This window comes from Ascidia mentula, chromosome 4 (genome assembly GCF_947561715.1).
Source record: "Ascidia mentula chromosome 4, kaAscMent1.1, whole genome shotgun sequence".
NCBI lineage: Eukaryota > Metazoa > Chordata > Ascidiacea > Phlebobranchia > Ascidiidae > Ascidia > Ascidia mentula.
This window is the reverse complement of record NC_138569.1, coordinates 17,613,552-17,729,128: the sequence shown is the minus strand read 5'-3', so window position 1 is coordinate 17,729,128 and position 115,577 is coordinate 17,613,552. Positions and strand designations below refer to the sequence as shown.

At 40.1% G+C, this 115,577-nt stretch overlaps 18 protein-coding genes and 4 pseudogenes across 37 annotated transcripts; 8 read left to right on the top strand and 14 right to left on the bottom strand.

Annotated features, from left to right (window-relative positions):
• Window positions 1–3,788: 3,788 nt before the first annotated feature.
• Window positions 3,789–15,235, bottom strand: LOC145897354 (uncharacterized; annotated as a pseudogene). The gene is made up of 13 exons (XR_014402379.1): window positions 14,815–15,235; window positions 13,747–14,703; window positions 13,139–13,325; window positions 11,103–12,324; window positions 10,762–11,028; window positions 10,593–10,696; window positions 10,098–10,203; window positions 9,410–9,523; window positions 8,205–8,377; window positions 7,812–7,950; window positions 6,716–6,974; window positions 5,878–6,092; window positions 3,789–5,321 (listed from the first exon to the last, which is right to left on the bottom strand). The product of XR_014402379.1 is annotated as an uncharacterized LOC145897354 (transcript).
• A 1,108-nt stretch (window positions 15,236–16,343) lies between these two features.
• On the bottom strand, window positions 16,344–20,763 carry LOC145899400 (ras-related protein Rab-4B-like). Its single transcript, XM_082988159.1, has 7 exons — window positions 20,559–20,763; window positions 19,575–19,655; window positions 19,006–19,120; window positions 18,604–18,666; window positions 17,884–18,038; window positions 17,682–17,777; window positions 16,344–17,452 (listed from the first exon to the last, which is right to left on the bottom strand). Exons 1-7 carry the CDS (start codon window positions 20,572–20,574, stop codon window positions 17,334–17,336), a joined length of 645 nt encoding a protein of 214 aa, XP_082844285.1. The 5' UTR covers window positions 20,575–20,763; the 3' UTR covers window positions 16,344–17,333.
• Window positions 20,764–22,560: 1,797 nt separating this feature from the next.
• LOC145899140 (demethylmenaquinone methyltransferase-like) lies at window positions 22,561–24,219 on the bottom strand. Its single transcript, XM_082987861.1, has 5 exons — window positions 24,076–24,219; window positions 23,644–23,796; window positions 23,352–23,457; window positions 23,161–23,281; window positions 22,561–23,045 (listed from the first exon to the last, which is right to left on the bottom strand). Exons 1-5 carry the CDS (start codon window positions 24,161–24,163, stop codon window positions 22,818–22,820), a joined length of 696 nt encoding a protein of 231 aa, XP_082843987.1. The 5' UTR covers window positions 24,164–24,219; the 3' UTR covers window positions 22,561–22,817.
• Window positions 24,220–24,841: 622 nt separating this feature from the next.
• LOC145899560 (methyltransferase-like protein 27) lies at window positions 24,842–25,754 on the bottom strand. The gene is made up of 4 exons (XM_082988405.1): window positions 25,604–25,754; window positions 25,397–25,502; window positions 25,219–25,339; window positions 24,842–25,069 (listed from the first exon to the last, which is right to left on the bottom strand). Exons 1-4 carry the CDS (start codon window positions 25,752–25,754, stop codon window positions 24,842–24,844), a joined length of 606 nt encoding a protein of 201 aa, XP_082844531.1.
• Window positions 25,755–27,111: 1,357 nt separating this feature from the next.
• LOC145899562 (methyltransferase-like protein 27) lies at window positions 27,112–28,023 on the bottom strand (annotated as a pseudogene).
• Window positions 28,024–29,364: 1,341 nt separating this feature from the next.
• On the bottom strand, window positions 29,365–30,274 carry LOC145899242 (uncharacterized; annotated as a pseudogene).
• Window positions 30,275–31,575: 1,301 nt separating this feature from the next.
• LOC145898217 (uncharacterized) lies at window positions 31,576–39,027 on the bottom strand (annotated as a pseudogene).
• A 1,464-nt stretch (window positions 39,028–40,491) lies between these two features.
• On the top strand, window positions 40,492–45,788 carry LOC145897635 (uncharacterized). 2 transcript variants are annotated; one of them, XM_082986017.1, is made up of 9 exons: window positions 40,492–41,179; window positions 41,234–42,105; window positions 42,254–42,420; window positions 42,582–42,705; window positions 42,984–43,040; window positions 43,164–43,256; window positions 43,335–43,368; window positions 43,785–43,952; window positions 44,183–45,788. In XM_082986017.1, the coding sequence occupies exons 1-9, from the start codon at window positions 40,819–40,821 to the stop codon at window positions 44,440–44,442; spliced, it is 2,136 nt and encodes a 711-aa protein (XP_082842143.1). In that variant the 5' UTR covers window positions 40,492–40,818; the 3' UTR covers window positions 44,443–45,788. The 2 variants fall into 2 exon arrangements, with proteins under 2 accessions (XP_082842143.1, XP_082842142.1); XM_082986016.1 differs by having other exon boundaries at window positions 40,492–42,105.
• Window positions 45,789–47,675: 1,887 nt separating this feature from the next.
• On the bottom strand, window positions 47,676–71,889 carry LOC145897882 (endoplasmic reticulum membrane-associated RNA degradation protein-like). 16 transcript variants are annotated; one of them, XR_014402411.1, is made up of 19 exons: window positions 71,778–71,889; window positions 71,281–71,686; window positions 71,018–71,205; window positions 70,731–70,867; window positions 70,554–70,671; window positions 70,357–70,489; window positions 70,240–70,308; window positions 69,667–70,181; window positions 69,332–69,499; window positions 67,349–67,447; window positions 66,485–66,627; window positions 55,662–56,283; window positions 55,459–55,595; window positions 52,225–52,316; window positions 51,829–51,903; window positions 51,695–51,754; window positions 51,492–51,628; window positions 50,115–50,261; window positions 47,676–49,349 (listed from the first exon to the last, which is right to left on the bottom strand). XR_014402411.1 is itself a non-coding variant. In XM_082986337.1 (12 exons), the coding sequence occupies exons 2-11, from the start codon at window positions 71,656–71,658 to the stop codon at window positions 66,510–66,512; spliced, it is 1,923 nt and encodes a 640-aa protein (XP_082842463.1). In that variant the 5' UTR covers window positions 71,659–71,686; window positions 71,778–71,889; the 3' UTR covers window positions 47,676–49,349; window positions 66,485–66,509. The 16 variants fall into 16 exon arrangements, 2 of the variants coding, with proteins under 2 accessions (XP_082842463.1, XP_082842464.1); XR_014402415.1 differs by having other exon boundaries at window positions 51,695–52,316; window positions 55,662–55,721; window positions 55,796–55,870; window positions 56,192–56,283; XR_014402407.1 differs by having other exon boundaries at window positions 51,829–52,316.
• Window positions 58,554–63,338, top strand: LOC145898749 (uncharacterized). The gene is made up of 7 exons (XM_082987334.1): window positions 58,554–58,685; window positions 59,670–59,757; window positions 60,296–60,418; window positions 60,684–60,781; window positions 61,046–61,232; window positions 61,646–61,736; window positions 62,909–63,338. Exons 1-6 carry the CDS (start codon window positions 58,613–58,615, stop codon window positions 61,728–61,730), a joined length of 654 nt encoding a protein of 217 aa, XP_082843460.1. The 5' UTR covers window positions 58,554–58,612; the 3' UTR covers window positions 61,731–61,736; window positions 62,909–63,338.
• A 298-nt stretch (window positions 71,890–72,187) lies between the features above and the next one.
• On the bottom strand, window positions 72,188–76,562 carry LOC145898750 (uncharacterized). The gene is made up of 11 exons (XM_082987335.1): window positions 76,469–76,562; window positions 76,122–76,358; window positions 75,919–76,059; window positions 75,716–75,856; window positions 75,437–75,638; window positions 74,916–75,063; window positions 74,061–74,208; window positions 73,636–73,791; window positions 73,227–73,407; window positions 72,981–73,143; window positions 72,188–72,860 (listed from the first exon to the last, which is right to left on the bottom strand). The coding sequence occupies exons 1-11, from the start codon at window positions 76,541–76,543 to the stop codon at window positions 72,689–72,691; spliced, it is 1,764 nt and encodes a 587-aa protein (XP_082843461.1). The 5' UTR covers window positions 76,544–76,562; the 3' UTR covers window positions 72,188–72,688.
• A 1,247-nt stretch (window positions 76,563–77,809) lies between these two features.
• Window positions 77,810–79,517, top strand: LOC145898216 (heme-binding protein 2-like). Its single transcript, XM_082986646.1, has 6 exons — window positions 77,810–77,907; window positions 78,488–78,551; window positions 78,626–78,727; window positions 78,783–78,918; window positions 79,046–79,223; window positions 79,328–79,517. Exons 1-6 carry the CDS (start codon window positions 77,810–77,812, stop codon window positions 79,515–79,517), a joined length of 768 nt encoding a protein of 255 aa, XP_082842772.1.
• Window positions 79,518–79,534: 17 nt separating this feature from the next.
• On the bottom strand, window positions 79,535–83,323 carry LOC145897832 (uncharacterized). The gene is made up of 4 exons (XM_082986281.1): window positions 83,144–83,323; window positions 82,364–82,465; window positions 80,644–80,811; window positions 79,535–80,233 (listed from the first exon to the last, which is right to left on the bottom strand). Exons 2-4 carry the CDS (start codon window positions 82,406–82,408, stop codon window positions 79,754–79,756), a joined length of 693 nt encoding a protein of 230 aa, XP_082842407.1. The 5' UTR covers window positions 82,409–82,465; window positions 83,144–83,323; the 3' UTR covers window positions 79,535–79,753.
• Window positions 83,324–83,990: 667 nt separating this feature from the next.
• LOC145898982 (uncharacterized) lies at window positions 83,991–88,671 on the top strand. Its single transcript, XM_082987683.1, has 11 exons — window positions 83,991–84,153; window positions 84,280–84,453; window positions 84,676–84,816; window positions 84,890–85,030; window positions 85,090–85,291; window positions 85,793–85,940; window positions 86,175–86,322; window positions 86,734–86,889; window positions 87,220–87,400; window positions 87,484–87,646; window positions 88,452–88,671. Exons 1-11 carry the CDS (start codon window positions 84,094–84,096, stop codon window positions 88,600–88,602), a joined length of 1,665 nt encoding a protein of 554 aa, XP_082843809.1. The 5' UTR covers window positions 83,991–84,093; the 3' UTR covers window positions 88,603–88,671.
• A 329-nt stretch (window positions 88,672–89,000) lies between these two features.
• Window positions 89,001–90,057, bottom strand: LOC145899045 (heme-binding protein 2-like). Its single transcript, XM_082987756.1, has 4 exons — window positions 89,947–90,057; window positions 89,629–89,764; window positions 89,312–89,489; window positions 89,001–89,190 (listed from the first exon to the last, which is right to left on the bottom strand). Exons 1-4 carry the CDS (start codon window positions 90,055–90,057, stop codon window positions 89,001–89,003), a joined length of 615 nt encoding a protein of 204 aa, XP_082843882.1.
• A 736-nt stretch (window positions 90,058–90,793) lies between these two features.
• Window positions 90,794–100,897, top strand: LOC145898215 (sodium-coupled monocarboxylate transporter 1-like). Its single transcript, XM_082986645.1, has 16 exons — window positions 90,794–90,929; window positions 91,234–91,337; window positions 91,694–91,882; window positions 91,968–92,033; window positions 92,105–92,224; window positions 92,289–92,443; window positions 92,517–92,657; window positions 94,193–94,411; window positions 94,671–94,783; window positions 94,880–95,041; window positions 95,510–95,614; window positions 95,973–96,163; window positions 99,482–99,678; window positions 99,749–99,864; window positions 99,988–100,191; window positions 100,806–100,897. Exons 1-16 carry the CDS (start codon window positions 90,866–90,868, stop codon window positions 100,895–100,897), a joined length of 2,238 nt encoding a protein of 745 aa, XP_082842771.1. The 5' UTR covers window positions 90,794–90,865.
• LOC145899788 (uncharacterized) lies at window positions 93,102–94,028 on the bottom strand. Its single transcript, XM_082988696.1, has 2 exons — window positions 93,943–94,028; window positions 93,102–93,657 (listed from the first exon to the last, which is right to left on the bottom strand). The coding sequence occupies exons 1-2, from the start codon at window positions 94,026–94,028 to the stop codon at window positions 93,102–93,104; spliced, it is 642 nt and encodes a 213-aa protein (XP_082844822.1).
• Window positions 96,195–99,486, top strand: LOC145897464 (sodium-coupled monocarboxylate transporter 1-like). 3 transcript variants are annotated; one of them, XR_014402381.1, is made up of 11 exons: window positions 96,195–96,690; window positions 96,809–97,167; window positions 97,366–97,469; window positions 97,530–97,721; window positions 97,778–97,843; window positions 98,061–98,180; window positions 98,389–98,543; window positions 98,602–98,742; window positions 98,806–99,024; window positions 99,139–99,205; window positions 99,267–99,296. XR_014402381.1 is itself a non-coding variant. In XM_082985771.1 (11 exons), exons 2-11 carry the CDS (start codon window positions 97,113–97,115, stop codon window positions 99,440–99,442), a joined length of 1,341 nt encoding a protein of 446 aa, XP_082841897.1. In that variant the 5' UTR covers window positions 96,221–96,690; window positions 96,809–97,112; the 3' UTR covers window positions 99,443–99,486. The 3 variants fall into 3 exon arrangements, 2 of the variants coding, with proteins under 2 accessions (XP_082841897.1, XP_082841898.1); XM_082985771.1 differs by having other exon boundaries at window positions 96,221–96,690; window positions 99,093–99,205; window positions 99,267–99,486; XM_082985772.1 differs by lacking the exon at window positions 98,061–98,180 and having other exon boundaries at window positions 96,222–96,690; window positions 99,093–99,205; window positions 99,267–99,486.
• A 2-nt stretch (window positions 100,898–100,899) lies between the features above and the next one.
• LOC145897465 (sodium-coupled monocarboxylate transporter 2-like) lies at window positions 100,900–101,578 on the top strand. The gene is made up of 3 exons (XM_082985773.1): window positions 100,900–100,959; window positions 101,043–101,146; window positions 101,453–101,578. The coding sequence occupies exons 1-3, from the start codon at window positions 100,911–100,913 to the stop codon at window positions 101,468–101,470; spliced, it is 171 nt and encodes a 56-aa protein (XP_082841899.1). The 5' UTR covers window positions 100,900–100,910; the 3' UTR covers window positions 101,471–101,578.
• Window positions 101,579–101,771: 193 nt separating this feature from the next.
• LOC145898214 (sodium-coupled monocarboxylate transporter 1-like) lies at window positions 101,772–104,731 on the top strand. The gene is made up of 11 exons (XM_082986644.1): window positions 101,772–101,894; window positions 101,960–102,025; window positions 102,169–102,288; window positions 102,454–102,608; window positions 102,666–102,806; window positions 103,118–103,336; window positions 103,407–103,519; window positions 103,587–103,744; window positions 103,907–104,109; window positions 104,170–104,282; window positions 104,552–104,731. Exons 1-11 carry the CDS (start codon window positions 101,799–101,801, stop codon window positions 104,722–104,724), a joined length of 1,557 nt encoding a protein of 518 aa, XP_082842770.1. The 5' UTR covers window positions 101,772–101,798; the 3' UTR covers window positions 104,725–104,731.
• A 3,229-nt stretch (window positions 104,732–107,960) lies between these two features.
• On the bottom strand, window positions 107,961–110,171 carry LOC145898563 (uncharacterized). Its single transcript, XM_082987068.1, has 3 exons — window positions 109,814–110,171; window positions 109,172–109,315; window positions 107,961–108,907 (listed from the first exon to the last, which is right to left on the bottom strand). The coding sequence occupies exons 1-3, from the start codon at window positions 110,123–110,125 to the stop codon at window positions 108,560–108,562; spliced, it is 804 nt and encodes a 267-aa protein (XP_082843194.1). The 5' UTR covers window positions 110,126–110,171; the 3' UTR covers window positions 107,961–108,559.
• Window positions 110,172–113,388: 3,217 nt separating this feature from the next.
• LOC145898564 (uncharacterized) lies at window positions 113,389–115,076 on the bottom strand. Its single transcript, XM_082987069.1, has 3 exons — window positions 114,764–115,076; window positions 114,343–114,486; window positions 113,389–114,080 (listed from the first exon to the last, which is right to left on the bottom strand). The coding sequence occupies exons 1-3, from the start codon at window positions 115,064–115,066 to the stop codon at window positions 113,730–113,732; spliced, it is 798 nt and encodes a 265-aa protein (XP_082843195.1). The 5' UTR covers window positions 115,067–115,076; the 3' UTR covers window positions 113,389–113,729.
• Between the last annotated feature and the right edge of the window lie 501 nt (window positions 115,077–115,577).

The window sequence follows — 115,577 nt, the reverse complement described above, 5'->3', positions numbered from 1 at the left end:
CAGTATTAAAATCGCCAAAGCTGGAAAACCCACTGCCACTGTTGTTTATCCGTATACAGCGTATTGGGAACAAATAAAAATGCATCGGAAAAAAACTACTGGTCTGTTTACATTACGTACAACGGGGGTGTCAGATTTAGAAGAGAGATTGGATGAGTAGAAGCAGCACAATGAGGTAGACAGTCTTAGTCACCAATGGCCATGATTCACACATCAAAAAGCAGGATGGTCACAGAGCCTTTCTTAAAACAGCCGGAACAATTTTCTCCATAAAGATGACAACCTAAAAAACAGATCTCCTAAGCCTGTAATCGGTTGTAGAATAGCCAAACACAATGGCTTCGACTTCAGGACAACGCTAGCGCTAATGTTGTAACTTGTAAGTATAAGGGAACAGTGACTCAGCGTTGTAAATTACGGGCCACCAAATGCAAAGAACGGCACACAAAGCCAAAAATACACCGAAATTCGTCGTTGGGGTTCGCGCTGCGTTTCGGTGGGTGGCAAACAAAGATGGCATTACCCTCTTGGGACAGTTTCGTTACCCAGGTGTGATACCCTTTCGGGGGTAAAGGAGTTTTGGGGGTCGGCAATGCCTTGAGAAAAAACAATGGTAACCATAGCAGACGGCCGTCTCAGGATAAACAAGCTTTCTTTTTCGACTTTGCGGTTGCTGGGGAATGCACATCTTTGCACGGAATGCCAGTAGAAATGCTTTGAGAAAAATAATAATCTCTTTTTGTCGTGCGAAATACTTGAAACAAATAATCTTGAAAAAATTAAAGCTAGAAAATTGCAATTTGGGATATTTATGCAATCGTTTAAAACACAAACTTTATTCATCTTTACTGCATCGATTAGAAACTAAAACCGACTGTCCATTTTTTCTTTTGAAACTTGGCCTATTTATTTCAAATAAAGTTATCGCTTGTAAACCATTGATGTTTGCGATCAAATTGATATTATTCACTTGGTCTTGCGGAATTAAATTACAGATGGCAAATATATCACAATTTTTTATTTCAAACTAAAAAATATATTACTATACTATAGCTTCATGATTATAAATTTAGAACCTTTCTTTTGTGTTGTTGTGCACGAAAGTTAGTTTACTGCGTTTCAAGATGTCAATTTATTTCAAACTCTTATAATAGTATTATTTAAACAAAAAATTGCCGCCGTTTTGGAGGTTGCCGAAATGTGTTACTGTGTTGAAAGACCTGCGTATAACCAATCACTTTTGTCTTACAAATGTGGCAAAGATTTGTTCAACTTTCGGGTAAAAGTTCAATTACACGCCATTGACACTTGAAAGAATGGGCCAGGGTGACAATCGACGCCTGCGCCCCGTATTTTAAGTTTTCCGGCTTTCAAACAGTTCAGTCACGCGGCAAGCGCAATTAGTCGCAGTTATCCGTAAAATTAGTTCCTAATAGCGAACCAGTAAAGGAGGGGTAAATAAGGCCGACGATCGAGTCGATCCCTTTACTCACTCACGTAGGGCTGTCACAATAAAAGCGACGAATAAAATATCGCTCGTCGCTTGGGGATGGAGAAACGGCCTTCGCACGACAGAGAGCGATAAAAGAAAGGGTGCAAAGGTACCGCCAATGGGGTTCCCGTTAAACCAACCAAGTTATAAAGTTTTCTTGGAATGGGGAATTGGTTGAAGAGAGATACACAGAGAAGGGCAGTCGCTCGGGAGCCCAGCACGCTCGCCCAAATCGGTTTACAATACCGTCGCGCAAGGGTTAATTTGTAAAAGCCGCTCACCCATTCGGGCGCTCTAGGCCGTGTATACATTATGATTGGTGCGCGGTGAGGCGTAGCAGAGCGGTGACGTGCGCTTCAAGCGTTCCTCCGTTTACGGAGACACACGGTGCTCAAAATGTTTGATAAATGCGCCGCGATTAGGTCTTTGTGTTAAACCGGGCATGTGTTTACTTCTGAGGGATAAACGTGACGACTTGTTGGGTTAGCGTGGGGTCGCCCTGGCCAACCCATGGGTGGCTGGCCAACTTAAGCCGCTCGATCAAATTAGATTAATCCGCCGACTCGGCAGCTCCCAAAACAAACAGTCTTCTACTCAGATTGGATCCCGCACCTGGTCCGCTGGCGTCAATTCACGTAGCTTGGCTATTAAGCGAGTTAAGACGGAACATTCAGACGTCAGTAAACAACGGCCTATTTAAGGAGAACAAGGCAGAACACGGTAGCATGTCGGTGGAAAACGATTTGTCGTGATTTTCTTACAACCTCCAGTACCCAAGATTTGTTGCTTTAGTGTTCAGTGTGGGATTCAATACAAATATTTTGTACAGTGTTTAGACCGCAGGTTGGCGTTTGTTATCCATTCGCTTTATTGGTTGCGCAAACAAAGTAAAATACTGCGAGTAACAGGAATTAAGAGGAAAATTTTCTCAGGATTTACGCATAAAAATCGAAAAACCAAAATTTTGTGTCAGAAGGTAAAATGGAAATGGACTTTTTTTGAACAATTTAAAAGTCAAACATCAAAATTTCAACAATTTTGTGTGAATCACATTTCACGCCAAACTTTCATGTATTTTCAACCCGCTGTGCCTAACAATTCGCACAAACTGAACAGACACTACCCCCTAGCGGTGATATTAAAACAACGATATACACAATAAGAACGAAAATGATGTAATACCAACTTGCCATTAAAACGAAGGGCTTGGTAATTTTCACGTTCGAGGGCAACAGCGTCTTTAAATCAACATAATTATAACGTAAAGCATTCACACTCACTTCAGAAAAACATCACTCAGTAAATATTGGGAGAAACATGTTTGCAGGAGTCATTGGTTTGTACAAGAGATCAAATTAAAAAGGTACGAGACACAACCGACGTCCAAACCAAAATTTGCTTGGATACGTGCGCCTCCTTGCTCATGCGTGGGAAAACTTGGATTGTACTCGCTGGAAAGCGTTCCAGTTGCAGAGACGACTGGCTACAAACGGACGAAAACACTCCACAAAATTTAGACCTGGTGCACCTGCTTGGCAACGTAACACGTTCGCCCGTCGAGTAACCAACGTCAAAATCGCTTTGTCGCAAGGGAGAAACGGATGAGGGCGGCGTTTTATTTCCGATTGTGCAACGAGCATGTTGATTACCCTAAAAATTGCTTTTCGGCGGTTTCGGTATTGGCAGGGTGGTCACATGGTCAGGCTGCCACACGATCAGGAAACCGAGGTATATTAGAGACGGTAGTTCCGAGTGTTTACCAGCTATTGGGAAGTTATTTCGAATGTCGTGAGTGACTTTTTTCGGGAAACCCACGACCAGGTTCACACGCACCAAACTAGGGAGAACGTTCACGTGGCAACAAAGTACAGATGGCCTCCCTAACCTCAGTTATATTAAATTGAAAACAAATTTAATTTGTGTGATGGAATTTACGCTTGTGGTATCGGTATAAGTTCTTGGAATAAGCTTTCAGCTTGTTGGTGTTGCATGTTTTGTTTTAATACACGAATCTATACCCAGCCGCTTCGAGTTCATGCAAATACTTGTTTTCACAGCTCAGTTACAGTCAGACAGCGACACCATGCGACTGGGTCTATGTATTGTACCGCACAGGATGAAACCTGGCAATGAAACGACAAATTATTTCAAAAGCAGCCAAAATTAAAACTGTGTCCTATCCGACAAACAGCCATCCAAACTTACATTACTTGCAGGACGATTTTGACCGTTATGTCGTCTCTATTGTTATAGGTGACAGCACCCAATAACCACTGATAATGACACAAAGACGATTTTTTTATTGCTGACCATGTACGGGCCGACAACAGAACACTGAACGCGGCAAACACAACACTGGAACCTAACGACGTACCACGTGATACTGAAACTCGACGGTGATTGGTCGGGAGGCCGTTGCTACCTAGATCAATACAGCTTGCTGGTCGTGTGGCAGTGAGCAATAGACTTGATGCAACACTATACTGGGCTACGATTTGGGGTTGCTACAAATTAAAAAAATGAAAATAGCACCGATCAACTTTGTAGCTTACACAGGCGTAGACTAAGAAATGCTGCGCGTTCATATGAGCAAAATCACTCTGCCGAGTTCACAATGCGTACGAACAGTTCGTATACAAGTCGACAATTTGCGTAAGAAAGTTGCGAAGCGCAAGCATTGTCAGCAGCAATTTTCACGTTCAAATGTGAAGAGTTTATGCTCATAAGAACGGGAGCAGAAGCAATTTAACGCACAGGGTGCGGAAACGGCACGCGGAAGTGAGAGAGGGAAAAGCATAGAATCACCAAGCAAAATGAGGAAGTTGCGGCCGCCGCTCGTAGTGCGATTACGCTTCTGATTAATTTACAAGCCTTCCGCCAAGTAAGTGAAATCGAATAGATATCATCGAAAACCGGTAATAATAGAGAGCGTTACGTAACATTTCATCCATTAACAAAAAAACATGTCATCATAACGAGGCAATATAACAACGACAGGCGAGCAACCGCCGCTTGGGGACGCCACACACAATAAAGATGCGCTGATCAACGGCACAGTGACGACACAGAACAAAGAAAACGACAACAGAGAAGAGTGACATATTAAGACGGGGAGGCATGCATAGAGCAAGGAAGAAGGTGTTGCAACGTGATACAGGATTTCCATTACCGCGCGTGGGCGCTAACGAGCGCCGAACAGTGTTTCAACAGTTGTGCCGTATATGATAAAGCGTGCAGGGGTGCGGGACTTGGATTGGCAGGTTGGTTAGTAGGCGAACAAAGGGCAGGTGTGCAGAGTCTTCAGCACCGATTCCGGAAATGGTTGAGTATTATTTATTGCGCTTTGGCGTTGGGTTTAGTGACGTGAAGTTCACTTTAATGATGTGTCTTTGCGCAGTCTACAACTTTCACTTTTAGGCGAATAACAGCATTAGAGCAGTTGCGACGAGCAGCTTACTGGCAAAAAAAAGCGTTTACAGGGGTAGTATCTTACATGTCAAAAAAGGTGATACAGAATGTCACTGGCAGTGAACTCGTGGCTTCGGCGATACAGCCATGTTTTGTTACTGTACCTTGAACGCAGCGGTAAGCGCACACAAAAATATGAATCTTTCGCTATCTCCAAAAAAAAGTTTCGCTTCATCACGGAAAGGGGCCACCAAGCGATAGAAAATCTGTAAACCTCACAGGAAAGTATACAATGGCCATAGATGAAAAGGCTGATGACATCCCTTACGTCAACGCCATAACGAAGGTTTGGTCACTGGAGGGCGCAGCTCGGCTTGTCGCTGTTCACCTCGTCACGTTCGTGCGTCACGCCGACGTCGACCTGTAGTCATGGCAACAAGATGGAATTGGTTTATTCACGTAAGATGGCCGGGAGTTTGATTAGGCCGACTGAGCTCCATGCGTGGAGGTCGATACAGGGGTAATTGTTACGTGAATCGATATTACTTTCGTTATTTTGGCTTTATTTTCTTTACGACCACACACGGTTGTTTTGGTTTTTAGTTGGGTTGCTCAACCTGGGACTGCATGATTGTGGTTAAACTTTCGGATTAATGCATTGAGTTCATTGTAGGTCAATAGCTGCAATGCACTAGGCTTATTGTATAGTAGTAATTCAATTACCAAAATCATAGTGGCTGTGGTAACTTGAGCAAAATATTTTGAACCAGTCGAGCTATGGAGAACACAGGCTCAACAAAAAAGTTCACGTTTGCTCAAAACAAAGATTTGACTAGAAACATAACTAGCATCAACTGGAATATCACAGCAAGAGCGTCTCTACATATATCTGGGCTGAAACAGGACAAGCGCTAAGACAGCCTAATCCCAATAATCCCAAAACAAAGGACAACCCAATATAAACCGCACGCACATACCTTATACATGTACTGAGCACCGTAACACGCAAATTTCTCAGCCCGTTCGTTCCTGGGCAAGTTGACTGATCGCACACAAGCGCTGGAGGCAGTCGAGCTCGGCATCGTATATTCCACATCACAAGTGCGGAATTTGACGTCACTGGGATCGGGTAAGTCTCTGTCCGAACTAAGTTCGAGTTTGCAGGAAAGTATTTGAGGCGCGTTCTGAGAGGCTACGGGAACATAGAGAAAATAAGTTGTGTCGATAAAAAATAATCCCAAATTGCGCGGAAAATGAAAATCTACCCATTAATTTTTGGGCATACACCTCCCAGGCGTGAAAATAATTGTGATGACAGAACGGGTTACTTTTACTTAGGAGACAGAAATTAAAAAAAGTTTCTGGAATCAATATGAAGTCCCAAAGTGAAAAGAATAAACTAACTTAATGAGTTTAATTGTTTTGACCAATTGCAGTTCCCACGCAACCGAAATAAACGCGATTCTGCTCGGAATGCTGCAAAGATATTTGCATTTTCCAAAAACGAAAGTGAACTAAGCTTTAAGTATACGGAAAGCTTGAATCGCCTTAGGGCTGGTCGAAGTTGGTTAAAAAGCAAGCGGGCTTAAACTCAACGAAATGCATTCACTGGAGAAGATTAAACTTCTGAACGACGGCGTCTCGGTGTCTTTTTAAACCACGGCCAGCTCATGAAATATTAACACTAATCGATGAGTACGTCGACGCAAGAGCGCGATGTGGCTTACGGAAGTCGCAGAAACACAGGAAATAAAGCACGCTGTTGAAAGATTTCCATCGGCAAAGGGGAGTTTACGCTCGAAACGGTTCACTTACTTGCATTTTTCTCCGGGAACCTGCCGATCCGCCACACAATGGCGCCATACGCAACTTCGTACTTGGCTGTGCCGACCGAGGCCTCGAGCACAGCGTTGGTGGCGACGACTCCGCGACTCTGGCCCAACGTCGGGCCGGGAGGTCGCTTGACAATACGTTTCGAGTGGATGGACTTGATTCTGAACCGGCCTGGACGCCGGAAAGCGGGCGACCAGTTGTGTGGAATTGGGAAACGTATTGAGATGTCCTCGCATGGGATCTGTCAATGGAGAAGGGACATTGTAAGTTCGATGCAAATTTATCAAGCGTTGGAATTTCTGAAACGCGATTTTATGAGCCGAAATTTGAAGTCGATTTTCACCTTTTTTGTGCCCAGCGTTTTGTGAAAGATAAAAACTGGGTAGCGTATAGCGCATTGTTGTCTAAGGCAGCATGACAGTTTCCAACATTTATCATCAACAGATGGTTTTAATACTAACAACAAAAATAATCAATACAAGCAGGAAGAGGTAGCAATAAATCAAAACGGAAATGTTAGGCAACTGCGATGAAAAATTAACATGGATCCTTGCAAAAACCTAAGCATTCATCTCATTAAAGTCTAGAACGAAAATCGAACAAAACGGATCAGGTGGCTAACGCTATTAATACCATGCATTTCAATATAGGCCATATCACGTTAAAACATCTAGTGAAATGAAACCAGGATACTAGTAAGGTTAGGTTTACCAACTTAAACACATGGACATCTATTGATTTTTGCAGCAGTGAAATCAATATCATTGAACTGCATGAAAACAGCGTTACCCATTGCATCTCAAACATGAATTGGAAAGCAAACTATTTCTATGGTGATTCTGAAATAGCGAAGTATTCTTAATTGCCCGTCCCTACATACGCAACGTGTAAAACTGTGAAATGCATACAATAAGAAATGCGAAATCGAACAACTAAACGACAAAAGTTGGTGGTGAACTTCACACAGTATTTAAGTTTGTAAAAAAAACAGACTCGTAAGACAGCTATAGCGTCGTAGTGAAACAACTAAACAAGCCTAAAGTAACGGAAGTATGTTACCTGCGAAGTGCATGTTTACCTGCGTGAGCGAATCTTTGTTGGAAGTGTTGTCCGCACCGGAGCGTAGCACGCAGCGAAGCGTGACGCGAGCACCGGTAATTGTGATCGACGGGCGAATCGACAGCGGGAGTTCGGTTTCGGAGAAAGGACATCGAAACCTGAATGTTTGGATAGGATGATATATGAGAGACAAGTTATTCGAGACAAAAGCCGATATAGAAGAATACACACACAACAGAAGCCAGAAACATCAGTTACATATATTACTGAGAAGCTGACTATAATTTTCTACATAATTGGGGATTATCTACAAATACTTCATCTTCGTACAATTTACAAACATTTTTGAGGAAAAGTACCACAAAAAACTCAATTTTTGACAATGCTTTTATGTGTATATCACCACACTAACCTCATCAATTCGAAGCGACAAGCATCCGGGGGTCGGAAGATCACTGATGCAGTCTTGGCATCATATCCGCGTGAGGCGCTACAGCGGTGCAAGCTCACATCGCCCATCTCCACCCAGCGGTCATTGCTACTCGGCATTATGTCTTCACGCTTCACCACTTCAGACCCTTCAACCTGCGTTTGGGGTTAGCCGAGGTTACATTGTACCTTAAGCGCTTTGAAGGGGTTATGTTAGGTCAAGGCTACCACTCAGGAAAATAGGTGGAACTTATGTCTCAACATCTTTGAGGAACAAAATAGTTAATAAGCCTTCCCTTGCTACAATATGTTAATTCAGGGTCAGCCTTTAAGAACCTAGTGGTACACAATATCAAACGAGTGCCAAATGTCGCTTTTAGAAGTCACTGCTTAAAAGCATATTCGACCGGATCATGACATTTACATGAATAAAATCAGTGTTATCTGCAACACAGAAACATATTCGACCTTAGCAATAATGTTAGGCAACCGCTATATAACCCAGCCGATACCGCAATTCACGCGTATTGTATATGTCACAACTATTTGGATATTTAAAACGCACGCAGAAAAGCCACATCCAGCGACCAAAATACCCTTCACTGACATTAAGCTTACGCTAAATCCAGCAGTGTACACAGCATTAAATGCCGCACGGCAAATTAAACTGACTCCGCTATAAGGAAACTTTATTCCGCAACTTATTTTGGGAGATTTCTGTTAATTTCGTGATTTTACTCACCACGAGCAATTCATATTTGACTCGAGATTGTGACGCTGTTTTGCAATTTCGGTTTAAATACACAACATGGAAGAAATAATATGTGGTCAATGTCTGTCTCACAATTATTTAAGATGGAAATTGAAATCTTGTGATCGTTACATATTTGAAAACATGACTACGGGAATGCAACTTTGTACGTTTTGACGTCGAACTGTATAGAGGCAATTTTTTTAAATTTCTTGACAAATTACAATACCGAAACCACAACCAACAAGTATTCAAAGTAATGCCACTAATAATGCAAATATAATTCAAGGACAAGTTTGGGCATTTTTTACTTGTTAGCAAGCGGGAAAGTTCCACCAACAAAACGACCATACCTAAAGCGCCTAACGATGCAGGTCAACAAAACTGAAACGGTTGTGCGAACAGGTCGGTCGGAAAGCAAACGTTAATCGATTTACCTTTTGGTCGTTGAATGTCACGGTCGCAACAGGGTCGCCAGACAGGAAAGCAGTAACGAAGACGTGCACCGCAACACAACATGCCTTGATCTCCCCGTCGACGCCCACCGCGCCCTGTCAAAAGAAGAAACAAGGAGAGCAGTTTTAGGCTTCCGTGTTTAACTGTGCTCTGGGGACCCGCCAATTGGCCGACGAGTTTGGACGGAATTTCTTCATTAGGTAAATGGCTAGTAGGTGGCGAAAATCAATTGCAAGCCTGGCAACGCGTTTATGTGCTTGTTGCGGCGATGCAGCCGACAGTGCAAAGAAAGTAGATCCCTACTATTAATGGAATGCATAATTGAAAGTAGGCTTCGCCGTATCGGTTTGCCGTTTCCTAATCGGGGTTATTGTTGGAGAAACGGGAGTGGGCCGGCAAGATTTCCACTGGTTTTTTCGTAATACGACACTCGGCTGCGGGTCAAGTGCTATCTTATGGTTGGGGTTATTCCTCAAGAAGTTCCAATGCTGTATTTACCACCAACGTATTTAGATAAATGTTAATGTATTTAAATAAAACCACAAATTGCCACGACGCCAAGGTCCACACCATATCTCAACAATTATTACAAAACGTGACATCAAGTGCTTGCACGAGCGCGCATTGCACACAAAATCAACTGCTTATATTCACACCCACACCACATACCCGAAACTGATCGCGGATATCGAAAATAATTTCATCCCGCGAGTGGTAATTCATTAAAGGGGGCAGAGCTTCCGTTCCATCTCCGTTCCCACTGCGCGGAAGAAGCCTTAACATAGAGGTTAGATTATTGTTAATTGGCGGTGACTGGAGGGGTCGGCGCGAGGCGAGTGCTTAAGTTTGCATTTGTTTGCTATTTATGCAAATCTCCCTATATGTCCTTGAACGACACAGGGGATAAGTAGAGGTCGCAAGGCGTCTGCGGCGAGTGCAAAGGAAACGAGTAGGTAATATTAATGGACCGAAACCACACATAATGGGGTGAGATGGAGGTACAAGTAATGACAATGCACACGTTTGACTTTTAGTTCATAAATTTCCAATAAAACAAGGAATTCAACTAGCAGTGTAATAAAATCTTACTTTGCGTGCAACTGAGGGCAACGGCTGAAAAGGGTGGTGTATTTCTGATAAACATTAGCAAATGTGATAACCAACCTGTTTGCAATAAATGCCGCTTCCCGTACTGCAAAAATCATACTGAGAAGATCCATGTAGTTTTCTGTGCCCAGTTTCGTTCCTTGTTTTCCTTTCAGTGAATGCTAGAAAACACACATTTTGTGTAATTTACATGCGGCTTTTCTTTAAATCATAACAAAAACCTTACCCTAAAACCAGAAGGTGTTTTCATCAGAAGCTGGTCTTGCTTTGATAGAAAAGCGTACTTCTCCTTGTAGTGCACATGCAGTAGTTTCACTGTGTGGACTTTTCTTTTGTTTGCTTCCATGTCAGTCTCTTCTAAGCTTCCAGAAGGGTAGAATCGAGCTTGACGGACTGGATCGGAGATCTGCCAGTCATGTCTTGCCAATGACACAAAGTAAAATGGGTCTGTGGTGTGAGAGTTGTGGTACAACTGCAGTGTGGGTTGTTTTACCTGAAACAAATGCAAAAATTATCATTATAAATGTGTTTTGTGAGAATATTTTATGCTACAAGAACATAGCATACATTTGAGTTGTCCAGGCGAACATGGATGTTGACCCATTTCCTTGAGCTCATCATTCGTTTCTCTCGTGGAAAACGCATCAACATATTCCATTCTTTTGCCTTGGGCACAAGATCATAATCCGAAAATGAGGTTTTCTTTTTTTCAAGCACAGAAATGTCATGAACTTCTGCTGGACTCTCAACAGAAACAGCCTTTTGAAACTTCTCAAGCGATTCCAATGAGTCATCGCGCAACTCAGGAAATGAACCATCAACCTGCATGGCATGGTAGGTCTTAATATCAGCACTTTCAATTTCTATCGGCCCTGGTTCAGGATCAGGCTTTGAAAACACATCCAATATAGACAGTGTGGTCTCCAAAATGTTGTTGTCTTGCTTGCTGGTGCTTGCTGTTGAAATGTTGTCTGTATTGACAGCAGCATTAGGGTTGGAAACAGTTGGTACACCATCAGGTACATCTATTCCTTTTGATGTTTCTTCTGTTGTGTCCTGAATGAGCTCATTTGCAAATGTTGTTTGTGGCGATTTCACTGGTGTAACGAACACAGAGTTTGACAGGTCGGAGTCAACAAGCACAGGTGAAGAAATACTTTTGTCGCTCGGTTCTGTTTGCGTCACTGCTAGAGGTGAAGACACTGATGACTCTCTCGTTCTAGATCTCCAACTTCCTGATTGGTTTCTGCTCTTTGATGCACCAGGAGGAGGTGGTAGTATAGGTATACCACCAACTGACTTTGCTAAAGGACCCGTTGTCTGCAGTGGTGTGGCTGTTGTTGACTGAAACTGCACCTTTTCGAATGGATTGGTATCGCTAACACTCGAGGATACAGATATGCTGTCTCCAAGTGGTGAAGGACTCCAAAATGGATTAGTTGGGGCTAAATTGGAAGTCGAAACATCTGACGGCTTTACAGGGGCCATGGGATCGAACTCATTTGCCAAATCAGCAGCAGATGCAGTGCTAATGTTGTCTGTCCCTATGTTAAATGTTGGAGTAGCATTAGATGCCAGTTCATTCTGGTTCTTTTTGCGTTTTCTTTTTAGTGTGTCCCCCTGTGCTGTCATGTCGAAGACAGTTTCAAGGTCACCTTCCCCACTGCTTGTGCTGCCACATGCAGCTGATTCCAACTGCTCAGCACTCTCTGAAAAGTCAACCAAGTTGTTTTGGGAGCCCTTGTCAGCACGGTTGAACCCCCTCAGATTGTTCACATCAGCTGATAATCTGCATGTAAAAAAATAATACATTATAAATGACAGCTTAAAAGCCATTTAATATTGACAAGACTATACAATAAACACATAAATAATTAATAGTTTTCATGGGTTCAGTTCTTGGAGAAACCACAAAATGTATTGTACAAGCAGGAGAGTTAAATAAATGGTTCGCAAAAGTATAACATGTTGAATATGATCTAGGGATGGTGTTTTGGTGTCAGAACACCCCCCTCAGCATTTTGGCACATTGTTTTCAAGGGGTGTGAAAGTGCGGTTAATTTCCTGCTATGCAGGAACGAACTCTACGACCAAGCTGCACCCAGGCGGCGATGACCGCTTATGAAACCATCGTTTGTTGTGCCGTTACTCAATAACCCGTCAACAATACCGTTTTCGAAAGCGAGACCTTATAAGTTTATTCATTATTCCCACCACAATACTTGATACTCGTCACGGATACAGATGCAATCGCATTGTTTCGTAATATAGGGTTTGTTTTTATGCTTTTCGTTAAACTGGATGCACATGCACAAAAGCAATTTAAAAGTCTTGTGTTTCGCAGATGTTGTTATTACACTACTGTAATGAGCTGCCTGTTTTTTAAAGCTGAATTTGCATGGTAAATGTCCGAAAAAAATGTAACTGCATCTAATGTCTTCATTAATTAGGTACCCAAACCAAACACCCCCCTTATATTTTTTTCTAGATCCGCCATAGTCTGTGGCTGCCTATAGCACGTGGTAAACAGGGCAAATTCCTATCAATTTCATTTTGAAAATAATAAATAAACATGTTTATGCATAAATCACATAATAATATACCTGTTAACGTTGTCCCCAAAATCATCGTCTAAACCACTGTCATCCTGTGTGGGTTCATCCATTAGACTGTTGTGGGTGCTGACATTTCCTGAGGATCCAGCATGGTCATCATTTGGGATTGGAGCCCAGTGTGATAGTGGTTTTGCAGGGGACATGTCAGTAACTTGAATGGTTACCTTGTTTGTTTCTGAAAAATCATTATATTGATTAAACTTGACTGTTGGGTGTACCTTTGTGTATGCCAATTGCATGTATTTGTGACATTGATTTTACTTTTGATAAGGCTCGCCATAAGGATCGATACAAAAAAATCAATAAATGCACCAATGGTGATTTGTAAGTAAGCCCAGCTGGCATGTCATGACTGAAGTGGTAGCTGCTTGACTTAATTTTAGTTACTATATGGTGGAAGTTATGACTAACTTGAATTACACATGAACTAACATATTGGCTTAACTAACAAACAAAACATTTTGTCCACAAGTAGTACAGTTAACATTTTTCATGCTGTTTATACTCTGCGAGTCACAAAGATTATAAGAGCAAAACTATTGCAATCGATTTAACGAAGCTGGACAAAAACATCCAAGAACTTCATACCAACTTACCACTTTGTTGAGACGGTTTTTCTTTTTCATCATCAGTATCGCTAAGATGTTGGTATCCACCTTTCTTCTTCTTGGATGAGCGCAATGAGCCATTCGGTGAAGTAGATGTCGGTCTTCTCCACACATTGTCATCAACCTTTTTAACTTGGTCAGATTCAACAGCACTTGAGGAACTGGTGTTTACGCAATAAATAAAAAAGGTGTTGGTAGGATCTGAAACAAGATGTTGTCATTATTGTTAGTGGCATGGCTTTTTTGTTTTCTAAACTTACTTGTAAAACCACCATCAGTAGTTTCTTCAAACTGGATCCAATTACCTACACTATGTTCCTTTTTATCACTTGTAGTCAATTTCAAAGGTGTATCCGCAACCTTTTCCATGTCTTTTCTTGGTGGAACTGGTGGTCCAGTCAGGTGTGGTACAGCACCCCCACCTGGAACAGTCATTTGCAAAGATCTTCTGCTTGACATGTTCGGCGCATGTGGCGGTGGTAAACGGATTTCAAATGACTTTGGAGTGCTCCCAGTGCTTGCAGGGGTCTGATCAAACTTTTTTTGAGGTGACATAAGACGATCAGGGATTGGTGGCACAGCGCTCTGCGTGTTGTTGTGAGGTATTGGGGAAACTCGGTATAAATGCTCTGTTAGTGAGTCATTATCCATTGACAGCAAGTCTAAACTGCGGGCTGGGGAGCAAGTTGACCCTGTCTGCCAGCCTTTTCTCTGTGGTATTTCAGGAGGCATTGGCAAACTACTGATACTGACCGGTGATGGGCTTGACTCTGACAAGCGCTTGGTGGGAGCATCATCAAAAACCACCCAATCCTGTGAGATTTTACGCTGATGTGAGTTATGCTTTACTGGTGTGGCATTTGCCGACCCACTGGGATACACAGAGGACACACTATGTGAGTGTCCACTTAAGTTTGAGGAATCATCTCCATTACATTCCAAATCCTAGTAAAATAAACATGTATATTTGTATACTATTTGTCGCAGGCAAGTTAACATCAGCATTGTACAATAATATGTATTAGAAATGGTAATTGCTTAAAACACTATAAATACCTGAAAGTCTTGGTCATTTTGTAAAGTGGCATATGCAGTTTGCCCTTTGAGTTTGAAAGGAACAGACTTTTCTGAATCAGAAGCACTATCCTTGGCTTCGTTTCGACCTATTCCGGAATATCCAAGTCCGCCCCTTTTTTGCAATGAATTTGGCAGATATTGCGAGAGAGAACCAGCAACAGAAGCTGATGAGGCTGAACTAGAAACAGAAGTAGTATCCTTTTGCGATGTCTCCGACTCCACACTTATTTTGCGGGCTTTTGTGTGCAGGTCGTCCTGATCATTGGCAATACCAAATTTTTCCGGGGGTTCGGACATGATTAGTCCGTAATTTGAGATGTTTGCATCCATTTTTTAAATGTTTTTAAAAATGCTACATCCACAAACAAACGTTACACACGATCGTACAACCAATGTTTTGTTATCAGCCTCTTAACAATGTAAGCACAAAAACGTTAAATTACAGTTGCAATTTAGACATCAAAAAACAGCCACACACCACCGCAAACCAAATACCACTGGTCACACTGAAACATCATACGTACGGCAGGCAGCTCCATAAAAAACAACAACAATTTGAGAACTACATGTCTGGCATCTCTGCAGAACCAAACTGGATGAGAGGAGGAATGGTTTGTTTTTTCGCCGACTTCATAGTTTGTGACCCTGACCTGCAGTTTTATTTATACATGTTTTGATGATTTCTGGAATAACTGACAGATACCAAGTAACCTCTTATTGTGATACATGACGTTTTGTTGTTTTTTTGTACATCTAACGGTTCACAAATCAGGTTGAATGCATGGACAAGCAGAAACTTATCCAGTATTGCAAAGGCATTTAGACTCTTAAGTTATTTAAGTAAACTTGATAATAAAACACTACAAAGTGAAAACACTTACATAACCTGTGTAGAGAAATCGGCTTGTCGTTCTTTTCCACTGTCTACAATAAAACTATCTTCATCACCTAATTAATTTAAACTTTTCTAAAGTATCCTAAAGTTCACTGGTTTCTCGGGTGCCAGTGTTTGTTTTTTTTGCTTTGGTTAAGTTTTGGTTGCATTACCACCACCCCTTGTCCCGGAAAGATTTGTCGTCTGTTTCAGTAAAGAACGATGCCACGGCGATTGGTGTGTGTTTTTGTCACGCCTTGTTGCATACGCACGACAGCAAAGGTGCGCTTGCACGCCACTGTCGCGTGAAGTGTGGAATGTGCCACATCTATCTAGCGTCATTATTACCTGTGTGTGTTTGTCATTATTACACGTTAAATGCGATTACCTACCGTATAAATGCGTAAGTCCTAGCGTTGTTTCTCATTTTTTGCAATCATTCCACAAATAATTTAACAGTGTAGCCTAGCATGGGTTTCCTTATCATATAATAAGTTGCATTGCGTATGAAGAATACAGTGCAACTATAGTTAAAAAACTGCGTAAACACTTCCCCACAATTGAAACGGGTTGACATATTGTGTCTGTTCATTATGTTGCACAAACCTTCTTGCAAATATTCATGAGGTACGGAAGAAACGTTTACTGTGCAGTATGTTCATTGTGAAATAAAACGTCGTACAGCGTATACGCCGAGCAAAACGAGACAGCACTGACAATGATTTTACCAGAAACACTTATCGTTCAAAGAATAGCATATCAAAGGAGGAAACGATTTAGATGCAGGAACCAACGTGGGTTAAAGAAACTACTTCAAGTGCCAAACACGGAAAACGCAAAGAACACTAAACAGTGGCACAGAGGTCAATCACGGAACGTTCAACTATCAACAGCACGCACTATTGACAGATAATTGCACACGTGCACAACGCAACAGGACGAAACAAATTTAACCCGGCAACGCTTGCATTGGACTCAAAATTCAAAAAAAGGGGGCAGCTTGTTTATGTGTACTGCGTTCTTGGATTGCAAGACACCATATGATACGATTTGAAAACAAGTGGAGTCTGGTTTCTTGGGGGTTTGTGTATTTAAAAGTCGGATATTGCACGACACGCTGATACAATCAGGGTTTTTGGTTAAGAAAAGGGTATATATTCTCCAAACGATCCAAGTAATACTTTGCACACACTGTTAATGTTTAACTACAACATGTTTTACAAATGTTAAACTGTGGGCTACAAGTTCTGAACCGCGCTTCAAGTGTAAGATTAGATGTAATTTTCATCTCGTTACAAATTGTTCAAGTCGCACCACGGACGAAGACGATAAAAAGGAGTTGTCGTGTCTACAGCATGCATGTAGACGCGATGGAGGTTTTGTACAGATTATATAGGCAGTGAAACCACGCATGTACATACGCCTAACATAGAATCTTGTGCAAGCGGTACGATGAGATGGAACTGAAATACGTTTGCAGTGGACTTACAGGGTACAATACCGCTTCCTGTTTAGGACAATAGGTCGATCTTATAGGAATTTTTATAAAACTTAAAACACTAGAACACAGTACAGGAAGGATACCTAACGAAGGTACAACAAGGAAACAAATGTAAAACGATTCTCAACCGCATTTGCAGTTATTTGCGTCTGTTTGGGGTTGCGTTCTTGCATTGCGAAGGCGTCGGAGGGAGGGGTCGCCGTATTGAATACCGCTACCCATTTTCTCAGGGTCAATGTCGCCTGCAAATTAAAATATATTTTCGGCTTCTTTAGGAGTGGTATTATGTATAATTCTAGACACAACAAGTTGAATCAGCCTGTCATAAAGTTTTTAAATTCGTTTTTTAGCTTCGTGTACAAATAACTGAATTTCTGTTTGCCAACAAGTTTTTCATCAGAACACACACGACTAAACGGAGGAGCAGATGTAACTGTTTAAATGTAATCAGTTAAAAAGAATAAACCTTACCGGACTCAATCCTGTTTAAAATAGTTTTTGCGCATTTGTTGAACGCGTCCTCTACGTTTTCGCCTGTTCGTGCACTGGATTCCAAAAACAAAATTTCTTAAAAAATAAAATAAAACAACATTGAAAATAAAATGGACCAAACAGCACTGTAGAATTGGAAGGTAAGTAAAAAGCCGTGCTAAAAACAGATAATTTGGCCTACCATTTTCTTGGGCAAATCTGGAAGCTTCTAGAAAGGTGACTTCTCTTTCTGCGTCCAGGTCCTTCTTGTTCCCACACAATATGATAACAATATTGGGACTAGCCAGGGTCTTGGCGTCGGTCAGCCAGTTGGTCAAAGAGTTGAAACTTTCTCGGCTGCAATGCATTCATGTAAAATAACTTAAAACTACTGCAGATATCAGATAAAAGGTCTACGACAGTGATGTAGTGGTGGACCACTTTTCTAAAATCATTAAGTATGCGGACCCTAAATTTACATGGATGTCTTGTAACAAACTGTATAAGTGTATAAGCAAAGCAATTCTAGACCAGTAGTTTCCAACCTGGTATGGACTGTATAAGCAATGGGTGTGACATGACATATGAGAAATTGAAGAACAAACATGAAATTGCTTGAAATGTTTGCAGTAACATACCAGGTTGGAAACTACTGGTCTAGAATCATATCAACAACAACCCAAGCAGATGAGTGGCTGATAATGATTATTTTAAACATGATCAAGGGGCTTTTTTATGATAATGTTATATGCAGTCATTACAAAACATTGATGGCATGTACAGAGTGTGACTAGCTCTAACAATATTCATATTGATGACCTTGCTACATTTAGTTTGGTGAGTCATGATTGGCAACTACTTTATTCAGTACATGTGTCAAATACTCAACAGATTTATAAACAATATTCTTCAACAAAAATACCTGGTAACATCATAGACCAATATAGCACCAGCAGCTCCCCTATAGTAACTTCTCGTCACCGATCTGGAAAAACACAAAAACACACTTACAACCTATGCTTTGAAATGCAATCCATGTCAACACAAAGGTGACATAAAATGTATTTAGGTAGTGATGAAACATGAAACCTTACTTTTTTTTAAAAGACAATCAAATAGTCCTTTTCACATATGTTCACACTAACTGGATCACAGACAAAATGTAGGAATAAAAAATGCAAATATTTGTAAATTATGGTTTGTTTTTTCCTGCCAGAGGACGTTGGAGAAAATGTACCTTTTTCAAATGGTTTACAATAAAGTTAAATAAGTTTGATATACATCGTTGCGCTGTGTTTTTGTGCAAGAGCAATAAATGACCTACCGGAAGCGCTCTTGACCAGCTGTGTCCCATATTTGAAGTTTTACTGCTTTTCCCCCAACATGTACAACCCTAGATCCAAATTCGACACCTATCGTGTGCGTTGAGTCTTCTTTGACTGAGAAACAAAATCAGAGAAATGGTTTGAAAATAGCAGTACAGCAATGAACTGTTGGGGGCAGATTTTTTGCCATTTTGTTTGTCAAAAGTATGATATACAAATGTAAGCAAAAGTGCCATACTAATTAAGATCAGCAGACCGTACTCAAACTTGTTATATAATGACACACACAGCTGGTACTAAGTACACACATTCTGTTTGGTGTTGTTTGTTACCTAATTGAGTACCAAACGATTGACATTGACTAAGAGGTATATACCATGAATTTCTGCTTCTGCTATTTTAAAAAGCTAGTCCAGTGCTACAATCACCATTGGCACTTATGAGACCTTATAGGTCGAAGCAAAGTAAACCACTGTCTGCAGCTCTCTTTGATACATGTTGTAGTTTGACTTTGTGCTTCATTTAAATTCATTATAAAGCTTGGTTTTTGAAAAAGGAATGGTCTCACATTTTTTCTCCAACAGTTGGTGCAGTGTACATGACTTTCCAACACCAGCACTTCCGATGATTAGAAACTTGAACAAATAATCTAAAAATAAATTATTCAGTCAATTCTCATTCCTGAATAGCTGCAATACAAGATAAAATGCAAGACACCACAAAAACCATAGGAGAGACAATAGTGCAGTAACAAGTGATTAATTGGTATCAGATAGGGTTCCTCTATTTCCCGGATTTTTTACTTCCCGGGATTCGGGAAATGAAAAAAAAATTTCCCGGGATTCCCGGGATCCCGACAAAAAAATTGGCATTTTTTTCGTGCGTAATTGCATTATTTAAACGACTAAAATTTGTCTATTACACCCGCAAACATTTAATTTAGCAAGTTCCCGTCAAGTAATATCACATTCGCCAAGGTTAAGCTATAAAACGTAAAAAAAATAAACAGAATTTTTGTACCGCTAGGTTGCGCCCTAAAAAATTTTTACGTTGTGCTTACAAATGCGTACCAACGTCGTTTATAGTGTAAGTTTTCGCCATAAAACTGATTGAAAAACACAAAACAGGGTCATCATTTTGATTCATAGGATCCAAAAAAGCAAAATTTATTCACTTCTTAATCTATTTTGCTTTGTTGCCATATTCCCGGGAAGTGAAATCAAAATTCCCGGGATTCGGGAACGGAATATTGTCGAGAAATCCCGGGAATATCCCGTCGAGACATTCCCGGGAAGGAACCCTAGTATCAGAGCTTTGGTTTACGAAGGATACAAGATTAATTGCCTTGTCTATCATATTGGGTAATATGCTAAGGTATTTACAGGTGTGTTGTTGTTAAAGGTTAAGATAAGTTCATCTTTTAAACTTCTTGACAGTAGTTTTTGCACAGTGTAGTCTGCATGGACCAATTAAAAACCAATCACAAAACAACATTTTGTATTTTCGGAGCAGGATCTAATATACCCACGGCCTAGTATGATGCAGAACTTACCATAGGTGTCTGACATATTCTTACCAATTAGCTTTACAGAAATTATGGTTGTGATTTTCTACAATGACTTGCTTGTGCACATACACACAAAAGATATTTATTAAGTGCTGAAAGCAAAATATTTAAATGCAAAAGCAGACTTTATTACAATACATGGTATGGCACATTATTTAACCCACGCTATTCCATTAAAACTTTCACTTCTTTGTTTACTGTTCTTCTACATGAAAAAAAATGAGAAAAACAATGACTGCCTACAAACAATACAAGAACCACCAGAAGACCAAAATAGTAAAACGTAATACACCGTGGTTTAATGTTTTATTGAAAGTTTTATATTGCGTAAACGCTGCGTTTATGATAGCTCTCAGACACAATTATATTTAAATTATATTTCATGCATGACCAAAATTTTTAGTGTACGGTACTTCGTTGATCATATGAAAATGTTCTACATCTTGAGTGCGAAAGATGACTGTGTTTTTCACACCTGCGATATGAGATTTGCAAGCATTATATTTGCAATTTAACATGAGACAAATCTGCTACACAACTGGTGATTTTGTGGACTAAGATATAAGTAACTGTCATAGTGCCATCAAACTTTTATTGCGCCTTAGCGTAAGGGCGACGCAGTATAAATTAGAATCTGGACCACTCGTTGCTGTCATGTGTTTCTCATCCAAACCTGATAGATTATTTACTCTAAATGCACTTAACCAGTGGTAACAATTCAAATCGACACAAGCACGTCCTGTTTCGACCAGTATATTGCGTCGTCACAAATGTACAAAGTTTGGATAGTTGACGCAAAAGTGGCCAGTAGGCCTTTGCGTCTGGAACACAGGTTTTATTGCACAACGCGATTGGCGACAAGGCGCCCCACCCACGCACCAAGTACAAAACCTGATCGGAAAACATCAAAATTAACAAACAAGATCGAGTTCCAAGTCTCACTGTTTGCTGGCTACACAGTAGATAAGTGACTTTAGCCTAGGGATGCTGCCAAAATTTGTCAAGTATGATGACAGAATTTGTTGCTTTACGTTAAACAAAAAATTTGATTATTGTATTCCACGCTGCCAAATTTCAGCATTTTTAGACAATCAAAAGCAAACTAATTCACTTTAAAGTTTTAGCATCATCGGCAGTGGTCGTTTTCACACTTCCACGTGTACTTTACTTTCAACAAGATTTATCTTTTTGACTAAAACCAATTCTTGAATGAGTCGATTTGATAACCTCTTTTCCGTAGAACACGGAATGCCTCTTAACACAGGTCATGTAACTTCAGCAAAGGCTTCAATCTACCAGGAGTAATCATGCGTTATCATAAGGCTCCATAATTGGCGTAATCCCGGAGAGGATGGGGTCATAGACTTCCTAAATTTGTAAATTAAAGACACGAAAGATATGTGTTTTTCCATTATAAATAGGTGACTTCATATGCAATAAATGATTTACCAATTGATACTCCTAGTAGTTTTCTGCTTCGACAGGCGATGTTGCAAATCAAAGACTTTAACTCTCTTATACCTATGAAACGGTTCCATTCTTAAATGCTGGACCAACTATGCCATTGGCATTTCACAAACAAAATGTGTTACAAAATTAAATAGTTTTGTTTTGAAGTGTTATGCAGTGTCACTGTCTCACGATCTAAAAAGTAGTTGCACACACCTCAGCTGTCTATTTTTTTCAAGATTGTTAAAGGCCTCTTTGGTCGTCTCCTCAAACGTTGGTTTGCACTCCACGCTCAAATCGTGCCCTTTCTTCTGATATCACAAATATATAAACTCAAGCTTAGGGCAAAGACTTTTGAGTTTTTCAAGCCATATCGAGCACTTTTATTGCCAGGAGCTTTTATGCCGCAGACAGAATTTCATGGAGTTTTGTAGCCAATATCCGCAACGAAGTTTCCGCTCCAATGTACACCATCACAGTAGCTCATTTCTACTACACAGACATATTTTTTATTTATTTTTTTTGTCAGGATATTACAACATCGATCATAATTACATGGACGGTGGAGGCAAGGGTTCTCGAAGCAATTACTCAACGCTGGTTTAACATGAAACACATTTGGAAAATAGTTGCCGTTCTCAGCACAATGCGTTGCAGCCCTTCTTTTCTACGTTACAAGTACTCATGTGAAAAAATGCCCACTTTCATAAAATTTCGCTAAACACAACCACAAATTTCAGGAGTTAATATTTCAATTTCCCTGTTAACCACTCAAATATACTCAGGCACACTTGGTTATAGTTTAAGCAACACAAGAAGTCGTCCGGTAAGTTCCTCCATTTCTTCGTCTTCACATTTCCACAAATACTTTGGAAAGGATTTCTTCTCAGTAAGTTTTATTTGCCCAGCGGATATCATGTCCTGAAGTACCTTGTCGAATGATTCAAGGTACTTATGGCCCGACATGCTCACTCGTTGAGTCAGAATGACGTGGCCGCCTTTGCGAAGCACGCGGAATGCCTCCTTATAAAATACAAATATATGTTTACCGATGAACAACAACTATATAATGAAAAAATAATTTTAAGTTTTTCATTAAAATGAAAGCAATTGGAATAGCCACGATGTATCCAAATACCGGTAAGCAGTCGGTAGTAATTGCGCTACGTCCAAATGATCCGCCAGCCACCACAAGATCGAACTTTTCGTCGTTGAAAGGCATCGGGCAGCCAGCAGTTATGTGGTGGATCAAAGTAAAGCTGTATGTAAAGCTTGATTTTATACAAAAGTTGTTCATGAAGCTTTGTTTAAGGAAAAAAAGGAGCTTACTCGAAAATGCTTTTTGCTTCATTCAACATGTTTTGTGAAAAATCCACGCCCACCATTTCGCCAATAAATCCATGGGTGCGAAGTGCTCTGCCCACTAGACCAGTACCTAAAACCGAAGTTGGGTTTTGAATGAAGTGATAGTGTAGCTTTGTTGTTGTGTGCATCTATGTTGGACGCAGTTAGGTTTTACCTGCGCTATAGTGATTTATAGTCATGTATATACACATTCTGGATTGAATGATACACGTACGAATACTTCGAAACGGATAAAAAAACATAAAGCAGTTATTACCAGCACCAAAATCCAATACGGACCACGTTTCCTTGTTTTCTTCAGTTGCTATGCGACTTGCTGCATCACAGATGACGTCAGGATCGGTGTAGCGCAATTTTATGCAGTCTTCGTCATAGGTTGTTGCCCAGCTGTTGTAGTAGCTCTGCAAAACTAAAACAGTTATAATTTAATAGCTCCAATCACACTATACCAGCTATGGGACGAGCACTAGTGTTTCTTAATCAATTGACGATTTGTGGATATTTACTTCAATTTCACTACCGTTCCTCAAACAAACAAATATTGACATATGGTTCCAATCAAATTTAAATAACGATTGTTTCTATTTTATGCATACGAAATGTGTGAAGATTATGAACATGTTAACTTTGTTTCAGGTTTGTGTGATGCCAATGTCACACAGTGTCTTTAAAATTTAGTTTTACAAACCTTTTTCGTCACCCCTCGATGGATATTTTGTTTCTATATTATCAAAAGCTTCTTTGGTCTTGTCATCAACCGGCAGTTTCCACTCCATCCTCAGACCTTTTCTTTACTTAGGCGACCACAAATATCCTAACCTTACGCTATCCCATGCACTTTAAACGAAAATACATTCCAGTTAGCAGAATTAATTTATGACAGCTGTACATTCTTGCCAGCAGTAGTGATTTATTTCCCTACGGGTTCTATTTGTCCATCGCCATAGACAACATGCGTCTACCATAAAATAAAATGTCCCTACCCTTGTTATTAAAATTTATCGGTTAACTTCTAATTTAAAACATTGTATTTTTTTCCATTTTCTTAAAGCACTGAAAAATGAACTGTTTAACCAGTATGTTTTGATTGACCTCCAGATGCCTGCAGAAAACAACTCTTCCAAATAGTTGTATCAAGTATAGGTGACACCTTTATGCACAAACCTGAACTTATGTAACGTAGTTAGTAGTGACATAGCCAGCTCGAAATTTTGTGAAATATTTTTTCGTGTTTAGGCAAGTAAATAAAATTGCAGTAACTCTGTGGTAACTATAAGCTGGATACGCAACTAATGTGTCGAAGGATTGATTTAGCATAATTTCATAAGACGAAACACAGGGTAGCTTACCCAGCGAGACAAACAATAGGTAGAAAATTTAAGAGGATACTCTTTCACTTTGTTTAGTTTAAATTATGTTTCCTTGTTCACTCGAATAAATGCAAGCAAATTTGATTATAGTTTGAGCAAGACCAGAAGTCGACCGGTCAGTTCTTCCATCTGATCGTCTTCACATTTCCACTTGAACTGTGGAAAGGTTTTCTTTTCAATAAATTCGATCTGTTTGGCGGAAACCATGTCGACGAAGACTTGGTCACATGATTCGAGAAACTGTCGGTTCACTTCACTCACTCGTTGCGTCAGAATGACGTGGCCACCTTTGCGAAGTACACGGAATGCCTCCTAAGGTGCAATGGTTTTGTTCAATAACAAAATCAATAAAAGTAAATAACACAACAAACAAGAAGCTGATATATCAACAGTATATCTTGCTTAAAATCAAACAAATGTCAATTTTAACAGGGTGTGACGTTCTTTAACAAATGTTATACCGGTATGCAGTCTTCACTGATTGTGTTGGGTCCGAAAGATCCACCGGCTACCACGAGATCAAACTTTTCGTCTTCAATGGGCATTGGGTTGCCAACGGTTATGTGGTGGATTACAGTACAACTAAATATATACCTTGAATTTTTTAAACAAAGAGACAAAAGTGTCCAAGGGGCTTACTCGAAAATGTTTTTGCCTTGATCCAACATATTTTGTGAATAATCAACGCCGACCATTTCCCCGTTGTATCCACGGGCGCGTAGGGCTTTGCCTACTAGACCAGTACCTTGCAGAAAATATAAGTTTTAGTTTCATATGTATTTGTTTGACGACCACGTATCGTCGTGCTATGTATGCCATACTACATAATAAGAAAATAACTATTACCAGCTCCAAAGTCCAATATGGACCATATTTTCTTATCCTTATCAGTTGCGATGCGATCTGCTGCATCACAGATGACATCGGGACCAGTATAGTGCAACTTCTTGAAATCTTCGTCATAGTTGGTTGCCCAACTCTCATAGTGCTGCTGCATCGCTAAAAAGCAAAGTTTTCTGCTGTGGGATGTCTGAATATTTTGAACTTAAAGCTAGTGATTGTCACACAGACATATACACTGACTTACATTTTAGGTTAAGGTTTCTAAATACAAGATATAGATTTTAAGTTTCAGTATTGCGCAAAGAAAAATCTTTAAGCGACGAAACAGTTGATTTAAGGCACTGCTAGTGCACTGCCATCAACATAATGTTCCTCAAATTTGGTTTCACAAATAACCTTGTTTGTTTGTTGGATATTTTGTGTGAACATTAATAAACGTTTCCTTGGTCGTATCTTCAACAGGTAGTTTCCACTCCATACTCAGCGGTTTGCCCCTCTTTCGGATGCAACAAATAGGTTTGGAACAAAAGCACAATATCGCCTTTTACGGACTAGTCAAAGGAGTCAAGCCTGCCTTAGTCACTGCTAACAAAAAATAACTCCAACAAATCGGTTTATTTCGCGGTTTTAATGACTTGCCCAAAACTTGTCACAAGGTGTTACACGAATTTAATCCACAACTGTGTCATGTATCGCCACCCTTTACTGAGATGAAGGCCAGATGTCACAGAACAGACTTGGTAGTTTAGGAAAAAAATATTTTATTGTATGTAGCTGACAAAAAACGTTTTATAGAGCGCTTATCAACAAATTGGAACAAGTATATGTACAGCACAGCACCTCGCAAATCGCACAAAGCATCACAAGTTTATACGTTTTTGCCGAACACCTACACTTATTACTTCATGTTTCTAAGTATGTAATTCATAATTGCTACACACCTGAGCAAACACTTTTCATTTTTCGAAACTAATACCGAGCGATATCGACTCGTGCCGTTATGGATAGCATTTGTTCTGTGAACTTTGTAACTATATTGTCCGTAACGAGGTTTCCGCTGCAATGTAACACCAAGCCTGTCGGCGCTCTTTCCGAGAACATAGAGCAACATATACACGAGCTGACTCCAACAGCGTTTCGGTTTAACACGTGATGGCCCATTTTTGAAAAACAACTCTTCCAAATAGTTGTATCAAGTATAGGTGACACCTTTATGCACAAAACTGATCTTATGTAACGTAGTTAGCAGTGACATAACCAGCACTAAATTTTGTGAAATATTTTTTCGTGTTTAGGCAAGTAAATAAAATTGCAGTAACTTTGAGGTAACTAAGCTGGATACGCAACTAATGTGTCGAAGGATTGATTTAGCATAATTTCATAAGACGAAACACAAGGTAGCTTACCCAGCGAAAAAAACAATAGGTAGAAAATTTAAGAGGAGACTATTTCACTTTGTTTAGTTTAAATTATGTTTCCTTGTTCACTCGAATAAATGCAAGCAAGTTTGATTATAGTTTGAGCAAGACTAGAAGTCGACCGGTCAGTTCCTCCATCTGATCGTCTTCACATTTCCACATGAACTGTGGAAAGGTTTTCTTCTCAATAAATTCGATCTGTTTGGCGGAAACCATTTCGACGAAGACTTGATCACATGATTCGAGAAACTGTCGGTTCACTTCACTCACTCGTTGCGTCAGAATGACGTGGCCACCTTTGCGAAGTACACGGAATGCCTCCTAAGGTGCAATGGTTTTGTTCAATAACAAAATCAATAAAAGTAAATAGCACAACAAACAAGAAGCTGATATATCAACAGTATATCTTGCTTATAATCAAACAAATGTCATTTTAACAGGGTGTGACGTTCTTTAACAAATGTTATACCGGTATGCAGTCTTCACTGATTGTGTTGGGTCCGAAAGATCCACCGGCTACCACGAGATCAAACTTTTCGTCTTCAATGGGCATTGGGTTGCCAACGGTTATGTGGTGGATTACAGTACAACTAAATATATACCTTGAATTTTTTAAACAAAGAGACAAAAGTGTCCAAGGGGCTTACTCGAAAATGTTTTGGGCTTGATCCAACATATTTTGTGAATAATCAACGCCGACCATTTCCCCGTTGTATCCACGGGCGCGTAGGGCTTTGCCTACTAGACCAGTACCTTGCAGAAAATATAAGTTTTAGTTTCATATGTATTTGTTTGACGACCACGTATCGTCGTGCTATGTATGCCATACTACATAGTGAGAAAATAACTATTACCAGCTCCAAAGTCCAATATGGACCATATTTTCTTATCCTTATCAGTTGCGATGCGATCTGCTGCATCACAGATGACATCGGGACCTGTATAGTGCAACTGCTTGATATCTTCGTCATAGTTGGCTGCCCAACTCTCATAGTGCTGCTGCATCGCTAAAAAGCAAAGTTTTCTGCTGTGGGATGTCTGAATATTTTGAACTTAAAGCTAGTGATTGTCACACAGACATATACACTGACTTACATTTTAGGTTAAGGTTTCTAAACACAAGATATAGATTTTAAGTTTCAGTATTGCGAAAAGAAAAATCTTTAAGCGACGAAACAGTTGATTTAAGGCACTGCTAGTGCACTGCCATCAACATAATGTTCCTCAAATTTGGTTTCACAAATAACCTTGTTTGTTTGTTGGATATTTTGTGTGAACATTAATAAACGTTTCCTTGGTCGTATCTTCAACAGGTAGTTTCCACTCCATACTCAGCGGTTTGCCCTTCTTTCGGATGCAACAAATAGGTTTGGAACAAAAGCACAATATCGCCTTTTACGGACTAGTCACAGGAGTCGAGCCTGCCTTAGTCACTGCTAACAAAAACTAACTCCAACAAATCGGTTTATTTCGCGGTCTTAATGACTTGCCCAAAACTTGTCACAAGGTGTTACACGAATTTAATTCACAACTGTGTCTTGTATCGCCACCCTTTACAGAGATGAAGGCCAGATGTCACAGAACAGACTTGGTAGTTTAGGAAAAAAATATTTTATTGTATGTAGCTGACATAAAAACGTTTTATAGAGCGCTTATCAACAAATTGGAACAAGTATATGTACAGCACAGCACCTCGCAAATCGCACAAAGCATCACAAGTTTATACGTTTTTGCCGAACACCTACACTTATTACTTCATGTTTCTAAGTATGTAATTCATAATTGCTACACACCTGAGCAAACACTATTCATTTTTCGAAACTAATACCGAGCGATATCGACTCGTGCCGTTATGGATAGCATTTGTTCTGTGAACTTTGTAACTATAATATCCGTAACGAGGTTTCCGCTGCAATGTAACACCAAGCCTGTCGGCGCTCTTTCCGAGAACATATAGAGCAACATACACACGAGCTGACTTCAACAGCGTTTCGGTTTAACACGTGATGGCCCATTTTTGAAAAACAACTCTTCCAAATAGTTGTATCAAGTATAGGTGACACCTTTATGCACAAAACTGATCTTATGTAACGTAGTTAGCAGTGACATAGCCAGCTCGAAATTTTGTGAAATATTTTTTCGTGTTTAGGCAAGTAAATAAAATTGCAGTAACTTTGAGGTAACTAAGCTGGATACGCAACTAATGTGTCGAAGGATTGATCTAGCATAATTTCACAAACAAACAATAGACAAACAATATGTAGAAAATTTAAGAGGATACTATTTCACTTTGTTTAGTTTAAATTATGTTTCCTTGTTCACTCGAATAAATGCAAGCAAATTTGATTATAGTTTGAGCAAGACCAGAAGTCGACCGGTCAGTTCTTCCATCTGATCGTCTTCACATTTCCACATGAACTGTGGAAAGGTTTTCTTTTCAATAAATTCGATCTGTTTGGCGGAAACCATGTCGACGAAGACTTGGTCACATGATTCGAGAAACTGTCGGTTCACTTCACTCACTCGTTGCGTCAGAATGACGTGGCCACCTTTGCGAAGTACACGGAATGCCTCCTAAGGTGCAATGGTTTTGTTCAATAACAAAATCAATAAAAGTAAATAGCACAACAAACAAGAAGCTGATATATCAACAGTATATCTTGCTTAAAATCAAACAAATGTCATTTTAACAGGGTGTGACGTTCTTTCACAAATGTTATACCGGTATGCAGTCTTCACTGATTGTGTTGGGTCCGAAAGATCCACCGGCTACCACGAGATCAAACTTTTCGTCTTCAATGGGCATTGGGTTGCCAATAGTTATGTGGTGGATTACAGTACAACTAAATATATACCTTGAATTTTTTAAACAAAGAGACAAAAGTGTCCAAGGGGCTTACTCGAAAATGTTTTGGGCTTGATCCAACATATTTTGTGAATAATCAACGCCGACCATTTCCCCGTTGTATCCACGGGCGCGTAGGGCTTTGCCTACTAGACCAGTACCTTGCAGAAATATAAGTTTTAGTTTCATATGTATTTGTTTGACGACCATGTATCGTCGTGCTATCTCTGCACACTACATAGTAAGAAAATAACTATTACCAGCTCCAAAGTCCAATATGGACCATATTTTCTTATCCTTATCAGTTGCGATGCGATCTGCTGCATCACAGATGACATCGGGACCAGTATAGTGCAACTGCTTGAAATCTTCGTCATAGTTGGCTGCCCAACTCTCATAGTGCTGCTGCATCGCTAAAAAGCAAAGTTTTCTGCTGTGGGATGTCTGAACATTTTGAACTTAAAGCTAGTGATTGTCACACAGACATATACGCTGACTTACATTTTAGGTTAAGGTTTCTAAATACAAGATATAGATTTTAAGTTTCTGTATTGCGCAAAGAAAAATCTTTAAGCGACGAAACAGTTGATTTGAGGCACTTCTTGTGCACTTCCATCAATATAATGTTCCTCAAATTTGGTTTCACAAATAACCTTGTTTGTTTGCTGGATATTTTGTGTGAACATTAATAAACGTTTCCTTGGTCGTATCTTCAACAGGTAGTTTCCACTCCATACTCAGCGGTTTGCCCTTTTTTTCGGTTGTAACAAATACAAGGTTTGGAACAAAAGCAAAATATCGCCTTTTGCGCACTAGTGAAAGGAATCAAGCCTGTCTTTGTCACTGCTAGCAAAAAAAGCAAAAAATAACTCTAACAAATCGGTTTATTTCGCGGTCTTAATGACTTGCCCAAAACTTGTCACAAGGTGATATGTTACACCTCGCGGAATTTAATCCACAACTGTGTCTTGTACCACCCCACCCTTTACTGAGATAAAGGCCAGATACAGTCAGCACACACGTCACAGAACCGACTTGGTAGTTTAGGAAAAAAATATTTTATTGTATGTAGCTGACATAAAAACGTTTTATATTGCGCTTATCAACAAATTGAAACAAGTACATGTACAGCACAGCACCTCGCAAATCGCACAAAGCATGACAAGTTGTGTTCGTTTTGCCGAACACCTACACTTATTACTTCATGTTTGTAAGTATGTAATTCATAATTGCTACACACCTGAGCAAACACTTTTCATTTTTCGAAACTAATACCGAGCGATATGGACTCGTGGTCTTGTGCACAGCATTTGTTCTGTGAACGTTGTAACTATAATATCCGTAACGAGGTTTCCGTTGCAATGTAACACCAGGCCTGTCGGCGCTCTTTCCGAGAACATAGAGCAACATATACACGAGCTGTCTTCAACAGCGTTTCGATTTAACACGTGATGGGCCATTTTTTGACAAATAAACTGATAATGCTATGGTAATTGATTTATTGCAAAGAAAGGCTGTCAAAGCAATTACGCAGCACTGGTTTACTTTCAGAATATGCGCAAAAACGCAGCTGCAAACTCGTCAATCTTCTCAATTTCTAGATTTTTAGAAAGAGTACAATTAAACAAATTAAGGCACTATGCAGAAATAGTAGAAAGTTTTATTTTGGAGGTCGATGTCTGTTTATCCACACCAAATGTAGGCAAACTTGTTTAAAGTTTAAGCAACACAAGAAGTCGTCCGGCGAGTTCCTCCATTTCTTCGCCTTCACATTTCCATGAATACTTTGGAAAGGATTTCTTCTCAACAAGTTTTATTTGCCCAGCTGAAATCATGTCCTGAAGAATTTCATCGAATGATTTGAGGTACTGACGGTTCACCTCGCTTACTCGTTGCGTCAGAATGACGTGGCCGCCTTTGCGAAGTACACGGAATGCCTCCTAATAAAATTCAAATCATTTTGTTGAACGACAAACATTGCAATTAAAAACATAAAATATCCATGAGAAATAATATAACCATAAAATAGAAGTCAGTTCATAACAAAAAGCTTGCTCGAAACGAAGAACGATTAAATATAACGTATGACTGAACGTTCTGCAAGGAAAGATATATGTCACCGGTGTGCAGTCGAGTCCGATCGTGTTAGGGCCGAACGAACCTCCGACCACCACAAGATCAAACTCTTCGTCTTGGATGGGCATCGGGTTTGCGACAGTTATGTGGTGGATCAAAGTACAACTAAAAGTATGTCTTGGTTTTATGCAAATTTCTTCAAGTATTAGAAAGACCTACTCGAAAATGTTTTGGGCTTGATCCAACATATTTTGTGAATAATCAACGCCCACCATTTCTCCGCTGTATCCACGAGCGCGGAGTGCCTTGCCAACCAGACCAGTACCTTGCAAAAAAAGGTTACAACCAAGAAGTGATCCCTTTGTCTCATGTTTATTTTATATGCCAACAATGAAAGTAAGCCGGAATTGTCCGGAGCGGCTTTCGTCAAAAGTCTTCGGTATAAAGAACTCAACTGCCGTTGTGCCCCAAATAGCGAAAGAACGTAATTGTAGTAAACTTTTTCACTAGTTTGAGAAATATCGCCCATCAGTATTTGTAAACTTTCGGTAGTATTTTTAATGTAAAATTATTCGTTCTGTTGCATGGGTAAAACACTCCAATTTCACCACTGGTATATACCCGTACGTTTTATTTCGACTACAATTGTGTTACTGCGGTTGTTCATGGTCATGCCCACACGCTGGTTTCGTGATAAAATACGAATTCAGCCATTGTTGAAAATAAAGTGGATATTTATACAGGTTTGTTGCATGCAACAAACATATGCATATGGGGTGGATTTCAAACATGTCGAAAAGTCACGTCGTTGGCTGGTTATTTAAATCACAAAAGGGCCAACAGCCTGTGCAGTCACCAAGCTGCGCTAACTAGAACTACTTCAACGTTGTTTGTTCGATCGATATTAGTTGGACCCGAAAGAAACATTTTTGTTAGTATTTTAACTAAAGTTGTGCGTTACATCAATAATAACATTTGCATTTGTTGGTCGTCGCTGTGACACGGACCTGTTTACCATCGAGCTTTCCGAAAGTATTTCATTTTGTAGTACCAAACATCTACCATACAATAGCATATAACGACGACGACCTTGTAATGTGGTATATACACAACAAAGAGGCAACAAAAATTACCAGCACCAAAGTCAAGTATTGACCATGTTTTCTTGTCTTCTTCAGTTGCAATACGACTTGCTGCATCACAGATGACGCTAGGATCGTTGTAGCGCAACTTCATGCAGTCTTCGTCATAAGTTGTTGCCCAGCTATCGTAGTGGCGCTGCATCACTGAAAAAGTCATGGATAAGTTTAAAAATATATGTGCGCTTTAGCCAACACCACTCAATCCTATACACATTAAAAAGTTTAACAACCTATTGCTGACGTTATTTCGAGGCATTTTGTCACACACAATTTACATCACACAATACCCCGCGAAATCAGTTTTGCAAGAAACCTTGTTTGTCTGTCGGATATTTTGTTTGTAGATTAACAAAAGCTTCCTTAGTCGTATCCTCAGCAGGTAGTTTCCAATCCATAGTCAGCGGTTCCCAAATACAAGGTTTGGAGCAAAAGCTTGTTCGTTTTTTTTTAACAATACTGAGCACTATACGCTATTTACGCACTAGTGACGGGAGTGAGCCTGGCCTTTGTCACTGCTAAAACAAAAGTAAAAAAATAACTCCATAAATCGGTGTTAATTCACATGACTTGCTCAAAACTTGTCACAAGGTGTTACACCTCGCGGAATTTAATCCACAACTTTCTCTTGTATCGCCACCCTTTACTGAAATGGAGGCCAGATATCACAGTCAGCACACACGTCACAGAACAGACTTGGTAGTTTGAGAAATAATACGGAATACACCCGCCTTGACCGTTATAGTTTATTATATGTAGCTGACATTAAAACTTTTTATTCCAAGTACCCATAGCGCTTATCAACAAATGGAAACAAGTACATGTACAGCACTTCGCAAATCGCACAAAGCATCACAAGTTTATACGTTTTGCCAAAAACCTACCCTTATTTTTTATGTTTGTGCGTGTGTAATTCGTAATTGCTACACACTCTAACTAATACCGAGCGATATCTGCTCGTGCTGTTATGGATAGCATTTGTTCTGTGAACGTTGTAACTATAATATCCGTAACGAGGTTTCCGCTGCAATTTACACCAAGCCTGCCTGCACTCTTTCAGAGTACATAGAGCAACATATACACGGGGTGACATCAGCAGCGTTTCAGTTCATCACGTGATGGGCAACTTTTAACAAATAAACTGGTAATGCTATGGTAATGGATTTAATGGAAAGAAAGGCTGCCAAAGCAATTCCGCAGCGATGGTTTATGACACTGTGCAAAATACACAGAAAATTTTAGGCCAATCCCTTTTTATCCACACCAAATGTAGGCAAAATTGTTAAAAGTTTTGAGCAACACAAGAAGTTGTCCGGTAAGTTCCTCCATCTCTTCGCCTTCACATTTCCATGAATACTTAGGAATGGATTTCTTCTCAGCAAATTTGATCTGTTTGGTGGAAATCATTTCCTCGGTGACTTGATCAAATGATTATTCGAGGTATGGGCGACTTGCCTCACTCACTCGTTGCGTCAGAATGACGTGACCGCCTTTGCGAAGTACACGGAATGCCTCCGATATAATGAAAATAAGTTTGTTTAGTGAAAAAAGAGCACAATAAAAACAAAATATACTTAAAATTGGCACAAAGAAATAAAAACACACAAAAGCTTGCTTAATGAAATATAACAAAAACCTAACAGAATTGAACGGCGTCTGACAAAAGCTGTAGAGGTAAGCAGTCTGGAGAGATGGTTTTGGGTCCAAACGACCCTCCGACCACCACAAAATCAAACATTTCGTCTTTGAAAGGCATCGGTTATGTGGTGGATCAACGTTAAGCTGAATGTTTGAATTTTGTTTTCACCGCCTTATAATTTAAACATTGAAGTTGAGGGAGCTTACTCGAAAATATTTTTTGCTTGATCCAACATATTTTGTGAAAAATCGACGCCCACCATGCATTTCCCCTCTTCATCCACTGCATGGCTTGTTGACCAGCTATCGTGGTGGTTCTGTATAACTGAAAAAATAATGGCTAAGTTCCGCACGGGCAGTTTTGTACTGCATAGATCACCTCGTGGAATGTTTCATGACTTGTCACATCACTCATTCATCCACAGACAGTCATTATGCGTTTTCTTTGCAACCTGCGCTGGCGATTGTAACATATTATTCAGATTAATGTACAGCAATGAACCAGTAATTATAAGTGAGCTGCAGACCATCATCATATGCAGTATCCGTGTGCGCTGGTTAGTCAACAAGACCGCCGCCTGTTAAGTCAAAATAGTGCACACAACTGTCTGTATTGCTCAAAAACTGCACTAAGACACGGTAAACCAAGAAATTTAATTTGTGCCTTAGTTTTGGAAAACGCCACCAGCCTTCGTATTAAGATTTACAAATAACCTAGTCTGTCTCCTGCTGGATATTTTGTTTGAAGATTGTAAAAAGCTTCTTTGGTCGTATCATCAACCGGCAGTTTCTACTCCATGCTCAGATCTTTGGTTTACTTAGAACAACAATAAAGTATTACTGTAATGTTTCATGCAATGGCAGGAAAAAGTGGCTGATCCAGCTAGGCTGCAATGACTGGGCTGCCAAGCCTGCAAACCTAATAAAGTATTACTGAAGCTGAATTTTTATATATTGAAAGAATGTTCGTGACGAAATGTTCGCAAATAACATTCAACATTTGTTTTTGCAAAGACACGCCTCAATGAACCTGGTGGGACTACAAGGTTGCTTCCAAGGGAGTTAAATAGGTCTTGAGATGCTATAGTACAAAAAATGGGCGAAATACATATAAACGTCACCGATACAACGCAAACGTTTTAATATCAGCCATCTGTCTGCAGCTTATACACAGTTTTAATATCAGTTTGTGGACGGTTTTTCTTGTTTGTGTGGGCTGTTTTGTTAATATCCTGGGAAGTATGCGTCTGTATTCGTTCTGTTAGAATGATAATTATATGAGTTGTATCCGGTAATGTAACGAATTTGTAGATTTCTTGCTTGGATGCGTGTCCTTACTTCATTATGGTTGAAATATCTTGCCTATGTACCAGAAAACGCTTACAGTAGAGCAGCACTGATGAAGTATTTGACTACATTCTGAAAGCTGGCGGACACCATAAATTGTAAACTAATTAAGACTTTTTTTTTATATATGCGGTTGCTCTTTCACTATGGTTTCGCTAATATTTCGAAAACTGTAAAAAACCATTTTTCAGGCGCCCTCGAATATAAGCCGCAGCACGTTAATTATGATATAAAAGTTTTGTGCCCTAGCGTTTTCATTAAGTCTGTTAATCAAAAAATATTTGGCAGACATATAACATTTGTACCATAACAGGCAAGGTAGTATGCACAAGGGCGGGCGTGAAGGCGAAAGTCTAAGAAACTTAAGTCGGAGACCAGGTATCGGTGTAGCATAAAACAATAGGCTGCCCAAGCAGTGCTAACGGTAAGAAAAAAGTTACAAGTCGCTGGTTACAATTGGATAGATACGGTATATAATAATGGGCGGAAATCCCAAACGGGTACGCAGAGGACTTCGATTGTACCCAAATTTTGGTTGGTGGGGACATAATATGATTTGTCCTATCTAACGAATCAATAATATTTAATGTTTGCAAATCCGTAGCTAAATTTACAATTTATGTCGTAGTATAATGACCTTGGAGTCATCTAGTATTGTAACAAAGTGTCATTGTTTGTGTCCTCCATTCTAAATGTTACGCATTATTTTTCTTATATATATTTACTAACGATTATCTACTAAAGCCTTCCGAATGTGCGGGCGTGATACCAGAGACTACTAAGTTAGTACCAATGCAAAAACGTACGTACAAGACACTTAAGGAAAAGTTGTGCAATGCCGACCATGAACCAAACAAACCACAAGTAATTTTCAATGGAGTAAAAATAAAAATTGTTGATTCGCCCAAAGTAGAATTTTCAGCGAAATGGGAAATTGGGTTAAAACTAGAAAAAAGTTTATTTAGTTTTTTACAATGGGGTGAGCATTATTTTTATTTAAGTGTGTCATTTTGATTTCTATAATCGCTTGTCTGAACCGCACCACCTTGTGGAAACAAAATTATAGTCGTCATTATTTTTGTTTGTTTATTTGTTTGTTTCATTAGAAGTGTAAAAGTTTTTCATGTGGTTTCCTAGAAAAATAGCACTAAATATACAAACCGTGCTTCAAGTGTAGGTAATTTTTTTGTCTTTATTTAGTAAAATGACATCCTGTAGTATTTAATTGGAATTTCATTATTTGATAAGTTTTTAAAAAATACCAGAGGGATGTTAGTTGACAAAAAAAAAATCGCCAGTTAACAAAAGTTTGAACGCGCGTTACTCGGCCACCTTACGAGGTAGCGCCATGATTTTTTCACACGATACAGATCATAGGCTGATCTTTCCAACGATACCAAAATTATTAAAAAAAAATATATTCATATTTGGTTATTAATATCATATGCGTATTATGACATAAGTCGCGAAAACAAGATTCGCTTCGCTAAATTTTAAAGCATAACATTCTACGCGCTAAACCCTTTCAAACGATATCAAAACTTTTGAAAAATTCGCTGGGGCTTGTACAGAAAAATGAATTTATATTTTTGAAATATGAAAAAATATCGATTTTTCCCTAATAACTTTTTTTATCGTTATGGCCCAAGTTTCAATTTACAACCATACGAAAGCCCAAAAATCAAGCTTTCCAAAAATATTAAACATGTCTAAAAACACATTGAGCTGCCGCTGTACGAGCCGATTACACTTCAACCCTACACCCCCCACTGTAAACACGGTATAGGGGTGTTCTGGTGCATACTTTCACCGATAAATGTTGCTACAAAGCGAGTCGCAAGCTTTTCTTTTGCACAAACAACCTTATACCATCCCACTATCGAATGAAATCAAAGTTGAATCAATTCCGTCAGAGATGCTATGCTAAATCCAACGATTACTTACTCAAACCCGACCGTCGCCCGCCGCTTTTTTAAACCGCCAAGCCATATGTATGGGCGTCACGTACTTTCGCCGATAAATGTTGCTACAAAGCGAGTCGCAAGCTTTTCTTTTGCACAAACAACCTTATACCATCCCACTATCGAATGAAATCAAAGTTGAATCAATTCAGTCAGAGATGCTATGCTAAATCCAACGATTACTTACTCAAACCCGACCGTCGCCCGCCGCTTTTTTAAACCGCCAAGCCAAATGTATGGGCGTCACGTACTTTCGCCGATAAATGTTGCTACAACGCGAGTCGCAAGCTTTTCTTTTGCACAAACAACCTTATACCATCCCACTATCGAATGAAATCAAAGTTGAATCAATTCAGTCAGAGATGCTATGCTAAATCCAACGATTACTTACTCAAACCCGACCGTCGCCCGCCGCTTTTTTAAACCGCCAAGCCATATGTATGGGCGTCACGTACTTTCGCCGATAAATGTTGCTACAAAGCGAGTCGCAAGCTTTTCTTTTGCACAAACAACCTTATACCATCCCACTATCGAATGAAATCAAAGTTGAATCAATTCAGTCAGAGATGCTATGCTAAATCCAACGATTACTTACTCAAACCCGACCGTCGCCCGCCGCTTTTTTAAACCGCCAAGCCATATGTATGGGCGTCACGTACTTTCGCCGATAAATGTTGCTACAAAGCGAGTCGCAAGCTTTTCTTTTGCACAAACAACCTTATACCATCCCACTATCGAATGAAATCAAAGTTGAATCAATTCAGTCAGAGATGCTATGCTAAATCCAACGATTACTTACTCAAACCCGACCTTTGCCCGCCGCTTTTTTAATCACGCTGCCGGTTGCGTCTATGTACATTATATCACGTTTAGTGCGTTCGTGGAAAATCTCTAACGTCTCTTGCGACCACAGCATGATACTGGGAGTCGAAGTGACATGCTGCAACGTTCCGCCCAACTTTCCTTTCACCGCAACGCCGTCGACCTTTTGTTCATTCTGCATAATCGCAAGCGCTTCTAATTCCTGTTTGGACGGGACGCCTATCCTGATCGCAGCGTTTCGAGCCTTTTTTAACACCTCCTTGGATGGCGCGTCATCCCTATTTCCTGATTCTAAGACGCCAGGTTCAATTTTTTCGAGCATACCAAGGTACGTTAAGCGGGGGCAATTATTCGTTACAAGTTGTTTAACTTTTTCCAATCTTAAACCTTTTAAATGGGTGGATTTTGTTGTTCCTGTTGGATGAACAGGAATTGATGAATAGTTTACTGTAAAATATTTTTTATCCAAACAAACCAAGTCGATAGATGCCACACAGTGACAAGTCCCGAATGTGCACCGAAATTTGCTGTGAAAAAAGCGGCCCGTTTTTTGCTTGACATACCATCTTTGCTCCTTTGCCGCGAAAGAACAGTACGGATTACTGTCCTTCAATGCGCGTCGAATGATTTCCGGCCATTCCTTTCCTGTACAATATCTACCTTTAATACCTTTACTAATATGATCGAACTCGTCTGTAGTTAAAGTAAAACTTGCACTCTGTGCGAAAGTGCTCGGAGACCAATGCGCGTCGCGGTTTAACTCGACAAACTCATCAACATCGCACTCGCCGAATTCATCGCATTCATCGCGCACATCTGTCAAACCTGTTACCTGTTCGTTTACACCTTCCGATTTGTTCAAACATTCCACAACATCAACCAAATCCTCATCACACACATCAGCAACATCCACGTTATTTTGACCCCCATCACTTCGATAGTGGGATGGTATAAGGTTGTTTGTGCAAAAGAAAAGCTTGCGACTCGCTTTGTAGCAACATTTATCGGCGAAAGTACGTGACGCCCATACATATGGCTTGGCGGTTTAAAAAAGCGGCGGGCGACGGTCGGGTTTGAGTAAGTAATCGTTGGATTTAGCATAGCATCTCTGACTGAATTGATTCAACTTTGATTTCATTCGATAGTGGGATGGTATAAGGTTGTTTGTGCAAAAGAAAAGCTTGCGACTCGCTTTGTAGCAACATTTATCGGCGAAAGTACGTGACGCCCATACATATGGCTTGGCGGTTTAAAAAAGCGGCGGGCGACGGTCGGGTTTGAGTAAGTAATCGTTGGATTTAGCATAGCATCTCTGACGGAATTGATTCAACTTTGATTTCATTCGATAGTGGGATGGTATAAGGTTGTTTGTGCAAAAGAAAAGCTTGCGACTCGCTTTGTAGCAACATTTATCGGTGAAAGTATGCACCAGAACACCCCTATACCGTGTTTACAGTGGGGGGTGTAGGGTTGAAGTGTAATCGGCTCGTACAGCGGCAGCTCAATGTGTTTTTAGACATGTTTAATATTTTTGGAAAGCTTGATTTTTGGGCTTTCGTATGGTTGTAAATTGAAACTTGGGCCATAACGATAAAAAAAGTTATTAGGGAAAAATCGATATTTTTTCATATTTCAAAAATATAAATTCATTTTTCTGTACAAGCCCCAGCGAATTTTTCAAAAGTTTTGATATCGTTTGAAAGGGTTTAGCGCGTAGAATGTTATGCTTTAAAATTTAGCGAAGCGAATCTTGTTTTCGCGACTTATGTCATAATACGCATATGATATTAATAACCAAATATGAATATATTTTTTTTTAATAATTTTGGTATCGTTGGAAAGATCAGCCTATGATCTGTATCGTGTGAAAAAATCATGGCGCTACCTCGTAAGGTGGCCGAGTAACGCGCGTTCAAACTTTTGTTAACTGGCGATTTTTTTTTTGTCAACTAACATCCCTCTGATTTAAAAAATGGCTGATCACATTTTTCCAATTGTTTCAACCACACCACCTCCCCTTGATTTTGAAGAGGATGACGATGATTTTACAGACTTTACAGAGGCACAAAATCATTGGGCAACAGAAACTAGTGAAGATTTTACTGATTGTCCATTACCAGAAGTCAAGCGGTCACCAATCGATTCACCTGTAAAAAAGGTTCAAATGGATTTTGAAAAGAATTTGTTTCAGCCTGTACAGATAAAGGAAAATTTACCCCACTTTGCCGACTCAGTTACTGAGAACAGCAACCTTGATACGAATGGTGACATAAGCTTTCCAAATGATGTGCCTAGTTTATTTAATGGAAATATTCCTCAAGATAGTTTTGCAAGTAATGGCTTGGGTAACTCAGTGGAACAACCTTATCTTAATAATAATTTTTCAGCTGTTGCAAGCGATCTTACAGAAACTGCACAGAGCCAAAAGTTTGAACCAGAAAGGTTAGACTGCAGTGATGAATCGATATCGTCTGATCATTCACAAAGCTCAAACAGTGAGTACGAAGAGCCTCAGCCTACATTTAACAAAGAAGAATTAAATGAAAAATGTGGTGAACAACAAGAAGCTAATAGTGCTGATAGGACAAACTCTTCTGCAGTAAGTCTTGCAGAAAAATTTTACTCTGCAAATGATTTGCTGGAGGTTACAGCCCCCAAAACTAAGACACTTCCTGATGCAGGTTCAAAATCTGAAAACGAACTAGTATCAGAAAGTCAAAACTTGCACGTTAACGAAACATCTTTATCGGAAACGACAGATAATTTTGTCAATGCCATAGAAGGTGAAAGCCAAATTGAAAATGATCCTTCAGTGGAATTTCATATCCAAAAAAGTGAATCTGAAAGTGAAGATGATTTTGCAGATTTTTCCTCCTTTGCTGTTGCGCCTTCATTAAATCCAGTTACTACAAAAGAAGCAGATGATGATTTTGCAGACTTTGCCATTGCTCAAAATAATGTCAATTCACAAGCTGAATCTACAAACACTTTTGCAGAACTCAATAATGAGGAAACTACTGAGGTGCAGGCAGTGGACAATAATGGATTTGCTGAATTTTCTGAAACTGGTTTTTCAAAACCAGACTCGACCTTTCCAGCATTTGATTCTACGCAAAATGAAAAAGATGATGAATTTGACCAGTTTGCAGACTTCAAAACAAATGAAAACACAGAAGATGATGATGACTTTGGAGATTTCTCCACTTCAGCCAATGTGGAAAATGCAGCTTTTCGCCAACCTGTTGCGGAGGAATCATATGTAAATACAAACTTCCTCTTTCAGTTACATTTATTTTTTTATTCGCCTACTGCATATTTATATTTATTACTTACTTCAGTCTAAAATTTACCCAACTTAAGATGCAACTGTAAAGTAAAGCTATAACAAATATTAAACCCTTGTTCAGCATCACCCAGCTGCTAACTTTGGAAAGTGGTTTTCCTTTTCCAAAAGAGAGAGTGATGAAATAGACATATTTCCCATACATAGTCAAATGGAAGACGACCTACTGGAAATTTTTACTGTATTAGATAACGTTTCCCAGCAGAATTCCAGCCATAAAAAACCTGAAAAGTAAGAAAAAAAATGCTGATAAATAATCTTATTAGCTAGAGACATTTTATCAATAAAAGTTGCCTTGAAAAGCATGTTTCACCTATAAAAATATTAACAAACATCCAGGTTTACTGGATTGCAGGAATTATTACACACAAATTGTTTTTCATTTTGTCAAGGCCCTCACAAATTTGGGACCTCTTACAAGACATTGACAATGCTATAGCTCTCAAGTTCTTGTGGAACCAGTCAAGTCACCATCAGCATCTCATATCGTCCTTAGGAATAAGGACACAAAATGTTGTAAGTAATTTTTTGCTATTACGTTATCTAGCTTTTGGTATTTGTCAAATAAAAACTTCCCCACAAAAAGAAACAACTGCCATGCAAAAACCTATTTTGCAAAATTTGTGTCACAGACTACATACATTGTTTCTGAAATTTGTACTACAGTAGTATATGCATGAATGCTGTTTATAATCTAAATGTTAGAGTGTTTAATTGCACGAGCCTGGGTGTCCCGTGTGTGTGTGTGTGTTACTGTAAACCAGGTGTCACTAGCAGTTTGAACATTTTGACAGCTTTTCGGAAAAGCAAGCAAACCCTACTATGTCCCGACCTACTATGCAGCTGGCCTGGTAAGTAACACTATTTGTTTAGTGTTGGTAATTTCTAGATTGTTTCGTTTTTTTCACCCGTGGTAGTTTAGCTCCTCTGGTATGCAATCCACATCCTTTGCCTTACCCTCATACTGCTTTCAGGGAATGTTGGAACCTGGAAAAGAAATGATCAAACCAATGTCTGCAGCAGAAAAAATCACAGCTGTGTCACCAATAGAGAAAAATTTTCCACCTGTAAGAAAGATTTAATATTGGCATGCATGTGTTTTGTCAATGTTGGTTGACTATTTTTAAAACCTAATTGTTATTTAGGATGAAAATTTGAAGAGTTGGTCCACGGAAACAGGTATGAATATTTAGTTGCCTTAATTACGAGGGCAGTATTTAGTTCAAGTTTAAACCTGGCCTTTTGTCGTAGCAACACATTCATGTGTATGTGTTGATGAAATTATCCAGTTTGTAAAACATACACCCATGACAACTGGGTTGAATGAAGTTATCTTAATGGATGACTTCGAATGGTAGTGCTATCTAATTATGTTATAGTGATAAGTTACTACTCTTATATAGTATTACAGAGAACTTTAACAAATGTATCAAACTTTTGTAAATAGGGCAGAGCAGTAAATGTAGTTAGTAGTTGTGTAACTAATTTAATATATACTTGTAAACATGTGCAAAAGGCATTAGTTTTTCAGATGTTCAAGGATGCCACAACGCACTCTTTCCTTTCTAATCTCTAACCTTTTTTTTGCATGATAGCCAATAATGGTGTAGTGAACGGTGGCCATGCATGTAGCAGAGATGCCAATGGTGGGGAAGTCATGGGCAACAGCACTGTGTTAAACAGTGTTATGGATGCCAGTAGCATTAATCTTGACATGCTTAGCAACACTGTAAAAGGCCATGGCCCCACTGGCCCGGTAGCAGGTAGAAAATCTGTTTAGTTTCTATCGTTTTTGTGTATTTTTTTCTTACATGTTTATCATAGTTTTTTTATTAAAACAGTGATAGTACCTAGTATTATAAAGAGTAGGTATGTTGAGTACCTTCCAAACTGTTTCAACTGGTCCTTTAAATCCACTTACATGAACTGAAATCCGTGCACTTGCAAACGAGCTACAAGAGACAACATATGTATAATCGTGTAACACTTATAGAACAAGATAAAATCGATCCCGACTTGTTGGAGCTAGCCAGGGACGTTACTCCCGACCCCGCGGCGACAAAGAAGGCCGACCCTCTTTCAAAAATCCTCGCCACACTGGGCGTGTCTTCGACCGGTTCGAAATCACCCGATGAGGACGAACATTTAAGCGACGAAGCCAAGAAGGTTTTGAAAAGGCTTCCAGAACTTTCCTACATGAGGTCAAAAGTTCTCATGTTTCCTGTTGGCAAATCTTCCAACTTGCACCATTAGCACTTACAGCCTTTCGGTCTGCAGGATACGACGCCGGAAACGAACCACGTTAGATTTTAATGCCCGGTTTCTCGCTTGTATACTGTTGTCTTGATGGGGAGTCTACGTGCATAGCACTGTGAATGTTGAAAGACATATAGTAACAACCGGAGGCGCTTTTACAACTATCAAGGTAGTATAAATAGTAAATCCCCAAAACGCTGCTCTTTCTCTTTAACCTCGAGGCTACGGTTTGCTGGAACAGAACAATAAGGTACACTCGTTAATCCCCGCCATACATGACCTTAATCACAGGCTTAGCTCTCCTAAGAACTTTCACCATTTAGATTTTCAACGGGCGTGGTTTTAGTTCCAGCAAGAATTTAAAAGCGAGTCATGAGACCAAATTCGTATATTTTCTTGTATATTAGCTTTATATTCGGTCACAGAGCTTGCGTGTTGGCTTACATATTTTGTACCCCCTATTATTTATCCTTCTTTCCATCACGCGAGCTATTAGCAATTTATTGACCTCTATCTCTCTATGTGTATTCTACACCTTTTATTGTGGTACCCAGATAGTTTTATTCCGTATTCACAACCGCATGTCGCCTCTGCTGCTCGCGGAGTTTTAGCCGATTTCTTAATACGTTCTATCTTCTTATTCTTCGTTCAATGTCAAAAAGTGAAATTTTGCACCTTCAAACACTGGTAATGTGTTTTTCATTTCGCATTAGACGACACTACGCAAAGCCTGGTAACATACCAATCTCACTGCAAACCGCCACATGTGTTTCGGTCGGCTTATTTCTTATCCAGAGAATTGCGCCAGACGTTGTGCAATCCCCAACCATCAATGTGGTTATCGTTTTTGTTGCTGTAGCGCCCACTGTGTCGGAACACAGCGAGTGTAAAATAAAAATTCGCGTTTTAGATCCTGGGCGTTGGCACGATTGTGCTGTCCACACAATTTGGCATGTTAGAAATGTGAGCGGCAAAACCATCCAATATACTTCAACCGCCTTGAACGCTGTTGAAATCTTGCTAAAATTTTGGGTAGGACATCTTCGTATGTGCAAAATTCACCTGCTGTTTGTCAGCCTTACAGACTGAAGAAGCCAGCCTCTTTGGCAGGTTCCAGTTTCATATCTTCCGTACCCAAAAACCTCATGGCACTTAACTGAACCGATTGCGCTTGGTGGGGCCCTGCATCGGCTTGTATCTAGCCGCTGGGTGGTAACATGGTGCACTTATAGCCGTTTTGCGTTCAAAGCCTTTCGACACGCGCTCCTAGATTAGCCTCGCAGACTTTATAGTTGGTAGTGTGGTGTCGGGCATTTGTGGCGTTTCTTTTGTGCTTTATTTTCGCACAGCGTTGATAATAATAAATCGTTTATCCGCAATTTCGCCAGCTTGCTGTTTCGTGTCGAAGTGGTCGCACGCGATGGTAAAGATGTTGCACGATCAACAGACGATATGCAAAAAAGGTTAAAGCCGAGCTCGTCAGTAAAAGGATTAATTCTCGATGCAAAATATGTTTCGTCGACGTGGTATATTCCCCCAACCGCCGATTTGTAGAGAAAGTGATTTTTCCATGAACCAACCCAGTTTTGGTGTGAGACACAATGGCCCACAACACAAATAACTGCACCTGATGTTATGTTCAAATGGTATGACTAACTCATCATCAGCAAAATTCCGCAAACTGGGTCTAGTCGAAGGTTATTTAAAGCAGCACAAACTTCGCAACAACGTCAAGATATTGAGCCTGACGTCATGTTATAGAAATGGTAACGCAAAACACTACGATAAATTAGTAGTAGGAACATTTGTTAAATACCAAGGAACATTTGTAACATATCATAGGGTTAGTTCGTTGTTAGTTCTGTAACTCTTGAGGACTTCAAAGATACAAATGTGTGTCGCGAAATCTGTGCAATCTTCGCTTGCACGGACTCCTGCTGGACAGGGTTGACCACTGGAACAGGAGATTGTACACACAACGATAGAGTGATGAATACATTGTGTAACATACAACTTTTAAAGGACGCAATTTAAACAAAACAATTTTTACCTTTTCAACACGGAACACATCCGAAGGCAACAAGTGTCGGTGGGTAGGCTATCCATTCATATATATACAGCATGGATGAGTTTCTTGAACATACTGGAGATGGTTTTCGCTGAATTTGAGGTCGTGTGGGAGTATACGAGAAAGTACCTTGCAGAATTTTGGGCTGAAACTTTTGTCGTGGACACCGTTAAACTGAACCCTCCCATGCAGGCATCGAGGAACGAAATCCGTTGTTTGCTTGTGAAGTTCTTGGTAAACGTTGTGCTTGTTGCCATGTACGGCGTGTTGATACTTTTGTAGGCCCTGTTTGGTTTGATACAAACTTTACATTTCGACGAGGATTTACCTCCGCCCCTCACCCACATCAAGTAGTTCAATGACCCGAACCAATTGGCGGGAACACAAAATAAGCAGATTGCAGGTTACTGCATGACTGCAGCCAACTTTTCCCACAACAAACTTTAACCCTGGAGAAAGGACGTTCTGTGGGTAGTTTAAACAGTTGCAACAACCGGAGAAATGGGTTTTCTGGGTGCTAACGTCTTGAGCGTTGACCTGAGCGAATATTGATTGTGTTTGTATTGGAGAGAAAATATTAAATTCGTCCGCAAAGCAGTTTTTAATTGAACATTGGGTGCTTACTGATGGCGAATTTTCAGTACTCCTGTGTATACGAGATACGTGATTACTTGCGTAGGCGGCAAAATCACGTGTAGGCGTATGTGAGTCGATCGACCCCAAATATGTTTCTGTCACAGCTGCGGCAAAACGGATGAAACGTTTGAGTCGGCCACGCGCTAAAATCCCAACGGCGTAAGAGAAAACTCGAAACTCGTTTATGAAACGAAACCTTTGGCTTTCCAGACAGACCTAAATCTGCTGACCAGGCAAGACTTTTCCACGTATAATTTAAGCTCATTATCGTTTGAATGTGTTTTGCCAAACCACATAGATTTCCCCGCTGTGGGTTGCGCGCAAACGTCGAACCCTCGGGCTGTGCTTGGCATTTCATTGCAAAATCCAAACAAAGCAATTAAGCTAGCTCGAGAAAGCCAGGAACGAGTTGTTACCCGTTCTCACCGCAATCCAAACTCGCCTAATAATCCCAGCACTATATTTATTTGCGCAAACAAAGAAATCAACAAAATTATGTCTAGCTTGCATAGCAAGCTTTGCGCCATCCGCAAAGTGCGCCTCTTTCTTCATCACGTTCAACTAAAAGCGTTTGCGTGTGACCCCAAAGAAAATTGGTTTTACAGGTTTGAAAGATGGACGGAAGCAATCGCAACGGCATTGCGTGACTTCTGCGGATATCGCCATTTCGGATCAAAAATCGATTAGTATCGCCCGCCGTTTGTTATTGACCAATCAGCTACGACATAAATCGCGAAAGTGCTAAATTGGAAAGCCTTTGACGATGGTCGTGGGTTGGATATAGTGTCAACGTTTGAAGTGGCAAATTAGTTTAAGTTAACTAGCAACCTTTTGATTAGAATCCAAACGTTCTTATTCGTGTTCACAAATAACCAGTTTTTGTTTAAAAAAGGTTTACACAAAACCTTTCCGTCATATATTAACAGATGCGTTTCATTTGCACCGAAGAAAAACGTATACAAAGCGAGAAAGTCAGAAAACTGCTTTGTTGTTTGGTCAACAAACTGGTAGGGATACAAGGCATTTTTTCCTGGCTCTCAATTAAGATTAGATTAACTTATACTTTAAATTCTGGCACGATGACAAAGATTAGCTGCGATTCATATGAGGCGAAAATCATGCCTGCAATTTAGTGTTTGTGCGCCTTTAGCCGTCAATCAAGTCTTCCGCTTCAATACGAACAACCAAAGAGATTGCCTTTGAGATTCACTTGGCGACAGCAACTGCTTTGTTCCTGTGCCGTCAAAGGCTTCGCACGCTGGAGGAATGTGTGTTTGTTTGTGGTCGTACAGGGGTCGCGCGGCGATGCGGAAAAGATACGGTGCCACTTGGTGACGACTAAAGGGTTATTTTCACTTTGCACAGATTATCTTTAATACTTTGCTAACGTGCTCATCGTTTAATCGCGTAGCAAAACTTATGCAACATGCAGAGTTAGGCCAGTATAAGAAACAAGAGCTTATAGCGGAAGCGGTGTGCAGTTTGATGCAATACAAGACCTACAGCTGACATTTTGCTACAGGGCGTATATTACATTAGCGGGAAAAAAATATTAACTGAATACGTTAGTATTATTCTTCACAAATTTACCTAAAAAGAAGGAAATATTGTACTATGCTGCTGCACATACCATAAAACAGGAATGAAAAGGGTGTCGTTAATTTCAGTGCCAACAAAGCAAAGCAGGCAACACTAATCCTGATCCTTCAGAGCAAGCAATACTAAAATTTCTATGTCCATCAAACATGCTAAAAATGTGATTGGGCCGCTTAATTGCAATCTCTGACGTCACAGTTGATGGTTCGTAACGTCAGTCTTCTAAAACTTTCGAGTAAACGTCCAAAGTCTGTTTTTGCATCTGGGCAAATCGTTTTCAATCCAATACCAGAGCGACGCGGTCAAATTCTTGTCAATCCCACGTGATCATATTAGGACACGCCAATGGGCGGCGCCGATCCAACGCGCGAAGGGACCAATCGGATTCCGAAGGACATTTCGAGGAATAGCGTCTCGCGCGCGACCGACAACATCGGGCGCGGTTGTAATGCCAAAATATTGAAGACCAACCGAACTTTGTTTGGTAAACCGATCGGTCATTTCGCGATACCAGGTAAATGGATTTACGAGACGGTACCGCGTTGCTCGTCCAATCCGCCATTTTGCAACGTGGTCTTGGAAAGTACTTTTCCTCCACGTTCACCTACGCACACAACAAAGTAAGTTAAAAGAAAAAGGCCATGTGATTGTTCCAAAAAATTTTCGTGAGAAGTTGGGTTTAAAAAACTCGAGATGGAAAACATTTTGAAAGCCGAAAATTAAAATTAAATTTTATTTATAATTGTAAATCTACAAAAGGCTCTAAATGAATAAAACCATATTACAAGTCACCCACAAAAACATACAATTGTTTAGCCAATGTTGCAAATACATGATTGAATTTATCGGTCAATTGCGGATATACAAAGTTTAACAAAAGCTGTTTTTTTTGTCGGGAAATTCTGTGGGAAGTACATCGCTGAATGTAGGCAAATTAATTCAAATTTTGTTGTTGAGTCAATAGTTGTTATTAATAACTCGCTACACGCTTTATAAAAATACTGGCCCATAGTGCTAAAAATGTTAACGTGTTTTTCTTTTATTTAAGACTATGTGCCAGTATTTTCATTCTTAGAATTATGAGTAAATCCGTTACGGGTGTTCCTAACTTTATTAAAAGTTGTAAAAATAAAATTTTCACAGTCACAAAATCAATTTCTTTTTATTTTTCTGTGGTAGTTTCGACTTTTTGCGGTGCCACTGTGTCAATCTGGAAAATACAGCTAAACACATTCATAAAATGTTACGGACACTAATTGTTTTAATTGAAGGATGCAACATTCATTACCAATAATAATAGCACGCTCACTTGCCGAAAAGTTCAAATACATTTTGGCTTATGCAGTAACTGCTCTTCATAAAGTCTTACCCATGCACAGACTTTCGTAACTTGACTTTGAGTTTATGTCTCGGTTCTGAACAATGTGCAGAAATCGCAGACTACCTTTATTTGCACGACCTCCCACAATCCTTCACGATTTTGTATTTTTGCAACAAACATTATTGTACGGCTATCCTGGCAAAGAAAACAACTACAGATTATTATCTTAAACTTCTCCACCAATTTGACCGGGGCAAAAAACGCAAAAAAACACGTCCGTACTGTAGAGGAGAGGCAATACAGGTATTAGTCTTTTAACAACTAGGTAGTGCGGTAATGTAATGAAACAACAAAATAATTCTGCTTTTTGCGACTAAACATTTTAAACAGGAACAAATGTCTGAAAAGATTACGCGTGTGTCGCAAGTGCGGTGAATCTTTGTAAATCTTTCGCACGCGAAAAAAAGAACCACCGGTTTAGATCATCACAGTGATAAATTTAATCGATGTACACGATGTTCTGTACTTCGACTAACGTTAATTAGTCAATAACCTGTAGAAAATAGTCTCACAAATTCGAATACACTAAAGTAACGCAAACAAAAAATCGATTTGCTACAGGAAATTTTGATGCGTACACTTGTTTGACGGTTAAACAACCAAATATATTTGGGAAAATCTGCTTCTAAAAGTTCGTAAACATGCAAAAAATTTCGAGGGAGAAATATCAATATTTTGTGCAATAGCTGCACGGTTGAAATGTCAAGAGCCTATCTACTCGCATGGATTTCAGGTGGGGCAATTTGCGTGTTTTGTGTCATTCAAGATTCAAGTGTACCGACATCTGTTTACAAGACGTAGACTCTATTATACATATGTCACGCATTTTTCTGTCAACTTGAGTCGAGAACAAGAGTATTTGCTTTATCTCATATTGCTACATTCTTCTAAACTGAAGTCATTCAGGCCCAGAACAATAGTGCCGATAATTTGAAATCAAACATCAGTTTGTATGATGTAACATCGGCAGACGTTCGAAGCTTGGTTTGAGGTTTTGCTTCCCGAGGATATCAAGAGCATAGATGGGTCAATTAAACATTTGTAACCGTGCACTTTAGGTTAAAAAATAATTGCAACGCCACGTGTCATGGTAAAATTGGATGATGTTCAAATGCTGACAGGACAATTATCGCAATTAAACTCGTTTCATAACAAGGCGGTTTTAACAGCCATATAGACAATAACGGCCTTGTGGCTTGAATCCCATTTGTCACCTTTGAAGAATAGCGCGGACTTTTTTATGGGTGTTTTTATAAGTTCCCTATGACGTTATTCGATTGAATGGATAACATTACAAGGACGCAGATTTTCACTGCGTGAACAAAACACACAGGAGACTTGCGGATAGCGACACTATGTTCTTACCTTGCTATACGACGTTGCTGCGTTATCTGTTTGAATCCAAATACCGCCGGAATGATTGAGTCGCAACCTTTCACAAATTCAGGTATCGAGATGCCACCACAAGCCGTCAGACAAACCGTACAGTCAATTGATAGTTACTGCAAAAGCCACAATTTTAAGAAAGTTTTGGGCTATGTCATATAGGTGGAGTGTATATATAGGACCTGAGCGTCACCTGCTCTTGCAATCGTATTAAACGTGACGACATCAAGGCACGATTCTCGCTGTAATAGACGAAAGATATGCCACAGTAAACCGGTATTTAGTGGTTGGTAACTCTTTGTTATTTTACACAAACCTTTAAGGCCTCGCACTCTCATATACCAGCCATGTTTGATGATACCGGGTGTTTACGAACGTGCATTGGTCTGACCTGAAACAACAGGCGTCTTTTTGCCTGAAGATCAACGTGGTGGGTACCGTGGATGTATTAGAAGAGGCACACCCCGCTGTGGGTTGGTTTTACATGCTATATAGAGGCGAATGCTATTGTTAAGGTGCACATGTGAGTTTAACCTTGCACTTGAATTGTTCGTTCGATAATGTGGGTTGGACGGTCTGCCTTGTTGTCGATCAAACCTGTTTGCTCGAAAAACAACACGGGGCGGGATATTTAGATAATGTGAACACGTTTGAGGACATTTCGCAGAAACTCGGGATCAAATCTGTAAACAATAATGCACCCAGGTCATACCTGTCAATGCAGTGCTATATACCCTTTAGAACTGCTTTCTTCGCCTGAAAATTAGGCAATGTTTGTTTGAAGTCGGTGCGTTGAAGATGCAACTGTTTAATCAACAAACGTGTGGTTAACAGGGCAACACATTGCCACAGATTATTTTTTAATTAGGCAGATTTTACTGGCACGTTTAAAGTATGGACCGGAATAGTATGATCATTGTAGTGATTGGTTATCAAAAAGTGACCACCAAAAAACATAATAGGTTACTTTCCAATTTACAATAACTGCTGACAAACAAATGTATACTTTATATTTGCCCCAACCGTTAAAGCCTTCGACCCACAACGACTCATAGTTGGTGAAATCGCTTTGGATTGATGTCAAAAAACGTAAAAGACGCAAACATCAAAATTTAAAAACCTTTCAACACATCGACTGCCAACAACCAAACAAAAACGTCATATCGTCGAACTTGCGAAATCTGGCGAAAGTTTCTGACGACCTCTGAAAATTTGACAAGGGCGATGGATTGATAAAAGTTGGCAGCTGGGTTATTTGCGGTGTGATGGGCAATCGGATAATATGGAAAGAAACGATTCGCTGGGTCATGATCCCTATGACGTTGTGTGAAGGTAATTACCTAGATCGAAGGTTAGATATGACGCAAGAAGACCGAGAAATGACTGTAATATGATAATATGAGATTTAGCTAGGAAACCATAAACTATTGCCTTGTAGTATTTGGATCTGCATCAGTACTGACGTGACGTCATTTGATTTGAAAAGGAAGACAAACCACTGTGAGCACAACAGTTAATACTACACAGGATACCTAGCCACCCACAAAAACCAAAGCAAAAATTAAGACATCAATACCAGGTTCAGCAGAAATTTGTTTTCCCTTTATTGCGAAAAACATTTCGGGACCTTAACAGAAGAAACAAAGATCATACCTGAAAGCAATTTTTTCTAAACAAGCTTGTAGACAATTAAATTAGAGCATGACATTAATTACCATCCGCTTCGCATCAGAAAGCAGAATTTCTGACATTTTGGCTCGCAATTAGCAGCAAACAAACCGCAAACATGACAGCATGCAATACATGTTAGCCAACAGGAGGGCAGACCTAGTAGTTATGAACCGCTTACATAGACAACCTTTACTGCGGTTGTGTCGAAATGGACTTTGTGGCCCTGTTCGTCAGGAAATTTTAAATACCAGACTTTCCACCGATTCGCGTGCTTATTTATCATGCGGTTGACATTTTCCGTTATCGGGGCACGCACGTGGGGCGCATGGGCGTATGAACAACGCACCTATACTTGCGCTTAGTTGAAGTTTAAGCGCGAAGATGTATTTTTTATTCCGAAAAGTCTAAAGTCCAAAGGGAGGGCTGGACAAAATGGCCATACAACTTGACTCGATAAATACACGACGTTGTCCAATTTATCGCAAAAAAATCTAAGCACACCTAGATGGAAATTATCATTATAATGGACGTAATCTGACTGCAATCAAATGCATGTAGTATGAGGTAGCGCTTAGGCCAATATCGCCCTTTTGCCAACAAAAACTTATCGTCCTGCGATATCGAAATCGATTCCGTGCTTGGTGCACGCTGTTAAAAATAAAATTTTCACAGTCACAAAATCAATTTCTTTTTATTTTTCTGTGGTAGTTTCGACTTTTTGCGGTGCCACTGTGTCAATCTGGAAAATACAGCTAAACACATTCATAAAATGTTACGGACACTAATTGTTTTAATTGAAGGATGCAACATTCATTACCAATAATAATAGCACGCTCACTTGCCGAAAAGTTCAAATACATTTTGGCTTATGCAGTAACTGCTCTTCATAAAGTCTTACCCATGCACAGACTTTCGTAACTTGACTTTGAGTTTATGTCTCGGTTCTGAACAATGTGCAGAAATCGCAGACTACCTTTATTTGCACGACCTCCCACAATCCTTCACGATTTTGTATTTTTGCAACAAACATTATTGTACGGCTATCCTGGCAAAGAAAACAACTACAGATTATTATCTTAAACTTCTCCACCAATTTGACCGGGGCAAAAAACGCAAAAAAACACGTCCGTACTGTAGAGGAGAGGCAATACAGGTATTAGTCTTTTAACAACTAGGTAGTGCGGTAATGTAATGAAACAACAAAATAATTCTGCTTTTTGCGACTAAACATTTTAAACAGGAACAAATGTCTGAAAAGATTACGCGTGTGTCGCAAGTGCGGTGAATCTTTGTAAATCTTTCGCACGCGAAAAAAAGAACCACCGGTTTAGATCATCACAGTGATAAATTTAATCGATGTACACGATGTTCTGTACTTCGACTAACGTTAATTAGTCAATAACCTGTAGAAAATAGTCTCACAAATTCGAATACACTAAAGTAACGCAAACAAAAAATCGATTTGCTACAGGAAATTTTGATGCGTACACTTGTTTGACGGTTAAACAACCAAATATATTTGGGAAAATCTGCTTCTAAAAGTTCGTAAACATGCAAAAAATTTCGAGGGAGAAATATCAATATTTTGTGCAATAGCTGCACGGTTGAAATGTCAAGAGCCTATCTACTCGCATGGATTTCAGGTGGGGCAATTTGCGTGTTTTGTGTCATTCAAGATTCAAGTGTACCGACATCTGTTTACAAGACGTAGACTCTATTATACATATGTCACGCATTTTTCTGTCAACTTGAGTCGAGAACAAGAGTATTTGCTTTATCTCATATTGCTACATTCTTCTAAACTGAAGTCATTCAGGCCCAGAACAATAGTGCCGATAATTTGAAATCAAACATCAGTTTGTATGATGTAACATCGGCAGACGTTCGAAGCTTGGTTTGAGGTTTTGCTTCCCGAGGATATCAAGAGCATAGATGGGTCAATTAAACATTTGTAACCGTGCACTTTAGGTTAAAAAATAATTGCAACGCCACGTGTCATGGTAAAATTGGATGATGTTCAAATGCTGACAGGACAATTATCGCAATTAAACTCGTTTCATAACAAGGCGGTTTTAACAGCCATATAGACAATAACGGCCTTGTGGCTTGAATCCCATTTGTCACCTTTGAAGAATAGCGCGGACTTTTTTATGGGTGTTTTTATAAGTTCCCTATGACGTTATTCGATTGAATGGATAACATTACAAGGACGCAGATTTTCACTGCGTGAACAAAACACACAGGAGACTTGCGGATAGCGACACTATGTTCTTACCTTGCTATACGACGTTGCTGCGTTATCTGTTTGAATCCAAATACCGCCGGAATGATTGAGTCGCAACCTTTCACAAATTCAGGTATCGAGATGCCACCACAAGCCGTCAGACAAACCGTACAGTCAATTGATAGTTACTGCAAAAGCCACAATTTTAAGAAAGTTTTGGGCTATGTCATATAGGTGGAGTGTATATATAGGACCTGAGCGTCACCTGCTCTTGCAATCGTATTAAACGTGACGACATCAAGGCACGATTCTCGCTGTAATAGACGAAAGATATGCCACAGTAAACCGGTATTTAGTGGTTGGTAACTCTTTGTTATTTTACACAAACCTTTAAGGCCTCGCACTCTCATATACCAGCCATGTTTGATGATACCGGGTGTTTACGAACGTGCATTGGTCTGACCTGAAACAACAGGCGTCTTTTTGCCTGAAGATCAACGTGGTGGGTACCGTGGATGTATTAGAAGAGGCACACCCCGCTGTGGGTTGGTTTTACATGCTATATAGAGGCGAATGCTATTGTTAAGGTGCACATGTGAGTTTAACCTTGCACTTGAATTGTTCGTTCGATAATGTGGGTTGGACGGTCTGCCTTGTTGTCGATCAAACCTGTTTGCTCGAAAAACAACACGGGGCGGGATATTTAGATAATGTGAACACGTTTGAGGACATTTCGCAGAAACTCGGGATCAAATCTGTAAACAATAATGCACCCAGGTCATACCTGTCAATGCAGTGCTATATACCCTTTAGAACTGCTTTCTTCGCCTGAAAATTAGGCAATGTTTGTTTGAAGTCGGTGCGTTGAAGATGCAACTGTTTAATCAACAAACGTGTGGTTAACAGGGCAACACATTGCCACAGATTATTTTTTAATTAGGCAGATTTTACTGGCACGTTTAAAGTATGGACCGGAATAGTATGATCATTGTAGTGATTGGTTATCAAAAAGTGACCACCAAAAAACATAATAGGTTACTTTCCAATTTACAATAACTGCTGACAAACAAATGTATACTTTATATTTGCCCCAACCGTTAAAGCCTTCGACCCACAACGACTCATAGTTGGTGAAATCGCTTTGGATTGATGTCAAAAAACGTAAAAGACGCAAACATCAAAATTTAAAAACCTTTCAACACATCGACTGCCAACAACCAAACAAAAACGTCATATCGTCGAACTTGCGAAATCTGGCGAAAGTTTCTGACGACCTCTGAAAATTTGACAAGGGCGATGGATTGATAAAAGTTGGCAGCTGGGTTATTTGCGGTGTGATGGGCAATCGGATAATATGGAAAGAAACGATTCGCTGGGTCATGATCCCTATGACGTTGTGTGAAGGTAATTACCTAGATCGAAGGTTAGATATGACGCAAGAAGACCGAGAAATGACTGTAATATGATAATATGAGATTTAGCTAGGAAACCATAAACTATTGCCTTGTAGTATTTGGATCTGCATCAGTACTGACGTGACGTCATTTGATTTGAAAAGGAAGACAAACCACTGTGAGCACAACAGTTAATACTACACAGGATACCTAGCCACCCACAAAAACCAAAGCAAAAATTAAGACATCAATACCAGGTTCAGCAGAAATTTGTTTTCCCTTTATTGCGAAAAACATTTCGGGACCTTAACAGAAGAAACAAAGATCATACCTGAAAGCAATTTTTTCTAAACAAGCTTGTAGACAATTAAATTAGAGCATGACATTAATTACCATCCGCTTCGCATCAGAAAGCAGAATTTCTGACATTTTGGCTCGCAATTAGCAGCAAACAAACCGCAAACATGACAGCATGCAATACATGTTAGCCAACAGGAGGGCAGACCTAGTAGTTATGAACCGCTTACATAGACAACCTTTACTGCGGTTGTGTCGAAATGGACTTTGTGGCCCTGTTCGTCAGGAAATTTTAAATACCAGACTTTCCACCGATTCGCGTGCTTATTTATCATGCGGTTGACATTTTCCGTTATCGGGGCACGCACGTGGGGCGCATGGGCGTATGAACAACGCACCTATACTTGCGCTTAGTTGAAGTTTAAGCGCGAAGATGTATTTTTTATTCCGAAAAGTCTAAAGTCCAAAGGGAGGGCTGGACAAAATGGCCATACAACTTGACTCGATAAATACACGACGTTGTCCAATTTATCGCAAAAAAATCTAAGCACACCTAGATGGAAATTATCATTATAATGGACGTAATCTGACTGCAATCAAATGCATGTAGTATGAGGTAGCGCTTAGGCCAATATCGCCCTTTTGCCAACAAAAACTTATCGTCCTGCGATATCGAAATCGATTCCGTGCTTGGTGCACGCTGTTCGACAGGGTCACCGCGATATCGTTTGAAACACAGAACACCGAAAAGGCAGCAAAATTTGTGTCATTCGATATGGAATAATGTATTAAAATCCAAACACAGCGATCTTCAGACAGCTCAGATCGATTTATTTAGAGAAAAATATATTTCGCCTAAAACGGCATCATCAGTTTCTCCATTTACCAAAACTTATTGACATTCTATTTGAATAAGTTTTGGTAAATGGAGAAACTGATGATGCCGTTTTAGGCGAAATATATTTTTCTCTAAATAAATCGATCTGAGCTGTCTGAAGATCGCTGTGTTTGGATTTTAATACATTATTATTGATACGGTGTGCGATCGACAGCCTGTCAGGGGCCTTTGGTTTTTTTTATCCAGATTTGATTTACTAATCACATCGATATGGAATATTTTTAAAACCGGAAGAAGAATTTTCACCAAAACAAGACATATTCGCGTTAGGCACAAAAACTCTTGTTGATCGCGGCGGATTACTGAGAAACTGTGAAGTGGCGAATGTCAAGGCAAGGTGTTTTGCACGTGCCCTTGCCTTTTTCTTCAGGCCTTGACTTGCGTTATATAAACGCCATCGATGCGTGTTGTGATTCTAAAGTGGCGTGGACAAGTTTTGGAAGTGCATATTATCGTAATTTTTTTTTTTTCCTATTGAACGATTCTGGGAATCAATACCTTTGAGTTTTAGGAGAGATCACTTTTAATAATGCGTTTGTCATGTTTGTTTCAGAAGTTATTTCTTGACATAAAGTTGGTGCTTTTCGATATTTCAACGACTTTTCAAGCCGCCGTGATGAAGAATTGTATTTTTGCGATATTTGTCCTTTTCGGAAGCGCGACAGCAATAAGAGTTGGTCACTCCCTCGGTAAGTTTTTCGTTTTTGTTTTGCTCGGCGGTAAGTCCACATAATCGTGCCTAACAAAGTTACCTGCACGTCGTTTTTATATATGGGGATTAAAAGATAAATATGGCTACTATACAAGATCCGTTGTTTTTAAATGGTTTATGCTTTGACTGCAGCTACAACGTGATACACATTTAAATAAAAAAATTTATTGATTCACTGCAAACAAAATACCATGTAACATAAATCAATATATTACTGTGTTGAAATTTGGGACCGTAATGCCAGCCATGCGAAAACAGTTTAACTCGCTCGCCACCAAATTACTTTTCAAAGCAAACTTTCAAGAAATTACGACTCTCGGTCGCCAAAATACATTTCTCAAAAGCTGAAGGTTAAAAACACGCACACTAATATAAAGCCATAAGATTAACACCGCAAGAAATCGCGCTGACGTGGCGTATTCACGTTTTCTCAATCGTCCACCACATCTGCACTCACACCGCGTCGCGTAAACATTCGGTCGATCGTTCCATTCCCGCCCGTCACCAGTGGCTTTCTCCAGCCCGACAAAAAATATTGTTCACAATTTTTGCGCGACGACCAGAGGAGGATTATCCTTAACGCGTGACGCCATTACTCAGAAAAGGAGGACTGATGGTTCTGTCTCAATTCCCACAATATACAGCCCGATGCGAAATTTATACGAGTTCAAATGAGCGACTTGAACTTGAAACATGCCGCCCTGCTATTCAATCTCCCGCCGTGTTTCTTGCCCTTTAGTTGAACTTCAGTTTACGAGAAATACGCCCGTCGAAAATAAAATCATTTTGTTTTTTATAATGGACTACTGCGTTAATAAATGTAAAATGTAAGAGGAACAACGGAAAACAAACAACAAATAATTCATGGTTTTGTTCGATTTAAGCGCCTGCGACAAACTTTAATTTTTGTTTATCGCACAGGAAGCCATATATGTAATGTAATATTGTGCTTATTACGCAGATCCCGACGTATTCCGGGCCATGTCCAAGATGCCCATGCCACCATTGGGGAATATATTTGATACGGAGTTTGAGTTCAGGATGTCCAAGTGAGTGTATATTATAACTTAACAACGAAACAATATTACCACGTTTTTGTGAACCCGGTTAGATTCAAATACATTTCAGTTTCAAATACATTCAAGCAATTGATATTTATGATATATTCAATGGCGATCCGATAAATAAGGAATAATGAGTAAATTTAATTCAAAGTAAATTAAAAATTAAATTAAAATAATAAATTTAAAGACTATTCGCTTCATCTACTGTGTGCAAATATGTTTTCGTCAGCAAACAAATACATGATTGCCTCCCAATTTATAATAGACATTTTGAAACTGAGAAGAATGACTTATAATACGTTTTAATGCACATACGAAATATACGCGCATACTTAAAAAAGTCATAAACATTGGCAAAAACAAAACGTCCGATTCGAGCGACGCCTCCACAATAACAAGAGGACAGCACCTTTCAATTAGTGACCGAAACTGAGCTGAATTTTAAGTGGCTTTACAGGAGAATATTCCAAAAATACAAACGTACATCTAAGTGTATTAGCATACAAACATATTATTGTTGCAGCAACGAGCTTGTCGAGGCGATTTCACTGAATGCGACCTACTTGTCCAATGAGAAATTCGTGTACATGATGATTCCTCTAGATCAAGTAATCATGACAGGAAACTACTTCAGTTCGTTGCGAGTGTAAGTATAGATACGCGACCCAAGTACATCTAATCGAACACTTGTTTTGATAAAGTTCACAAGCACAAGGTTGACATTACGGTGACTTAGTAGTTGTACTCTCACTCTGAAAAAATCCAATTAAAAAGTCGGGAAGTAAAAAAAACTTTTAACATTTTCCCACGGCAAATTGTGTTACCTTTGCGTAAATAAACTTTCCATAAACTTTTAGTTAATTAAGTAAATATTAACATAAACACATCAGCTCACTTTTAATTTATTTTAGGTCGATGAAAAGTCAAACGGTTATGACGCAAAATAACACAGGTTCCTATCTTCTTTACCTAAGAGGCGTCAACATACGAGTCAAAGTCGACATGTTCAGTGAGTTACAACCTGTTATCACTAAACACAGTTCGTCTCCGATACTGTTGCTTCAATATCGTCGTCCTACTCTTGGGTCAGGCTGCTTCGAAAAAATTTCGTTGAGCTTAGTTGTCACTAATTAAGTAATGGCGACAATGTTCTAAGCATGCCTTATGTAAGCGCATTGAAAACAGAGGGCTAATAAAATATTTATCAGATTTTGGTATTTAATTGTCACTTACAAGTCAAGCAGTTTGACTAAAATAATGTCCTTGTTTGCAGTCGACCTAAAAGGAGTTCAACTGAAAGTGGAAGAAAACGCGTGTGTGGTAACGATACAGGAGCTCAACATGATGCTAATGGACGACGGAAAGAAACCGGCCGACTTGAGCACCAATACTATTCGAGAACTGCTCGAATTCTCAACAATGGAAGAATATAAGAAAATGTTCTGCAACGCAATGCGCCTGTGAGTTGCGGAGTCGAAATGTTAATGCTTAAGCGTCGTAGGAAGTTGGCGGTAGATAAAATTACGCGACCAAAGCCGCAGTATCGCCTTGCCGTATGAGAATTTTGTGGGCAAGTTTGAAGGCAATTCAAAATTTCGCCCGTTTGAAACGAATCGTTCATTCCCTGGAACAGTCAATGCGCGTGGAACCAAACTGAGCGTTTGTATCGAAAAAAAGCTGCCGTGACGCGTGAATCACACTAAACGAACCCACATTCGCGATCAACGGTATTTGACACGCCAATTAATCAAATGTCTGATGAAATTTGTTGTGCACCCAATACAAATAAGTGGTTTTCGCAACTCGGATTACACAGATCAAAAATACGATTTCGAGGCAAAGATCTATTTCTACCACAATCTTTTGCTCGCAGAGTGGCCGCGGGCGGAGTCAACTCTCACATCGGCCGAGCGATCCTGACCAGAATGCAAACAACTTATACGGGGGCGGGAAACTAACATCAGGTAAGTGGATTTATGAACCGCGATGTCATCGGCGAAGCCAGCCGGGGGGTAAAAAGGGAACATGGGCCATTTCAAATACCTGAGTAAGTTTTTTTTCCGTATGTTTGGGAACACTTTTAATTTTTGACCGGCTGCGCACTGCGTGAGGTTTGTCCGCAGAATCATCGTAGCTTATTCACCGGATTATAACAAAACCAAGCAGACGTGGCATTGCACCGCATAACGCCAGTAAAAAATCCCGCCTCGAGGAGAAAACGTGCTTCGTGAGACCGCAAAGAAATGTAATTCCGAAAACTAAAAATTATACATAGTGCAGTCAAAGAAAAAAGAAACGTAATTTAACTCGTATACTTGAGCAAGGCCATTTTGTGGATACGGATTTTTTTTACGAATTTGTAAACGAGTGCGTCAAACAGATATTACCAAATGAAACTGAATCTGCCAACAGCAGGCAATACAATAGGCTAAATACGGAGTTGTTCTTAAACGTTGAGACCCTAACATTCCTACATTATAACTACTTCTTATGATTGTAAATTTGCCACAGTCGTTACACAGTGAAACAGGTGGCATTTGTGTGAAGATAAAAAAATGGCCGCTGGGCTCCCAATCGAAACGCTTGTTTAATAAACGTGTTTGGAAGCGTTTACCGCACCTCCGAAACCAATTGCTGAAAGATGTAAAACGCTAAACAAACCCGATAACGCTTAAGATGGTGGGGGATAAGTAGGGTTGACACGCGGGGCTAATCCACTGCTGTTCGGTCGCCTCGCTAACGAGGTTCGCTACAGCATACATAAACACACGAGGGTTTGGGACTAATAAAGATACACTTTAAATTCCCAAAAGTAGATGTTAGCGAGCGATTTTATAAACTGGCGCACGTCTGTGACGGGCACGTGTGTTTTAGTGCGTTATTGTCAAAACAAGTTAAACCATGATACCCATATACCGATGAGAAAAGGGCATGTTGTATAGATTTGTGTTAGATTGTGGCATGGTTGAGGTGAATGCGTTTACATCTACGCCCTTTAACTATATCCGTCTTCATCACACCAATCCAGACACAACACGTCAATATTATGCAACTTTCTATGGGGCACAGGTTAAAAGCTAGATTTAAACGGCCATGTGTACAATTCTTCTCTGCATTTAACTCAATTTCCACGCAGACCACGAAAGAAACGCTCTTTGACATTTCGCACCATCTTACCTGTACATAATATCTACGAAGCAGCATTGTTGCCGAAAAGAACAAGGTGTCAGAGGGGCCGCATCCCACCATCACCCCACACACGATCGCTGCCCCTTCTTGCTGTTTCCTCTTACCATTGTTTTTAGTTTGTACGAGTTTGTGTGTGCCAATACTTGTCGACGTTTATTTATAGAGTCTGTCTATATATACAGCGATGCGCGTACTATAGCGTTTTTTGTCTGTGCCGTCTCATATTGTGGCAAATTCCTTTTCATTATATTAATTCCCAGTTGGGTCTTAAAAATAAGGGTTCAAATACATAAACACAGGTAACACTGTCAATACAAATAATGCCATTAAAGCATTTCGCCGCAAATGACGAATATTGTGAAATAAACAAGTTGTTTCAATAAACGTGTCTTATTTGATGGTCAGCACTGCAACGCGCGCTGCGAAGATTGCGATCATCGGTGCTGCAGTGGGCTCTCATCTGCCAATTAACCGCAACTCCATATCTTTGGACTGACACTTCGTCCATTAACATCAGTGTGTGTGGCACCGTGAAATTACGGCGGAATAACAGTCATAAGTTGTTGACAGCACAACCAAATCCGATCAATTGATACCTCGACCGGCAATTATTCGCAGTATAAATAGCCGTACTTACCACAGATGGACTTACGTCAAGTGGCGAATACTTGGATGGAAAACTAAATTAAAACTTGGAAAACCGCGGTTTGAGTACGAGCGTGCCAGGTAGCCGGTAATCCTTCCTCATTGAATTGCACGCAAATGTCCACAAAAATGCGCTTACGTTATGCTGGAACACGCGGTTTATGTTAGATTAAAGGCAAAACTCTAACGGCTTCAGAAAATATCTCTGCTATGTGACAAACGTTTCAGTGAAGCCAGAGTTTCTCAACTCGTTTGCACCGTAGACCACCTGACAATTCAGCAAACTCTTTTTGGTGATGTCCTTACACAAAATGAACTGCGTCGCTGATCCTTAGCAAGAGTATTTTTGTTTGGAAAAATCCGCTGGACCCAATGAACCCCAATTTGATAAATCCAGAGTTTAGCCCAAAACCCCTGTTAAGAAAATTGAAGAGCACAAAAACTAAGTCAAAATCTTTGGTAACACCGAAGCCGAGAAGAAAAATGAAAGAACTGAAATATTGGAGCACAATGGCTGCAAGAAAAGACACCAACGACCATAGAATACATCAATAATGGAAAGTTTGATGAAAAAACTTGAAAGATATGACATGAGATTATCAAGGAAAATTTACCTTGCTTATCTTTAATGCTAAGTTCGCACAAATTTTATCAAGAAATCTTGACAAGACGGTTAGTGTATAGGAGGGGATACGTTTGGACTCGGTTAACAGGCGCAGACGAATGGGAAACGAGGACACAAAATGGACAAAGACTTTCACTATAATTTTACAAACAAATTTGTTCACAATACAGCAATTTAAAACGGTTAAATTAAATTGCGTAAGCTGCAGACAGATGGCTACTGTTTCGATCTAAAAGGTCTCATCAGTGTAACTGGTTAAATTAAAGTTTATAAGCAGTAACCTAAAAGGCAAATAAATGTTTGGCAGGTCAAAATCTAACGGACCGGAATCGGCTTGCGGGGCGTAGTTTTGGCTTGGCGAAACCCATTCAAACTTTTAAACAGAAATACACAGGAGAAGACCATGCTTGCCAATGAATATGAAACCACGTATAACATGTAGCACCTGGACTGGGAACCTTCGGACGTGCGACCATAACACAAAGTTGACACAACAAACCTGTCATTTTCTTATCGGAGGAAAGTTTGGAGAAATGCCATATGTTAAACTAAAGGTGAAAACAAAACAAAACCAAACGAACGTAGGGTTGCGGTTGACGGGAATACCGATCAGTGGAGGTCGAATCGGTGCAAAATCCAACAGAGCGCCATGAGGAAATAGTTGCGAAATTATTCATCTGCCAAGGTGGTGATTTGTCTTTCAAAAAGGTCACTTTAAACATTAAGATAATTACCGAAAGGAAGGTTGGTTGTTATTCTTGGTGTGAGGTTTTTATTTAAGGACATGTTGGTAGCGGTAAAGAACGACTATGTTGCCTTCACTATCTCACTCACAGGCTATTTTGTGAACGCGCAGAGACGTGACTTCACGTTTGTTCGTGAAAGGCACGTTCCACCACTTTCATGGTATTGTGGTCACAAATTGCAGGTTTTCACAACCAATAACCGCATTTCTCGCGATCTAGGACGCTGAGTTTTGTTTTTTCGCAACCGGTTTGATCACCTGGAAAAATGGATTTCACTCTTTAGCGGGTTGCAGGGCAGCAGGTCACATATTTTGGTCGTTTTTTCGGTAGTTTTGAATCTCTACATCAAGTGTCTTATGGATATCATTCTTAGGTCGCCTTGGATTTGCACCAAAACAACGTAATCCAAAAAATTTAATTCAACGTTACTGTGCACACATTTTGCTTGTATGGGTCAGGTGGTCACTGGTAATTTTTTAGGTCTGTGAGCTTGTTTGACGAATTCACTTTGAGGAAACAAAACTTATCCGGGTATCAATCGAAGGCAGGCCACCTGACATGTTTCCTAACATATAAATAAAGCTCTATCTTCAGTCACCAGCCAACATCCTTTACTGGGCATGAATCGCGTTGGTACTTGTTTACGATTGTATTTGCCTCAGATATGCCTTCCACAAAAGAGAAGCTCACTGAAACAGGTGCGTTTAGATTGGCGGGTCACGTCTGGCGGTTGTCAGGGCGACGGAGCAACGATTCAAAAATAAACAACCGGTAAAGAGCAAAAACCCCATGCTGATCAAGCAGGACGAAACGGCATAGGGAAATCTGCCCGGGCGCTGCCACATAAACAAATGCTGCTTATCGCGAAGATGGGACTTCTTGTTGTGATTTTGACTCATTGCCTAAATTTTCGACGGTCAAGAAGTCACGCACCGCCCGCGGACTTACAGAGTTTTACCACTGATATATTAATTTGTTAAGATCTTGCTGACAGCGTCTCGTTTGCGTGCGTGTGGGCAGGATGGCCAGTGATTAAACTAATTGGACAAGACCAGTTCGGCATGCCGGAGGTTCGATACAGTGTTGTCGATGCACCCAGATACCAAATAAGGGCACATTTTTCAGGTAAACACGAACAAATCCAGAGTTACGACAACAACGAGCCGCATGGTGGTCATTTCTTGAATCAAAATCAACAGGTTTTGAAACCAAATCTATTTTGCATATACTGCGTGAGCGCAAAAATATTGTGTAAAAAGCTTGAAAGCCCGCACATTCCCTGCATGCCTCTGCAAAGAAATTTATACAAACGCTGAAACCAACGAAAGAGTTGTTGCAACATGCATAACGCGATTGCTCAGTCAGTAAAGTTTTATGTATCCAGGCACCTTAATCCCAATCGGTACGTTATCACAAGGCGATCTTCCGCCGTCGAAAAGTTTTTGCTTGTAAAAACTGCCATCGGGCGCTTAGTGCTTCAAACATTATGCGATTTAGGTGAACTCACTTGCTTGCAAGCTAGGAGCCATTGTTTATCCGAAAAGTGGAACGAGATCGGATGAGATGGCGGATGCCTCTTGCCACTTGTTCACTTTGCCCGATGTAAATGTCACAAGTTTTTCGGAAACCCTCAGGAGTGTCCTGAAATCTCTATTAATAGAACACGAGTCAGCGCCATTGATATTTGCGAGTGATAGTTCATTAGACAGGATGTATACCTTACGTTTCACATTCTATATGCGGCTCAGCCATAATAGGTTAACTGCTATGATAAATAGATGAGTTTTAAATTGAAACATAGGTATAATACAATATCTATCAGGTTTAGCGGAAGGAAAACACCAATCCCGAGCAAACTTCTACATTTCCGACTGTTTTTGTTGATTAACAATTCGAACAATGCCAGGAAATAAATTATTACTAAGGTTATTGTTCGAAAGCGGTATGTTTTAAAGATTTTGGCCACACGGTTAAGCGTATGCCCTATAGAGGTCCGATCAAGTGTACCAAGCACGGAAATCCCAGACAACCGCATAGATAAGGGCGGTGGAGAGCACGTTTTCCTTATCGTTAAGAGGGGAATTCGCATCCTCGTTGCTTTCAGGGAAACTCGAATATCTGCTGTTTCTCTTGTTCGCAATTCGTCACAGCACACGGTCAAGCCCACCTTACTTGACAATCAGGTACAAGCTTCGTTGGCAAGACCTCTTTTTTTGGAAATCGCCCCACACGAACTTTTCAACCGGCCAAAAATACTCCAAATCGGGGATACCTGTAAGCGCGTTGTCAAGTCGCGATAGGGATTAGCTTTTTCGTGCTGCCCTACTTCTGCATCGCGTCCGGTGTGTACAACACAAGCGGTCGGACCTACCTCCGGAGGGCCGTGAACGTGTCCACGTCGAAGCGTTGATGGATGAAGACGAACACCGCACAGCAGTGATATGTCAAGGCCGAGGTTATCACAGGGCAACTGAAAAAATATTTTCCGGGTTATGGGTAAGTCATCACGTTGCGGTTTGCGTGCATGGCGGGCGTTCGTTCAAAAACAGGACCGCGATTCAGTGAAATGCCTTCTTTAGGCATTGTGTTCTCACGGGTGCAATTACAAAACGGGTATTGTAAATGGCAACACATTTTCAATCCTGTGGTTTTTTGTTTTCGTTTAAAATGTTATTTGCACGTAGGTGGCAACGGTCGTGTTGGAAATTTGAACAGAAAACAAAAAAAAGGAAACCTTTTACTGTAACGAGAAAAATTTAGGAATGAAACAAAAGCCAAAGTCTATTAAGGGGCAAAATATTTCTTGTTCCTTTATCGCATAAACCCAAAAATTGCCTGCGCATTTTCAACGAAAGATTTTTCCTAGCTTCAATACATATATGAGAAGTATGCAGCCATCAATAGCCGCAATTCTACTGACGTCAGTAATCTTGGATGGGCGCTTAATTAAAATCGCCTTATCATGCTTTTCGCCTGAAATGCCTTGTGCATTCTCTGTGTGGCTACCAATAAAATGTTAATAGCACACTTCCAAGTAGTTTTGGCCGAATGTTTGTCTGGGATTAAAACAAACTGACGAAAAGTGTTGCGTATTGCGGCTCGATTTCCAAACTCGTGTATATGAAGCCGGGTGCGCGGTTGAATTGCGGTCGTTACGGTGGATAATAGCTATCGTGGCTTTGTAAAGAATTTTGTCTCCTTTTGCAACAAGCGAAAAATGCGCTTGGAATTTATCGTTGCCGTGTAGTGGGGTGATTGTGGTGTTCTTTAGCGCAACGAAAAATCTCTACGCGATATTTAATAACCTAAAAAAAAACAGTCTGAGACAAATTGAGCAGATTGTACGTAACGACGTTATAAAATATTGCAAGGCACTTTATCTGCACGGATTGGTAAGCAAAAATATCGTCGGTTATGTCAACACAGAAACAAAATCTTAACAGCAATTGTCGAACCATATGTGGTTGCAAATGTAGCCGCACCCAATACTACCGCATCACCGCCCAAACCGGTTAATCGCAACATGATATGCTTAAGATTTACATTATAACATGCTTAGTTTGTGTTGAGAAAGTACGTTACGCCTACCGTTTGGTCCCACGGTACCACCCATCTAAGTCGTACCGGTGTACCGTTAGTACGCGGTTAAATGTCATTGGCACGCTGATTTACCAATAAAGATAACGTTTACAATCTGCGCTCGTAGCGTTTGGTTTCAATCATAACAGGCGCGCCGTAAATATTTGAATCAACGTACGCGCCGCTTTCGCTGATTGGATTCACGAGAAAAGATTGTGTGAATATATCAACGATGAGTTCATGTGTAGTGCATGTTTTGCAGAGGCTTGTTTAACCAACAAAACAAAGAATATCTATCGTGAAACAAAAACTACAACCAATTTGATTCATTGGGAAACGCTTCACGTCATGCAGGAATTACGCAAAAATAATTTTTTTTTGTAAATATTGACCTTGATAAGCAAGCACATTTTGCAAGAAACATCAACCGAACAAGGTGTGTAATAACTCGCCTTGCTCGATTGATGTTTCTTGCAAAAATTTAATCAGCTTAATTTGGCATGTAGGATTATGTGAGGTTTAGCACCTGGTTGGACACACCGCTTCGCACGTGCCCAGGGTTGGCCGTTTACGTAGCATACACAGCTTATGAGTGTGCCACCACCTGCAGTGGATTTTAATCACGGCTTATTTTAAGAGTCCTGTCGTTAGAACTGACATTTGATGTATAAAGTAGCAGCACGCTTTTAACCCCACTTGATTAATGTCAATCTTAACCTGACCGCAGACATAAGCAAAATAGAAATCACGAATAAACAGCGGAAATGTTAAATACCAGCAAAGGAGTCGTTGGTAGGTTTTCCTCTGTCTTGAGCGAAGTTTTTTGGCGCGTAAGTCCGTTGTTTTATCGCGCATCACGGTAAGGAGGTGTTCCGCAGCGTTGAGAGCGTTCTGGACGATTTGCCGGAGAAAATTCGACGCTTCTTGAATTTTACTATCGGTTCTGTAATGGAAGTTTGACAACTTTATGTAAAGTTGGCAAGTTATTGTGGCCAAGTATAAGCCTTCTAAATACAGATAATCGCAATTTGAAACGGAATAGATAACGTCCTCACGACAAATAATACGTTGGCCGAAATTTTAGAATCATTTCAAGAACCTTTACGCCACCTGTAAAGAGTTCTGATACGTTTCGATGTTGCAAAAATCGTGTTCAGATCATCCGCGTCGGAAATTCCTAATTCTTTTCCAAAACGTGAAAATAAAAGCTTTCTACGAGCTTCGACCAAAGATGCAACCAAACTTTGGTCAACCTCCGGTTTTCCCATTTCTTCCGGCAAAGAACTTCGCTTGAATTCCTCCAATTGCTCGCAGACTCGGAAACACTCGCGCGCTAGCCTCTTAGCGACACCTAACGGATGAAAAATGGACTCATAGTTGGCTATTTGGGCGTGAAGCTCCACGAGCCATTCTAAATCGTTACAAATGCAAGTGCAAGGGCAAAAGTTGCTGGGATCAGTTTCCGCCCTGGCAAGTTTAATAGGCCGATGACATGCACACGTCACAACCATTAGTATGACGTCAGCAACGTATTGGTTCACCCCAGAAGCATCCAATTCACCATGGGACATACGATCGCGCAGTCGCCAGCCTTCGAGCTGGTCAAACAAATCCAGAAGCAGAACCTGCGGTGGGGCATGAACTAGTGATACAAGGGGGAAACTATAAGGTAACCAGGCCTACCATAAATGGTTCGCCAAGATGTAGCTTCAAGGCATTTTCTTGGCCATTGCTTAAAAACTCTTCAAGAATCTACACACAAAATTTTACAAATTTGACTTGAGGTGAACATGCATATACCTCGTCCATAGTTGTGTAAAATTCAGATGACTGGGCAGTCTTCATTCTGTCTGGCATATTATTGCATCTGGCATATTGGCATCTCAACAGAGTTTCCAGTTGTGGAAGCAGCACCATGACACAGTAGTAATACCTGTTCAACATTCACACTTTAACCTTCTGCATGATATCACAGCAAAAAGAGAAAAATCTCCTACTGTTTTTTGTTGTAACAATCCAGGCCAAACATGAAGTAGGGATGCATAGACTTTTGAATAAATGGCGATGTTACAAAAAGCAGCTGCATTTGCTTGTTATAATTTTGGACATTCTTCACTGTAAAATGGAAAAGGTATTTTTGAAAGAGCAAATAAAGGACTAGCAAAATAAATAACCATTTAAATTTTCCATAAGTATTGTTGTCATGGCACTGATGTGTATTAAAGGCCTTGTTTTCAAGTTTTTAAAATCAATAATGTCATCAAGAAAGCTATACAGTTCACAAACAGCAACAAGCAAGATCTTGGCACATCTGAAAACAATTCAAATAAATTTTAATAATTAATTTAACATACACCTTTTTATCAAAGTCCAAAGAATTTTACATTACTGGAGCACAGGCCTGGTAATCAAATTTTGTCAATGATCAACAATTAATCTACAGAAAAATTATGCCTTATACCCATGCGGAATTTCTTCTGGAGTAACAAAACCATGCCAGGTAAGATTTCGGAGATTTAAACTAAATGGTCCACCAAGGAGAAGCTGTAGTACTTTCATTCTCCACAATAAACATATTTCTGTAAGTTCGGGGCTTGCAAGCAAATCACGTAAAAGAAAAGGGCATGTCTTTCCTTTTGTGAGAAACACCTGTATTTTGCCAAAAAGTTTACACTGTTTATATTTGCATTTACTCTCAACAAAAACACTTTCTGTTGTACTTACATCACCAAGCAACCTCTCCAAATGCGAAGTCATATCCAGAATTGCCAAAACCACTTGTGTTGGTTCTTTTGAACAAATCATTTGAATCCAATCATGAACATGGCATGTGCAGTTGGACTTATTCCCTGCTTTGAACCATGCTTCAACATCAATGTCAGAAATGGCTGCAAATGATGGCTTAACGATGGTTAAAGCAGACATAAAGTCATTCTGGCTTTCCAATGGCGTTTTGGAAAGAGTTTTAAAATAGCTTTCTAATAATGAACTAAAACTTTTAGTTTGTAGCTGAGTTTTGCTGAACTGTGTGTCTTTGGAGTCGTTTTGATCAATGATGTTAAAAAGAAATGCAACATCATTTGAAAGAAAGGAAACCATCATGTTTTTTTGCCATTCGGGGACCAATCATCTTTACAGAAAGAATGAGATAAACAAAATTAACTACAAGAATCATAAAATTATAGACTGCATGACATTTCAAAACATAATTTTTAGTTTACCTGTTTTGTAGCAAATCCGCTCTTACTGCCAAGGTTCCTATTTTTTGCTTTTTTAACATTTGTTTTTTATTTTGACGCAGTTAGGTTTTACGCGTCGTGCGGGAAATTACCTGTTTTGCAACACACGAACAAAAATAGAAATATTAGTCAAAATAAAATATTGTATGTGCACGAAATCCACCTCGAACCTGCGCCTTTTGTTACTGCTTTGCGCAGAAGCATGGTGTTTTGTACTTCGTGTAATCAACAAATGCTGTTAAAATACACTGCGCACTCTGACCTATTTCTTGTACACATACGGTTAATCTTTTAAAAAAGCATTATTCCGTAGTATTAAAACAACGCATAGGAAAAAAATATTTCCCTCAGATGTGTAAATCATTCTGAAATCTCCAACGAAACAAGCATGATCAAAACGGCAACTTTTTCTGTTTCCTAAAACAATGCACAGCAACAAAAAATTGCACGAACGCTAAGAAATATACAGTGATCTGGTGCCAAACGTAAAATTCAGGGGCGAAGAATACGCAACGCGAAATGATCACCAATATATTATTCAGTTGTTAAAATATGAAAGAAATAACCGACAAACAGCTTTGAAAACCCAATGTAAGCAACATACGGTGGCGGTAACAGTAATGCACGTACGCAAAACAGTTGGCAATTGTCGGGCAGGAAATTGAAGCAATGGATTGCGGGAAGTGACTGAACCATTCACTAGAATGTTGCAATAATCCTTAAACCAAGCTTTGTTTGTCTCGATTGTAACTACATAACTATCTAAAACTTCTGTGAAGGCAGCATTTGTGAACCATCACAAAGAAGAAGCTTTCGCGTAGACTTTAGTGTCTCTAGAGAAAAACACACATATAATCTCATAAGGCAACCGCAAAATTTACAAATTGCTTAAACTAAAGGTTTTTAGGCCGAACATGAAGCTGAAATGGTTCCTCCAGTTCTTTTGCGTAGTTCTCCTTCATTGCCGTGATACCCATAGCGTTGATTTTATTGTACAGTTTTTTCAAATGATCGTCCGTTAATGCAGATTTTGTCGGATTATCGTGTTGGCCCATTTGCAGTTGCCTGAAACCAGCAAATATTATCAACAAAATACAAAACATGTGCATGCGCCACTCCACTTCATAATATGCACTTTCATATGTTTTACATGTACTTTCATATGTTGAATAAAGTAAGACTTACTCGTTTACTCTGGTTAGTACTGGTGAAAGTTCGATCTTTTCCATTCCTTCGTAGATTCTCTTCACGTAGGCAAGACGAGCATTACGACTCACTTTCACAGCGAACGAATATCTTCCACCGAGAAAGAGAGTTGCGGGCGGGTGGGCCGAATGCTCGATGTTGTCTATATGGCAACAATCCACTTTTAAAGAATTTCATTTATCACGTACAGTCCAAGCCAAACACGATAACTTGAATACGCCTTACTTCGGAAAATGACCATTCGTCCAAACTTAGGAGCGACAGCGGCGATACTTTCGTACAAATCACCACCAGGACCGAGAAAATCGTGCACACCGTCATCATTCCGTTTCACCATCCACAAAGTCTCACCATAGTCGGAAGTTTTTATCCCCTCGCTCAGGTAGAGAAGCAATGTATACTCTATCTGAAAAAGGAAATATTGCTGCAGTATTTCACATTCCACGTCGACATAGCTTATGTGTACATCAAAGGGACAAAAACATTGACAAAAATCAGACTGTTGCATCAGATTTTGTAAATCCGTTAGAAAGATTATAGAACACATGTTAAATGAAGCATGTCGACCTACAACGCTTTTTTGATGTTGAAAAAAGTCGGAAAGCGCGCAAAAGTGATTCCAGTAGTCAGGTACCTGATGTGGTTCGGAGTCTGGGTGGATCCTTGTATGATCAGCGGAGCGAATAAAGTTGAGAGCAACATCGTACGGACTCCACTCGCTCTCGTTGGAAACAAACTTGAGCAAGCCTTGAATGCGCGGCCACATATCGGTCTGCAGGAACTTGTCGACCTGCACATGCAACCAAACTTCTTTTTCTATTGCCAATTTCTTAGTGGTAAAAAATATAACTAAAACGAAGAAAAGTATAGCAACATGTGAATTTCTGGTTATAAGGTCAACGTATTGACATAAAAAAACATTGCTAGTATGGAGGCAAGGGTAAATAATGGTCGAAAAAGTTTTCAGAAAATTTTGCATTTAACTGAGAGAACGGTTCGACAAACAACGCCATCTTCTTGTGGCAGTCACAGGCTTAAGATGTAGTGCAAGGTACCCACGTTGTACGACGACATCCACTGAACGTTGTCGTGATCCTGCAGTGGAGCAGGATCATACGGGTTCATAAAGCCTTTTACTTTAAAAAGGTGTGTTCGCCATGCAAGAAGTTCTTCCCTCGTGAATAGGCCGTCAAAAATATGAATAGGCCTGAACAAGAAAAGCAGGATTAAGCCAACCACCAAGACAAGAAAAGACACAGATGGAAATTAACAGTAAGTAGGATTTAAACACGCGTGTAGCCCACATGTATGCGCAACACTCGCTTTATGCGTGGGAGTCCACATGGACACCTGCTAACATGTTCCAACCTAAAATAATAATAAGTCGAAACCGTCACGTAAGTAAATAGCGGAGACAGGACTGGAGTAAGAAAACGAATAAGAGTCGTGACATGAGTGTGAACCGGTCGGGATATATTTTAATATTAACATAAATGCTAGATTTAGGGCCTATTGGCCCTAAGGCAAATCGTGACAAGTGGCCTGAAAATACACATATTGCGTACATTAAGAATAAGGCTTAAAACACCAGATCAAAAACACAAAATCCTCAATGAATGTTTCGTAGTTAAGTTTAAGAATAATTTTACTTAGGATGCTAAGAGGAATTAGTAGACCCTTCTATAAAAACTTTAATCCTGAACTTACATAATAAAGTTATATGGGTGGTCTGGATTTTTGGCTGCCCTTAGGCACGGGTCTTGTACTCCTAATAATTAATCCGGCACTAGTTAATATGAAAGACTTGTTCTGGGTTTGGCTCACCGCTTTACGACAAAATACGAACACTCGAAATTGGTGGAAAACTAAGTTAACATATACAGATGTTTTGTTTTTGAGTCGTATCCAACCCACCTGTCCTTGGTTCGGTCGTAGAAAGTTCGTGTCAAACATTTGCCGTAATCCACTTCTCTCTGCGCGTCCTCGTTGGTAAAAGAAAACTCGGAAAATTGTTCTGTTTCCTCTTCCGCTTTCTTTGTCATGGAAGGCGAAACAGTGATCCCTAGCACGAAAGGGAATGTAATAAGTTTTAGTACATAAAAATAGTTCAAATATCCAGTAAAACTTAAACCGATTTATGTGAGGAATGAAATTACGGATAAGATGGCAGACGAGGAAACAAACAAAACTTCAACGAGAGAGCGGCGCCTCAAACAATGGCAGAGAACCGGAAAAGCCTTATTGCGGCTCGCCATATTGCTTGTAGAAGCCCACGCAGTCACGTATATTAGGAAACTTAACCACCTACTTTTCCAATGACTCATAAGCATGCAGGGAAGTACTTGCGAATAAGATTAACATTTACAAACAAATTCTAATCAACGTGAATTTTTATAAATAGCCATTGTTTTCTCAAGTAATTTGCTAAAACACACCTTCACTTTTCAAGTCAGTTGTCAAGTAAAAGTTAATGTAGGGTAGATGGTTGAAATAGTTGACACATGGAGCTCTAAAGAGTGCCATGTGGCATGATGGCCAAAGCAAAGCGCGATATGCATGGGGATGAACACTCTCTGTAATTTCCAGTCTTGATTTGTCAGTTATATTTGGGTTGTGCATTTCGCTGTAGAATGACACCTAAAAACATATGCAGAGGTCCTTTAAACTGCTGAACACAAAATCAAAACCCCACCATCTTTATAATGTACGCTAACCTGGCCATAGTTGTTTAATCTCCACTGGTTTCCCATAAACAAAGTAAGAATGAATCTGTTCGGGGCGCAATATTGATTTACATGTGGTGGCATGGCATCCAATGCGCGCAACAACTCGAACTGACCATATTCCAATTTAACCTGAAAACCAATCAAATGTAAAGTGAAACATAAAGTAAAAATTAATATATTTTTTGACTTACCTTCTTCTTAAGGGCATTTTCTACAATTGTTTGAAGATCATTCCACACAGAAAGATTCCTAAAATAGCTGATATCCAGTGGTTTCACCCATGGGGCACTGCCATAATTCCACTCTACATCTGGGTTAGCACGACTGTAATTCTACACATACACAATGTTCCACAATTTATTAAATTGAAGTTTAAGTAAATTTATTATCTTACCATGTGCATAAATGTGTATCTGATTGGATTCTCCCTTCCTTGTATAAGGTTCAAGTAGATACTTTTTATTGAATCCTTAATTGCATCATCAATCACCCAAGCTTTGTCTCCATCACCAATATCCAAGACCCTGCTTATTCGAGCTGACCCTTGCTCTATTTCAGGAGGCAATTCCACAACCTCCTCATCAAAAATCTCTGTTTCTTCATACACACCATCTTTAGGTTCATTTTTGTTCTAAAATGATACGGGATACATTTGTTTTCAGAACGTAACTTAATTATTGATATGTAAATAATAATGATCACAATTTAGGCTAATTGATTCGAATATAAATAAATGATTACCTGTTTTGGCTGAACTGCTTGTCCAATGGCCAACACAATAACAAAACACAATGTAAGACTGTTTAGTTTGTTCATTCTATTTTTGGTGCAACAACTTTTTAATAAAATATGTGGTGTTAGAATCATACAATCAAACAAGCAACAAAAAGTAGCACATTATGCAACAAAGTCAGGACATAATTACAATTCGTCCTAAAAGAAAAGTAGCTAAAAATAAATATTGTATATAAATTAATATCTTAATTTTTATTTAAATTTATAAATCATATTACCAAGAGATAAAACCTATAAATACACATACAATCAGCAATTTAAATATTTATTATGTTAAAATAAAAAAAAAAAACTAAAAAAAGTAAAAATATGTTATTATAATTAAACTGGATATATATTCAATTTCTTTGTTTTTATCAAACCATAGAATGCTATTGCTATAACAGTTATTCAATGGAAAACACACTCACTGATCCAACTTCTGTTTGTGATGTTTTTTAATAAAAAAGTAAAACAACAACAAAATATTTTATTAAAAAAAACACTTTCACTGTGCTTTTTTACGTAAAAAAATCATGAAAACTTCATGAAAAAAACACAAAACATACAAGCTAAAAGCATCCAAAAGCCAAATCCTAGTTGCCCACGCACCCGCAGAAACCACGCTCACAGGTTTTTTCTTGTATGGTTAGCACCAAAAACCCCCGCAAACTTGAAATGTGCAACTAAGCGCCGGCTTGCACACACCACACAATAAACACCACAGCTGTTAAAGAAAAAAAATGATTTCCTAAAAAGAAGTACGAGTCTCCCGCTTGACTCAAAGTGCCACCTAACGGTAGTTGTAAATTTGGTTTGCATTGTTTTAATAACTACTGAAATTGTGCTAAATCAGAGCTCTTTAACCTGGGTTCCGTGTCCCGGAAAGCACTTCCAGGGGTTACGTAAACTTGAAGGGTTTCATGCAAGTCATTAAGTTATGACATTAACAACATTAAATACTGAGTAACACTGAAGTATTCTGTTTTAGCTATACCTAAATTCATGTACCGGGAGCGTGTTTGTGGGAAATATAAGTTTGTTTCTCTTGTGACAAGAAATGGGCTGTGCAATATTTACTGGACTACATTAAAAGTTTTCATAACGCCAAAAACGTTGAAGAAAACTGATTCACCTCCACCACACGGATGTTATTTAAAATGGTCCACCAGCTCCACCACACGGATGTTATTTAAAATGGTCCACCAGCTCTACCACGCGGTTGTTATTTAAAATGGTCCACCAGCTCCACCACACGGATGTTATTTAAAATGGTCCACCAGCTCCACCACACGGATGTTATTTAAAATGGTCCACCAGCTCTACCACGCGGTTGTTTTTCAAAATGGTCTTCTAACTCCACCTTACGGATATTATTTGAAATGGTCCTCTAGCTCTACCACGCGGTTGTTATTTAAAATGGTCCTCTACGTCCACCGTACGGATATTATTTGAAATGGTCCTCTAGCTCTACCACGCGGTTGTTATTTAAAATGGTCCACTAGCTCCACCACGCGGTTGTTGTTTAAAATTGACCTCTAGCTCTACCGTACGGATGTTATTTGAAATAGTCCTCTAGCTCCACCACGCGGTTGTTATTTTAAATGGTCCTCTAGCTCCACCGTACGGATGTTATTTAAAACGGCCCTCTAGCTCCACCACGTGGATGTTATTTAAAATGCTCCACCACGCGGATTTTAGTTAAAATGGTCCTCTAGCTCCACTTCGCTGATCTGTTCCATGTAATTCATCAAGTTATGATTTGACAAGTTATAAACAACATTAAATGCTGCATTACACAGGATTTCCATGGCGCCAAACATGTTAAAGAGAAATTTGCTGAATGAAAGAAAAAAACTTTTGCATTCTGCGCTACTTAGGATCCTGTGTTGGTGTTCTACTGTAATTCCCAATTCATATTTTTCTAAGATAAACTAGTCATTTTTCCCTTAAAGGCAGATTAAAAAGCTTGCTTTGTAATTTCAGACAATCAGCGCGGGACGAGCAATTTCTAGTCGCACAAGACGTACTTGCTTTAAGTCACAATTCAGTAAGAGCCCTGTTCTTTCTACCCTCGTTTGTTAATACAAATGTACTAAAGATTCTAATGCCATGTTTTTCAAGCTTGTATTTTGTATCAGTTACTTTCTAATCTTGGTACTTGGCAAAAAAACTTACAACGGGTTTGATCAACCAGAATGGACGCTGGCTTCAAATCAACCAGAGGTGTGGGAATGCTGTTTATATATTTATTGCAACCCTTCAATTTCTATGTATTAAGGACAAAACTTATAAGGTGAGATGTTATGTAGCGGCAAATTGGCCAAGCACAGATGTTGTTGGTCCCAATTTGGCAGATGCAATGAAAACGGCATTTTTGCGCCTTTTTGGTTACATACAAGGGCAAAACTCAGCAGGTAAGAACGTATTACGGGGAAGAAACATTTTTATAACATTTTACACTGCATGCAAGAGCAATTGTGCTGCAGTGCGACATCTAAGTTAGGCAGTTTGTCATGTATGTTGTGTTTGGTGCGTGGTTAGGTGCCATCATACCCATGACAGTGCCTGTCAAAATTCGCGTCACTATTGGAGCAACCTTGTTTGGCACCAAAGAGCAAATGTCCTTCTACATTCCGACTAACCTTCAAGCTCGGCCTCCGATCCCAACAAACCCCTTACTTCGCATCGAAGAACGCCAACCACTCACAGCTTACGTTAGGTAATAATATTGTTAGAAACATACGAATTATAATCTGCACCACATACGGTTTGTAAAATCGCTGCAAAAGGGCAAAAAGTAAGACTTTGCTTGTGTTTTTCCAGGGCATTTTCTGGTTATGCAACTGAGACTGACTGGTGGCAAAACGTATATCTGCTCTATAGCGACCTACTGCGGAACGACATTGACACGTCAACCATCGACCTGAAGTCGTTCTACATGGCGTGCTATGACGGTCCTTACCATCTGTTCAATCAGCGCAACGAGGTGTGGCTCGTGGAGAAGAAAAAATAATTGTTTTGTTCCTGATTAAAGTATTTCGTTTATTGTAATACAACAATACAACATGAATGACGTCCCAGATTCGAAGCAGCTCGTTTAAACAGCGGACAATATCACGCACGTTTATGTATATACACTCGACCAATACAAGATATGCGTAAAGTTGATTCACAAAATCTCGATACAGTGCTAGCAATAACAGTATTAACTGCATTTAAAACAGAGCAAGGAAGCATCTTGTTTGTCCATTACGACTGAACTCCATTGGAAAGAGCTTGCTGGTCTGACTCGTTGGCAGTTGCCGAAAGACCAAGTATTCTTCGTCTTCTTTCCTCGTCCATCTGCTTAGTCGGCCTGTCAGTGTTCTTGGACTTGGTAAATACAACTTTTGGCTTGTCTGCCTTTGTCTCAGGATCTCCAATGGACTCGAAAGTTCCAACTCTGGCGAGGACGCTTTTTCTTGTGGGCGGCGGAATATCAGCTGGCTTAGATGGTCCAACATTCTCCGAGCCACTGTCTGGCGTAATAGGTCGCCCGTTCTGTGCAACGAGCTGGTTGTCGGGCTTAGGAGGGTCATCTGTGGTCGTGATATTGGCGCTGTTTGTAACTTGTGTGATAACGGGTGTTACAGGGCTCTCCGAATCACCACTGCTGTTAGCCGGCTTATCAGTACGGAAAAATTCGTGGGTCCGTTCCTGTTCAACGAATTCTTCCATGGCAGCGGAGTCCTAGAAAGCAAGAGAAGGATTTTTGTATTGCATCACTCTAGTTATAGACGTTTAAAGCCCAGTTCCCTGAATTATGATGTTCTGTCGGTATACGATTTGTGATTACCCATAGTGCACTTTTATGAACCACACCTTCCAATGGCAATGTCATTAAATTAACAAGAATTTGAAATTAGGTCTTTCGCACGGCCTCTACAGCAGAGTGCGTATCCAACGTTATTCAGATCCAGGAGATTACCGGCTATTGTAAGTCAGAATTGTGTTTGTAAAGGCTTTAAATTACAATACCGCGAACATACTTTAGTTATTCATATATGCATGCGATTTTTTAATACGTACAGTTTATAAAGAAGGGGCAATGGTAACCTGGCTGTTGCAGCTAAATAATTAAACGCTAATGGAATACTTACACCAAGATAAACGTCGTCCTTGAATATCTGCGGGGGAATCGCCTTCGGATTCCCGCACTCTCGCCTCATTTGCTCCCGAACATTTGTGTTAGTGGTTATGTCGATCCATTGGGACTCGAGTTTCAGGTTTTGTATCAAGTAGCGCAGACGAGTCTGCTCTCCGTCGATCTATATATGATGACAGCTTGGCGATTAAATTTGTTGCAACGATCATTTTGCGTCATAAACCGGTCAGCGTGAATAATTTATTGTTTTGTTACTGCGTGCAGTGACGCAGGTAAACCGTTCGCTGGTTCGGCAAAGGTTCGATTTGTGCGCGCTAGAATTGCACAGAATGACAAATGCCGACTTCCGGATATTTGCGCTGAAGGTTTGCGACGTTAAATAAACGGTCTGGTTTTTGTAACGTAAAATAAAATCTCTGTTTGATATGAAAAGGATTGTTATTTGAGGCAAAATAAAAGTGGCCACAACTTTTATTGCTGGTTTTATTAGATTGTTTGGGCCTTTTCATAGCCCTGATAGGAATTTGTCTGCTAGGTTGCTGCTGTAGTTTCACCAAGGTTCGATATCCTTTTTATAACCGTGGGCACTGGCGCAAAAGACCATTCATGAAACATGCATGAACGTGCGAACATACGATGGATCGAAGTTACAGCAGAATGTGCAGATTAACATCGCTTTTATATCGTATATGCATCTCATTTTCTCATGTAACAACGGCTCTACGATAAAGTGTACGCGAGAAGAACAAGACCGTGGTTTAAATTGGAGTTTTTCCCACAACCACCTCCTTCAGGAAACATTTGAGTCAATCTCACGGGGCGCAGACGACTTGGCAGCGATCACCACGCTAAAAGCCAACGTAACATTTGCTCGTTCATCTGCTTTGTGGAGCTTTTGTGGTTGTATATGGTCTTAGGTGACGTCATATCAGCTAACGTTGAATGGCAATTTATTTCAAATGTCAACATATCAAAATGTCGGACCTCGTTTCTGTCAACATCAGGCGACTGACCGTTCCACCTCGCCAGCGCGCAAAACTTATTAACCGATACAGATGTTGAGAGGGCACGTAAGATTTGAAAATCAACGGTACTCGTTATCTCAATTGGTCAGATTTGGCGTTCGTCAAGGACCACTTGTGTGCGGTAATTTTGGTAACAGCGGCGGAGGTGGCAACATGTTCCGACACTCTGTTTAACCTGAGGATTCCAATCAATTGCCATCAAAGTTCTCGGAAAATTTGGGTTGTAACATTTGTGGGCTTATTATCGCATGCATTTTGCTGAGGAAACAACGCTATGTTTACCGATAGTGTTGTGCATCACATACATGCTGCACGCCGATGCGAGTTGTCATATATGCACAGGGCGTACAATCAGTTTTCAGTGTTTATTTTGTACAGTCACACCAAACCATTTGCTCTTGCAGGGGCGGGGATGAAAAATCGATAACTTGCACATTAAGCTTGGAAAAAATCCTATCGTCATTCACAGGCAATGGCGCCGAGCGATCGTTATATTTCCTAAAATAAATGTTTTGATACGTGCTTCTCCCAAAGGCACCAGGAAGCCAAACTATATACTTGGCCTCTAGCGTAATGTTCGCCAATTTACTCCCCAATTGATCGAAAATATACTCCTCGGCAGTTACAGCACATTTCAAAACATACAGGATACAGTAAGAGCTTATAAATGTGAATTAGAAAAACACCGACCTTTCTGCTTCCAGTTACGCTTGCCCAATAAACTCTGATCACCATCTTTTACTTGAACAAGTGTTTCCAAAACAAGCAGTAAATGTCGCAAGAAGGCCAGTCCTGTAATGAAAGAATTGAACCCTTAGGCAGCAGCAGCACTGATATTAGAATGGTGTCTAGAAAAACATTAGCAATGGCTCGTGACTCCGACTGTAATTGAACCTTATGGCTTCAAAACGATAATCCCTGAGGCCAAACAATACCATGTGATTGTTTTAGACCGCCTGCCTACTACTCCATCCCTCACTAATCGTAAACTTATTCTTATTCCCCGCTGTTTTTCTACAGCCGTTCTGTGCACCACTGCGGGAGTAAACGAGCTCCTGGTGAATTATTAACACCCAGTCACCGCGACCTATTGTTCAGCAAACAGTCAAACCGCCAGGCTATAGCGTCTTGTGGCGCGCTTCTCCAACGCCCAGAACTGCAAACACAAATCTCTTTCTCATGTTTAGTTTTGAAAATGTGATAAACAGCTACAGGCGAAGAGTTCAATTTCACTTCTTGGCTGGAAGTCGAATCAAACGCTGTCTTCACTTTGACTTGTTCCTGTGCGTAGTTCGCGCATGAACCATGTGCGGCCGTCTCATTACATTCAGTCAAGTACAACTGGCAGTCGGTGTCAATGAATGTAGTTCGACACGGTCCACTGATTTCTACATTTGGCGTTGAATAGTAATCTCTTGATTACCGCTTTGAAGCTGAATCTCTAACTTGACTGGTGAAAAGGCCTAAAACTTGATTGAAATCTGAGGGTAAATACGGCGCTTTTGTCCAACTACGAAATAAGTCACACCATAAGCGCATCAAAACAGGCGACCTTCGTTTCTGACAACACCCAACCACACCTTACAATTTTGATTCTCGGCCACTTTTTACCAGCTAAACTGAATTGCCAACTCTGTGAATAAAGCACCTCTTCTCTCAGCCCGCTTACGAATGAAAAGGTCTGTGATCAATTGAAGCCTCAAGAGCTTTATCGTTTTCTGTCGGTGTGTTATCTGCGCGTTGTGTGCCCGCGACAGGTTGCGCGACGAACGATTAGAAAAACAAAAGCGGTTCAGCCGTTGACGTAAACCGCTTCGAACTGAGTTCATCATGTTGATTACGAATTATTTACAACAGACTGGGCACCCTAGGTCGAGTTGTAACAAATAAGTATCATTTCAATAACCTTCGTATTCTTATTTTGCGTTTATTCAGTCGTTTTATAAATGTTAAATAACAAAATTCAAGCTGTCGCGTAGTTGTCGTTCAATTAGCAACCACAATTAAGTACGTAATTGATTTCATAACAAAACCGATTGAATTTAGCTACGTCCTATAAAAAGAAACACATAAATCAAAAACTTTAGCCTATTGTAAATGCTGTGTGCACTTTGCTTGCAAATATAGACTTGTTGGTCACAAAATAAAGTAATACCAAACCATAATGTTTAAAAATCTCCACAGCTGGGTGACGCTAGAGGACCAATAATTGAATTCGGCGCGTTATTTAAATCTCACAACAGGGGAAGTCACCCATTACAAAAGTTATGAGACTGGTTTCATTTGCAGAAGGTGCGTGGGGTCTAGTTGACAATTGTACCTGCGTATTTGAAGTGCAAGAATAACTTTTTATCATTTTAGACAGTTTGTGGAACGTTTGTGTCTTGTCATACATTTTTGATGATTGAAGTTTCCATACAATGTGCTGTTTCAGTCTTTTCCTTGCAATTCTTTTGTTTCAACGAACAGTTGCCCAGCAGGTGGTATTTCTAATGTATTGCAGGACAAGTAATTGTTTTTTTGGCTTTGTTTGTAGTTTGTACCTGGAAGTACATTGTAAATGTTAAATTTAGCAAGAATTACAATGGTTTTCACATATTTTGCAGGTTTCTGTTGAAGCAAGCAGTGAGTCCATGTCAACAGTAAGCAAAATTCTCGATATTGGAGGTGGTGATAATGCATGGATTATCAAGGATGCCATTGCAGATAATATGCGAGGAATGCTCGTAGAGTTATTGACGGGAAGGGAAGATATCGTGAGATACACATTCATGTACATGGTAGGCCTAAAATAAATACAATTTTAAAAATAATGTAATTTTTTAAAATTAAATGAAATAAATTTTGTTAACTAGGTCCCTGTGATGATTTACTATGCTTGACCAATGATTAATGAGTTGTAGACAGTAATACACATTGTTTCGACCTGTAAGGTCCCATCAATGCAACATCTATGACCAATCATTATTACCAGCATTTGCCAATGGACATATTATTTCTAGAATTACAGCAGGTCTGACCCTGTGTTAAAGTGGAACCATGGCAGTGCACCATGGGTCAAACCAATTGACATCAACCATTTCAAAAGACTAACTGTTTGGAATCACCTAAAACCAGTTGTTGAACAAGCTCTCAACAAACAGGTAATTATTTCACATTTTTACACAAATGTAATTTGGTGAAGACCTCACCTATGTTGAATATAAACATGTGCAGGTAAAATTGGAACATGGGCAAATTGAGATGCTGCGTTCCTTAGATGCGATGCTGCCTTCAAAAAGCATGTATTGTGCCCCGGACAGATTTGTTCTTACACTGTATTTGGGTCCCAAGTGGAGACGCAACAACTATGGCCATGTAAGGCAAGATTACTTTTAGCGGAATTTCTCAAAATTGATTATTGTACTTTTTTCCAGGTGTCATTCTACAGTGAAATGCATAACCCAAATATCACTGGCAAATCAAGACTGGAAATTACAGAGAGTGTTCATCCCCATGCATATCGCGCTTTGCTTTGGCCATCATGCCACATGGCACTCTTCAGAGCTCCATGTGTCAACTATTTCAACCATCTACCCTACATCAACTTATACTTGACAACTGACTTGAAAAGTGAAGGTGTGTTTTGGTCTATTTTTGTGTTTGGAATATGCTTTAAGCAGTTTAGTAGTTAGTTTTTGTAATGGTACAAGACTGTTAGCACAGTCGTAGAGTATAGCAAACGATTCAATCTTTTCCTGTTACACCTACACAGTTTTACTCTTTTGGCCACAGTGCGGATATTTGATTTCCTTACTGACGCCTACTAGCTTTACGCGCCTTTACCTCAACATATTGCACATACAAATTTTGACTAGTTTTGTGCCGTGTACCAATAATGGAAACCGTAATATACCATTTACGGCCAATCTAGCTGCTGTTTCACAATTTAAAAAAATAGACGTTTTCTTCTGCAACAAAGCTTGTCATGTTACAACCACTTGCAGATATTTGCGAAAGTACAAATTTTTACATTAAGAACCTCTATCTGTTCAGCATTTATTGGGGCAAAGTGTTTCATTTTGCATCAAATTTTTTCCAAAAGTTGCATAAACCAATTTTAAATCTAACTTTCTGCAGGTATATCGGTGCCTCCTTCCATGACCAAGTGCTACGAACAAGAGTTCGAAGAATTTCCCAAGTTTACCTTTACTAGGGAGGAAGCACAGAGAGATATTGATTACGAAAAATATTTGACACGAACCTTCTACGATAAAACTGAAGATAGGTGCTCCACTAGGGTGTTGCAAAGTTGTTGTTTCGTTACAAAATGAGAGTTTTTGCATAATGTCATGTAATAAGTGTATAATAAATTTTTTTAGGGTAGTTTTTTTTTGTTTAAATAAAGTAACTTTTTCCAAACGGGAAAGACTTGCCTTTCGAACACATACTTGTAAACGGCAAAATGTTACTTTTTACGTTAAAGCTATGGCACATAGAGATAAACTATCATTGCTTGCAGACCAATCCACGTTTTCGATGGTCTTTTCACTGACGCGGAATTGCGCGCTTGGCTCTCTCACTTACTTCACACAAAAGCGTATTCGAGTCCATACGATCACGCTCCTTTGCAAGATCATGATAACGTGCAGTGGGTCTCCTCATACGACGTAAATATCTTGTTGTTTGTATTTGAAAAGTAGTGATTACATAAGTAAGACACCTCGGCAACGTTATATATATATATATAACCTGTGAGCTGCAGACAGATGGCCACTGTTTCAACCTATAAAGTCTCACCAGTGCAGCTTGGTGTTATATACACCTTTTGTCATCTCTTTAAGCTTTTAATGAAAAAAAAATTGTCGGAACATTGCCAAGATATAATCGCTAGTTAATTTTGTTCAAACGTAACGTTAGAAAACATCAGATTTACACGGAACACAGATTACTTGCATTGCATAAAGCGAATGAATGGTGTGTGTTAAAAAGTGAAATTGTCTGGATCCGTCTCTGCTACGCGAAATAAAGCGGAAAACAGTGCATAAATTTGATGCACATTCTTTTCGGTGCATGTGCAGGTCGACAAGTTCGTGCAGACCGATATGTGGCCGCGCCTTCAAGCTTTGCTCAAGTTTGTTTCCAACGAGAGCGACTGGAGTCCGTACGATGTTGCTCTTAACTTTGTTCGCTCCGCTGATCATACAAGGATCCACCCAGACTCCGAACCACATCAGGTTAAAAGAGTAGAAATAAACCTACACCCCTGTGCTGACGGTTTTGTAAAGCTTCAATACAAACAAAATCTTCAATGCATTTTACACCGAAAATGATCTTTGATCGAAACGTCTGTATCATGAAATTCTCGACTATTGCATTGGCTATTTTGTTTGTATTGAACAATAGAGCCTTACCGTTTTGGTTAACCTTGTTCCATAAGATATCTTTTGCAAATCCCGGACTATCTTTTTCCTAATATTCTTTTCTATCTTTGTGTGCAACTCTTTTAAGTGAACACCAACGGGATGTTTTATTTCAAAGCAACGTGTAGTCTTTTACCCCAACAGACGGAATATACATTGCTGCTCTACCTGAGCGAGGGGATAAAAACTTCCGACTATGGCGAGACTTTGTGGATGGTGAAACGGAATGATGACGGCGTGCACGGTTTTCTCGGTCCTGGTGGAGATTTATACGAAAGTATCGCCGCTGTCGCTCCTAAGTTTGGACGAATGGTCATTTTCCGAAGTAAGGCGTATTCAAGTTATCGTGTTTGGCTTAGTCTGTACGTGATAAATGAAATTCTTTAAAAGTGGATTGTTGCCATATAGACAACATAGAGCACTCGGCCCACCCACCCGCAACTCTCTTTCTCGGTGGAAGATATTCGTTCGCTGTGAAAGTGAGTCGTAACGCTCGTCTCGCCTACGTGAGAAGATTGTACGAAGAAATGGAAAAGTTGGACCTGACTAAATCTCTTACTACAGTATCCCAGTAAGTTCTCAGCACAAGTGTGAACTTCATTGTCCTGCGCATTTAGTGGGTACTAAGACGTTTGAAGAACATGTGTTATATGCACTAGAGCGCGGTGTTTTATGTTGTTAACTCGATTGACAGATGCTTTGCGTACTTTCGATTTAACAAGATCTCCTACTGGCTCAAAATGAAACAACAAAACACAAAATACAATAAACAACACCGGATCGGTGAACCAAGCCACACTGGTAGGCTGTCGATCGATACCGTATCTATAGTAGCTGTGTAAAGCCCTTTTAAATCAATCTGTTAGACAGGCGAAATATATTTTTCTGATAAAAATAAAAACATTTTTCAAAGAGCTGTTTAACAGATTGATTTGAAAAAGGCTTTACTCAGCTACAAAACACAAAAATACAAGATTTAAAAAAAATATCTGTGTTGAGCGTGTATGTCATATCGTTTAAAATCTGTCGAATTTCTGACATTGGTCATGCTTGTCAGTTAAGAGAAACATATAATATTGTATCACATGAAGCTGCCTTAGATTAGGCTTAAAAGAGTCATGGATTGAGTTGTCATTTAACACCAAGACAAGCTTGCACCTATAATGTGTTTATTTTATTTCTGTTGCGAAATGTAACACTTTAGAGGAGAATGCTACTGTAATGCCATAATACAGACTGATTTTTTACCTGTTCTTTGCAAAGATAAGGATTTTATAGCGATACAGACTTGTGCTATTGTTGGAAATTTACTATATCGATATCAGCAATACAATAATTTAGGATCAATTTCGCTTTATGTTCGGATTGTTTTTAAGACAACTCCAGGATGGACTTCACGACAATCCTAAGCGATCGATACTGACGTTAGATCTCCTCGTAGCCTTGTACAAAAGGATCAAAAAAATGTCCAAAGGAGCGCTTATGAAGCAATACAACGAACTCCGGGAAGGACTTTTGAAAGTGTGAAGTTTGCATTTCGTTCACTAAATATGCAATGTTTGCCAAAAAGAGATTCTGTCATAAACGCCATCCTGAAAAACAAACATTTATTGTGATTCTTAAGCAACGTTTGTCAGTTGTTATAAACCCACTGTTAATTAACAGTGGTCCGTCAATCTCTAGGACATTTTGGCGCTCGAAACAGCAATGCTAAACTTTAAAAATACCTGCCTGTTTGCAAGCTCAAATGAAATGTGTGATATTAGTGGCAAGATAATAGGCTACGAGATAAGAGGGCTATGTATACTAAAACTGCTTCTCTCATATAAAGGTCACCAAACGGAAAATAGAAGACTTGTAGTAGGTATGCATTTTATTTGTGTTATATCGTTGGAACCACAAAACAAAGGAAGGAACAAATAGGACTACTTTGTAGTCTTGGCAATCCACACTTCATTGCGGCGGTTAATCAGGTGAAATGGGCTGTCGTATCCCGCGGTGTAAAACGACTTCAAATCGAGGGCAGCCATGTCGACTCCATTCTTCACGAGGTCCATGTGAAGTAGGTTGAGATTTTGCCACCAATCAGATTCGTCCGCGTAGCCCGAAAATGTCCTGAATGACAATTATTCTGGGCTTGCAAAAATTGTTACAGAATATTATATATATGCGGCGACACGCTTTAAATTCCAAAATAAAATATTCCTTTAGCGTAGTAGTTTTTAATTTGTGTTACCGAACGTAAACCATTATTGAGGGTCTGTTTTCGATACGAAGTAATGGATTGGTTGGTAGAGGTGGTTGCTCCTGGAATGCAGACGGTATATAGAAGGACATGGTCTTTCTGGTGTCGAATAAAGTCGGCCCGATGGAGATCTTCGTCGTCACTGGTACCGTCATAGGTATAGTTGTACCTTAAGAGAAACCCGTTTAAAATCCCAACAAAACTACCAATTTTCCACGTTCAATACATAGTGTGGTCTAAGATTAACCTAATCGGCAAATTAACTTAGCCAGCTGCTCGGCAAGTTATCTTTTTGCTTGTGACTTTACCTGCAGAGTTGGAGCCCTGGATGAAACCAAACAATCGCCAAAAAGCAGCTTTTCTGTCGGTTGACATTTGGGCTCCGGTAATGTCAGTGCTCGTCCAGTTTGTAGCAGAGTATCGCCGAATTTCGAACGATTTGTCCTGGCAATGTCAAAAAATACAATTTAGAATAAACCAGTGATGAAAGTAGAACAATTTTAAGGTACAGAAAAAAAATAAACTAAAACGCTTAACATAAATATTGGCGTGTATAAATTTGGAAGGTTACGGCCAAAAAATTTCCTTGACGACTTTTCTTTTTCTTCTAAAATAACTAGTATTACCTGCGGTTGGGTATCAGCAAGCACCCAGTCGGGCCGTTCGTATCCGTTGTACTCTTTTGCGGCCACGCTCGCAAGCATGTAGCTCACACAAAACATTACACTCAAAAACATAGCAGTCGTTGATAATTCCTTGAACAAATAAACGCGACTAACAGACAAACTTCTACACCTCAACGAACTAGTCCGGGATGAAGTCGACACTCCCGTCTTATATAACGGAGGGATTTAGCGCCCTAGTGACAAATCGCAGCAATCAGGCAAAAATTCGCCCAAGTCACTAAGTGGATGCGCTCCTGATTGATTACAGGCGCTGCTGCAATTGCCTGCAACATAAAGCAAATGCTTTTGCCGAGATTGAAGTATTTTTTGTGATGAACGGATTCCGTTGCTACACATCAGCAGCTATCTACCCAAAAACATTGTGCATTTCTTCCAATAAAGGAAGTTTGGTAAACCGTACCAACAAAATACACGCAAATTGTGGTGAAATGATACCGCCTTTTGGCGTGTTTGTGGCAATCAAACGGCGACATTGCAACATTTCACGCTTCAAAATATAACTGTAGGAAATAAATACCGTAATTTATCGGAATTTGACAAGAGCAGTTTGCAAGAGAAACATCAAAGTAATTTTGTTGTCTCGTGATCAGCAGCAGTTTGAAAAAGCGTTGCCGCTCTTTAGCCTCTCATCCAATTAGCAACGGTTCAATGAGCTTGGATGCCGGGGTTAATCTGTCTAACTCGATTGGTTGGATGCAAGCCTCAGAACTTGGTGCTCGGTTGAAACGTTGGTTGCGTTTTTTCGTTATATTGGAATCGGTAAAATTGGACGAGTTTTTCTGCAACGACTCACTTACGGTGATATTGCCGTGGATTACTCTTGTATTGACTTTAAGAAGCTTAAAGTTAGTCAGAAAACATGATTGTACAAAAAAGCAACGACCTGGAATATTTCGGCACTGCAGATTTTGTTGTTTTTGGAGGTGAGCGCATATTGTCTAATAACGCTTTGTGGGAATGTGCATCGATTAACTTGCAGTTTTTGGGACTATAGCTTCAAGTATGCGTATATGCGCACATTCTACTTGGAAAAAGTTTTCAGCGAACAAATTAAAACTCCTCCGCCGCGGTTACTGTTTTTTGACTTGCATACATTGTATTATGCTCATATTATATATGTATATATGTGGAAAAGATCGAGGTGTTCAGCAAAATAAGCTCGCATTACCCCAACTACCAGGCCAAATAGTTCTACAGTCTGTTTAGTTCGTGTCATCCTTGTTACAGGATCATTACTGATCTGTGCTGGCGTTGGGATATTTTTCGCCGTCAAGGATCGCAACAAGGGAGATGCGGAAAATTATTACTTCGGTGGAAAGCGTATGTCGCCTGTATGTTCTGTTGAATACAATCTTACCTCGTAGGGATTAAGAATACACCTAACTATTTTCTACCTCAGAAAGTATTTATTTTATATTGATTCTAAAAATAAAATGCGCTTAAACTTAAAGAACACCCCTAGCAGTTTAATCCATTTGCAATTTTTCCGCTGTAATAACGTTTTTAAATGAAAAGTGAACCTTTTCATGCGAACTCGATTACCTCAACAAAATAAGAACCCCGTCAACCAAAAATAAGTAAGTCTAACATTTCACCAATATTTTGCAGTTTAAGTATTTCAATAGCTATAGCCTTATAGCAGTTTGTCTCAACCTAACAGCACCATCCCACATAACGTACATTTCAGGTAGCTATTGGAATATCGTTGGTGGTTTCGTTCATATCCGCGATCACTGTGATCGGATCTCCAACCGAGACTTACCTGTACGGCACAGTTGCGATGTGGTTTCCGCTTGCGTACGTCTTACCTACGATGGTAGCCGTCTTGTACTACATACCGATGCTGCACAGACTACAAATGAAAACTATCTATGAGGTCGGGATCCATTTCTCCCTACATTGGGATATCCTTATTTTGTGAAGTTGTATAACTTTGTACTATCCTGTGACACGATTTGCAGTATTTGGAAATGAGATTCAACTCCAATTTCAGAAAGCTTATGTCGGCGTTAGAATTTTTGTCGATGGTGGGTTTGGCTGGACTTATATTGTTTTATGACAAACTACGGTTTAATCCAAAGTGATTTTCCCTTTCCAGCTAACGTATATGTGCTTTGCCCTCCTCGTGCCGGCTCTAGCGTTGAACGTTGTGACCCCAATAAGCCTACATTGGAGTATTGTTTTGACCAGCGCTGTCTGTACTCTTTACACAGCAGTGGTTTGTATTTTATCGGCTTATTTCCCTGATTGGTCATCACATACACAATGTTACAATCTTATAGGGCGGAATTAAGGCTGTGATATGGACTGATGTGATACAGTTCATGTTCATGTTGACCGGTTCTGTTCTCACGTTGGCGCTTGCGACTGCGGAGGTTGACGGGTTTAGTGAAACCTGGTCAGCTTTGAGAAGGGGCGGAAGATTAAACTTTTTTGAGTATGAGCAACTTGTTTACGTACTTCTCATTTTACTTCAAAGATACAATAGTACTTTGTTGGTTTTGTTACAGCTTCAACCCGAATCCGACGATACGAAGCACATTTTGGACCCTTGTGGTCGGGGTTAGCATTACAGAATGCTTTGCTACATGCACTAACCAAGCAACTTATCAACGATACCTAGCTTGCCGCACCGTTGCCGGAGCTAAAAGGTTCGTTATATTTATCTAGAATGTCGGTAACTAATTCCTAGAGCTCCAAAGGGAGTAAAAGACGATCAGCGCCAGAATACGATGTTTATTTCACAGAAATATTAATTTCGCCTATTTGGCATCTTCAGTTTCTGTCTAAAACAGAATAGCAATAAAAAATAAAAACCACAACAAAAACAAAAACTCAACAATAAGTCCACTATCGGGACTGCCAAGACAAAAGCCGAAGCGGTTAAAACGATAAAAACTGTTTTCTACAACAAGCCGCTGTGGTACCAAGAGAAACAACGAGAGACTGCACTGAAGGTGTTAGTAGCCAAACGCAAAAAAATGGGACGAGCAAGGGTAGTGACGTAGAACTGCGATAAGGCGATGACGAACACAGAATACAAAAACAGTGATGGAAATGAAAACAAAAAAAGAGACGGGAGAGCGCAAAAATGGTCATTTTATGCGGGGTAAAATCATTGGCTGAATGTTTATTGACGCCCTGAGGTCGTTTAGCCATTTGTCTTCACAAATGTCTAAAAAAGCCATGGGAGGTTCTTGGGCGAAAGTTACCGTGAAACAATCTGCAATGTCCGGTTTATTTTTAAATGCGATGGGGTGTTTATTTAAATAGTGTTTTGCCAGTGCCATCTTGTCCCCTTTGGCATCTTTAAAACAACCTGCTCGCCATGTGGAACGGTGTGAATTCCACCTCGTGCTGAAACGATTTTTTGTTTGTCCAACATATTGTTCTTTACATGTTGTGCAGGTAGCCACGTAAATTCCATAATTCTTGCAAGTAAGTTTTTGTCGTAATAGGATGGTGTGGTGGAAAGGGGTGGTAATACAGGTGGCAGAGTAAACCATTGTCTTAAAATTCTTTCGGCCCCCGCATAATGCGCATTTCCCGCAAGGCTGAGAATACCCATCAGCCTGTGTATTTCCAAGTGCAAGGGCACGGTGGTTTGTTAAAATGGCACCCAGTGTTTTTGGTCGCTTAAAAAGTTTTGGTCTTGGTACCACAGCGGCTTGTTGTAGAAAACAGTTTTTATCGTTTTAACCGCTTCGGCTTTTGTCTTGGCAGTCCCGATAGTGGACTTATTGTTGAGTTTTTGTTTTTGTTGTGGTTTTTATTTTTTATTGCTATTCTGTTTTAGACAGAAACTGAAGATGCCAAATAGGCGAAATTAATATTTCTGTGAAATAAACATCGTATTCTGGCGCTGATCGTCTTTTACTCCCTTTGGAGCTCTAGGAATTATATTGATTCGTAAAGACAGATCCGTCGGTCACCGACTTGCAAAGGCTGATTCCTGTAGTCAATTTTTTGACGTTTTCTCTATTATGTCGGTAACTAGTCCGAATTTTATGGCATCCTCGCATTTCGTGGATGCCACTTATGGAGGGCTGTGTTTTCAGTTAAACAACATGCAAAACAGCGTCTGAAATTATATGCAGCATAATTTAATTTGCTAATTGTATAACTCTTCCAATAAACCCGTTTTATACTTGATCTCAAACTATACCTTAATGTTTATACCAACTAGAGCAGCACTCATCACACTCCTTCCTAAAACAGTCCTTTGTCTCTTGGCCTACTTGAGTGGTTGCGTGGCTTACGCCTACTTCGAAGGATGCGATCCTGTTGCGTCCGGAGCGATTTCAAAAAGTGACCAAATGTTTCCTTACCTGGTGTTAAACGTTCTAAGCGGTCTGCCTGGAACAGCGGGCTTGTTTGTAGCTGCAGCATTCAGTGCCGCTATGAGGTATGTTAAGTAGGCAATATTTTTACCTTCACGAACGAAGCTTTTGGTTGTATGCTTAATTCTAATAATTAACATAGCGTTTACTGCAACTGCCATTCGGTACCTGCAACTTCAATGCAGCATATAACAAGGTACTTCAACTGTTGTATCTGTAAATGTTTGGCAACTTGACTCCACATCAGAAACATTTAGCGTATATTTAGAATTTTATACTGTAACAGTTTTACAAACATTGTTGCATCTCTTGTCACATTTCCAGCACTATTTCTTCGGGTCTGAACTCCATGAGTGCTCAGCTGCTTGAAGACTTCCTTATTCCCCTTCGTCCAAACTTAAACAGCTCCTACAGGAATGCATTCAGCCGCTTGGCGTGTACGTAACATCTCAAGCCGGAATATTGAATAAGCTTAAAAATAATATACATTTTTCACTGACAATTAATTATAATAATTTGTTGTTTTTTTGCAGCTGTTTTTCTCGGGGTGATGATAACAGGTATTGCCTACTTGCTAATGTTGTTGGAAGGGACTGTGATTTCTACGATTACTTCCATCAGAGGTGGCTTAATCGGAGCAGTTCTGGGTGTCTACACACTTGGCATGTTTTTTCCATGGTGCAACACAAAGGCAGGTGTTTAAGCTTCCAAGCTACAACCTTGTATATTTACTAAGAGTAAAAAGTTTAATTCCTAATAATTACCTAAAATGTTTGATTGAATCGTCATGCCTAATAACATGTTATTTACCATTGTTACCGGATGAGTAACTTCTATATGATACCTATTCAATTTTATTTAAAGGGCGCAATGGCTGGTCAACTAATCGGTTTTGCAGCATCAACATGGCTCGGTATTGGAGGAATAGTATATGGGCGATCACCTGCAACACAAAGAAAGTTGCCAGTTTCGACACTGTGCTGCAACGTCACTAGAACTACTTGTTTGTCGGGAAACTTCTCTCTAGTCGACCCCTATTTGGTAGAAGCACACACCATGACGAGGTTAATAAACACTATAATTACGTGAAGCACAATATTCAGTTGTAATTCGGAGGGAAAAGGCCCAAAAATATACTTTTCTGCTTTGCAAAAGTGTTTCAGAATCTCAAGAATACAGTTCGCTGTATGCAGTCTCAGTTTGGTATTTATCAGGGATTGGGTTGCTGATCACGGTGGTCATCGGACTTCTGGTGTCGATGTTGACAGGTAAACTTCTTTTTACTGCAACTTTTTTCAATTTTGATCTTTACAATTAATTTACTTGAAAACATAAAAGTTTTGGTAATATAATATGTTGTGGCACCTGATGAAGCGGAGAGTAGCTCGCAAAAGCTCCTACCAATAAAATTTTAGTGGTCAAAAAAGTGCACAAGGAACTATGCAGAAGTTAATATTTTGAAAAGCTTTAAAAATGGTTTACACTGGGTTATGATTGTTAAAACCGATATCTAATACGCCGTGACGACTTGGTAAACATACCGCGTATTCCCGCAGCATATCTCATCGCGTTATAACTGTTGATATTTTTGAATATAGCATTGGTAAAGTACGATACTTAATACAGGACCCAACGAACCATCAAAGAGCGACCCTCGATTATTTTGTCCATTTATTGACAACCGACTGCTGCCCCAGGAGGTTCGAAAGTTTTTCCGCTTCGGCGTCCCGGAAAAGAGTTCTGAACATACTTTGGGTGTCAGCCGTAACGACGAAGATGAATTCCACGTTCTCAAGCCCGATGATCCCCCAAAGTCAGTGGAATGTGCCGCGTTTCTTTCGACGGAATAACGCTGATCGTCTGTTACTTATTCCATTCGTTCACCGTGACAGTTGTAATGGCACCCCCGTGAGGGCACGACATTTTAAATACCAATAATAATTAATGCCCTCCTCGTATCTCAACACCAGTTTGACCAAAACAACATATAACCCCAACGGGAGAATGCGGGGTAAAGTTCAAACATTTAAAATTGTTTATAGTCAACAATCCATCATATATTGCAGCATTTCTGTTGGTAACAATTACCGATGTGGTTTGAAGAGACATTTATTTGCTATATTGCTTGGACAGACCGGATGTATTACGTCCTGGTAGTAGCAAAATTTAGCGGCAAAGCCAGAATATGGCCTGGGCGTTCCCACACGCCCAAACCTCCATTCCCACACGCCCAAACCTTCATAACACGTTGCCCGATGCTGATAAAGGTCCTATTTTACACAAATACGGCTGATGTAATCAAATGTGGGGAGGGGATATATATGCCCTAATAGTGTTGTAATGTGTACATAATAGGATTAAGTACGTTAAATCCATTATCATCATCTTTAGCAAACTGGACGAAAATTGGTCGTCACTCACCTAAAATATGTCTATATTGTATTTAGGTTGGTGTCTCGTAGGAGGAGAGAGTTATGTGTATAGGAGTAACTTAGGTTCACAAATCACCTAAAGCTGCAATAGTACTACCGTGTCCCACAGTAGTATTATGCGCTCAGGTTATCATATCAAAGTACCATATTGGTTGTTCTGATACTAGGAGCCCGTAGAAAAAGGTTTTGTAGGCCGGAGGCATTTTACCAATAAAATCGGTAATTTCTATTTTATAAGTTTTGTCGGCATGTTTCAATATTGTGTCAAGATTGTATTTAGGTTGGTGACCAGTAGGACGAGATAGTTGTATTTAGGAGCTCTGTTTGATTTAAAATGTCTGACAAGGTGAAACACTACTTTCAAGTTGGAGATATGGTTGTGTTTGGTGGTAAATAAAAAATTTTGTTTTTACCTGAAATGTCATGTAAGGCAAAACATAAACACGTTTTTTGACTATTGTTAATTAATAATTTTTTCATAATTTTTTATTACAATCTTCCTGTGATTAACTGATGACATTCTGGAGATAATCTATTGAACACAGTGGTGCAGTTGCCCCAAAACAAAATATTTCATCTTAATTTAGGAAACCTGCTGGTGTCAATTTCCATCGGCTTGTACTTCGCTTTCAAAGACCGGAACAATTCAACCGTGGCGAATTATTTCTTTGCCGAGAAAAAGATCTCTTGGGTGAAACAGCTTGCTCATCAAATTCTGAACATCACAAACGTCTAAACCGTTCGATTCCAGGTTTCTCTCGGCATTTCTCTATCGGTATCATACATTTCAGCGGTCACAATTATCGGCTTACCTTCTGAAAGCTACCTGTACGGCACAGTGAATATTTGGAATAGTTTTCCTCCGGTAGCGTTGAGCATTTTCATCACTTGCCTCTACTACATTCCGATGATGCACCGTCTAAAATTGGATACTTTTTACCAGGTAATGGAGAGCTGGAATAATAACATTTTTAAGATTTTTCTTGATTATTTTTCCAGTTTTTGGAAATGAGATTTCATCCGTCGCTTCGGAAGTTGGTATCGGGATACGAAGTTTTCAGTCTGGTGGGCATACGCTTGTTTTGAGCTCATTGTCACATTTTTGTGGTTTAACCGATTGCAGACATGCCAATTGTCTTCGTCCGTATTTAGTAGAACGAAGTTGGCAAATGATTATCTGTAAAAATGATCTTCCAATTGGAAATCCGTATCTTATTTTCATTTTCAATCTATCTCAAACTTTCACTTCGTATATTTAACAACCAATATCTTCCCATTTTAGCTCATGTACATGTGCGTTGCTTTGTACGCCCCAGCCTTGGCTCTCAGTGCTGTTACACCGATCAGCTTGTTTTGGAGTATTCTCCTCACCAGTGGAGTCTGCACATTGTACACCACAATGGTAGTGACGCTATATATTTTATGCTGATGTAATCATAACAAAAAACGGTAAACTTTGATCATGTAGTCATTGCATACGGCTCTTCTGGCAATGATTTTATCATAATAATACTGTAATACAATCTAATTATTGCCAAAAGAGCCGTATTGCAGCAATGAAAATCCATTTTAGCATCAGTAATAACTTATGTATATGTGGTCTGTTTAAGGGTGGTGTAAAGGCCGTGATATGGAACGACGTGATTCAGTTTGGTATTATGGTAGTCGGTGTGGTGGCTGCTTTAATTAAAGCAACACTGGCTGTTGGAGGCATCGGGAAAACCTGGGCTGCATTGGAACGAGGAGGAAGGATGAACTTTCTTGAGTATTTTGGCCGTTACGTGACAAAACAATCTATGGGTACAAAATAACTTACATTCCAGGTTTGACCCTGATCCGACCATTCGTGCTACTTTTTGGACATTCGCCATAGGAGCCGGTGTGAGCGATTTGTTGAACGTCTGCACGAACCAGTCAGTTTGCCAGCGCTACCTGTCCTGTAAATCTGTCAGTGATGCCAGAAAGTAAGTGCTGAAAATGTGCATTGGCAATTATACAACTTTTTAACAAAACAAACGACAAAACAGGGCCGCTGTCACAGCGTTTTTCCCGAAGGTGATGATGTGTCTGATAATGACTGCAAGCGGCTTTGCGGCATACGCTTATTTCGAAGGCTGTGATCCGGTGAAATTAGGGACAGTTTCGAAGACTGATCAGATTTACCCCTACATGGTTCTGCTGCTTTTCCGTACTGTGCCTGGCATGGCTGGTCTGTTTGTGGCAGCTGCTTACAGTGGAACTATGAGGTACGTTTTATGGCGGATTACTCGATCTGTAAGACTTCCAGTCGTCAGTTATATTTTTTTGGTCATAGCACCTTATCGTCAGGACTTAATTCTGCATGTGCTCAACTTCTGCAGGACTTTGTGACTCCCCTTTGGCCAAACGTGACGAACCGAAGGAAAATGATATTCAGCAAATGTGCAGGTGGATTCGGTCATGGCCTAAATTGATAATAAAGTCTACAAATATAACCTTTCTTCGACAGTCCTTGTATTCGGGGCTTTGGTAGCCGGTGGTGCTTTTCTGTGTACGTTTTTGAATGACACCGTCATTGCGACGTGCATGTCAGTAAAGGGTGCATTAGGAGGTTCAATTCTCGGAGTCTACACGCTCGGCCTCTTCCTACCTTGGTGCAACACGAAGGCATCATTTTCCATGTGATGTGAAACACACAATACAAGATTTTCCACTTTTTTACAGGGTGCTGTTGCCGGTCAGCTAATCGGCACCGCGTTCACAGCTTGGATTGCCATTGGAGGTATTGTTTACGGGAAATCCCCGGAAAGCCAGAGAAAGCTTCCGGTATCCACTTTGTACTGCAATGTGACGTTCCGACCTGGAAACATGACGACATTGCCAACTGATATCCATAAAAGCTGGAATTTTTCCGCAACAGAGTAAAAAGTTGTTTTCTGCGCCGGTTATTACCACTTTTTCGACTGGTTTTGAAGTGTTTTTTTTTTCAAGAGCTGTAAGTGATGAGAAGCAGTACCAACTTATATATGCTGTCTCGTTTTGGTATTATGCTGTGGTAGGTGTGCTTGTGACTGTCGCCGTTGGACTGGTCGTGTCTTTTATCACAGGTAGAAGTAACATTTGTTCACAGTTGTTCCATTCCATTACATATATTTAGGCCAAAAATATTACTTGGTTTAAGCTCGATACTTGCTGTTCAATACCTGATTCTATTCATAAACTATTGCTAGGAGCAAATGATCCTGCGCAGAGCAATCCGTTACTCTTCAGTCCGATTATCGACAACCACCTTCTACCGCCAAAAGTCGTGCGTTTCTTCCGTTTTGGTGTTCCGAAAATTCAAGATCGAAAAGGAATCTATCAGCTTACTAAGATCACGGACAAAGCACATCCATCGAGCACATCGGATCACATTGCTGCAACACAAGAGATAGGTTAAGAAATTCAAAGTTTATGTTGGATAATATATTTCTTTTTCTCACTCATGTCCAAACGCTACAAAAATTCACCTAAATCTTTACATAATACCAATACTTGTAACGTAGCAAAATGTGCTTTGGGTGGAACAGCTAAAATACACTGCCACAGCAAACAAGTCCAACCTGGTTTTACCCACCGAGCTTGTACTCACTCAAATGCAATTTTTTACTTTTGTATAACTTTTGTAGACGAATACACATCATCTTGTACGATAAAAGTGTCGATTTTGTTTTTTCGGTATAGCCTTGCAGTCATTTTAACACAGGAAAACAAACTCGAGGGTAATTAACACATTAATTCTGTTCGAAATAAGAAAAATTAAGACAAAATTTGCGGTGGTCTTTACTTTTGTGTTCAATCTTGTATCGGTTTTCGGGGGGCATTTTTGGACAAAAATAGTTTAAACGCCACATAAAGTGCGGTTTGCCGAAAGAAACTGGTGTTCCTTTAGTCATTGCACCGCGCGTGGAAATGAAAATCGAGAGGCATTGTTCAAAAGAACAAAGGAAACAGATTTGCTTGGTTTGGAGAAACGAAATTTCCCACGAACTTCTAAAAACTTTCACAGATGAATTGCAAAAACGCCACCACGTTTCCGTTACTGACGAGCTAAAAAAACCTCGGCTTTCATGGCCTTTGCAAAACGTTGCAGACAGTTGAGGAAAACGGCGTTATGGAATCAAAGCAGTACTTTGGAGTATCAGATACCCTCGTATTTGCTGGTGAGATGCGAAATTACGCTTTGGATTTTTTCGATTCAAATGCTGTATGTGGGTTGGTCATTTTTTATGGTCGTTTTATGCAGGGTCGTTGCTGATAAACGCAGTCGTGGGACTTTTCTTCGCGGTGAAAGACCGCAAAAGAAATAATGCAGAGAACTATTATTTCGGTGGAAAGAACATGTCACCGGTAAGACTCAACGGATTTTCCATAAAGTATCCGCGGTTATTTTTCTTTAAGTTCTAATTTTCTTTTCGTCAACGAGCTGAGAAAACAGTAAACAAGTTTTGTAACCAAGGTTTGAACATAGTTGCCCCATCAAATTGCCCTTGTGGTTCAACAATTTCATATCTAAGCTTCATGTGCAAGGCCGATTTAGGGATAACCTCTAAACATTAACCACAAACGTATTTCAGCATATTACATCACAATTTGCCTCTGGGAACGTAATAGACTTATTACAGCTCCAAACCTCTCTACCTGTTCAACATTTAGGTCTTCACTGCAGCTTGACATACCTCAACTGATGTTGTTGTTGATGCTGCTGTCGCGTGATGTGACTTTGGCGTGTTGCTTTGTGTTATTGTTTTTTTCTGCCTGTTCAGTTGCATTTCTACCTCGGTGCACTGCATGCTGCATGCAGCTCACGTCTACTCTAGTTAACATGATTAATAGCATATCAGCTTTGGCTTTTCTATTCCAATTTGCTTTTTACTTTTATTACCATGGTATCGTTGCAAATTCACAGACAGCGCTGGGCATTTCGCTCTCGGTCACCTCCATATCGGCATTGACGTTGATTGGTGTACCGACCGAGAGCTATTTGTATGGAACCGTCACTATGTGGTTCGTGTTCTCCTCCATCGGTGGCGCGTTGTATTCAGTCGCCTACTACGTTCCTCTTTTACATCGACTTCAACTTTCTACTTTGTACGAGGTTTGTGCCAGAGTATGCATGTATATGGATGTAGGGTATAGACATCACTGTTTTTGTGTTCAAAGTATCTGGAAATGCGGTTCCATGCTTCGTTAAGATTGATTGTATCAACCTGTGAGGTGCTAAAGACAGTGAGTGCAAGTCAATGTTTTAGTTTACAAATACTGGACTTTGCTATACTATATATGTATGTCAGAGTTGTTAATGTTTGGTTATAAAGACACCCGAAGCCCAAAACTACACTTTAGCGAATAAAACTTGGCGTTTCACGCAGTTGATCTACATGAGCTTTGCCGTGTACGCTCCAGCACTTGCACTTAACGCGGTCACGCCGATCAGTCTTCACTGGAGCATCATCCTGACGAGCAGTGTGTGCACCATCTATACATCTCTGGTAAGACCAGAAAATCTCCACCCAAACAAAGTTTCACAAAAAATATAAATACCTTTCATGCATATTTTATGTCTATAATGCTTCTTTTATACAGATCAACTGGTCATTTTCAGAAAAATTAAATAAACGAGTGAACTTTTTTGCCAGTCAAAGTCTGCTTAACAGGGCGGAGTTAAAGCTGTTGTTTGGACCGACGTGATACAGTTTGTGATCATGACTGTGGGAGTCTTGTCTGCCCTGGTCAAGGCCACAGTCGACGTTGGGGGAATCGGCGCCATTTGGACAGCTCTGGAGAGAAGCGGCCGACTTAACCTATTTCAGTATGGCTCAGGTTATTTGGTTTGATTTCACCATACATAAAATACTGATTGCTTCAGACTGGATCCAAATCCGACAATTCGCAACACGATGTGGACGTTTCTGATTGGCGCAAGTTTTTCCGAAGCCGCCAACGTTTGCGTGAACCAGTCCGTTTGTCAGCGCTATCTGTCGTGCAATAGCGTGACTGGTGCTAAAAAGTAGGTACTGTGAGCAATGCTCGTCGTCAATACACTCGTACAGACCAACTGCGTAAGTTCACACGCATATCTTCCGCAGTCTAAGTGCCAAACTCGTATCTTTCATTACCCATAGGGTATATCTTTTTTTGATGAACATCTTTCGCCGATAATAGCAGACATCATCAGCACCAATGCAAAGCAAAAGTAACGGTAACTATACACTACGCCGAAACCGTCCTGCTGAATGGCGCAGGCTGCAAAAAATTAGAACAATACAAAAGTCATATCTTCTGATAACATTTTTAACCTCATTTTATTACTCTTATCAGGGCAGCTTACATCACGATGATCCCCAAAGTATTCTTTGCGTTTGTGGCAGCTCTAAGCGGCTGCGTGGCTTACGCTTACTTCGAAGGTTGCGATCCACTGGAATCGGGACTGGTAACAAAGAGCGACCAAACGCTCCCATATCTTGCTCTTCTCGTCTTTCGCAACATGCCAGGGATGACTGGGTTGTTTGTTGCTGCTGTGTACAGTGGTACCATGAGGTGTGAACTGAATAATCTATACTTGATGTATCGTCCTGTGTAACATGTCTTGGTTTACTGTCATTTGCAGCACGGTGTCATCTGGAATTAACTCCTTAAGCTCGCTCCTCTTGGAAGACTTTCTCTTGCGGTTCCATCCAAATATGAGCAGCAGGCAACAAAATATATTCAATAAACTGTCGGGTGAGTGATGTGTATTACAAATGTTTGTGTGTCGAATAAGTTGTTGATTCGTCATATTGCCTTGCAGGAATTGGTCTTGGCTTGATAGTCACCCTTTTCGCGTACTTGGCGTTGTTTTTAGAGGGCACAGTTCTGTCGCTTGTTTTGTCGTTTAAAGGCTCCTTGAACGGTTCCATACTTGGCATCTTTCTGTTGGGGATGTTTTTTCCTTGGTGTAACGCGAAAGTAGGTTTCATTTAAAATCCATATATATATATTATGTAAGCTGCAGACATATGGCCACTTTTTCGATCTAAAAGGTATTAGTTTGGCTCCACTTTGCTTACCATATATGTATGTAAGTCTGTGTTTGTCACGGGTGTTATAATACGATATTACTTTGTCCAGGGAGCTTGTGTTGGGCAACTTGCCGGTGCGGCAGTGACCCTTTGGATCGGATTCGGTGGAATTCTCTATGGCAAGTCACCAGAATCGCAACGCAAGCTGCCTTTGTCGACCACGTGCTGCAATCTCACTGATAATGGCATTTGCACGGCAACAAACTTCTCTTTCATAGAAAATGACTTTTCAACTTACGCGACACCGAACAAGTAAACGTGGCATAAAAAACGAGGTTTTTTGATAACTATGAAAAATTTTGTTTGAAAAAGCTCGCTACCTCTGAAGGAATACAACCCTCTCTACGCCCTTTCCTATTGGTACAACGTGGTTGTAGGTATGGTTATTACCGTTGTGGTCGGATTGCTTGTCTCATTTTTAACAGGTAATCAAAAGAAAATAACTAGTTTGACATTACGAAACCTGACATTTCAAAATCGTTGTAATTTTGTTTTACGATCGGCCATAATTTTTTTAAATATCAAAATAATGTAGAAACACTGCACAACAAAACACTTTGAGAGATTTACCAAGTTCATGAATGTATCACACGTATCTTGCAACAGAAAAATCGTGGTGTTTTAAGCCCCTGGTGCTTGAAAATATCATGTTTTGTTCCACTAAGTAACCAAAACGCCTGTAAACATCTTTAAGGGCCGAACAAAGCAGCGGAAAGCGATCCAAGGTTGTTCTGCCAGTTCGTAGACAACCCCAAACTGCCTGAGAAAGTTCGTCACTTCTTTCGTTTTGGCGTTCCTCCTCTCGTGGAGTCAACACCGGGTCAATCTTCCCTGCAAATTAAAAACAAAGAAACGACACGTGCCTAAAATAATATCAACCGACACATAAGTTTCCACTTTCACTATTTGCATGCTTATGGTATTGTTAAATAAACGGAGCATTTATAAAATAAGCAAAATTAGCGTTGGCTGCAGAAATGTGGGTTCATGCTTGGTATATTTTCCCCTAAAGTTACTTGCGTTACAAGCATAAAAGCGTATTCCTTTTCATGTATTGTCTGGTAAGTTTAAAATGTGAATATAAATGTTATGTGACTCCAGAGGTCATGCATGAAATTGACTATAACGAAAACATAAGTTAAAGTAGCCACGAATGAAATGGGGAAATCCCTTATCGTCCGTCCGTGAGGTGGTCAGGGCATTTACCAAAAAAGAGTCTTAACCGCAAGATGTCGCTACGTGGTTAATAATTTGTTTTCACGTGTATGATGATGGTGATTGGGGCGGGTGATTGGCAGCATTGGTTAAGCGCCCGACCCATATACCAAGAAGAAAACCTAATCGGGATTCGTGCCAGGATATCCCGGGTTCAAATCCCGGTGTGGTAAAAAATTGCTGATGGTGGTTGGAATCAAGAAAAACGTGGCCCCGCAACTAACGAACGAGAACGACCAGACGTAATTTCGATCAAAACCTTATATTCAATAATACTCGATTATAATTTATATTAGTATTGATTACAGGTTTCATCTGTGCATGCAGTGTCCTACTATGCTGTTTAGCTCAGATTTAACGAAAATTGGGTCTTGTTTGGTGACAATGCAACTTGTTTCGTAACTTTGCTAGTTTATGCACAATGCGGTATTCAAATTACCGTCAAATTTATTGTTGGTTTTCACGTGGATTTTGAAAAAATAAATAATTATGATTGCGTTTATTAGTTAAACCGGACATAACGTATATGACAAAAGGGCGGGTGTGTGGGCGTTCCGGATGCCTTGGACCCTCCTGGATACGCTATTACTTTTAGAAGTTTTAAACGTTGTTGTTTGACAATAACTCCAGATACAAGTTTTTCCACAAACAATTATGTGCGGTTTGAAATTAAACGTCTTGTACTGGAACCAACGTCCTCGAACTACTTTTGCTACCATTGTCTAAGTCAAAAATGAACTTTTATTGTGAACAAAAAAAATCTTCGGCTCTGCGAAAAAGAAAACCGAAGATATTTGTGTTTGGCTAAATTAGTTTACAAAAGAAGTATTTTGTAGTTGTTAAAATGCGGTAGTTATTCAATTCATGGACTTTGGTTGAAAACAATATACCATTCGTCTGTTCGTCGACCGTGTCGAACAGTGACCTGTCGTCAAAAAGAATTAAAATCAAAATGGTTGTCACTGCGTCATTTGCTCACCGGTGATCCCAACGTGCGGTTGAGACAATCGAATTTTTTGTCGAGCACGAAATATTTTAATCCCTTGCTGACGTTATTCGGTAGACATTTAAGTGCGTTACCATTGAATAAAATTATTTGTCGTTTGTCGATATTGGTCTTGTTAACTATACGTCATTCCGCTCGACCTGATGGCTACGTACCATTTACGTCATGAAACAGAAATGGCTCAAAATAAAATTATTGTACAGAGCGTTCCGAATAATTACCAAGAAAATTGTAGTCTTTTTAATCAAAAGCATCACCATTTGCCCATCAAATTATGCTTTATCAAATATTGCGAAACTCGTCATAGTTCACTTTAATTAACTCTGTCGCTTGTGATTTACAAGCACTCGAATTGGTCACGTTAGCATCGCTGCATTCCTGCCAATCATCCTTCGGCTAAGCGGGAAAATCCGCTTAACTCAGGCAGTGAAGAAATCCAAAAATACCAAAATAGACTTATGTGTATTTGAGTGATTCGGCAATACTAACTACACGCAGTCGGAATTGAATCCGTGTTTGATTTTTTAAATTAAAGGATTTGAAAACTGTACGGCTTTTTGTATTATGTGCTTGCTTTTTATATTATTTAGGGATATTTTAATTTACTTTGTACTCAGCACGACAATAACACAATGTTTTAACTGTTACCCTTCTGATAGCCCAACCAGTGTGGAGCCAAAACTATTATTGGGGAACTGACAAATGACCGCAGCTTGGTAGACAATGTTACGAAAGCTAAAAGCTTTTGTCGTATAAGACAGTGTCGTGGTACTTGGCTATGTTAGCGCTCAAGGGAAAAGAGCATGTACTAAATGTTTTAGCTTTAAAATAAAAGTCGCAGTGACAACAGTGACATGAATAATGAATACCATCAAATCATTTCATAAATAATTAAACTAAATATTGCAATCCTTCGCAAATGACACTGGCAGTTTGCGTGATTCTGTCTTGTTAATTACAACCCAGCCTCCCAAAATAACTTCAAAACACGGTCAGTGTCACGCCATATGAGTATATCTGCGCCATTGCAGGGCAAATCGGGCGTGGTGGCTCATACGGCGTCCAACGAAAAACACCACTAGCCGTGCACGAGAATGTCATATGGCGCGTACCGGGCTTGCAATTGACGCTTGGCATTATCGAACTTCTCGCGTGCGGCTTGCCTTTGAACGGTGCTTTAAACACGTTTGTCCACTCTCAAATCATCAGGCCAGCTGCGAGCATTGCGTCAAAATTAGAATGAACGCAAACAAGCGATTGGTAATTGCACTTGATTTCCGCCAGGGCGAACCGCAAACGGAGCAACCTTCTTGACATGGCTGTTGCATTCTTTATGTAGCTCTTGTCGCGTTTAAAGCTAAATCCGTCCGCTTGCGTGCGCGCAACGTCAGTGTTTGTGACCTGATCCATCCGCAAATTGATTAATTGCTCCTCTGAGTGGCAAAATTAGGCTTCTGTTTGCGCGTGCCGGACTTCCTGAGAAATGTAAGGTATTCCGGTTGTGAGCAAATCGAACCAGTCACCGACAACAAAAGGCCGCTGAAGAGTATTTAAATATTAGCTGCAGTATCTCATTGGTCGCATAATAAAACGAAAACGAATGCGATCACACGCCATATTTCTTATGGACTTAAGATTGATTCGACTGCAATCTTCGGCGTCTGCCTTGTTCTCTGACTTGAGGACCAGACCCTTAAAGGTCCTTAAAAAATATCCCTGTAATGCCAAACGGCGTGAAGTTCGGAACTCATGAATAATGTTGTACGAGATGATGAGTGCGACATGCTGTACAACTTCTCAGGTTGAGATAACCTTAACTACATCTTTTTTTCCGACAAACTTTCTGACAAACTCTGGGTACGAAAGTCGAGGAAAAGTCATAATTTATTTTTAAAAAATGCGCGAGCACGAAAAATATAATGAAAGGAGTAAAAAATTGCAGCTTAATTAAAAAGTAAACCCCATGCAGAGGTCGTCGGAAGTGTAAACCGGTCCAGTAACAGGTGTGCCTCCCACTTGTTGACGTCATCGAAGGCAGCTAAAGGAAGGTTGGGAGCAAGCCAAAGAAGGCGGCAACAACACAAACAAGTCAAATTGCGGGTCAGACAAGGGATTTCTGACACGTACGAAGAGTGATCGGCAATCTGTATTGCCCCAACCTTCCGACGAAAGTGCCAGACCACGAAACGGGACACTCCGGTTTTGGTGTTGACTACACCTGGTGTTGTTGTTGTTTTGGTCAAAACCAGAAGTGGCGACCACGTGGTTCGGCAATTTGGCGCGAAAAAAGAGGAAAGATTTAAATAATGAAATAAACAAACAAGAGAAAACAGTTCCATGCTAAATGAAATAGAATGCAATAAATAGAATAAATAAATAAACAACGTCAACCTGAGACACTGATGGGTGCTTTGGTTGATTTCATAGCAGTAACTAAGTGCATTGAGTTGCAAAAAGGAAAAAAGACGCAAATAAAAGGAATTAGTCCACTTCTCGGACCATGGTATGGGCAGATCCCTGACTTTTAGCAAGCCCAAGAAACGGTTCCATAGCGCGTTCGGAGCGTAAGCTCTCAGCGTATTCGGCGTAAGGAACTTCCAACAAGCTGCGAAAACCAACTTTTTGGGCAAGTTTGTATGGAAGCTTCCAACTGCACATTGCCACCATGTTTTTGAGACCCTCCCTCTTGGCGTGAAGAACAGACGCCTTCATGAGGTCGGTGGCGACTCCACACTGAATGGCGCTCGGCTCAACGCAAATTGCGACGTGGCGCATGAAGTTGTCGGTGCCGAGAAGTTTGGGAACGTCTTTCTCCATATGATGAAGAAACTAAAAAATGATAAATCGGATAAAGTTAGATGGCAAACAAACGCTGTCTAGGCATACAAACAACATAAAACAGTTGTCTATTAGCTGCAAACTCACAAAATTAACTCAAAATTTGGCAGAAATGTATTACGTCAATGGTTTTCTGTTTGAAAGAGCAGTACGAAAAAGAATGTGGATTTGCAAAACGTTTATCCTATGTATTAAGCGATAGTTGATTCAAATGCGCCATTAACCGCACGTTAAGGTAATATGTTTTTAACTCACCTTTGGGATTAGATTCAGGTAGAAACCGAAGTCGTTTTCGAGCTCGATTCCAGACGAGGGACCGACGGCGTTCAACCTCACCCCGCAAACACGTCCAGATTGCTTGTCCGTCGCAATGAAAGACGCATTTTGCACCAGTGCTTCCTGTGGATCAAACACCCAATTTTAGCATGGCAATGAACTGTAAACGGCCTGTGTAACGCGTTCCGCCAAGACGTGCAGTTTGTGCGTGACGTGTGCGGCGACCCGTGTTTATGAATGGTTGTGGAGAAACGGATAACGCTCATAGTAAACTACCAGCCGCCATTACTTCCTGCGCGCGGATTTGGCCCCAAAGCGAGGCAAGTGAACTTGGATGAAAACCGGGATTTTTGTTTCGCGTCTTTAATTGTAATGGAGAAAATGGACAGTAATCGCTTTATGAGAATAGTAAATTATTCACCCAAGTTATCAATGAAGACATTGAAAACTCTTAGAACTTTTGAAATACTGACATTTCTCGAAAAATATTCTTTTAGTACGATGCACCGAGCTCAATAACGTTTATTTTAGACTGAGTGTCGTGTTCGACAAGAAAAAAATTTCATTGCGGCATTGAAACGCAAAACTTATAATGAAACACCAAGAAGAAATTTAACTTACGTCAATCCAATGCTCGACGAACATCCGGGAGTTTGTGCTTGTTGCGTGCACCGACTTCATCAAGGGTTCCCTGGTGACGAATTGTTCGATCATAAAATTGACCATCGCGTCCCTGTCCTGAGAGGTGCAAGGCTGACACACAAAGGACTTTTCGGCAGTGATCTTTTTTTCAATCTTCTTTGCCTGGGGTTTGAACATCAGTTGCGTGAGGACGTTGCTGCTTTTTTCCACAATCGTGGACTGAATTCTAGGCACGGTTTCGACCAATGAAATGAGTTTGGCTCCGGCTCTCAATGCTTGACTTTGACTCATCTTGCTTGTGTTCTGATTTCGCTTCTGCTTGTGACTCGTCGATTGATTGTTGGCTTGGGTTTGTGTCCTGAAGGAGCCGCGTGGCCTTACTTATGGCGGCAACCCGAAGGGGAAGTCCCAGTGGTCTTTTTTCTTTCACCATGGCGCGGTTTATTATCGAGTCAACGGCAAAATGTACGGTCGTTTGTCTGCCATAAAACAGCATATGGAAAAGGTATACGTGATGTTTGCACGTGCTCCTTACCATATGTCTGCAGTGATGTCATCGATGATGACGTTTACCACAGCGAAAATCACCTTGATGTAGAAATTAGCTTCGATCACAAATTTTCCACTAATTGGCATTTGCTTGAAAGTCAAAGCGAAATTAGGTTTCGTGTGTTGAAACGTTTCGTTCCACTACAATATCAGTTTTTAAATCTGCGCAAAGTGTTTTGTGATTAATAGAGGAAATCCATGTCCATTACTTCCCTATTACCATGGAACGTGGAAGGAGGTAAGGGTTCCTTGATTGCTTGACGCGATGCGCTTTTCATCACGTAACAATAAGTAGTTTTGTTTTGTAGCGGAAGCCACGCGACCGGTCGACGCTTCATTTGTTGAAATTGTACCAGATGTGCAAATACACCGATCACACATTACTGTAAATACATCCCCGCTTCTCGTCATATTTAACAGAGCAATTTTTGATAGTCTCGAAGTCCATGTCGTTGCCTTTGCCGATACTGAGAGGGCATAAACGCATCGCCACTTTTTTGATGGGGTAAATTAGGTACAATTAAAACTTATCTTTGCTTTTGTTACTGTTAAGACGAGTGTCTGCGAGATTTAAGTGAAGATATTAAACAGCTTCATAAAAATCCCTTTGCAGTGGTCTAAATAAATCTTTTCGGTTTCGCAGAAAGACTTTCCTTAAGCCCTCCCTCAGTCACGTATTCATTTCAAAACCAAACCGAACTTTTCGAGAAAATCTCGCATCAGTTGTCGTGGTTGGCATTTGTTGGCCCTCCAAAGTTTCCCTCACTTATACGGGGCCACAAACCGTAGCGTGGGGAACAGAATGTTGTCGCACGTGATACTTACAAAACTTTACCCAAGCCAAAATTATAGCTCTCACGAAACATCTTCAAGTATACTTAGTCCATTACCGGTGATCTCACTGTAATTATCCTAATTATACAATCCGCGCGGTGTCGCCACTAGATGGATGTCCAAATAAGGTCATATTATATGCCAACTACTTTTGCACACATGGGTATATATTTATGTTATCATTTATAGAATACATCACGCGCTTCTTACCTCGTTGTATTATTACGTCAAGGTAATGTGGAAAGTACGTCGTTCTGCACAATGTGTGTACGTACAGGTTAATTTTAAAGCATCTTAGCAAGATTTCTCTCAACCAAGAAAATGGATTTTAGCGTCAGCAACGTAGCAACCGGGTTTAAAGCACGTGTTCTCCGTTGCTTTTCGACGAATAAGCAATTTATCAAACTTGCAGCCAGCACTTCAGGCTTGTTGATTCACAGCAACGTGTGTGGGGCGTTGATACGGCTTTCTGTCAAACTTCAATCGGCTTGGAAGGTTCGTTGGATCAACTTAGCCACGTAAAATCGTAAATTCGTCAGCCGTTACTCGAAGAAACGCATAATTACTCACCACGCCAGGTGTAACAACGATCGAACTAATATTTCTCTGCATTCATTACCAGTTTTGAAACCAGTTTTATTTCTACGAAAAAAACATTGAAGAGAAAATGATTATCCAGTACAGCAAAGGTGCCCAACCCCATACACTAGGAAAAGTCCACAATAATACTTGTGAATATAGCCTATTTCTCAGGGGTAACACAATTCCTACATACAATATTTGTTTTGTGATGATTACACATGCGTTCGCCATCAAAGTGCGCAAGCCCCAGTGCCTTATTTAACTTTCGATTCGTTACTATTGTGGAGCAAGGAAAATGATTCATAAAGCAATGAGGGGATTTTTCAAAAATTTACAAACTCTTGAGTAACGATCTTTGTCTCTTTTTCCATTTGATTTTCCTTCCAACGCCCACTTCAATAACAACCACAAAGAATCGCGCCAAAAATGTCAGCAACGAGGTGACGACGCGACCCTGGTGCGGAGTGCCTGTTTTTTAGCACTTGCCCTTATCAAATCGCAACAGGCTTGTCTTTGAATGGCCGTTTAGAATTCGTACGTCCACTCGGCCAGCTGCAGGATTACGTCACAAAATAGATTCCTTGTAATGCAACGGCAAAGGTCTTCGGCTTCCGCATCTCGACAGCAAAAAGAGCAACGTTTCCCCGGGAAAAGTGCGCAGGTGCCAAAGCAATGCAGGTCCCACTTTTGTGTTAATAGCGGCGATTAATTGCCCGAGCTGGTTTCAAATAAGGTTAGGTGACCCGAACGCGAGCTTGTGTTTTCGTTAATTGCAGTTACCGGCTGACAGATTAAACTTCCGTTTCTTGCCGGTAGCGCGGTAAACAAATGGAGGAAGGAACCGTTTCTGACACTTCACACCAGTCGGGGCGATGCGACCGCGTTGTGGCTCACGGTAAGTCAATGAAACATGTAACGATTGCACGAACTAGTGCCATTTTACAGTAATAATGAGAACTGTAGTGTCATCTGTGTCAAACGTAGATACATCATATGATCCTTTGCAATTCCCATTCTATTACGCCTGACAATTTCATCCATGCTTCGCGTACACAACGTTCGCAGCCAAGGCATTACTTCGTGTCCAAGTTTGAATTACCAAACCAGAGCCTATAGACCTTAACCCTGCTTGTGTGTGGTTGAATGTTTTGGGTTTCCTTTCGTCCTCTCTTATCTCATCAACGTGAACGAAAGGCCTTCAAGATATGTAGCTCGCTTGTCGACCACGCGGCACCGCTCCAACTTCTCATTGGACTTTGTCAAACGGGTTTATCGATGGTCATCTGTCTGCAGCTCACAGATATCATATTATTGGCCCCATTTTGCTTATATTTATGGCTAATGTGACACGGGGCCTGACGGCACTAATGATTGAGCATTTGCTTGACCATATTTTGTTTTCACCTTGTTTTCTCAATGTCTAAAGACTCACACCAAGCTGCACTGATGAGACCTTATAGGTCGAAACAGTGGCCATCGATCAGCAGCTCACGTTTTTTTTGCGAAAAGTTTTATTAGAAAAGCTATTTGCAAGAAATGGAAAGACATGTGGCGAAATTGCACATTGCTTGAAGAATTAAACACTTGTCTGTTGAAAACATGTCCAGGATGTGGTTTCATACGTATGCAACCTGCAGCATATAGGCCAATGGGAACAAATGTATATAAACGAATAGCTAACTAAAAACAAGAAATGGCAATACCGTTAGTGGGGCGACCTCTCTTTCAAAGAATAACTCTTGTCGTGGCACTTGCTGTGTGTCCCACAATATCAAAACAAAACAGTACAAAAATAGCGATCAAACCATTTCCTAAAAGCCACGTTACATAAATACTATTGAAATGCTGTGGTTAAAAGGTTAAAAAAACGAATGATTGTTTTAATTCATCCACAGTCGGTAAACGAAAAAAAAAACTCAACCCAACTAGTTTAAACAGCTCGGACCATAGTGTGGGCAGATCCTTGGGTTTTTGCCAATTCAAGAAACGGCTCCATGGCCTGTTGGCCTTCGGGGTGTAAGCTCTCAGCGTACTCGGAATATGGAACTTCCAACAAGCTGCGAAAACCAACTTTTTGGGCAAGTTTGTATGGAAGCTTCCAACTGCACATTGCCACCATGTTTTTGAGACCCTCCCTCTTGGCGTGAAGAACAGACGCCTTCATGAGGTCGGTGGCGACTCCACACTGGATGGCGCTCGGCTCAACGCAAATTGCGACGTGGCGCATGAAGTTGTCGGTGCCGAGAAGTTTGGGAACGTCTTTCTCCATATGATGAAGAAACTGAAAAGAAAAACGAATATGGTTAAGTGGTTGATAAAGGTATGCTCTTTATTGCGATAACGTGCCATTGTTTGGGTAGAAAGATACCAATATTATTTAACTCGTCGGACAATGTACAATACAGTTCTTGATGTCCAACTGCTTCCATTAGCTAAACTGACATAGCGTAATATTGTACAGGAGTTAGCTGAGAATTCACTGCATTTTTACGACTGATTAAATCACAATAAGTGTTTAGCTTTCTCTTCAAAATGGCGCTTACTTTTGGTATGAGATTGAAGTAAAAACCGAAGTCGTTCTTTAGTTCGATTCCCGTGGATGGACCGACCGCGTTGAGGCGAACTCCGCATATTTTTCCAGTCTCTTTGTTTAGCGCCAAAAACGAAGCGTCTTGCACGAGCGCTTCCTGCAAAAAAGGTCAAATGTAGATTTATGTGGTACTATTCACCTCGTTGTATTTTACTTTCAACTGCGGCGGTTTTGGTATGACGCTATTACCGACCTGCTGTATTACAAATAAGCAAGGAGAATTGTTGGTTTGTGCGCAATGAAGAAATACGTACATAGAAAAAAAATCACAATTTTTAGTGGTTTCACGCGCGCCATTGCACTGTTCAAATTGAGTTGCTCTATTTTTATTCCCAAAACTTGTATTTTGCTAGGTTCAGGTCAAGCAAACTTACGTCAATCCAATGCTCAACAAATATCCGGGAGTTCGTGGTTGTGGCGTGGACTGACTGCATCAGGGGCTCGCGAGTGATGAACTGTTCGATCATGAAGTCCACCATCGCGTCCCTGTCCCGCGACGTGCACGGCTGACAGGTGATGCTCTGCTGCTTGCAAGGGGTTTGCTTTTCAGTTTTCTTATACAAGAGTTGTGAAAGGGCGCTGGAGCCTTTTTCCACAATAGCGGATTGAATTCTTGGTACCGAATCCACAAGTGAGATGAGTTTCGTTCCGACTCTCAGTGCTTGACTGTGGCTCATTTTGATTATATTCGGTTTCAGTGTTATATTACAAGCGTACTGCACTGCACGATTTTAATCGCCGTCCGATCTCGCAGTTCATTATATAGGTTTAGCACGCCATGCCTTTTTCGGTATCGACCGAACAAGATGGCGAACGAGGGCTTTTAGTGATGGGAATGGTGTTGCCTGAGCAAACATCGAAGTCCACGGTTGTCTCGTTTGGGAAAATTTGCCATACGGCAGCATCTAGTTCGTATACGTGACTTTCGCACGCGCTCAACGACGAAATAGGTTTACCCTGTGGCGTCACTATGGGTGACGTAGCACCATTGTTTAATCAGTGATGACGTGACAGGTTTTGCGGGGGCGTTTGATAGGTCTACCGGGTGGGGCGACGTCACAGCGACCGCATGGGTTGAGGTTAAATCCACACAGACGGTCATTAATTCCACAACCCCGGGTTGCCATGTGATGTGCTGTAATAAAGAAATCGCAATCACACGAACTAATGAACTATCGTGTGAACCTT

What these genes read in the sequence shown, in the direction of transcription:
- LOC145898216 (XM_082986646.1), top strand. Translation starts at nt 77,810, where the DNA reads ATGGTCCACCAGCTCTACCACGCGGTTGTTTTTCAAAATGGTCTTCTA. An exon ending in TCCTCTAGCTCTACCACGCG is followed by an intron (nt 77,908 to 78,487) that starts GTTGTTATTTAA and finishes TTGTAATTTCAG; the next exon opens with ACAATCAGCGCGGGACGAGC. An exon ending in ACAAGGGCAAAACTCAGCAG is followed by an intron (nt 78,919 to 79,045) that starts GTAAGAACGTAT and finishes GTGCGTGGTTAG; the next exon opens with GTGCCATCATACCCATGACA.
- LOC145898214 (XM_082986644.1), top strand. Translation starts at nt 101,799, where the DNA reads ATGTGGTTCGTGTTCTCCTCCATCGGTGGCGCGTTGTATTCAGTCGCC. An exon ending in AACTTTCTACTTTGTACGAG is followed by an intron (nt 101,895 to 101,959) that starts GTTTGTGCCAGA and finishes TTGTGTTCAAAG; the next exon opens with TATCTGGAAATGCGGTTCCA. An exon ending in TTCCTTGGTGTAACGCGAAA is followed by an intron (nt 103,745 to 103,906) that starts GTAGGTTTCATT and finishes TACTTTGTCCAG; the next exon opens with GGAGCTTGTGTTGGGCAACT.
- LOC145899045 (XM_082987756.1), bottom strand. Translation starts at nt 90,057, where the DNA reads ATGTTTTTGAGTGTAATGTTTTGTGTGAGCTACATGCTTGCGAGCGTG. An exon ending in CCAGGGCTCCAACTCTGCAG is followed by an intron (nt 89,490 to 89,628) that starts GTAAAGTCACAA and finishes GTTTCTCTTAAG; the next exon opens with GTACAACTATACCTATGACG. An exon ending in TCAATAATGGTTTACGTTCG is followed by an intron (nt 89,191 to 89,311) that starts GTAACACAAATT and finishes ATTGTCATTCAG; the next exon opens with GACATTTTCGGGCTACGCGG.
- LOC145899140 (XM_082987861.1), bottom strand. Translation starts at nt 24,163, where the DNA reads ATGGAGTGGAAACTGCCGGTTGATGACAAGACCAAAGAAGCTTTTGAT. An exon ending in ATCGAGGGGTGACGAAAAAG is followed by an intron (nt 23,797 to 24,075) that starts GTTTGTAAAACT and finishes TAACTGTTTTAG; the next exon opens with TTTTGCAGAGCTACTACAAC. An exon ending in CGTATTGGATTTTGGTGCTG is followed by an intron (nt 23,458 to 23,643) that starts GTAATAACTGCT and finishes CTTCGGTTTTAG; the next exon opens with GTACTGGTCTAGTGGGCAGA.
- LOC145899788 (XM_082988696.1), bottom strand. Translation starts at nt 94,028, where the DNA reads ATGCGAGGATGCCATAAAATTCGGACTAGTTACCGACATAATAGAGAA. An exon ending in ACAGGAATCAGCCTTTGCAA is followed by an intron (nt 93,658 to 93,942) that starts GTCGGTGACCGA and finishes TGTGGTACCAAG; the next exon opens with ACCAAAACTTTTTAAGCGAC.
- LOC145898749 (XM_082987334.1), top strand. Translation starts at nt 58,613, where the DNA reads ATGAAGAATTGTATTTTTGCGATATTTGTCCTTTTCGGAAGCGCGACA. An exon ending in TTTGAGTTCAGGATGTCCAA is followed by an intron (nt 59,758 to 60,295) that starts GTGAGTGTATAT and finishes TTATTGTTGCAG; the next exon opens with CAACGAGCTTGTCGAGGCGA. An exon ending in TTCTGCAACGCAATGCGCCT is followed by an intron (nt 61,233 to 61,645) that starts GTGAGTTGCGGA and finishes TTTTGCTCGCAG; the next exon opens with AGTGGCCGCGGGCGGAGTCA.
- LOC145898563 (XM_082987068.1), bottom strand. Translation starts at nt 110,125, where the DNA reads ATGAGTCAAAGTCAAGCATTGAGAGCCGGAGCCAAACTCATTTCATTG. An exon ending in TCGTCGAGCATTGGATTGAC is followed by an intron (nt 109,316 to 109,813) that starts GTAAGTTAAATT and finishes TTTGATCCACAG; the next exon opens with GAAGCACTGGTGCAAAATGC. An exon ending in ACCTGAATCTAATCCCAAAG is followed by an intron (nt 108,908 to 109,171) that starts GTGAGTTAAAAA and finishes ATCATTTTTTAG; the next exon opens with TTTCTTCATCATATGGAGAA.
- LOC145898564 (XM_082987069.1), bottom strand. Translation starts at nt 115,066, where the DNA reads ATGAGCCACAGTCAAGCACTGAGAGTCGGAACGAAACTCATCTCACTT. An exon ending in TTGTTGAGCATTGGATTGAC is followed by an intron (nt 114,487 to 114,763) that starts GTAAGTTTGCTT and finishes CCTTTTTTGCAG; the next exon opens with GAAGCGCTCGTGCAAGACGC. An exon ending in ACTTCAATCTCATACCAAAA is followed by an intron (nt 114,081 to 114,342) that starts GTAAGCGCCATT and finishes TTTTCTTTTCAG; the next exon opens with TTTCTTCATCATATGGAGAA.
- LOC145898750 (XM_082987335.1), bottom strand. Translation starts at nt 76,543, where the DNA reads ATGAACAAACTAAACAGTCTTACATTGTGTTTTGTTATTGTGTTGGCC. An exon ending in AAGCAGTTCAGCCAAAACAG is followed by an intron (nt 76,359 to 76,468) that starts GTAATCATTTAT and finishes GTATCATTTTAG; the next exon opens with AACAAAAATGAACCTAAAGA. An exon ending in GTACTAACCAGAGTAAACGA is followed by an intron (nt 72,861 to 72,980) that starts GTAAGTCTTACT and finishes TGCTGGTTTCAG; the next exon opens with GCAACTGCAAATGGGCCAAC.
- LOC145897832 (XM_082986281.1), bottom strand. Translation starts at nt 82,408, where the DNA reads ATGGTGATCAGAGTTTATTGGGCAAGCGTAACTGGAAGCAGAAAG. An exon ending in GCGTAACTGGAAGCAGAAAG is followed by an intron (nt 80,812 to 82,363) that starts GTCGGTGTTTTT and finishes CATCATATATAG; the next exon opens with ATCGACGGAGAGCAGACTCG. An exon ending in AGGACGACGTTTATCTTGGT is followed by an intron (nt 80,234 to 80,643) that starts GTAAGTATTCCA and finishes CTTGCTTTCTAG; the next exon opens with GACTCCGCTGCCATGGAAGA.
- LOC145899560 (XM_082988405.1), bottom strand. Translation starts at nt 25,754, where the DNA reads ATGCAGCAGCACTATGAGAGTTGGGCAACCAACTATGACGAAGATTTC. An exon ending in CATATTGGACTTTGGAGCTG is followed by an intron (nt 25,503 to 25,603) that starts GTAATAGTTATT and finishes ATTTTCTGCAAG; the next exon opens with GTACTGGTCTAGTAGGCAAA. An exon ending in CAAGGCAAAAACATTTTCGA is followed by an intron (nt 25,340 to 25,396) that starts GTAAGCCCCTTG and finishes GTATATATTTAG; the next exon opens with TTGTACTGTAATCCACCACA.
- LOC145899400 (XM_082988159.1), bottom strand. An exon ending in CAGATTTGCCCAAGAAAATG is followed by an intron (nt 17,778 to 17,883) that starts GTAGGCCAAATT and finishes TTATTTTTTAAG; the next exon opens with AAATTTTGTTTTTGGAATCC. An exon ending in TTTAAACAGGATTGAGTCCG is followed by an intron (nt 17,453 to 17,681) that starts GTAAGGTTTATT and finishes TTTAATTTGCAG; the next exon opens with GCGACATTGACCCTGAGAAA.
- LOC145897464 (XM_082985771.1), top strand. Translation starts at nt 97,113, where the DNA reads ATGTCTGACAAGGTGAAACACTACTTTCAAGTTGGAGATATGGTTGTG. An exon ending in CCGAGAAAAAGATCTCTTGG is followed by an intron (nt 97,470 to 97,529) that starts GTGAAACAGCTT and finishes GTTCGATTCCAG; the next exon opens with GTTTCTCTCGGCATTTCTCT. An exon ending in TCTGTCAGTGATGCCAGAAA is followed by an intron (nt 98,743 to 98,805) that starts GTAAGTGCTGAA and finishes ACGACAAAACAG; the next exon opens with GGCCGCTGTCACAGCGTTTT.
- LOC145897635 (XM_082986016.1), top strand. Translation starts at nt 40,819, where the DNA reads ATGGCTGATCACATTTTTCCAATTGTTTCAACCACACCACCTCCCCTT. An exon ending in TAGAGAAAAATTTTCCACCT is followed by an intron (nt 43,257 to 43,334) that starts GTAAGAAAGATT and finishes ATTGTTATTTAG; the next exon opens with GATGAAAATTTGAAGAGTTG. An exon ending in GAGTTGGTCCACGGAAACAG is followed by an intron (nt 43,369 to 43,784) that starts GTATGAATATTT and finishes TTTGCATGATAG; the next exon opens with CCAATAATGGTGTAGTGAAC.
- LOC145898982 (XM_082987683.1), top strand. Translation starts at nt 84,094, where the DNA reads ATGTGCTGTTTCAGTCTTTTCCTTGCAATTCTTTTGTTTCAACGAACA. An exon ending in GATACACATTCATGTACATG is followed by an intron (nt 84,454 to 84,675) that starts GTAGGCCTAAAA and finishes TATTATTTCTAG; the next exon opens with AATTACAGCAGGTCTGACCC. An exon ending in CAGACTCCGAACCACATCAG is followed by an intron (nt 86,890 to 87,219) that starts GTTAAAAGAGTA and finishes TTACCCCAACAG; the next exon opens with ACGGAATATACATTGCTGCT.
- LOC145898215 (XM_082986645.1), top strand. Translation starts at nt 90,866, where the DNA reads ATGATTGTACAAAAAAGCAACGACCTGGAATATTTCGGCACTGCAGAT. An exon ending in AGATTTTGTTGTTTTTGGAG is followed by an intron (nt 90,930 to 91,233) that starts GTGAGCGCATAT and finishes TCCTTGTTACAG; the next exon opens with GATCATTACTGATCTGTGCT. An exon ending in GTACTCTTTACACAGCAGTG is followed by an intron (nt 92,225 to 92,288) that starts GTTTGTATTTTA and finishes ACAATCTTATAG; the next exon opens with GGCGGAATTAAGGCTGTGAT.
- LOC145897465 (XM_082985773.1), top strand. Translation starts at nt 100,911, where the DNA reads ATGGAATCAAAGCAGTACTTTGGAGTATCAGATACCCTCGTATTTGCT. An exon ending in AGATACCCTCGTATTTGCTG is followed by an intron (nt 100,960 to 101,042) that starts GTGAGATGCGAA and finishes CGTTTTATGCAG; the next exon opens with GGTCGTTGCTGATAAACGCA.
- LOC145897882 (XM_082986337.1), bottom strand. Translation starts at nt 71,658, where the DNA reads ATGATGGTTTCCTTTCTTTCAAATGATGTTGCATTTCTTTTTAACATC. An exon ending in TTTACACAACTATGGACGAG is followed by an intron (nt 70,309 to 70,356) that starts GTATATGCATGT and finishes TTTTGTGTGTAG; the next exon opens with ATTCTTGAAGAGTTTTTAAG. An exon ending in ACGTTCACGGCCCTCCGGAG is followed by an intron (nt 66,628 to 67,348) that starts GTAGGTCCGACC and finishes TTCTATTAATAG; the next exon opens with AGATTTCAGGACACTCCTGA.